The sequence below is a fragment of the Labrus mixtus genome, chromosome 7 (assembly GCF_963584025.1).
Source record: "Labrus mixtus chromosome 7, fLabMix1.1, whole genome shotgun sequence".
In the NCBI taxonomy this organism is placed as follows: domain Eukaryota; kingdom Metazoa; phylum Chordata; class Actinopteri; order Labriformes; family Labridae; genus Labrus; species Labrus mixtus.
The window spans coordinates 6,571,309-6,681,088 of NC_083618.1; the positions used below are offsets into that span (position 1 = coordinate 6,571,309).

At 40.8% G+C, this 109,780-nt stretch overlaps 8 protein-coding genes and 3 non-coding genes across 16 annotated transcripts in view; 8 read left to right on the top strand and 3 right to left on the bottom strand.

Annotated features, from left to right (window-relative positions):
* Nucleotides 1-7,338, bottom strand: part of gata2a (GATA binding protein 2a) — a 13,224-nt gene extending 5,886 nt beyond the window's left edge. For 2 of the 4 annotated variants that reach the window (XM_061042363.1, XM_061042361.1), the window contains exons 1-3: nt 3,074-3,220; nt 2,425-2,846; nt 1,098-1,658 (exon numbers count right to left, since the gene is read on the bottom strand). In XM_061042363.1, coding sequence (XP_060898346.1) covers nt 1,098-1,658; nt 2,425-2,653 — 790 coding nt within the window. In that variant the 5' untranslated portion in view covers nt 2,654-2,846; nt 3,074-3,220. Of the gene's footprint in view, nt 1-1,097; nt 1,659-1,781; nt 2,035-2,424; nt 2,847-3,073; nt 3,221-7,095 lie in introns of those variants that run through there. The other 2 variants (XM_061042362.1, XM_061042364.1) reach the window with 2 other exon arrangements.
* An 8,187-nt stretch (nt 7,339-15,525) lies between these two features.
* rpn1 (ribophorin I) lies at nt 15,526-21,178 on the bottom strand. The gene is made up of 10 exons (XM_061042365.1): nt 20,813-21,178; nt 20,078-20,142; nt 19,414-19,720; nt 19,108-19,317; nt 18,825-19,017; nt 18,587-18,686; nt 18,361-18,499; nt 17,011-17,130; nt 16,623-16,868; nt 15,526-16,535 (listed from the first exon to the last, which is right to left on the bottom strand). The coding sequence occupies exons 1-10, from the start codon at nt 21,062-21,064 to the stop codon at nt 16,353-16,355; spliced, it is 1,815 nt and encodes a 604-aa protein (XP_060898348.1). The 5' UTR covers nt 21,065-21,178; the 3' UTR covers nt 15,526-16,352.
* A 4,792-nt stretch (nt 21,179-25,970) lies between these two features.
* Nucleotides 25,971-26,043, top strand: trnaf-gaa (transfer RNA phenylalanine (anticodon GAA)). The gene has a single exon. It is a non-coding gene; the product is annotated as a tRNA-Phe (tRNA).
* Nucleotides 26,044-26,584: 541 nt separating this feature from the next.
* Nucleotides 26,585-30,600, top strand: LOC132977633 (ras-related protein rab7). The gene is made up of 6 exons (XM_061042367.1): nt 26,585-26,933; nt 28,398-28,460; nt 28,610-28,736; nt 29,433-29,651; nt 29,829-29,957; nt 30,050-30,600. Exons 2-6 carry the CDS (start codon nt 28,408-28,410, stop codon nt 30,143-30,145), a joined length of 624 nt encoding a protein of 207 aa, XP_060898350.1. The 5' UTR covers nt 26,585-26,933; nt 28,398-28,407; the 3' UTR covers nt 30,146-30,600.
* Nucleotides 30,601-31,663: 1,063 nt separating this feature from the next.
* hmces (5-hydroxymethylcytosine binding, ES cell specific) lies at nt 31,664-34,925 on the bottom strand. The gene is made up of 7 exons (XM_061042366.1): nt 34,794-34,925; nt 34,432-34,640; nt 33,664-33,807; nt 33,336-33,548; nt 32,408-32,562; nt 32,127-32,319; nt 31,664-32,019 (listed from the first exon to the last, which is right to left on the bottom strand). Exons 2-7 carry the CDS (start codon nt 34,618-34,620, stop codon nt 31,846-31,848), a joined length of 1,068 nt encoding a protein of 355 aa, XP_060898349.1. The 5' UTR covers nt 34,621-34,640; nt 34,794-34,925; the 3' UTR covers nt 31,664-31,845.
* A 1,301-nt stretch (nt 34,926-36,226) lies between these two features.
* Nucleotides 36,227-41,240, top strand: ttll3 (tubulin tyrosine ligase-like family, member 3). Its single transcript, XM_061042368.1, has 13 exons — nt 36,227-36,435; nt 37,181-37,270; nt 37,420-37,523; nt 37,627-37,797; nt 37,883-37,933; nt 38,056-38,184; nt 38,272-38,386; nt 38,509-38,797; nt 38,888-39,036; nt 39,113-39,356; nt 40,083-40,342; nt 40,482-40,657; nt 40,761-41,240. The coding sequence occupies exons 1-13, from the start codon at nt 36,345-36,347 to the stop codon at nt 41,238-41,240; spliced, it is 2,349 nt and encodes a 782-aa protein (XP_060898351.1). The 5' UTR covers nt 36,227-36,344.
* Nucleotides 41,241-42,650: 1,410 nt separating this feature from the next.
* Nucleotides 42,651-48,553, top strand: LOC132977636 (cytochrome b-c1 complex subunit 1, mitochondrial). Its single transcript, XM_061042369.1, has 13 exons — nt 42,651-42,793; nt 44,652-44,792; nt 44,930-45,016; nt 45,371-45,500; nt 45,674-45,872; nt 46,100-46,179; nt 46,274-46,389; nt 46,680-46,823; nt 47,238-47,398; nt 47,510-47,595; nt 47,680-47,768; nt 47,887-47,962; nt 48,047-48,553. Exons 1-13 carry the CDS (start codon nt 42,731-42,733, stop codon nt 48,109-48,111), a joined length of 1,437 nt encoding a protein of 478 aa, XP_060898352.1. The 5' UTR covers nt 42,651-42,730; the 3' UTR covers nt 48,112-48,553.
* Nucleotides 48,554-57,881: 9,328 nt separating this feature from the next.
* cidec (cell death inducing DFFA like effector c) lies at nt 57,882-61,497 on the top strand. 3 transcript variants are annotated; one of them, XM_061042371.1, is made up of 6 exons: nt 57,882-58,061; nt 58,182-58,311; nt 58,422-58,563; nt 58,875-59,024; nt 59,348-59,538; nt 61,052-61,497. In XM_061042371.1, exons 2-6 carry the CDS (start codon nt 58,247-58,249, stop codon nt 61,233-61,235), a joined length of 732 nt encoding a protein of 243 aa, XP_060898354.1. In that variant the 5' UTR covers nt 57,882-58,061; nt 58,182-58,246; the 3' UTR covers nt 61,236-61,497. The 3 variants fall into 3 exon arrangements, with proteins under 3 accessions (XP_060898354.1, XP_060898356.1, XP_060898353.1); XM_061042370.1 differs by having other exon boundaries at nt 57,884-58,061; nt 58,243-58,311; XM_061042373.1 differs by lacking the exon at nt 58,182-58,311.
* Nucleotides 61,498-63,146: 1,649 nt separating this feature from the next.
* On the top strand, nt 63,147-79,131 carry LOC132977638 (G-protein coupled receptor 22-like). Its single transcript, XM_061042374.1, has 2 exons — nt 63,147-63,603; nt 77,408-79,131. The coding sequence occupies exon 2, from the start codon at nt 77,519-77,521 to the stop codon at nt 79,043-79,045; it is 1,527 nt and encodes a 508-aa protein (XP_060898357.1). The 5' UTR covers nt 63,147-63,603; nt 77,408-77,518; the 3' UTR covers nt 79,046-79,131.
* Nucleotides 79,132-81,938: 2,807 nt separating this feature from the next.
* trnaf-gaa (transfer RNA phenylalanine (anticodon GAA)) lies at nt 81,939-82,011 on the top strand. Its single transcript has one exon. It is a non-coding gene; the product is annotated as a tRNA-Phe (tRNA).
* A 2,432-nt stretch (nt 82,012-84,443) lies between these two features.
* trnaf-gaa (transfer RNA phenylalanine (anticodon GAA)) lies at nt 84,444-84,516 on the top strand. Its single transcript has one exon. It is a non-coding gene; the product is annotated as a tRNA-Phe (tRNA).
* The last annotated feature ends 25,264 nt before the right edge of the window (nt 84,517-109,780 follow it).

Genomic DNA, 109,780 nt, shown 5'->3' on the forward strand with positions numbered 1-109,780 from the left:
TGTCAGACATAAAGCCCAAATAAATATCCCACTTAATGTAGGCTAGTGTAATGAACCTGGTGTTTATCCAGACAGACAGAATTGATTGTCTCAGATCTGGCTTTACGAATTTTAAAGAAATGAAAAAACAAACAAACTTAGAATTACTGAATGGACTGTTTTCCAAACTGTGCCATGATGCACTCAGCCCTGTTTTTATAAAATAGACTCACATACGCATGCTCATTGTGGACCTGGTTGCCTGCACTTCGTGTTAGAGCACTGGGCCAAGGCCATGCTTAAAAACACAAACAGCAGGGCTCTGTCGCCTGGGCTTTGTTAGTACTGGGGAGAACTGTGGGAGGGGTGGAGGTCGTGATTTGTTCACTTGGAGGTATACAGGATATGGCAGGAGCCAGGGCGTCGTGACTCTTTCATTTTTAAGTGCAATAAAGGCCATAGAAAAAACAACAATCCTCACGAAGAAGAAGAAGAAGCCACAGTTTGAACTATAGTACTAGAGGAACTTGTTCAAAAAGTCGATGTAAAAGTTTTGTTTTAGTAACGAGAAAATGTCAATTTTTATTCGCTGGTTGAACTTTAAACATGTTTATTTTTTCGAAAAATAAAAAAAGATGTTTATGAATGATTATCTTAATTAGTAGGTTTAATCCCACTTTCTTTCTCTTTGAGATAACAACAGGCACGTTTGATATAGAGCACTATGGCTTTAGCTGGACATTTAGATAATACTTGACCCCGATTAGTCTGATGAGTTTCATCTCGGGGTTGAATAGTCATTTGAAATGGAGGCAAGGAGAGCGATGGGGCAAAGATAAAAACATGTCAGGACAGGTTTGAGAGGAGAAGTGAGCGATATTAAAATGGAAGGCTCCTTCTCGTCACTGAGCCATCAGAGCAAAGTCGTGCTAAACAAACATTCACTAGCCTACACAAATTTAAAATGGGGCTAAAAATTTGAAATTAAATCCTAAAAACGAAATGTGCGACAAAGTCTGTCCAACGAAAAATTAAGCTGCTAATTATAATTGATTACTAAACAGTGACAATTGTATCAAAGTTTTTCAGTTTGATCTGGAAACCCATGTGAGACTCACCTGAGCTCGACCGGGCTTTGCTTTTGCACTTTGGCGTGAAGCTGGAGGACGACCCTCCGAGCAGGCTGCCGGGGTGGAAGAGGCTGCCGCTGTACTCGTGATGAGGCAGCGAGTAGGTCGGGTAGGTCGGGATGGGGTGATGCGTGGCCTGGCTGTTCATCGAGGCCAGGCCGCTGCGGAGCGGACTACAGCTCTCCATTTTCATGCTGTCCGTGAGCGGCACCTGGTACTTGATCGACTCCTTCTCGTCCATCCTGGTGGAGGTCGGAGAGGTAGGGCCGGGGTCCGGGGACACGTCCTTCGGAGGTGTAGGAGGGAAACTGTAGAGGTGCGGGCTGGAATGGGACGCCGGAGTGAGCGAGGCCACCGGAGCCGTACCGGTGCTGCTGCTGCAGGGGTAGCCGGAGCCGCTCGTGTGCAGGCCGGGTTTGCTGAAGTGGCTCACCGCCCATGCGTTATGGTGGTGGGCAGCAGACAGGGCTGCTTTCCCGGGGTCCAGCCAGGAAATACTGGGGCTGTGGATGAGGTGTGGTCGGCAAACCTGGTTCCCAGTGAGGCGAGCTGAAATCCAAAAGAATACATTTAAAAATATAGCCTACTTTATAGGATATTTCGGAGCTTCTTGACACACGCACTTTTCACGCATTATTGCTTCCAGTTTGCAGAACAAAAACATTTCCTTACCTTTTAAATGACTTGAGTTCGACATTTAAGTTCGTATTGGGAAAAAATGCTGTAAATTATCTTATAGGCTATAAGTCCCAATTTTTTTTTTCTCACTTTTGGTAAATTATCCAAAAGTAATTTCCTTAAAGAATTCTCGAACAACTTAAACTCTTTTAGACAGAGAATATTGGTCAAAGTGGACTGAAGAAAACACACTGAAAAGTGTCCGCTCGTCAGGACAGTATCTTTTTATCGACTGCAGCTCTCGGACTAAAGATTGTTATTAGGGAATTTGCGGTTTTTATTTTATATCCGGGAAGTGCCTCTCTCTCTCTCCCTCTAGAAACCCCTGCCCCAACACAGAGGGGTTAAATGACATACTTCCCTTTCCCTTCGCTGTCATTTGCTAGAAATTCCTTTTATGTTGCTGAAGTGGCCCAGAAAAGTCAAGACGTACTTTTCTTCAAACACACTGCGTGGATTGTTTTAGTATGTTATCCTTAATATGCCTATAACCACGACACAAAATAATTAAGGTACGCTCTGTTTTTTCAACATGTGATTTATATAGAAACGTTAGTATTATAATTTTAATTTTAAACGTATATTCCTCATCACATTCCCAGATTAAAGTGTTATTGTGAATGTGAGCGCATCTCACCGTGTGCTTGGCTGTATGTGACCCTGGCCCGGGAGTTGGTGTAGTAAGGGTTCCCTTGAGAGTCCAAGTGGTTCAGAAACATGTCAACTTCGTCCTGGGGCAGTAAAGGCGCCATGGGCTCCATGTAGTTGTGGCTCAGACTGTGATGGTGTGAGTCCGGGTGCTGGCCGTTCAGCACTGCGTGATGGTGCGCCATCCACCGAGACTGATCGGCTGCTGCGACCTCCATGTCTGAACTCTTCTCCTCTTCAGTTGTCTGTGTATGCAGGGCAACTTTTAGGCTATGTTTACCTCCAAATGGAAGGTTTAAGTCCCCTTGTAGGCCTAGTCCTTTGGCTGTGGAAGTCTCGACTGAGTTTATTTACTTCAGAAATAGAATCCGTAAACAGCCCGGTCTGCTTCTTTCTCCTTAGTTATTAAACCTGCAATGAAACGAGAACAAATTGTTACTTCACAAACTCACCTTCAACGCATCATCCTTTGTATGTTTATCCAATCATAATGTTGGACACATGTCAAAACTTTGCACACACTAGAGTCCTGATGATTAAAAATAGAAAATGCATGCGTGCGGTTTCACAATGAAAGCACAGCATTCCGTCTCCGCACAAATAAAAAATAATAGCCTACAAATGTTTCCCCTGGTTACCTGGTGCAAGTGCGATCAGCTGACGGCAAACACAGCTCTGATGTGTATACCTCCTGATCCATGCGGTGCTCAGGCTCATTAATGAGATGTGGCGCAGACTGATGCGGCTGGCGCCAGTAAATTCCCATATCAAGCAACGTGGGGCGGAGCGTCGCTCTCGGCCAATCACAACCAACCCGGCTACAATTGGCTCTCTGCATCCTTGCTCGCCGTCTTTCAATTTCCATTTCTCTGCACCGAAAAACTAAAAGACTTATCAATCAGCAGAGTAATTTCTGAGGGGTCTTTCTCTCGTGTGATGCTCACACTGAACGAGCAATCGGCCCGTGATAATCTGCTTTTTAGCGGCAGTTTAAAGCCTAAAGACAGGCATATAACATGAGGGGAAATTCAGACTGCACAATACGTGGCTTAATAGTACAATTATACGGCTTTTTTGTATAGTGTAATCTATTTTAAGTCGCCCTCACCTGTTAAAAAATATCTGCAGAAAATGTTACAATAAAAAAAAAAAGTCAGAGTTATTTCAAATGTCACAACTACATGGTAATTGTTTTATCTTTTATCTGTTAAAGCTGCTGATTTAGCGTTGCATCATAGTTGTCAGTGTTGTTGGTTTTTTTTTGCAGACTGCTGTTATGTAAATAAACAGCGTCTTCAGCACCTCTAAAACTAACAGAGGAGGAGTCGATTTATGACCCCGAAATTGGCCCCATTGTTGGGAGCGCCTAATTGTCTTTAATTAGTATAGCAGGACATTCCTCTCGTGAAAACAGAGGTTTTTGTCTCGCGGACAGAGCCATCAAACACAGTTTGCATACTAATGGCGCCTCTCTCTCACTTGGTGGCACCAGGGATGGACCCAAGGCCTCACCTATGAAAACCAGTCAATCATCAAAGTGTCTGTAAACGCCCTCATTCAAAACTAACAATACAAATCAAGGCACAAATGAAAAACTTGAATAGAAGCTTAATTTATGTTCATCATAATGGTTATATAATTAATTCAGCTAATTGATAAACGCCCGATTCTGCCATTGTGGATAAACTGTTGGGGCTGTTGTGATAACACCGTTTTCGAATGTTTTAACTCGTTTATTTATTTCTTTACCACTTTTTATTTATCATTATTCTTTTATTTTAATCTGGTATTTCCCATGCTATTTTATTTTTATATAATCTATTCTCTAGCTGCAGTGCGTGCGTAAGATTAGTAGTCCTTGCGTTATTCGCTCCATGCCTGATGTGCCCCTAAAGATACAGGCCTACGTGCGTCGTTACTGTGTGAGTAAATCTGTGTGTTTTGTGTGTGTATTTGTGAGTAGCTTGTGACTGACAGGGAATAATTGGAGGGTCTCGGAGCCTAGACTGGCCGCCTTGCTGACGCCTGGACCTGACGTCACAGATCTTACGGTGGGGGCTGAAAGTTGGTGGGGTGTGTCACGTGAAGCTACTAATACCTGGACAACTCCTCATGACTGTGATGACATGGTTTGCAAGAAGCAGGTCATTAGGATGTTATAATGTTGTACCAACCTGCTGTGTGTGTGTGTGTGTGTGTGTGTGTGCGTGTGCGTGTGTGTCAGTCATCAGTCATTAAATCACTGGCAGGTTGCCAGGGGCAGTGAGTTGATGAGCTCAGCCCTTTGAGCTTGTCAGCTCCTAAAATCAACAAATTAGTGCATGTGGGGCAGCGGAGGGCTGGCTACCTGAATTACTGACATTCCAGTGAAAAAAAGCAGCACGGTTAGCAGGTAGAGTGAGAATATTAATATGACCACTCCCTTTCATAAATATTGCATTATAGCACACACTAGATCAATTATCAGTCTTGTACTACTTATATGTCTAGGCTATTTCATGCTACAGAATAATTGCCATCACATACACTTGAACCCGGGGTAACAAGGACTCCCTCTGTTCCAGCATGAATGGATAGACAGTGATGCTCCCGTTATTGATGCTAGTACTGAAAGGAGTGTTTTTTTTCTCTCCACAGTTACATGTCACTACAGCCTGCGGTGGTCAGCCTTTGCGTTTGTACTGCATGTGCTCTGGCTGTGCTCAGCACCAGGGCCTGTGAGAGCGGGTCAGGCTCAGGCTGTAGCTGCTGCACCAAGCCCATTGTTGTTTGCATGTTTGCCAAATGGATTACTCAGCAGGATTTACCCCCTCTGTAATTTATACCTTCATTAATCCCATTTGTATCTGTGTTGGAACAAAAGATGGGAGAGGGTGATGGAGGGTTAGTGGAGAGTGTGGGAGGAGGGGGGGGGGTTCTTTTGCTTTCCCTCTGTCTTTCTCAAGGACACAGCAGTATTGTTTCAGCCAGGGGTGCTATCCTTGACTGGGAAACAGCATCCCTCTCACAACACCACCTGTGCTGGGCGAGAACTGTGTACAACAACTGTACGACTGCAGGTACAGCTGCTAATGAACAACAAGATTATCATTCCGATCCATGCTGTTATTAAATGGGATTGGCTTTATCTACCTGTTTGTTCCCATTGGGCACGGTCATCCATCATTATCCTGAGTGGAGGTGTGTGACTGTGTGAATGTGTGTGTGTGCTTGGTTGGGGGGGGGGGGGGGGGGGGTGAGGAGCCACAGTGGGGCTTGTGAAGATAAGCAGAGCCAGAGAGAAGAGAATGACACAAACCAGCTGAAGCATTATTGTCCCCTTTACTCACGGCTAATTAGATCGAGCCAGGGCACCGGGGGGCTTTATAGTCACAAGCACCCAGACACAAGACCCTCTAACTGCTGGGATAGGAGCCTGGATGCTGCCATGAAAGCCGCACTCCCTCCCATTTATGCAGTTTGAGTACAGAATAACAACATTTCAGAATAATGCAGGCCATAATGTGCACAGTTAACATGAGGAGAAATGGAGCAGATGATTCATAGATTTATAGCCTCAGCCTCTTTTGAATTATTCTGAAAAAGTTCTCCATGGCAAAAAGGCATAGTATAAAAACAGACTGATAAGAGTGGCAGAGACCTTTCAAACATTGTTTTTTTAATCTGCACATTCATTCATCTTTCCCTTCATTCGTTAATTTAAAATCTTTTTTTAATTTTTTTTTTTTTACTTTCACTGCGTTTGCCTTCAATTCAAAATGATGCTAACACACACTCTATTCTCATTCACACATCACTCCTGTACTCCTCATTGTTTGAATCACAGAACACAAAGCATCATGCACAGGTAATAGAGAGAGGTTGCTGTATAGACTCCGGCTGCTGCATGCCTGTGCACACTCTGCTCTTCCATTGTACTGATGTGATTGCTCTTCCTGCTGAAGAAAGATTTCTGCTCAGGTCCTTTATGCGTTTGAAAGCGTGACAATTGAATGGGCTACTTTTGGACACTAATATCATGCTGATGATATAATCCATTTCATGATCGAGGGATTTTTTTTTTCAGGGAAAATAACTCCTTGCCAATGGCAACAGAGAGTGGCATGCAATAAAATTGATAATCTTACTGATGGTAATTCTTAGAACAAATTCGCCATTTAATTTGGCTGTGCATGCATTCTTGATTTAGACATATTACTTCTGTTATTGTGCAAGCTCATTCGAAGAAAGAAATTGAATACAAACTGGTACAATAACAAGCCGACAGTGCCACTTAATACATTATCTTTTGAATAAATAGAACATCTTTACAATGCATACTGCACTGCTTTAATCGTGCTGCAGATGTTAGGGTATACAAAGCTAAAAAAAAAAACTAAAAAATGTAAAGGGTAAATGTAAATAGGCTATGAACTACAATTATTTAAAAAAAAATGAATTAGCACAAAAATCATTCAATCAATAAAAGCTCGATAACATTTAAAAAGGAGTGTTTGTCACAATATTTGTGAGGAATGATAACCCTCGATTAGACCTTTTTAACAGTTGCAATTAGCCTACTTATAGCTATAAGAGTATAGTCTATTATTATTTTAAATTACAAACAACAAAGGCATTTTCATGGAACATTTAAAACCTGCTTTGATGATATCTCACTGACCTGCACCAGTCTCGATATGTGAGCGGAGCGGCTGCGCTGTCCGAGTCAAACCAGTGAAAGCATCGGTTTCATCGCCTCACTTCTCTTCTCTCCAAAAGACATTGAGGGAAAAAGAGCAAAGGGAAAAGCTTGTTAAAGATGCTGTCCTGCCAAAAAAAAGGGTTGCTGTCTGTATCACCAGCCTGCAGAGAGCGTAACGTATGTCTGCGCTTAGTGTCTCCCTCTACCCCTCTCTCTCTCTCTCTCTCTCTCTCTCTCCAAACCTTTGAGAATATGAGCAAAAAGTTGAGCGGCTGTAGGAGAGGCTGCAGCAGTACAGCAACGTAACTGCGCGTCAGCTTGCAGCCTGTTTCCGGGTCCCGTTAAATGGACAGAACATGGCAGAAGCAGTAGTAGGCTACCTGATAAAAAAAAAAGGTGATCAATAATTCGCCCCTTACACGGAGTGTCAGCATATTATCTTTCATAAGGAGCCCAGTCACCCACACTCAACTGCAAAACCAGTGACTGATTTTTGAAACTGACTATGCTATTCATTCATGTAGAATTTTGTTTTGAGTACATGCTTAGACACATGGGTATTTTTTATTTTATTTCTCAGTTCTTTAGGGCGTAGCCTATTATTGAGAAAGAACTTCAATTAGTACATGACCCCTCTGGTCTGCCGGGGGTCAACGAAAGTCCCTGCATGGTCCCCACATGTCCCATGAAGATGATACAGGCAAACTTAGCCTAAGATAGTAATTACCAACATTCACAGCTTGTGGCCACAGAAAGCATAATAATGGTGAATGTGCATGTTCTGTGATGTTCAGCCTGTCGTGTGTAAATACAATAAGTGGTATGCTTGTTATTGACACTTGTTATTTATTTTTTTTAGCTTAAATGTTGTGTAACTTTGACAGCTCCGCTTCAAATTGACCTCCAGAGATTTTACTTCATGACTCGAACCCCTGCTCCTCCTCCGCCTCCTGTGTTAACTGTGTTGAACAGAATAAAAAAGCCCCCCTCCCTATCTTTTTTAGGCCTTTATATCCCCCACACTAACAACAACTTTGTAAAACATGCAAAGCCCCTGAAATCTCCTGCACGCGACCTGGGCCCGTGCGCGGCGCTCGAGCCAGGCAGGTGCAAGGGGCGCGAGGACCTCTGCAACTCGGAGCTCGTGCTCCCCAGAGTGAACACTCACACAAAAAGAAGAGAAAGGAAAGAAAAGATAAAAAAAATAAATGTGAAGTCTGACTAAATTAATAGCATTTCTTTCAATGTTTAAAACCACTGAAGCAAAGATGTAAAAGCTCTAAATGTCGATATTTGGCATCTTTTGACGTCCAAGGAACAATAACTTTGATCAGAATAAAGAACAGTCTTAACTTCTATAAGTGCGTTTCGGTTTTTCGATACATCATAGCTCATACTAACCTTCGAGGCTTTTTAAGATTTTTTTTTTTTTTTAAGTAAAGGGTGTTAAATTGTCCACTCTGGAAAGAAAAGTATTCTATAAAAGCAGTGCAAGCTTGATTTTTGTTTATGTAGTCTCTTAATAGGAGGTGAATTTTACAACGTGTAGACAACGGGGTACTTATTCATTCTGAAATATTTATTTGTAAACACAGTAGCCTACATTTAAATCTATTTAAAATCAGTAATCTAAGAGGAATGAATAAGTTGGGAATCAACGACTAAAATATCTTTCAGATATCAATTCAATCAGGGCAGACGTGCATGGTCCAATATTAAGATAAAAGTTAATACTTATGTAACATCAAATAATTTATTTTAAGTCATGTCAGGATATTATCTCGGCAGACCCTGTAATAACAACCTCCAAATGAGTCTATTATAGCAAATGTTGTTTTGTTGTATGTTAAAAAAAAATGACCGATTTTATCAATCAGCACACCTAAATCAGAATATACAATATATTGTGTATGTTAGGTTTGTGTTTGTGAACTTGCTTTGTTAATCAATTTTATGCATGTTCTGCACGAGACTCCGTATGTGTGTGTGTGATTGTGTGTGGACGTGTGTGGACTCTTTTCTCTGCACACCGCAGTAGATGCCGGGGCCCTTCTCCCTCTGATTATTACCGGGGGTAATATTTCATCGGCACCACGCAATCTTTGTTCTCTGTGAAGATAATAAATGGCCTAATCGTTATCAGCAAACTGCTGGGGGTGTCAGCACCGACCGGGGCTGCGAGCGGGGTCCAAAGTGCTGCTGAATAAATTGGTGTTCCTTATCTCTCACTCCCAGATTATCGCCGCCTTTTCAAACTTGCACAACAAATACATTCAATGCATCTAATGCATCATTTGTGGAGGAGGGGGGGGATCCCGCAAGTTGATAGAGACAGATAGGCACAGGGAATGAGAAATATTTACACGTTTTATACGCTGCTGCGCTACTGCCAATATATAAGCCCTATTTACCATTAGGGAGTTTATTGGCCAGACTTTAGGTACACACACTTTGCATATCAATACAAGCTTATAAGACATACATCACTGTCATATGATGCTTATCTGTCTGATTAGTCCCATTACTACTGCAAGGTTTAGATCCTTTTAAATTTAGGCTGGACCACCTTTAGGAAATCCACGAGTTTTATAGTTTTGTGCCGTTTTTCAGTTCCATTCTTTTTCTTTTTCTTTTTGCATGTAAAGTATTCTAAATTGCCCTTTTTATTCAATAAAAACTAAAGAATATGAAAGAAAAAGTAGTGATAAAGTTAACTTAAAATGAGGGAAATATCTTAACTCATTTGCAAACTTTGATCACTTATTATAGTAAGATTTAAATATGTTGGGGGTAAATTTAGATATCACAGTGAAACGCAGTTCACGTGATAAGCTTTGTTTCCATTATTGTACTTGTGCAAATGAAACGCATCGAAACGGTTGCTATTATCTCCAGTTTCACAAATAGGCTCAGCATGCACCGTTAGTTTTTCTCTGATTCAGTTTTGTCCTGTCAGTAAAGGCTAAACGCGGGCCTCACTAAGGCCTGTCTTATCTTTTAAATCAACTGCTGGTGCATTTGGTTTACATTATATCATTACCAATGTGAGACATAGAAGACCTACTATATTATTAATTGATGTCCTGCGCGTGAAGTTTAATTCAACCAGCACGCTCCAGACATTCACTGACGTCCCGTGTCTTTCAATGGTAACTGATTTTCAACAATCAAAAAATAATGCTTAAGGCAAAACGTGGTAAAGTGATGTTATGTTCATAATGCAGTATTTATGAGTGACACTTTAAAAAAAATACATTTCCCCCATACACACACACACGCGCGCGCGCACAAACACACACACTCCCTCTTTTAATACCGTGGCATCTCCACCGGCCCCGGTGCTCTGATGGTCTCCTAGACAACCGAGATAACGATGCAGCAGTTTTCCATATCGGTCCCGGAGTCTATTATAGCTCAGGATTAGCTCTCTTTCTGAAAAGGTCAAACACAAAGTCACCAAACCTACGTCTTTTCCACCCCGTATGGCCGTTGCGCGTATGCACACTTATGAACATGCATGTGCCATTTCATCTGCTGCCATTAAACTAATGGTACTACGCATTTTCTGCGCTTAAAAAAAAACAGTAATATATATGAGAGTCTACCGAGGAGGTAGAAGAGCCCTGTATCCATAGCACTGAGGCGGAGAGTTTCACACTGCAGGGGAGAAGCAGTGAGCTCACAGAGGAAATAATGTGCTGTTATGTAGCGACCCCTGGCGACCAGAGGTATAAGCAGTAGCCCTACACTGACAGTGCTCTATGTCACTTTATGTTTGGGAATGCTATGTCTGCATGAAAGATTTAAATGATAGAGCAAGTAGAAGAAAAAAAAGTCATAATCATTAGCACAGAGAGGGAGGGGGACTGCTCCACAGCTGGAATGTTCCAGCTGGGATTCCCGGTGGCAGGACAGGAAGTTAGGGGACCTCTGACAGGAAGTGTGTTACCAGGGAGGGCCAGCATCGGGTGGAGAGAGAGAGTGTGATGTTTCCTGTTGGCTCTCTCCACATGTTTGAACCCTTACTTACTCTGTACACTCTTGTCTTTCCCAGTTCACTTCACACCCAACACAAATGCAAATCAGCCTGTGATAGCTTCTAGCAGCATCTGCCTGTACTGACAGTGTTAATATTTAGGAATGCTTTCAGAGGACAGTGGTAAGCCAAGACAGTAGATCATGCATACAGGACAGGATTGTGTCACAGGATGCAGATGTCACCACATGAAGTGAAACTTCCTGCCCATCAAAGCAGCCAATGCCAGTTTAATGGACTCACTTTTAGCAGCCCACAACAGAAAGCAAGTACATTTTCATGGAAATAAGGCGAGAAAATGCAAGAAGGAGAGATGCTGGAGAAGATGAGTAGAGCAAGTGAAGAGTGAGATTGTAGGTGGAGATGTGATGGAGCGATATGTGGATTGCAAGAGGAAAAGTCTCTTTGTCTCTCCTGAGCTCAGTGGACAATCAAAGTTTCCTATCAGCTCTGGAGTAGGGGAAATTGGCTGCCCTGGGAAGGAGAGGGCCACTCTCAAAGCCAATGGGAAGTGCCCCTGTCACTCTCATCAGGTCCAATAGAGAAAGTAGGAAATGTGTGTGTGTGTGTGTGTGTGTGTGTGTGTGTGTGTGTGTGTGTGTGTGTCAGAGTGCACATACTCAGCTGAGTGCTTTTTAAGGAGAGAGCAGCTTTGTTTCATTTCCCTTCATGTGATCAAAGATGATACAAAGTCTAAAGTAGCGTCAGACCTTCATCTGCTGCTTATCCTCTGCACTGACGCACACGGGTGCTTTTTTTTGTGCGCAAAACTTGCCCTGAGAAGCATGACCATCAGTGCTTTGATGGAGCGCCATGTGGCAGAGATCAGCAGGTCTTAGTGGGAGCTGTGGACAGTTGCACACAAGGGCAGCAAGGAAAGAGGATTAATGTCTCAATGATACAAATCCATACGGCAAGGGAGGTTGACATCAGTATGCACAAAGATATATGCCCAGCACAGAGGCTTTGAGTAAAAAAGTACATGATGTAAACATCTGCATGATAGAAGTCAACCGTGGACTTTGAGGCTAACATTTTTTTGTGCCATCCATCTGTCTTGCTCTCTCTCCTGTATGCCAGACAAGAATGCATCTCTCTACACCCAGGATCCAATCCTCTGTTTGAAGTCCCATCTCCATCTCTGCACACTCTGCACTGTCCTCCCTTTCCTCTGTCTTTCCGTCTGTCTGACCATCTTATCTGTCAACCTCGTCCTCCCTGCCTCCCGCAGCTGCAACGAGGGCCACAGACACCCTCATTGTGCTCCGCTTCCTCGCCCTCACGCGTCCGCACCCGGCCCGATCACACCTGCCACCTGCACAGGACGCACGGCCCCCGGACCTTAGACGGGGTGCTTTCATCCACCTCCTCACCTCCCCCTTTCGGAGGCTCTCATCCCGGCACCCTGTCACTGAGGAATTGCCAGTGCAGAGGGCACAGTGGGACACAGAGCGACTGTTGTGAGTTTTAAACAGAGCCAGAAGGAATCAACGCAGGTGAGCTGAGTTTGAGTTTAGATTTGAGTCGTATTTCTTCTTGCTGATGACACACTTTTATTTCTGGGATGGAGGATTGACAGAATTGAATGAATATATGTCAGGGACATTGACCTGAGTGTGTGTGTGTGTTAGTGTACGTGTGTGCATAATAACAAGCTGACAGTGAGGGTGGTGGCTCTGTCTCAGTGATTTATGAGAGTGTGCTGTGAAGGGTCTTCTGAGCAGGATATTGTTCCCTGACTGGTGACTTCTGTCTCTCTTTGTGTATGTGTGGGTGGGTGAGTATGTGTGTGTGTGTGTGTGTGTGTGTGTGTTTGGGGGGGGGGGGGGGGGGGTTAGAGTGAGAAAGATTAAGAGAGGGAGTACTGCAGGTGAGCCCTCAATGTAATCAATCACAACAACGTCTCAGGACCCTGGGCTTGTGGATTACCCTTTAAACTGATACCTAGTTTGACTTCTGTTTAGTTTAGTTCTTTTTGCATATTCTTTACTTTCTTGGAAGATAAAGAAGGAGCACTCTCTGCACCTCAGGAAAGGAAGATAATAATCAACTTTGTGCCTGAGGGTGCACCATGACAGCTCAACCACATGGCCAAACCAGTCCAACATGCTTCACAAAACCTCTCATCCACCTCAAACACACACTCACACACACAGGGTTGGCCACATCAGGATACAGTGCTGCACATGAATTCCGGTTTAAACAGTATTCTGCTCGTGTTACGCCAACAGATAAACCGCAGCTCTTCTGCAACGGGTAAGAACATCCTGGACCAGGGCACAGTGCTGGAACTGAGAAGACTGAATGGCCCATAAACCAATACCACACAAGAAAAGGTCCCATCAATGGTTTAACAGTCAAACTTGAGAGTTAGTCTATCAACAGAACATTTCAGGTTGACAAAAAGCTGTATGATTGTGTGCTGAAAAATGTAACTTATTTTGTGTTCAGGCCTCCTTTCTTCTTAAAGCTTAGAACCAGTATTCATCTAACCTTTAGACCAAAGAATACCCCATAGATGACCAGCCGTTTAAAGTTTCTTCTCCGAAAGAGAAGAACAGACAGTTATCAAGTGACTGACTCCCTCTTACAGATGATGATCACATGTTTATACATGTGTATACTCTGATCTGTGAGAATGAAGAGCCAACGGTCTGCTGTTCTGCTCTATAAGGCAAGAAGGCTGTAGTGATAAGAGGGTCAAATAAGGCCAGAAACAGACTTTGAGATGTAGGTTTACTTCATCAAAAGTACTCTCAACAGATGTTTGTAACAAAAAATAAAAGATTTGGACATTGTAAGAGTAAGAAAACAATTTAAGACAAACTGCAGTGACTGTACTCAAACTTGAGAGGACTGGCTGGTGGGATAGCTTTTAGCTAAAGCTAATTTATGGGTAACTGTAATTGAAAAATTGGTTTCTGATTTTGCGCTTTAGACTGTCCAAACATACTGTGCACAATTTTTAATTGCTTTTCCAGGCTTTATGTAAATACTCAAGTTGTAATAAAGGTATAAAATTAAGATTTCACAACCCACACACGTTACACAGTTTGTTAAAGAAAAGTTAGAACCTTTTTTATTTCACTTCACTTCTTCTGTTCTGGATAAACCATGATTAAAAAAAATGAATGCATTCATTTCAGACTTTATATAATTGTGATTTACTAGTTAATGCTGACAGCCCATAATATATATAGATATATATCAACAGTCTGTTGTTTAATATCCACAGAAATGCTTAAAACAAGATATAAACCATCTTTGTATGGATGATAAGTCAAAATAAAATGAAGTGGATGAATCTCTGAAATATATCTCTATTATAATATTACTGTAGAAAAATCCAGTGTTAGTTTTACACTGACACTAGTTAGCATCCTGACATGAAGCCAGCCTTTCTCCAATATTTGCTTTCCTTTTAATATTTCTGCATTATTTGTGAAGCACTTTGTAACTTTGCAAAAATAAAAATGTTAATTATTAGAGACAGCAGAACTGAAAGGCTGCAAATCAACAACTTTATTATTTTACTTATAATATACTTATATATTTTACTCCCTGAAGGAATCCATCGATCACGTCAGTCTCAGATTGTGTCCTAGCATCATCACTGGGTGGAAACAGACGTGAGCGTGGAGGTGGATGTGTGTGAGCAGCAGTCAGTCAGTTCTACTGTGAGAATGAGACTCAGAGGCTCTCCGATCTCCCTCTGCTCTAAATCTCCACTAAAGTACAAACACACTAACAAAACTACCATTGTGTGGCCTTTTCCACGAGCACCGAGCATCAGTGCTAGCAGACATTGTCTCTGCTTTCCCACTGCTGAAGGGTTTTTTCAGAATGATTATTGTATGGCACATACAATATGTTAACATGATCATTGTGAGGGGAACAGGGCCTGTTGTTATGGAGCAGGAAATGAACCTGCCAGGACCCCTGGTGACCTCAGACTGACCCTGATGTTTGTCCTGGGCTCTGACTGTGATGGAGGCACGGCGGCTGCTCTGCTTACTTGGGAGGAGAGGGTGAAGGGTGTGGTTCCTTTTGAATAAGGAATGAAACAATGTGTTGGAAATTCCCTCCAAAGTACCAGTTTTAAAAGTGGCACCAGTCAAAGTGTGAATGTGTGCGAGGATGACACACTTCTTATCTTTAAGTTCAGCGGAATTTTTATTGGCATTGAGTCTAAATGCAGTACAGATCATGATTGGTGGGTTTTTGACACAATGGCGCCCTCTTCTGATAAACCGAGGGTACTGCTCCCCCTAAATAAACTAGTACACCTGTCCAAATAAGTAAAAAAATTACATCAATACCCCATCATCTGTCTTTATACACCTGCTGTGTTTATCTTAAAACATGCAAAGCAATCGATTTCTCAAACCTTTATTTCAAATGTGACAGCTTTCCATATCATTGCCCATTTCACAAAATTCTGTGTCCCATCTCCCGTGTCTTTTCTCACATACAACCTAATCTCATCACGTATTTACTAATCTCATCGACAAAAAAATGCCACTTACAAAACAAAACAAAAAAATCATACAAAATGTAGAAAATATGAATTGTGAGCATCAACAGAGCTTTTGGGATGACACAGAATCAGAGCTTCACATTTTCCAAATAACATCCTGTCGGGCCGAGTAGAAAAAAAGTTGTAAGTGCAAAAGAGACAAGATTGGAACAGACTTTTATACTTTAAATCCGGAGATGATTCAATCTTACATTACAGCATATGTGAGTAAAGACAAGAGACTGAAAACACTTGGGCGCCTCAGCTATTAGTTAAAAAAAAAAATCATAACCGTACAAACGTAGGAGAAAAAAAAAAATTACAATGTCCAGATTTAAACATGAAAATGCAGGGTAGTCTGAGCAAAGTGTGACAAAGATTTAAGTGTAGCTCAACAAACCCAAAAACTAAAAGCCAGAAGCTTTGATGAAGCTGCTGTAGAGCCGAGCACACAGTGACCTCGAGGTTATCACAAGGCACAAAGGCACAAGTGTTTGGATAAACCCATTACTGACATTAAGATGAGGTGTTAAAAGTCCATGTCTGGGTTCAAGGATGGTAAAAAAAAAAAAAGTGTAAGAATGAGTCACATTTAATTTATTCTCACACGTACAAGTAGCTGGCTGTATGTTGTAGCAGTGCGTGTGTGTGTCTGTTTATGTGTGCTAGTCTAGCAGGGGTATTTTAGAGGGCGTCCAGCAGACTGTCGATGCGGCTCACAAGCTCCTGTCTCTTGCTGGTCAGATTTTTCTCGCTCTCTATGTAAGCCTCCTTCTTCACCTTCCCTGCCACCAGACGCTCCGCCTCCTGGCAGGAGCGACACACCAGCTCCTTCACCTGGCCGTCCAGCTTCTGCACCTCCCCGACCTGAGACCAAAGGTGTTAACATCACTGTACTTTCCACATACCGAACTCATGCCGATCCTGCTATGCTCTCAAACCTGTGTAACTCACCTTATCAGCCAGGTCTGAGCCCTCCGCTTTGAGGCGGGCCTGCAGCGAGCTGATCTCGTTGGTGAGGGTTCGGTGGTCCGCTTCCAGAGTCTTCCTCCCGCTGTTTAGAGCCCCAGTGTCACGGGACTGCTTATAGCGGTTGACCACTTCGTCCATGTGTCGGTACAGACCAAGACGCTTGTTGACCAGAGTCAGAACCTGCTCTGTGATGGATGCCACCTTCATACGCACCTCAGCTGCGGGGTCCTGAACGGGGTAAAAAGATGCCGAAAATTATTTAAACTTGGTTTGAATCTAAGTACAAGAACTGAATAAAGATGTAAACTGCACCAATGTCTGCCAATAGGGGAGGCATCAGACTTTTTTTTAAAGGATTAAGTTGTCATACCTTGGTGATGGCAAAGTCCAAGCGGACATAGATAATGACAGTGAAGAAAAGAATGTAGAAGGCTCCTACAACCAAGAGAGGCTCCTGCAGCATCAGGATTTTGTTGAAGTTATAATGAACCTGGGAAGCACAAAAGAGAATTACTGTTTTAGATCTGCAGCTTCATAACTCGTTTCAAATTCATACAAGTCTTCACTAAGCAAGTGTCTTCCCCATCACAGTACACATTTCACTACTTATCGAATGGCTCTTGCAATTAACCAATCAGAATATGTATTCCACACATTGTACAGTGCAGTAGCAGTATTTCTCTGTAATTGAGAAACTTTTTAGGGACGCTGCTGGTTACAGAAACTGGAGGACAAACTCTTATCAAATCAATCCTCAGACAGAAGTCTGGTGAATTTGATGCTAATCCGTTGATTGTTCCTTTGACCTTGTCTCAACAAGGATAAATCTGAGTTAAACAGCTTAGAAGTCTAATTTAGGGAGTTTCCAGATTATGCTTTTGCCAACAGTTTCAACTGTAGAGGGCAATCTTTATTTTTTTGAAATTTTTGTTGAATCCTTTTTTAATCACTGAAATCATTTTCATCCATTAAAAAGAAAGCCAACATTTCTTGCACAAGCTCAACGAGCAGCACCTCAAGACTTACTTACTTAGATCCTCAAAACAAAATCAAATTACTGATTTGGCGGTTTATATTTTCTGTCCTGACCTTTACTCAACAGAGCTGGTTTACCAATTCATCACCTCCAGTCAGAACCTCCTTAGCTCTAGAACAAGGACTCATGTTAACAGAACCTATTCAGTTGATTTGCTTTGACTGTGGCTCAACCAAAGCTCATTCTTCTAATATGGAAAGGAACTCTGCTCATTTTCAGAAACATTGTATTTTATTTTTCTGTGTGCATGTCTGTGTTACACGGAATATTAAGGACTACACTTTTGTCAATAGCTGATCTATTTTATATTTTTTTTTGTACATTCTTAATTCTTCTTTTTTTTTTTAATTGTACTGTGTTCACTTTTTGTTTGCAATCTTTGCTCTTTGCTGCTGTAACAATGTAAATTTCCCCATTGTGGGATAAATAAAGGATTATCTTATCTTATCATAGTACAACACAATTTTAAAATCTACTTGGAAAACATTCAGTGCAGTAGATTTTTACATTTGTTGAAGTTAAAAAAAAGAATATTCTGCTCTTTCACAACTGTGCATGTGTTTAAAAACACTGTAGTAGCATCATATTGGTATAAGCCTCCTGTGCTAATCGGCTCATAAATAATGAACACCAGTATATTATGGAGAATTCCAAACTGTCCACCCTTTATACTGTTTATCTTACCACAACATCCTGAATGTGATGCTCCACCAGGTTGGTCTTGGTCGCCACCAGCACTGGTCGTCCAAAGGTATCCAGATATGTGTAGTGCAGCTGGTTTGGCATGCGATCAATTTTGTAAGGTGTATCAACGTGGATGTTTCTGTTCAAACATGATGGGAACATGATCAATGAGCATTCAAAAGTATCAATTCAGGTTGAATGTATGTTGATTTTTGCAAACACTGACCTGGCGCCCTCTGGCAGGATAATTCTCACAGTGAGTGAGTCGATGACCTGGTCGTCATACACATGGTCTACTAGTCTCATCTTCAGCGCATACTGGTCACCTGGAGGGTAAAATCATGTGACACTTTGAAAACACATCTAGAGATGTACTGGTTGTGTTAAAGTGATTCCGCAGACCATAATAACAATCCGTTTTCTACTATATTGCTGGTACTTAAGGAAACTAGAGATCAACTCACCCAGGGTGTAAAGGTACTCGTAGCTGGGCAGATTATAGCCAATGATGTAGTGGGTCTTCCAGCCTCCAAACAAGGGAAAGCGAGGCCTGACCTCGACCTCCACAGAGTCGTCCAGAACCTGCAGATGGGAGGTGGAGATGTTGCCAATCTCATCTCTGTAGTAAACATCCTGGGCTGAGGCAGGAAGGATAGTCTGTCATAGGAGAAGAATACAAAGTCAGCATCATCACCATCATAAAAGGGAGAACAAACAGACAACAGCCATCTGTATTAAAAACAAGACCTTGAAGGATTTGACGGAAGAGATGCCGCTGTCTGACTGACGTTGATAATCATAGCGTGAAAAAGCCCCCTTCAGGATGGCTCCTGTGTGCCTCAGGTCAATTGTCTCCTCCACTGCAATGTTTCCCCAGTGAGAGACCTCAATGGTCCGAGTGATGCTGCTGATGGTGAGGAAGGGTGTGTTGTTTTCATAGTGGATCCTCATTGCTTCCTGGAGAGGAAAAAAAAAACAAGCACAAGACAGAATGTTATGCAAATTTCTTGAAGCTTCACTTAAAGCATTAAAGTTGTGCGTTCAGAGCTATACCTCGCTGAACGGAGGCACATCCCGGAAGGGCCCGTACTCGATGACCTCGTCGTTCCTGCTGGGGTTACCCAGCTTGGTGTAGCTCTCCACGGTCTTGGAGGCCAGGCGAACTCGTGTGGTCTGGCTGCGGGTGGGGTACGGGGAATACAGGTAGTGGTTCCCCTGAAACACCACCAGCTGGCGCTCAGCCTGCGTGACATGTGTGGGGAAGGGCTTCAGGACATGGCTGTATGTCAGCTCCACCTTCGCTTTCAGCTGAGCACCTGCAGCCAGGCTGGAGGGCAGCTGGACTTTGTAAAACTGCCCACTAAATCAGGAGAAATGAGAATTGTCACAGAGAAACATGGGTAAGATACATTTGCACGAATGAATGTTGCAGCAAATCATCAGGTACTACAAAATGCAATCTTGAATTCAAAAAAAAAAAAAAAAAGACATCATTCCTTTAAATTGTACATGGAGATTGCAGCTAAAATGACGTTAACATTTAGTAACGAGTGTATTTGTCAATGTGAGTTCATGAATGCCACTGAGTCAACACTTTCAGTCAGTCACAGACATAATAAAACTGTTGTTTCAAGCGCCCAAATTGGCTTCTGGAGTGTTTACATCAAGACTTGACTCGTGTTTCTAGATGACAAAATGTAAGAGTCTGATGTCTTACCCCTGGCTCTGAATTGTTGTCTGCTGGAGCTCAAGGGTGCCATCCTCCTCTTCATCACCCTTCACCTTTGGCAAAAAAAAACAAAAAAAAAACATACAGAATAAGTGAAGTATCTACTTAATAATAGCTTCTCAAAAAAAAAAAAAAGCACGGAAGGTCTAATTTTATGTACAAACTCAGTGCATTGTTACGGTTTCATGCATAGAAGGGGCAGGCCTGCGCAGTCACACACGGAAGTGAGCTGTCCAGCGCATACGTGTCATTCAGCCACTGACAGAGCGTGCAGCGCTGCGGAAGTTAACACTAGTAACCCACATACTAAGCCATTCAAAATTAATTCATCAAATTTATGTTGAGCTTGTTGGTGCAATTCTACTCAAAGCACGAGACCTCCAGTCTGTACCTCGTACTTTTCACCATATCTCTTAAAATAGTAGCTAACTGTGGCTGTTTGACTTCATAGCTTGCAGAGCTGACTGCCCGCAGCACCACAATGAATCACATCAGCCAAGCTAGTGTCTGCGATTTTATATATTCAATAAACATAGTGCAGTAACCCCAAGAGACATAACACTATTAGCTCTCGCACTAATGTAACACGGAAAAAGGCAACATTTGAGAGAAACACGATTTGGTGCAGCAAATACATCTATGACAAGCTAACAAGCTAAAGCTAGCTAATCGGTTACAGGCATTGGGAGTGCGTTTTGTTTCAGCTACTTGAGGTTTGCTTACCGAAGCTCCGATGTATGCCAGGTGCGGGGCCAGGTCAGGCTCCAGAGCTAATATGAAGCTGTTGACGGCAGACGGTCCCTGGTTAGACAGCACGATCTCCGCGGTGATCTTGGCCAGATGAGTGCTTAAGTCCACGGTCCTCTTCACCTCCTCATTCACCAAACCATCCGCTGAAACTCTTAAGCTCACAGCGGCCACAAGTAACATGCATGCGGAGACAAGTTGTGAGTTCCGAGCCATGTTTACATTCATTTAGTGCTCCTACAGCCGGACACGAAAGGAGGAATCTGTGTGAAATGTAGAGCAGCGAAGAAAGGCCGACGTGCCGCTCTACAGCAGCAAGGATGACGCTTCCTTCAGTCCGACGTAATGACGTCACTGCGCGCTCTTTACAACACGCACTATGTTAGAAGAAGAGACTTTGAAATCCGATACAAAGACAATTTTAAATTGTTTTTGGTGATCTGAAATATCAAATTAATGAACAGTGTTATTACAACAGATGCACCTGGACTTCCTAATTATATATCATAAAATAATTAGATTTTTAAAATACTTTCACAAAACCAAATTTCTTAATTATAAGTAAAATGCAGTTATTCAAATAGTTATTCAAACCTTTTTAGTGGAATCAAATTTCTAAATGGATCAAAATGTACATGTTATACGAGCCTTGATATCCTCAAGCCTGTTGAGGATATCATGGCCGCATCATTGCCATTTGTAGCTGGGGACCGCTGCAAGCTGCGGGGGTTCCTGGAAGCATGGCGGAAGCAGGCCATGGTTGGCCATGAGGGCCACACACTCAGAGGTGTACCTGTAAGAGGTACAGTTGCATGACTTATTAATAAAACTTTTAATTTAAATGCACAACTGTATTTTCACTGATTAATATAACTGTGGCGTGACATATGTGGTGGTAACATAATGAATGCACATTTTAATTAGTTTCCATTATTCTTCTGGCCTAAATGGGTATTCAATTGCTCATGCCTGGGGAGAATGTTTTACAGTAAAAGCAATGCAAAGGACTCCTGTGTCATCGGAACACTTTGAAATTAGCAAGACATTGTCTCTGTTTTTTTCTCCCATTTCAGGGGGCAGTAGCCTACATAATATACGCTGAAGCCACTCCTCACTGTGGTTCTCCTTCAGCTGACCATTGCCAAGGGTTCTATCACGCAACAGACGGATGACCTGCAAGTCACAGGCATACCTTAGAAAGAGTATTCAAATAAATTATTTAAGGAAATATTTAACATATTGGCAAACAAAATGACTAATTCAGTGTATAACTCACTTGCGCGTGAGGATGACCCTGAACTCAGAGTGGTGGGCCAGGTCCAGCTGTTGGAGGATGTTCTGACCGGTGGACACGTAGCTGGCTCTACACTTGCTGCAGATTAGGGTCTCCGTCACTCCTGTGCAGACCACCCCCAGCAAGTGGATGCCTTGTACATGTAGTTTTGGTACAAACCAGCCACACTATCCACAGCCTGTATGGCAGCCACAGCAAGAGAGGATGGGAAAAAACCTGCAGTGGGGGCCTGTTGGTACAACAGGGCTGGTGTTGGAGGATAGTACCAGAGCTGCAGCTCTAGCTTTCCACTTGCCCCAACCCTAAAGAGAGGTGCAGACACCCACTTGTGGTAGGGTCTCTGGCCACAAGAGCGGGAGCTCTACAGGACCCTCTGGCTGAAAGGGGATCTGCTAATAAAAAATATGAGCATAAGTATGAATAGAAGCAGTTTTTCCTCTGAATTAATTTAGCCATTTTGCGCCACCACAGCAAGGAATTCAACACCACTGCAAGAAAAAATGTGAAATGGATATAAACACTTTCTTTTTATTTAAAACAAAACTAAAAAATATTCCAGTGTTTTATGAGTAATTATTATATTATTAGCACTAGAACCTCAACTTAAATCCTAATTTGGGCCCAAACATAGACAATTTGATAAAGTAAGTATATTTCTTCTAACCAGTAGAGGGCAATATGTGATTGCTAATGAAAATATGGACAAATGTCACTCAGAAGCACCACAGCTGCACCACAACATTACAGAGGGAACAAAGACAAGCATATAGTGTAAGTATGTTCAGGATTGAAAACTCAGTTTACCGGGTCCATCACAGCAGCAGGCACTGGCTCAGGTGGAGGTAGTGCTGGTCTTTGTACAGACAGTTGCGGTGGAGCAAGGAAGAAGGATGATGGGGATTGACAAACAGGGGTTTGAGGGCGTGGAGATGGAGAATGGCGTGGAGATGGTGATGGAGGTGTGGCAGCAGCAAAACCAGGGTCATTTTGTGTCTGTGTAGAAAGCTATGATTAGCAATACAAAGTAGCAGAACAGGTTTTTGTTAACCATAAGTCATTGTTTTTTTATACTAACCTGAGAAGCTTTTCTCTGGACATTCAGGTTTGGTTTGGGGTTTTGCGAGCCATTAAACCTTGATTTTTCAAACTGACAAAAAGCAACAAAGTAATATAACCACAATATAACTATATCACTATGTGAAAGGCTACATATTTCTAAAGGCTTATATGATAATCTGAGAATAACAATAATGAGGTTCTTAGTTTTATAGTGAAGGTTATCACAATGTCAATTTGGTCCTCTTTGCAGGACTTGCACCTGTGGATGGACTGGCTGTAGGTTGTTCCCTTGCCTGAAAAATACAACATCAATAATATGTCTCTTAGTGTTAGATACTCACACAAGCAGTGTTTATAGGAATCACATTCATCTATTTTTGTTGAATTTAATTGAGGTGACATCACGGGAACAGCTCTGATGTCCTCTCACAAGGGTCGCCTGCCCTCTCAGTTGAAGAGGACAATTCTATATCTGTAAACATAAAGTACAGCAAGCCTATATCACTCTTATATTTCAGAATATAATTGCAAATGCTAAAACAACATTATTGTACATCTTTATTGAACTATACCACCATAAACTGTGTTACTGTGCTAGTTTACGTAGGCTATTTAACGTATTTGTTTTAATTACTTAGAATGTAGACTATTTGTTACGACGGAGGATTAGGGCCATGTTAAAAAAAAAAAAATTATTTCGAGATTAAACTCGTAAATTTACGAGAATAAAGTCGTAAATTAACGAGTTCGAGACCAGCCTGCGCAAAATGATGAAAGTAGAACTCTTAAAGTATTTTCCTCTGCAGACAAACTTCCTCCAAGTCAGTGTGGTTCTTTCTTCGGAAAAGCCACAGTTTCTTGCAGTATCTTTTCAGGGTGCTGATATTTTATGACAATGTGAAGATGATGATGTGCCAAAAGCATGTGTAGTTTCATATCTGCATAAGTAAAGCCCCAACACAACTATTTGTGTCTGTTATCGGTCTGCCTTGTTAAAGTGTCTCATGTGCAGAGACAGTTTGTGTCCTGTTCATCATTTTACAGATAAACAAGGTCTTGCAAGTTGAAGTGAAACTTTCTCTTGAACTAACTGTTTTTACCGACTACACAAGGAAGTAGCATATTTCCTTATTAGTGAAACCTTTAGGACAAGATGCTCCATGTTTGTCGTTTGAGAACAGGATGCTGCTGCTCTTCTGATATAGACTAAAATAACTACTTTATTCGTTTATTCCCCAAAGTCGTAAATTTACGAGTTTAATCTAGTAAATATACGACTTTATTCTCGTAAATTTACGACTTTAATCTCGAAATTTAAAAAAATATTTGTTTTTTAACGTGGCCCTAATCCTCCGTTGTAATTTGTCATTATAATTTTACCATCTGATAATAGCTGTGTCACTTCTTCTGCCGAGGAGCAGGCCTGTTGCCCTCATTTGAAGGTCAAACCCCTGTGTCCGCAAACCTCTGCAGACACTGAGCCAGTCTGCATCGCCCATGACTTTGTGTGACGTTTTGGACTTCTGAAATAATACATTATTGAACAGTGCACAGGTCGAAAATGATATACCACAGTATTTCCAAACATACTGGATGACACCACATCTAAAGCTCTTTAACAGTTAAAAGTGTTAAAGGTTTTACAGTTTTATCATAGGATAAACCATAAATGATAAAGAACACACAGCGACAACCACTCAACCAGTCAGTAGTTGGAGGCCCTGATCCTGGGGACTTTGAGGTCGAGCACATAGCACAGTGGTTGTCCATGTCAAACACTGGCAGAAAATAAAATTATATTCAGTCACATAATGTGTACATTTTTAAGTTGATTGGCAGCTTTGTTTCTGTAAAATTATATGTAGCTTGTTAACTGGATCAGGATTAAGATCATTTGCTACTTTGACAATAATACTAATGCTAATACTGGTGAAGCTGGTTTATTCACCAGATTGACACTTTTTTAACATGTAAACACATGAACTTTAAATGGCTCCTTACAATTTGTCTGGCATAGTGAAAGATTTAATTTAAAACTGAAATTTTCACGATATTAGCTCAAATAAAAGTCAATATGAAGCAAACAATGAGCTCAACTGCAGATGGAGTGTAGTTAAGCAAAATCAGGCAAAGTTTTTATTGAAACAATCAACACTAAATCCATGGATTAAAAGGAGAGAGGACATTGATTGAAACAGCATTAAGGCTTCGGTCTTGAAAGCATGTTTGTTATTTTACATGTTATATTTCATTTAGAGAAGTACTTAGTCCAACCATATCAGAATCATGGTGTACTTATGGAAGAACTGTTTTTTACTAGACCAAGTCAGAAAAAAGACTTAATAATATGACATAAAATGTAGGCTACTTTGACAGTGGATTTCTCAAAAAGTGCACAGTAAAAGTACTTCTAAGTACCGGTGCATGTAGTCTTAGAAGTACTAAGTCCAACCATATCAGAACCATGGTGTACTTATGGAAGAAAATGTTTTTTCAAGACATCAAAGTCAGAAAAAAGACTCATTATGGTGATTTCTAAGGGACTTTGACAGTGGATTTCTCAAAAAGTGCACAGTAAAAGTACTTCATAGTACCTGTACATGTAGTCTTAGAGGTATTAAGTCCAACCATAAGAATCATGGTGTACTTATGGAAGAAAATGTTTTAACCAGACATCAAAATCAGAAAAACATACTCTATAATATGACATACGTATAAGCTATATAACTCGAGGGGGACCTCTATCGATATCTTGTGAAATTACACTCCATTACCATGTGAGCCGAAATAGCTCAGTTGGGAGAGCGTTAGACTGAAGATCTAAAGGTCCCTGGTTCGATCCCGGGTTTCGGCAGACAATGGACACTTTTGATTATTGATTACTATAGAAGTGCATTGTTTCCATGATTAACAAAAAGCGAACTTTGCCCTGATATAATCACAAAGTCATCAAGGATATAGATAAAGGCGGAATAGGCTTCATTGTCTTCTAAAAACGTATGCATGGGGAAAATCCAACTGTAAGTAGGCTATGGTAAGGCACCGTTCCGCTACTTATTCGCGGGATTTGACTGCAACTTTCGAGAGCCTAAGAAATAAGAAAATTGGGTACAAAACGGTGTATTCCGTTGGTAGATTTTCTATACATAGTAATAGAATATATCAGAGCTATGAACTTCCTCTCCAATAATTTATATATTTCGTTTTATACGGCTCTTTAAAGTAATTGGTGTTGTGTGAAATGCATGGTATATATACTGGAAGCTGTAAGTATGAAAATGAAAATATTCTGAGACATAATCTTACCTAATATGTTGATTTTGACATTTGAGTTGTTGACACTTCTCAGGTACAACAAGGCGTGTCCAGCGTATGACGTCAGCCGTCACAGACAGAGCTTGTTTTGGAGGAAGTGAACACGGCTCGGCTAGCAGCTAGCACGTTAGCTTGACGGGAAAAGCGAGCGTCAACGGGAACAGAGCGAAACAGACCATTGTACTAAATCGCTTATATTCCACGAAGGGAGGATTATATCTGCAGTGGCAGTGTTTATTTTGATTAGCAGAGTTAGCTGCCGGCTAGCTATTGGAGATTATTTAGCTGTCGACGTGTTGTTTTCTTACGGCAGACATTTGTAGGAGCAGTTAGCCTCTAAGCTAGCCTACGCGTTAGCTAACGCTTCCAACCGAGGCAGAGGAAAAGTCCACTTTTCATATTTTATTTCACCACAGGATCATCGCCCAGGTTGGTTTACGCTGCCTCTAGTTAAATATTTGACCTGCAATATGAGTTAAGGATATAGCTGTCGTCAACAACTTTTACAGTTTTTGATAAAGCTTGCTCAGCTGACTGAAGGTTAGCTTGAATTATGAAGTGTCAGATGGTAATCGATGATGGATACTGCATCTCAATCATGTTAGAACATGATTATATATCTAATGGATACACTGTGCCCCATTTGTTGACCTAGCTATATACAAATTGTACTTTAAATGTGTTGCTTGTTTAACCTAGCTAACCCTTTGCAGATGTTTTTGACGTGTTTTTGGCTTTGCTCGTTTGGTAAATTAGAGAGAGAGAGACAACTCATAGTTCATAAAGTGGAAATATTTTCAACCAAATTGGTAGACAGGTTGATCTTAAGTAAGGATTACAAAGGTTTTATTACTGAATTCAGATAGCATTTGCTGTGCTAGTCGTGCTTGCCAAGTCATGGTTCCGTTAGTCGTGTGTTTTAAACCATGTGATCAGTCCCTGACACAGTGTCATGGGGTGCAGATTATGAGAGCTGCACCGATTGCTCGATGCTAGTTTTGCTTCATAAAAAGTAGTGATACGGATTCAGGCAGTGGGTTTGAGGCACTTCAGTGGCTGTAGGCGTTCAGCGATGTGTGGATAATACCTGTGACTAATCTTTTTTCAATAATGCTTTATCCAAGGTCTAACCTGAACAGAATTATGATTTAAACCCCAAAGGTTACGCTGTGTGGACTTTGGTCAGTGCAACTGTATGTGTTGGTTTATTATTACAAAGCACAGTCAGCCAAGTTCAGAAATGCTTGGTGTTGATTGAGCAGGCTCAAAGATAAAGTTGTTGAATATGATGATTTAGTACAAAATTCTCAGGATCCTGATATGAGTGAAGTTTCAGCTAGTTCTATCAATTAATATGAGAGTATTACACACTTCAGTTTAATAATGTGTACACATTACTGAACAAAAATCGTCTGTTATTTTTGTATCTAATCTTCATTTTAAGAAATAATAGGTTGAGGCTGTTTATTTGGAGTTCCAAGAAACACAGAAGTCTGAGTGTATAAACAAACTGTGTGAAATGAAACAATGCTCTTTTCCATTTAATGTTAAACCAGCAGCATTAATATCACAAAACAGTATTTTCTATAAAAAACAGACATAGTGAGTTGTTAATTGCATTAATTGTTATTCAGGCCTCATGGTAGTATATCCCTTGGACTGTATTTCCTTTGTTTGTGAAGTGAAGAAATCTCTAGTCCAAGAGACAGCTTTGCAATTATTCCTATAAGGTTCCCATTTCCTGGAGTGTATTTCAAGAAGCACTAAGGCCTTTTAACACCTTCAAGTGAAACTGCTTGGCTTATATCACAAGGGTCACCACTGAATGGCTGCGTCCATCGCCCAATTCAATGCTTCATTTAAAATTGATTCTGTAAATGTGTGTCTCTACAGCTGTGGCACAATGACATCAAGGAAGAAAGTACTACTCAAAGTCATCATTCTGGGAGACTCTGGGTGAGTGATGTAGATCTGTGTCAAAACTGAAGGATGCCAAACGGTTTAATGTGAAGAAAGCACTCCATTAGGCGCTTTACCCTTCAGATCATGAAGGTGACACTTTCTGCTTATATGTTCAAAATATTGTCCTATGATTTTGTTTTTAGAGTTGGCAAGACCTCATTGATGAACCAGTATGTGAATAAGAAGTTCAGTAACCAGTACAAAGCCACAATAGGTGCTGATTTCCTGACGAAAGAAGTGATGGTGGATGACAGACTTGTCACAATGCAGGTAATGATGAGATACAACTCACACCACACTGTCACTTTCTCTAAGAGAAGCGTGATTGTCAAATCTTTAAAATCACTGAATGCAATAAAAAACAAAAAAGTTTGAAAACATAAACGCTTATTCTGATTTCCACAATAACAACGGACTGCCAGTGGCTTTTAAGGAGTATCACTACAACATTGTTGTTTTAAATACTGTTTCTTAACAGCAGTTTATTAAAACATTATACCATGTTCATGTTCACTGTGTAGGCCTATTAACAATACCATCATCCCAAAAGGTCTTTTCATTACCAGTCCTTCTGTACTTTCATGTCAAATTTAACCCTCATTTTTAAATCTTTTTTTTAAGGATCAGTGATTTCAAATTGTCTTGATTATAGTAGACTCTTAACCAACACAGGACACCTATTTTTCAATGCAGAATAACCTCTACATGTATTTAAAAAAAATCAATCAATGAAAAACTAATTGTCTTTGGAGTTTTGTGTATGGTACTGCTCATATCTCAAGACATGACGTCTATTCTTAAATAAACCATGTTAGTGCAGATAATCAGGGAGATCTGGTTAATGTTATGAAGACTGCACTCAGGGAATTACCTTAATCTCTTTATTTACAGCAATCCCATTATTTAGTGATTGTAAACACTGTGTGTCGTCGTTGATGCACGCTCTCTCTCTGTTCTGTTTGTCAGATTTGGGACACAGCAGGTCAGGAGAGGTTTCAGTCCTTAGGCGTCGCGTTCTACCGTGGAGCAGACTGCTGTGTCCTGGTGTTTGATGTGACTGCACCCAACACTTTCAAGACTCTAGACAGCTGGAGAGACGAGTTCTTGATCCAGGCCAGCCCCCGAGACCCAGAGAACTTCCCCTTTGTGGTACTGGGCAATAAGATTGACTTGGAGAACAGACAGGTGGGTGTAGATAATTGCAAAAGTGCACTGTAACGTGTACCATTTGTTATATTCAAAGAGATGTACCAGCCTTTAGACTTCAGAGTAATTCAAGTTTTTAAAAATAGATTGGATTAAGCTATCCCTCTCATGAGTGTGGTGTTTCTAAGTATAGCATCGGTTCTTCCTGTGTTTCAGGTAACAACCAAGCGAGCACAGGCTTGGTGTCAGAGCAAGAACAACATCCCTTATTTCGAAACCAGCGCCAAGGAGGCTATCAATGTGGAGCAGGCCTTCCAGACTATTGCACGCAATGCCCTTAAACAGGTAACTGAGGCCAACAAGAAATCCTAGCTGGAAGTTTGACCCACTGTAGCACATAAATAACATAATAACTCGCCTCATTTGTCTGTTTGCAGGAGACCGAGGTGGAGTTGTACAATGAGTTCCCTGAGCCGATAAAGCTGGACAGGAACGAGCGAGCCAAGCCGTCAGCTGAGACATGCAGCTGCTGAGGACTATGAAGATCTTCTGGGGTCGTCACTGCCCTCACTACCCTGTCTTGCCTTGTCTATATATCCCCTTTTCCCATGGCCCACTGTGTTAATCTCCAACGCCCAACATACAAGGAGCATCCCACTCATAGAGTATACAACTACACACACAAACATGCTGCACTCACCTCCTTATGTACACAAAACACATTTTCTATAAAAGAAGAGTCTCTTAGCCCAAAGAACACCTTAAGGAAACGTGAAATTTACTTGTATGTTGCTCTTTACTTTCCAGTGTTCCACTACATAATTTTTCATGGTGATGGTGGTTTGGGCTCATCTCATTTGCAGTTCCATGTGTATCGCTGCTTCCACACCCAGTTTTGGTCCATACTGCTTTTACTTGGAAACTTTAAGTGGTAAATTGAAGCATTATCTCTACATGTACGTGTTGATGAGTAAAGTTTAAAAAAATGTTTTTTTTGTTTTTGTTTGTTTGAATCAAAGTTTCTTTAGCAGTGGTGGTTGTTTTTCTTACTCTCACAGCCCGCCACTGCTGCATGAAAAGAGGAAACACTGCTCTGCCCATTTTACCCAGTTGCGTTGTGGCTTAAATTTGTTTCAATCACAAACACACTTTGTTTCACTTTAACTCATACAAGCCCTGATACCTGAAAAGGGAGTCAGAACTGAAGTAGTGAAGGATCAGAACAAGTGAAGGTGCATGTGTGGATCACATTAATTTGCTGCCTGCTGATTCTTGAAGATTGGCACAGATTAGAAAATCCTGATCCGCTCTGACAAGTCCTTCAGACCAATGTGTAATGGTCTTTTGTTGAGGGCACTTTGCTGTCATTCATAATAACTATAGACTTGTTCAGACATCTCATTTTAGAGCCACAATAAATGCAGATGTAGCTCAGGTTGGGGGCATTGCTAGGACCCAGACTCGGCTCTCTCGTGTTATCGCTGTTCCTATATTCGGGACACCAAGGTTCGTCTTGTAATCAGTTATTCTTGGTGCCACATCTGACATGGGAAGGAACCAAATCAAGACAGCATGTCATTCTACCTGATAGTCTTGGAGAAGAGAGATTTGTCTAGAGTATAAATATCATTCATAACTGCGTACTATTAGCTAGTACATTTCTTTTTACTGTCAACTATTGCAAGACTTTGTATATTTGCAAAACCTCTCAATCATGGTGTGAGGAAGGCAAAATGTTCTGTTGTAAATCTCCATATCTGACTATGCCAGTTGTTGGTGTTGGCAAACAATTTTAAGTGCTTGACATTTCTTTTAACCGATCAGACCGTTAACTGTCTGTTCATATTCTGTTAAAACTTTGAAATGCATCATAGACTACGAGATAGAAAAACATACTGTAAAAATAGAAAAAAAAATGTGGGGGGGGGAGTATTTGCATTCATCATTATTATAATATTAATATGATAAATGCATAGCATCTACATTGTTTCAAAATGTCTTTGCGTTTCAAGTAATAAGGGTAATAAAAATCTTGAATAAAGCAGTCCGTGTTGATTTCTTAAATTTATTGAAAACATTTTGAAATGAAATATAATCTGTGTTGCATATTTTAATTATAAAAAAGGTTGCAACAAACAAACTGAACAGACTTGATTTAATAGCAGTAAACTGTGAAAGGTGGATAAATAGGGCCTTGTTTTTTAGATACTGCTGAGTTTTCGGTTCAAGTTCTTCATGTGGTTCTTGGTTTTTTACTGACTCCCTGAAGCCACGGCTGAAGCCCTCCAGTTGGCTTGCGTTTTTTATCCTCCTTACTCTCACGTGTGTCTGGCTCCTTCCTCTTCGACGGTGCACTGCTCTTCAGCCAGCTCGCCATCTTCCTACTGCTGGCTGTGGGCTTGGGCTCCTTGGGGTCAAGGAACAGATTTGTCAGCTGAAAACTCTAGACTGAAACTTTACTGCTGAATTATCCGGTCAAAGTGAGTAAAATATTTACAACATTAACTCTAATACCTTTTTGCTATTGGGATCCACAGGCTGGAGGCACTCTGGAGAGTTGTGGCGTGAATTGTTGACAAGTGAAGAGACAGGATGAAAAGTCAAAATGTTTTTAGACTCCAGTAGTTTCAAGGCATCCAGAGATTTCACCTTGCCAAAATCAAGCCAGCGTCTCACTTCTTCCTCTCCATCCAGGATCGCTGGCATTCTAAAACAAAACCACACAGTAAATTAGCTTTTCATATGAACTCAAATGTAGAGAAAAGGCAAGTTACCCTCCTGTTTACTATCCATACCTGTTATGGATACTTTGCAGGTTTGGGGAAGCTTTCACAGTGATAACGCTGTATGTGTAAAGGGCTTCTCCACCACCTGGAGGTGTCCAGCAGTCAAACACTCCAGCCATAGTCAGCAACTTCCATCCAGTCCACTCACCTTGTGCATCTTCTTCCTGGACACGTTGCAACGAGCAGAAATAAAGGAAAATGAAAAACATGACATATTTAATTGTGGTGGTCATTTTTAACCTCTTAGCCTGGCACGTCCATAAAACCACAAGGTTTGTATGCAGCATAAAATGTAAATGCACAGACATGACTTGGTGAACACATGCACAGTTCTGCTTTGGCTTCTGTCCCATGAGAGATTTTCTCAACCACGGTCATTTCCGCCACAGCTGCATTCTTTCTACTTCTGTTCTGAATGAAAGCACATGCTCATGGTCCTTGTATTGCAGATATAGATGACTTATATGCAGCTGGTTAAGGTAACTGACTTTATCTGAGGAGGTGTCGGTCAGGTCATGGTTGGCAGGATTATTCAAACTCTTCATTGCAGGAACTTGCAAAGGACAGGGGAAGGCATCATCTGTTATGGGTGTGTGTGCTTTTCTTGTCAGGGACACGCACACAAACAGAACCATAGGATGCAAATAATTCCACTTTTATTCTTATTTGTAAACTTCTATTCAGTCTATGCTTTTAACTTGGTCCAGGAGACAGGCGAGAAAGAAGTCGTCTACCTATAAGCAATAATAAAAGAGGGCGGATCTAGTGCTGAGCAAAACATTACAGGACTATGCTATGATGGATTACTCCTGGACCAATCAAATCTAGCAAGAACAGAATTAACGGAATGGTAGTTTTACTTTTTGAGATTTCAGGGGCTCCAAAGAAATGTGACACCCAAGCATTGTTGTAAAGCTTTTGAAAAACCAAGACGAACCTCTGTCAACTCAGGTGAGGCCTGAACTTTGGAGCACATAGTCTCTGAATTGTCTTTGTTGCCAGATGAGGTTGTGGGGTCATCCTGAGCCTTGGTTTTCTCCTGACTCTGAGGGAAATAAATAAAGAAAGGCTGCTTGTCTTTTTCCTGCTTCTTCCACTCGTAAAATCCATCAGCCAGGATGACACAGCGCTGTCCCTTTATCAGGGGGTCCTTAAGGGAGACAACAGAGGTTAGAGCCACCTGTGCTTACACTTCCAGCGAACAGAGTCAGATGTACAGCACTGGAAATACAACTAAGCTTAGCAGTGCCTCGAACTGTATGCACCTTGTAAGATTTCTTCTCCAATATGCTCTCACTGCGGCAGTTGTTGGTGCTGAATTGCATCATGCTGGGGTCTTTCTCCTTGAACCAAGCAGGTACCAGACCCCAACGCATTGATGTTAACACACACTCATCCACAGCAGCATCCTAAAAAATACAACAATACAACATAGTAAGAGCATCTACTGATAAAATACTACCCATTGAGAGGCTAACAACAGCCCATATACTGCACCTTAATCTGTATACCCGCACCTTAATCTGTATACCTGCACCTTAATCTGTATATTATAATCCTAAAAATATACTTATATTTATAGCATTTATTTATATTTATATCATCCCATTAATCCAGCCATCCATATATACTCAATAATTCACCTTTTTTAGTCTACATCTGTAAATTTTGTAATTACTGTACATAGCACAGATTCTTGCACTTTCTGCTTATTTCACTTCTGGTGAGATGCCAAACCTCATTTCGTTACTCTATACTTGTATATGTGCAATGACAATAAAGTGGAATCTCATCTCATATTATCCTGACTGGGACTGAGAACTGTTAATGGATTGTATATGGATTGGTTAATTATTTTAGATTCAGGTAAAATGTGGTGTTCTTGCATTGAATTGTCGGTATGTTTTTGTTAGAGATTACAGAAAGTAATTTAACCATCTAAACAGAAAACAATCAACAATTTTTTTTGTAGTCCTTCGCCTGAAACATTTGATTAACCTCACCCAGGTAAGTAAAGGTGCACTTTTGATTACCTCGTCAAAATGCCTCCGGGACAGCAGAACTGGACTCATGGACTGAGGGCTCTTGTTGTAAGAGGGTCGATATTTGTCTGCATCTCCATCCCTCCAGCGGGGCTGTCTCCGCCGCCCTCCTCGGTTTCTGTAGACGGAGGCTCGACTTACCTCGTCGGGTGCAAGCGTGCACGCAGTTCTTCCACACATTTTACCGCCGAAACGGACGTCTACATACAACCGAGGAAGAAGTTCAACACAAGTTGGAAATGTAAAAATCAACTCCTCCACAGTGTTGACAAGATAGCGCATGGTTGGTCAGTAAACATTTCGTTTTATGTGGCAATTAATGGCCCCGATAACATAAATAACGTTGTACTTACCTGTGGAGAGTGTTTCAATATTGCGGAGTTGTGCTAGTTAACTCTGTGGCTTCGTGGCTGTGTAGCATATTTCAGAGTCAGCGAAAGTACAGAGGATATGCCTGGGCACAGACTGACGGAGGGAGTAGCTAGCACTTACGTAAAACGTAAGACGCTGACGTACAGGCGCCCCAAATCACAGCGCAGCACAGGCGGGGCCATCTAAACCAAGATGGCGACAGATCCGAGACACATTTAAAGAATACAAACATTTAACAAATTTTCAAAATGTATGTAAAAAAGTTATTGCATTTGTTTAGATCCGTATCAAATAAATGAATAAACAATATCACAATGTTTTAGCAATTTATTAAATTATTTTACCAGAGTAGGTAAAAACAATTACAGGTAACAATTATATGGGCGTCAACTTTAAAAGGGGCACCTTTGCTAAACCGCGTAGACCTAATAAATAATAAAAAATAATATAACTTTGGGATAAACTTGTGCTTTCGCGGTCACGTAAAGGTGAAACAAAGACGAATATTTACTTTAATTGTATTCATGCATAACATTTTTAACTACGTTTTTGTAACAAATATGTTTACGTGTAGTCACCATACGTGCATAGAGATATAAAACACTGTCAGACGATATAAGCGTCAGGAACGATTCAGGGGTTGCCATAGTAACAATATACAGGTTGCAAGTCACCGTGCATTCCCTCTGTGAACACAACCGGCACCGGAGTTGACGCACCTTTGGACCTCAGTTGGTAAGAAGAACAAACACTGACTTATCAATGACTTGGAAGTCTTAAATTAAGAACTGTTTAGCCTACTGCAACGATATCATGATAGTGCACACAGTGTTTGGTGGTGTAAACTGAGCAACTTTTCCTGTGTTGACGAAATCCTATAATGTGCTTGTGCGTGTGTTTTTCTTTTTCTTTTTTTTAAGGCTGAGTGACCTCTATATTGAATAGCCTATGTGAATTTCTGTTATATAATGATATACTTATATAGGCTATATTTAAAGGGTAACTAAACCCCATATTTTCAGCTGTAGTGCTCTACCCTGGAATTTCAAAAAATGCATTTACAATGTCAATGTATCAACTTCGAGAGGGAGGCCCACTCACTCATAAAAGTGGTTTTAGGGTTTTGTTACTCTTTAATATGTTAAACGTCAACATATTTGTTAACATTTTGCTTTTTGTTTTACAGGTCATTGAAGAAAATTGAAGAGTACCATACCCCGCCGGGGATGTTAGGTACATACCTCAGGTGTGTAGTCAAGCTGTCTCCCACACAGCAACTTGACCTACTTTATAGTCCACTGCACTTGGGGAGGCTAATCCTTCAGACCAGTAGCCAGTAGTCAAAGTTGCAAGACCACTGCAGTTGTTTATAGATTTATATCATTGTTTATGATATTTTTTATGTGTGTAAGCTATGCACTGTATGCTTGTTGCCTCAAAGCTGATACTGTGTGTCCTCTGCAGCCGTTTGTGCCAAACCACAAGACAGAGCAGAGGAAAAGCTCCCCAGGAAAACGAGGGCTGATATCAGTATGGAGGCCACCAGATCAAGTCAGTCAGTGAAGCTTGGCCAAGAGAGACACCAGTATACTGATAGACTCTGCAAATCATTCCCATACAGAGGTGAGACACAGAAATCAATACAGTCTTAATATTGCAAGGACCAGGTAAGAATTAAGGTCACTGGGTTGTATTTTCTTTAATGCAACAAATAATCAAAAAATATGTGACCCCATCATTTTATATCACAAAAGAAGAGTCACCCAAGAGGCTGCTCCAAAGTAGGTATAAGTCCTTGAATTAAAAAAAAAGATTTTCCACATGTCATCTCTGTTGTTTTATGATGTAATATTTTAATGGGTCCGTTATCAGATAAAAGGCTGGATTTTCTTGATGTAACCTTCTGCTGTTGGACCAATTTCTAAACTGAAACAAGAAGGCTATGACTTCACACCTCTAAAGGACAGTATTCATCGGGGTAACTTATAGATCACAAAGCATGAATTAATCATCAGTTCACGTTCAGGACAGGTGGCGAAATGTTTGAACTGAGGCCACGTATTAAAGTTTTATGACTTAGCTCTTTTATGCTCCAGCTGGAGATGTCCAGCTTTAAGCTTTAGATGCATTGTCTTTGGGGTCGTTGCCATGGTGTATCTGATATTTTGCATGTTGGGAATTTCTTTTTATCCGGCATTCGTTCAAATTATTCTTCAGCCCCTTACTGGACTGGTTAGTGTTGTCATGTTATCCCCTTGAAGAAGGCTAAATACATCATGCATGGAAACGTACAAGATTGGCTTCTGGCTCAACTGACAAACTAATTTAAACTAGCCATCGTACTGAAATACTCTTTGTATGATAAAAGCAAGGGAAACCAGAGGCGCATCGCTGGACCTGAAGGTCACAGCTATGGTCCAGCCATGTAACCAAGATAAATCCGAAAAGCAACAAACAAGTAGGTATACCTGAAAGTTGACAACGAACGAGCTGAGTTATTTCACTTTATGTACAGCAAAACAATTTTATGTCTTATGAGTTTTACAGCCAACTAACAAGTTACTTTTCTGCATTATTTCTTTTGTCTGTGTTTGTCTTTTGTACCAGTCAAATCTCCTGAGAGCAAAGTTCCTTGCAGTTTTGGCAGCCTACCTGTTCTAAACCCAGAGAGACTGCATACAGCCAAAGCCTGTGCAGAGAAGGCAATTAAAGTGGGTTAACTTTACTGGATGAAGGCAAATTTCTAAAATGTTCAACTAAGATGACCATTATTCCCTTTGTTTTTTTTCCATTCCCCTCTTTTATTTCTTTTAGATGAATAAGATATTCTCTGTTCAGGGCCCTTACCCAGTCATTAGAGCAGCGCTGAGAGCCAGAGGCTGGGTTGAGCAGCGCACAAATCCAAACCACTGTGCTCAGCGGCGACACAGGGATGAGGGAAAAGCCAGCTCTAAAGACACCGGTGATGATGATGAGGAAGATGCAATATGATTGTTTCAGCAATCACTTTTATTCTAATTTGTTTTTAAATATCTCGCTACTGTTTCATCTCATCTTCATTTCAGACAACTCAGATGATGTGGAAGAAGAGCAAGATGAAGATAGGCTTCATAATCGCATGGTAAAAAAAAACAAAAAAAACAAAACATTTTTATGGTCACTTTTAAGCTAACACAAAGAAAAGAAGATATGGTGCTGACCTTAATAAGATTGAGCTGTCATCGTTTTACGTGTCTCACCCAGTCTCACTTGGTGAGGAATGAAGTGGTCTATTTCTATTGGACACTACATCGAAACACCATTAATGCCAGCAGTTTGCAGAAAAAGCAGATATTCAATCATTTTGTGCAGGCGGGCAGTTTCAGCACCAAGGTACATGAATGTCCCATTATCAGTGCTTCATAATTCCATGGTGCTCCAGTGTTCAGCCCACTATCATGTGTGTCTTCTGTTTGTCAGGTGGGGTTGTGTATGAACCTGAGGAACCTGCACTGGTTTGATTCAGCAGACCCAGATACCTTCTTCCCCCGCTGTTACAGACTAGGAGCGAAGGATGAAAAGCATGATTTTATTGGTCAGGTCTAACTTTATGGCTCATCAAACTAGATGTTTCTCCATCTTATATTTACCAGCATCTTTATGCATTTAATTCAGCTTATAATTCTTGCCTTTCTGTTTCTGTCTCCATTTGTGTAGAGGACTTCAAGCGGACAGCCTGCACCAGTCTGTTAAAGTACATAGTGGAGAGGGTCCAGGGTGTACATGCACAGACAACTGCAACAGATAGAGGTTTTGCTTTATCTGCTGCAACAACCTGCAACAGGCCAGTGGTCCTTTCCCAAATGATTGACATTGCGGTCAAAGTATGCCAGGAGTTCCTGGAGAGCCTGGAGCATAATGACATTGACAAAGGCTTGGACACGCAGCAAGTGATTTCAAAGCAGGAGTGGACGGAGTTCATTGACAGTTACTACCTGGTTGTTCAGTGAGTAGGACTAACAGGAAACTGTCCTGATTAGAGTGCACTAAGGTATCTTACAATGTGTTCTCTCTCTGTGTCTGTTCCTTCACTCAGTGGTGGAGCAGAGGTCGAGGTCAGCGATGATTTGGTGCCCACCTGTAAAGCCATGCTACAGAGGCTGGGGAAAGTCAGTCCACAGCTAGACATAGAGGGCACACACAACATCTGGATCGTTAAACCTGGGACACAGTCCAGAGGCAGAGGTGAGATAACAGGCCCTATCAGACATACAACAATTTATCTGATTGCTCTGGCTGACCTGCTGCATCTGCCCTCTAGGCATTAAATGCTTCAAACGTTTGGATAAGATCCTCAGAATCGTGGATGGGTATTCAACTCCGTTTATGGAAGGAAAGTGGGTGGTGCAGAAGTACCTGGAGCGGCCCTTTCTAGTCCACGGCACCAAATTTGATGTGCGGCAGTGGTTCCTGGTCACAGACTGGAACCCATTGACTGTGTGGTTTTATATGAAGTGCTACTTGCGCTTTTCTACACAGCCTTACTCACTAGATAAACTTGACCGGTAAGACTGTGATACTAGTAATGGAACTTAATTGTCTTGAGAAGGAGGTAGATCTTATAGCTCTGTTCTTGTAATTATCCTCTTTCTTTGAGAGATGAAGGTGGGGGGGGGGGGGTAAACATTGTGTAGCCTAAGCATAAGTCTATTCTTGCTAAGACTTGTTACCAGAGAGTCACTCATATATTTTGATTGTTCATAAACAAATTTTACTCATTGATATTGAAAAAAATTTGGGGGGGAATAAAAGAAAGAATCAGATGTGTAACCAGATTAAAATGACTTTAAAAAAGAGGAAGTGAGAGAAAGATGGAGGGAACTGAAGCTGCATCACCGGGTATGTTAATTCTTGGTGTTTTTAGCGGTAGATATACATTTATATAGATGCATGAATACATGGATTTTACCTAAGCATAACTCAAACCTTCAAAGCGGCAAAGTCTAGTTTCTTACAGTTTATTTTCCATAACCTGGTAGAATATTTAAAGTGACCCTTGCCTGTTTACTTTCATGGCTAAATTGGAATTGAATAATAATAACTTTTATGTTTTTATACCTGTCACTAAATATGTCTTTGTATTGTCTTATAGTAAAAACTAACTCAGCCAATAAGAAGTTGATTTAGGAAAGGTTTGAAGCCAATCTGTGAGGTTAATGCAGAAACAGGCTTGTTTCATTTCCCCCGTCACTCTAATTTGTCATTCAGGCTTGCCTTCTATCCCCTTTCAGCTCTGTCCACCTGTGCAACAATTCAATCCAGAAGCACCTGAGGCCCTCCCAGCAACGACATCAAGGTATCCCAGCAGACAACATGTGGTCAGATGACCAGTTCAGGACCTTTCTATCCAGCCAGGGCCAGGAAGCCCAGTGGCAGGCTGTGGTAGTCCCAGGGATGAAGAAGGCTGTGATCCACACTTTACAAACAACACAGACTCTGATGAATTCGCGCAAAAACACCTTTGAGCTCTACGGTGCAGACTTCATGTTAGGTATGTGATCAATGAAAAATTATGAATGATGTGCTAAATTAGAATAACTTTTCTTTAACAAGCATTTTATTGTATTTATTTTAAAACCATTTTAACTGAATGTGTAAATTGGTTACAAACTCTGTTATTTGTTTCTAAGGCTGTGACTTCCATCCATGGCTGATAGAAATCAATGTCAGTCCCACTATGGCCCGCTCCACCCCTGTAACAGACCGACTCTGTGATGCTGTGCAGGAAGATACGCTGCGAGTCGTCCTGGACCGAAGAGCAGACTGCACTGCAAACACTGGTGACTTTGAGCTCATATATAAACAGGTAAGAAAGAGTTTAACCCTCCTCTTCATGTTACAGTGTCATTTTAAGTTTCCCAACATGTGATGGTAATATATGCTACTCTTGATGTAACTTTGGTCCCTAGACAGTCATAAAAGTGCCTCAGTATGTAGGACAAAACCTACTTGTTGAGGGCTTCAAGATGAAATGCCCATGCACATTTCCTCCAGTGAGATCGTCCAACCGTTCAGCACTAAAACATCCAGTGCCTGCCAAGGAAAAGGAACCTGCAGCAGATGAAGCAAAACCTCTATCGAAGAAGTTGTTTGAAGATGCAGAGTTAAAAACTAAAAGCAAGTGCGTTCTCCTGCCACCGCCTACCTTTAAACTTGAGCCAACCATGCGTGAACCTGTTGGGACGCTTCACCTGCCCATGACTGTGAACAAGTCCATCCACCTGTCCATAGCTGCCCATGCTCACTCTGTTATTCTGAACAATAGGAATTCAGAGTCAAAATTCTACTCAAAGAACGAACAACTCTGTTCCATAGAAAAGCAAAGTGCTTCTTTGCCTCTGGAGATAAAACAATCCGCACAAGCAGCAAGCAGCAACTTTAGTTGCTAAAGTACTAAAAAGTAGTACTAGTAGTAGTAAAAAAGAAGGATTGTCAGCAGAATCATTCACATGCTTCTTCATTAGCCTTCTTTTTGCAGGGGTATCTAAACCTCATACTACCTCATAATAAAATCCAAAATTGAATTGATTCCCATCTCTTGTTTTTTTTACTTACTTCCTTCTTTCGTTATTTTAAAGATGGGATCATCACAACATTTTGGATAATCCACAAAATGTGATATCATTAAGAATAAGAACATATACTTTATTAATCCTTGAAAAAAAATGTCATTGTGTTGTCGAGACTACACACACCTACGCCGAGATACACATACATGCATAAACACTATCTTATGAAAGTGCACTAATAGAGAGATGTCAGAATGAGAGGCTGCACACATAAAAGAGCCCCAAGCAGTTGTGAGTTCTTGTCTTGCTCTAGGGCACTTCAGCAGAGCTCAGTAAGTGTACTGGCATCTCTCCAGCAACCAGCCTAACTTCCAGACGTGGTCTGCAATGAAACTTAAACTGACACCCTCTGGTTCCCAAACTCTGTCCCTACAGACAGAGTTTTTAAGATTAAGATTAACTTTATTGATCCCGCAAGGGGAAATTTCTGTTTTTACACTCTGTAAGTCATGCAACTCATAGGCTGAAATATACACACACATGCACAAACATGATCCTATGGACATGCACTAATGGAGAGATGTCAGAGTGAGGGAGCTGCCCACAGTGGGCGCTCCTGAGCTGGTGGTGGGTAGGGGGTTTGGTGCCTTGCTCAAGGGCACCTCGGCAGTGCTCAGGCACCTCTCCAGCTACCAGACCAACTTCCATATTTGGTCCGCACCGGGACTTGGACCCAACCCAAGTCCCTACAGACTGAGCTACTGCCGCCCTTGACGATTGATTACAGATGTGTCACTTATGGATAACAAAAGATAGGAAATGGCAGTGAAAATGCAGTTTTACATGACAGAAGTAATCAAATCCAATATGTATGTCAGTAGGAGAGTTGTTTAAAGGGACTGGAGCAGGGGGAAATACTGAGTGATTGCAAGTATTGGCATAAAAAAATTAACAGTAAACTTTTCTTAATTAAAAAAAAAAAAATAAACTTTATTCAGAATATATTGCATTTACAATTTATATGTGTATCCAAAGACAATATAGAAAAGGGTACAATAATAAAAGTACACAGGTGACATTGTATAACAAATACATTTGTTTTAAGAAGAAAAAAAGAAAAGTTAATTAACAGTAAACTTAAGCATCACAAAAAATGGGATGTGTCGTTTCTCTCAGAGTTATTATTACTTCAATGTTCCTTCATCTAAAAACCTGAATTAAGTAGGAATGCACACTCTTGTCCACGCCCTTACCCTCTACTGAACACTTGGTGGCGGTAATGAGCTCTTGAATACACATTTTGACGTGATGGCGAAGAAGAGGCTTCACAAGAGAACAGCCGGGCCCTGCTCACATAACAGTACTTAGAAATGGCGGCGTCCGTGTGCCGAGTCGGGAGCACCGTGGGTCGAACCCTCGCTAAAACCCGCAGTGTGAGTATATTTGACAAGCTCCCTGCATTTCACTTTGTCTGCACATTAACACATACAGTAGTAATAGTTTGTGGTCACGTTTATTGATACATTAATGGAAATCGAAGAAGACTGCTTGCTGAACTAGCAGCTCCGCATTACAGAAACGGAAAGGACGTAGCTAACCGGTTAGCATTGGTTAGCTAGCAGTGATTGCAAGGTCACCTTTCAAATGTGGCGTTATGTCTTCTAACACAGATCTGATGTGTAATGTTAATCTTTTGTGCGTGCTATTGATGTCAGCTAGCCTTGGTTTTAGTTGTCTTTGGTCAGTCACAAGGTCAGCGTGTGTTACTTGTCCTCACTTGCCCCACACCGCGGCCAAGCTTCCGTGTTAGCAGATTTATTTTGGTGACTTTGGAGACACGTACGCTGACAGTACGGTCTCTTCAGCACTTACACACTCAAAATGTGTTATTTTTAATATCTTAATTTAAATGTAATAAGTGATAAGGCGTATACTACGTCGGCAGTGACGCTGACTTTAGTCTACGTGACACTGGGCTGTGTCATGTTAATAAAGCTCTGATTGTGTTCCCATATTTACAAATAGATCATACTACTAATAGCACACTTTGTATTCTTACTGATTGCAAATCATCATAGCGAAATACTTTTTGGATATCAAATTGAAATAGCTTCAGAAAACTATCCCATTACACGACAATACTATGTGATAAACACAATAAATAAGTAAACTATTATTTGACGTTTGAAAATAATTCATGTCAGCTGATATATAGACTTTTGGTTTTGTCTATTTTTAGCCATTCCATTGGTGCATAGCAGGAGGTTGCTTTGGTTTTAATAGCTGTCAGCCTTAATTTGAGGTGTTGTCCTACACAGAACAGTTCTACACTTGTTTATTGATCAATAAAGCATTAAGTACAGTTTGCCTGGCACATACAGGCAGGTGACCCCTGTGAAAGGTGACCTGATACACACATAATGTCAACATCCTGTCTCAGCTTCTTCTAATCTCCATGCATCAAAAACATGAACTGAAGTCCTCTTATTCAGGATCTGCAGTGCTTTACTTTAATAAACAGTTCATTTAATCTTGAATATTTTACACATTGTTGTGAAAGTATACATTAACATTTATTTAATTGAAATGAAAAGAATGTTTAAAAATATGAAAAACTTAAGTTTGCACATGACTGCAAAAATGTGTCTCTGTATTTTACAGAATGAGAAGCACACACCTGTGTTTCTGTTAAGTTTTGTATGTCCACTCAGTGCTAAAGAATAGACATGGAAATGACTTGTCTTTTGCTTCCAGTCTTTTTTACATTAAAATAGTATACAAAATAATTTTATGGTTTTTGGATTATTGTGTCCTTCTATGTTGTTCTTTTGTGTTACCAGTGTGTGGATAGGCCTTTTGTGTGAGCAGGGCTGTCTTATATGTAACAATGTTACATTTCACTTAGCAGACGCTTTTATCCAAAGCGACGTACATCAGAGAGTAAGAACAACACCAATCCATTCACACATCGCCACCGAAGCAGCGGGAGCAATGCTTAAGTGTCTTGCCTGCGTCTTGACATGTAGCTCAGCTGGAGATCGAACCCTCGACTCCTCAAGCCAACTGAGCTACAGCCACCCCTAATGTTATATGCCTTAACCACCTGTAGGGACAGTGGGGGCCCTCAGTCTCTGGCGACCTTATTCTCTGGCACCCTCATTTTAGGGGTGGCAATCATTTAGACAGTGGTTTTCTAATGGGTTTAATGTGACCAGAGGTGTCAGTTACTGTAGCAGTGCTAGGTTATGTAAGACATTTGAAAATTAATCTTCTTGCCTTTCGTGTCTCTAGCCCATCCTGCTGTCTCTGAGGCGGGGACAGGCCTCAGTCAGCTATGCCCAGAGCCTGCTGGGAGCCCCAGAAACTCGCCTCACTGCCCTGGACAATGGCTTGAGCGTCGCATCAGAGGAGACTGGACATGCCACCTGCACTGTAAGAAAGTAAAAGAGTGTCTTTTTACAGCCATGTAGGAGATTGTGATAAGACATTATAGACCCTCCATTTCACATGAATTAAATAGTGTGTTGTGCAAGATTAATCTTCCCTCTAATGTGTGGTCACTGTCATAGGTTGGACTGTGGATCAGTGCTGGCAGTCGCTATGAGAGTGAAAGGAACAACGGAGCAGGTTTCTTCCTGGAGCACATGGCCTTTAAGGTAGGATTTCAAAGAGCGCATCACCTTATCGGCACCCTGTTGAGTTTTCCTGTAAATAAAAATAATAGTTATGTTGAGATTGTGCACAAGATGTTCCACCGTCTGGTCCAAAAGTGGTTTGGCCAAGTGTACTGAGAGAACTCACCAAATGTGTAAGAGCAGTGAATAGAATGGACCAGCACTTTCATGCCTGCTACCTTACATTTAAATTGCCCTCTTCTGATTTCACAACCATTAGTTTTGTAGTTTGTGGATGTTTTTAGGGCTCAAAATGCAAAGTTTACACCGTAAAGTCAAACAAGTATATCATTGTCCATAGCAATGTTTAACTGTGGAAAACATGATGTCCTTCAGGGAACAAAGAAGCACCCTCAGACAGCCCTGGAGCAGGAGGTGGAATCTATGGGTGCTCACCTGAGTGCTTACACCTCCAGGGAGCACACTGCATACTACATGAAGACCCTTGCTAAAGACCTGCCCAAAGGTGAGATGACTTGCTTACAAGCATTGAAATAAGTTGATTATGCCCTATTTAAGAAAAGTTGTTTGTCATGATGATCACAATTAATTGGCTCAGTCATTTAATGAACAGTTGCTGAGATCGTAACTATATCTTAGCACGAGTACATATCTTAGTTTTCTCTTCTGTTTTCTCAGCTGTGGAGCTGCTGTCTGAGGTGGTACAAAGCTGCTCCCTGAGCGAGGCAGAGATCGAGCAGCAGAGAGGCGTGGTGCTGCGTGAGCTAGAGGAAGTTGAGAGTAACCTTCAGGAAGTTTGCCTGGACCTCCTGCACGCCACGGCCTTCCAGGGCACTCCCCTGGGACAAAGTGTGCTGGGACCTTCCAACAATGCTAGGCAAGGGGAACTGCTTGATCAAACACATTTATAAATTATAAGTTCACTTTCATCACAGGGCAACTTTTGTCAAAAGAGGGCAGTGTTGTTGAAATGACAATTATTGCTGCAGAACACTAATCACACAACACTGTTAATTTATCAGTATTTAACTCAAATAATCAAACTTTTATAAATGTTGTATCGCTGTGCAAGTTATCAGCAATCATCATTTTAAATTTTTCCAGGACCCTGACCCGCCAGGACCTTGTGGAATATGTCAACATTCACTACAAAGCTCCTCGCATGGTGCTGGCTGCTGCTGGAGGTAAGTCCTCTTCTATTTCACTCTTTGTCTGAGGAAGATTTCCACTTTTCCTGGAATAAGTGAACAGTATTTATCTCATGCATTTCCTCCACAGGTGTAACCCACGAAGAGCTAGTTGGGTTGGCCAAAACTCACTTCAGTGGGGTGTCATTTGAGTACGAGGGAGATGCTGTCCCTTTGCTGTCACCCTGCAGATTTACAGGCAGTGAGGTGAGATGTTTTGTTTCTGAACTTTTTTTTGTAGCTTTATTATTATCACTTATTCCACTGCTTTTTCATGTAACCATTGTTTTTCAATCCATCGTAACTACAATTCAGAGCGTTCACTTCACTGAATGTAACCTTGAATCTATAACGGAGTTATGCAGCACACTCAGACAAATGTAAAGGTTTTATGGATTGCAGGTGATTCTGGGCTGTGATCGAGTACAAGTAGAGATGATTTTAACTGTCAGCATAAAATATTTGTATTAATCCGTTTCTCTCTTCCCTGTCGTCAGATCCGTATGCGTGATGATGATTTGCCTCTTGCACACGTTGCCATCGCTGTTGAGGGAGCCAGTGCTGCCAGCCCGGACATCGTGCCACTCATGGTGGCCAACTCCATCATCGGCAGCTTTGACCTCACCTATGGTGGTGGAAAGGTTAGAGATATTTTATTGTACATGCGTGGTTTAGTGAAGGCAGTAAAGAAAAGACAGTAGTGATGAAACTGACATCAGAAAATAATACATCCTAAAATAAATTCATCTTGTTGATTTTTAACATTCGCCCTGTTAGCTTTGCCCACTTGAGGTTTTAAGTATCTTGAGTGGCCATTATTAGGGGCTAGAATATAATCCTCTCTTAAACCTGGGTCAGGGGTCTCACCCCTTCCTCTGGACCTTTTGGGAGGAACAAGAGCTCGATTATAGCAACAATGATATTTTCCTTTTATTTCAGTAACCGGTGAAATATATTGTCAATTTGATTGAACACCACATATCACAAGTAATATAATATAAACTTATTTGAAACATCAATATATAAACATGGATTTTTTTCCCCCGTCTCTGTAGCATCTGAGCAGCCGGCTCGCTCGCCTGGCGGTGGAGGAGAAACTGTGTCACAGCTTCCAGGCCTTCCACTCGTCCTACAGCGACACCGGCCTGCTGGGTATTCACTTTGTGGCTGATAAGCACTACATCGAGGATATGATGCACTGGTCCCAGAACGCCTGGTCAGTACAGACTCCAGCACAGAGAGTAGACCACAACTTTATTATATTGTCACTTTTGATTGAAAGAAAATGCCTGTATTTCTTCTTATATTCCCCCACTTTCCCCTGCAGGATGAATCTGTGTACCACTGTGACAGAGAGTGATGTAGCTAGAGGCAAGATTGCTCTCAAGGCCAGCCTGGTTGGACAGCTCAATGGTGTGTAACTTGTCTGTCACTGTTACACAAACCCACATATAAACTCCTCAGAATCCTGAGTCAACAATTGTGTTTGTCTTTTAGGAACAACCCCAATCTGTGATGACATCGGTAGACACATCCTGAACTACGGGCGGCGTATTCCTCTGGCAGAGTGGGATGCTCGCATAGATGTGAGTTGATTCTCAATAGAGATCTGCCCGGGCTGTTTCTAAAATCATTAAAATTGCAAAGTATTTTACTCTGAGTCAGGAATAATATTTGTTCTTGTCTTTCAATCTCCTCTTTCAGGCTGTGACCCCCAGGATGGTACGTGACATCTGCTCCAAATACATCTATGATAAGTGTCCCGCCGTGGCAGCTGTCGGTGAGTTCAATGTGGTTTTGGTGATTTTGGGACCTGTGCTGGAATACGTTTCTCTAACCTTTCCATCCTGCCTCTCTCCACCAGGCCCCGTTGAGCAGCTCCCCGACTACAACAGAATGCGCAGTGCCATGTACTGGTTGAGGTTTTAAGATGATAGTTGTGTTGCTCCAAATATCTCAAGTTTGCTCCTCTCAATCTCCCCCTGCCTTCCTCCCGTCATCAATGTGAGAGTTAAGTCCCTGAGGATCGTCCACATGTTGTCTTGACAGCACAGACAACCCTCCATCCTCTCTCTTCTCCCCACCTGCCAGTGGGGGGTGGGGGGGGCAGCCAGTCTGCTCATTGTTAGCTTTGAAATAACATGTCAGTTATCATTTGATTGTAGTGCACAGGTCCTCATTACCTGGAACTGACTTAGAGAGAGGAGGCTGGACTTAAACATATAAAACCATCTACAGGACATAACACCTGATTACAGATCATTTGGAGCAAGAGTATATTTATAAATTCTGTAACATGTGTTTCTGTCCTCTATTGTACATAACAGAAGCTCTCATTCCGACAAAATAAAAAAAACTGTAAAACACGGGAGCAGGTTGGTTTGTCTCCTTTTCATGTAAAAGTTTCAAGAACACATCATAGATTAAAATACACATTTCTACAAATGTTTTCTTCTATCCATTTGAGTCATGGTAAAAAAAAAAAACATTTTTGTTCTTCAAACTTTACAAATGCTGCAATAATATGCTGGTTCAGCTACCATGATTAGGGTTGTTACCTGTCACATAACTTATTCTACTTTGTTTTTTGATTTATCTACATTTACAATAATTTTAGAAAAGCCATTAAATAGGATGACAAAAATTAACCATCTTTTTAGGCTCCTGAAAAGAGGCCCACATTCTAAATACATAATTGCTTCATATTTCATTGTATTTACCTGGACTAAAAAGTCATGCTCATTTATATTCCATCATTGAGAAGCAGACTGTCTTGTGATGACAGGATTTATTGGTCATCTAAAGTTTGTATTGTGAACACTTTGTAGATTGCCTACTCCCAGAGTAAGTAATGTCTTCTCTTTAAACTCTGCTCACTACCAATTGCTATAATAATTATTTTGTTTATACTTTGAGAATTGATTCCTTTTTCTAAATTAAATGGCGAGAGCATTCAGACACATGTAATTGTTATGAGATACTCATTTATTGAATATTATTCAGAACCTACGTCAGTGGGCTGCTGGAATAATAACCACAACCTGCTATGACATGTACACAATGTTGTATCTCAAGTCATAGAGATGACATCATCTTACATGCATGTGCAGTCCTGCGTCATGCGGCAGTCCTGCGTCATGCGGTAGTCCTGCGTTATGCGGTATCAGTGACAATAACGCTCAGGCTTGTTTATGACCCGAGAATGGACAGCTGTATGCTGCTGGATGACCTTTGTGTGACCGAGGTATGTTTATTTTAGGGTTACTGGAATGACTCGTAATACTGAGGCCCCCGAGGGCCCAACTATCATAATGAGGCTGTACTTGTAATATTCATATATCATTAGTTAGATGAGGGCAAGCCCCTTGATGAGCTGGACTGGGGGTGAGTCAGCAGACAGGGTAGGATTTGTCTTGTTCAGCCCTTCCTCTCGGCCTGACAGCCTCTTCCTCCTTGTTCTCGTGGACTTTAATTCCTCATCCATCTGTCCTCCCAGCACCTCCTCCTCTATGTTCTTTACCAAGAAAGATTTGTGTACTGATACATTATGTTCCTGTAAGTAAAATAATGCTGTGCATAGTATTTAACAGACTTGCACACATTTAAAGACAACACAGAAGGGCACATATCTGAGGCCCACTTTGTCAAACATTTTAATGAGCAAAAAAGCAGATCCTTTTATATTATATAATTATAAGGGAACACATGGTACCCATATTAAACATTTAACACTAACTCTAATTTATGACACCTCGCTTAAAGTCCTTTACTCCCACTTAATGCCCCTGTAGAATTAAATCATTGTCACAGTAATGTGGAAGAATTTGGGCCTGCTCTTTCATGTAGAACTGTTTTTTTTTAAGTTCATGATATGGCTGTGGATGGTTGTTATGCAGGGCATTTTGGAAGTAGAGTACTCCAGTAGAGTTCAGAGACCTGGAGAGTCTGTGTTGAAGATCACTGAAGCTAATGGTGAAACAATGAGCAGGATTCAGAGATGCCTCATGGTAACAGAAACAGGGTGTTAAGATTGTTCTCAGGTTTTATTCTGTCTTGTTAATACATGGTAACTGACATGAACTCTTTTTCTTGCATGGCAATCTCACCGTGTATGAACATAATTTCAAATCATCTGTAAGCATAGTCATATGACCCCCCCCCCCCCCCCCCCCATTAAAATTAAGTCCAAGGTGAAATAGTTAAAGGTACTTTACTTTTGAATGGAGCCGCCGGGTTTCAGATGTGCTTTAACTGCAGACTGGAGCAATCATCTGATTCATTAAAGACAAACTATTGTGATTACCATCATGTTATTTTTAGAAGGAGAAAGATTGCAATGAGTGTGAGGGAAATGAGATGAAATGAGGGGAGGGTGATGGGGTGTTGAGATGTCAAAGATACAACAGAGAGGGGAAGGGGCAGTGTCACGCCAAAGACAGACGTGGATAAAAACAAAGTCGAAGACGAGCTTGCAGGACTCCAGTTGAACATCTGACTGCGTGCCACAAAGGTCGATCCCCCACTAGAATAAGGAGAAGAAGCTGGGAGACAGAAAACATAGAAACATAGGACATCTGAGGATCGAAGACAAGTCACCATAACCAGAGCCCTGCAGTAAACCAAAGGAAGAAGAAGTGCCTTTTGTCAAGTTACCAACTATCCACAGCGGGGAAATCGAGTAAGTAATGATTGAAATTATGACATTTAATGAAGTTTACCCAGGTGTCACATGATTTAAAAGAAAGCTGGACTTTTTCAGGAAAAGTGGATATGTATTATTCTCTGCAGAAAACTATTTTTCCTGGCATTGCATGTTTAATAATGGCCTTCCCTCCTGATTGAGATCTCTCAAAAGTATCTTAATTTGCACGTAAATTTGTGGCCAAACATGGCTGATATGTTTAATTAAGTGTTTGGTTGTTCTCAATTCCTCCAGATTTTTTCATTCCATTTGTGCATTTTGATGTTGTTGTTATTTTCTTGATTTTTTTTTGGCCAATAAAGAAGAAGAAAAATCTTAGATCTACTGCTCAGTGGAGAGTTATTGAATCTCCATTTGTGCATTGTTGGGAAATGTAATGTTCTTCTGTTCTTCCTGCAGACAGAGTCTTGACCATGAGAAGTGTGCGTGTGTGTTTCTGCCTCGCTCTGCTGCTGCCTTGGTGTGTGAGGAGCAGCCCTGCTCTTACAAAACTTGTTGAAGACACACAGGGGGATATGCTGGCTGTCGACATCCTGAACCGCAGCGGTTTGTTGAACTCATTGCTCCGCTCTGAACACCATGCTATGCTCCGACGAGTACGGGCACCACGACCAGCCTCCCAGGTGCCAAAGAGAGCCCAGCAGGGATCCCGCTTTGCCCTGTCTCTCGATGTTCCCACGAGCATCCTCAGTGTCCTCATAGACCTGGCCAAGAACCAAGACATGAGGACCAAGGCAGCCGCCAACGCAGAACTGATGGCACGAATAGGCAAGAGGAAATAAGAGGATCAGATGGAGCTTTCAGGGGCTTGACGGACAAAATGTCACCTCACAGAGGACTTTACTTCCTACATTGTGCGACTGGCTCCTGTTTAGAAAAACAGTGTTAGTTCCTATCAATTCAGACATTGCGATCAGTAACTGTCATTTAGATCTTTTATATGATATACATGGACTGACTCTTGAAACATAAATAAATATAAAGCATATGTAAATGTGAACAACAATGCAAACAATATCAATCAATGTAAGATGAAGCTGGTCTTTTGTCTCAAAACAAAATCACACATGGTCAGAAACTGATCAAGTTCTGAAATCTCTTTGTTTCAGCATGTGTTCACAGAAAAGGTTCTGCAATTAAATCCAATATTATAACCCTTTTTTTCTCAAGGCATTTCATTGCATTGATAACAGGCATGCTAAGTATAATTACAAGCATCAGCAAACCCATACATAACGCACAAATGAATGATCTGAGCCTCACGAGCCTGCGTCACCCACAGCGCAGTCTGATATGTGATAACAGGACAAAGACGTGGGCAGGATATTGACCTCTGAGAGAACAAAAGGCCATTTCTATAGACCTTTGTTCACTAATACTTGATATATTTGGCAAACAAGTTGCAGCTATTTTGAGTCTGATGCATTATCAGCTCTTCATTAGTCTCATATCTGTGGGATGATTCATCTGTGCTACTGCACTGAGCATGAAATGTGAAGCAACAGAGTGAAATAAACTGCTCATCTGAATTACATTTGAGTTTGTTCTTTTTTTAAATTGGACGTGACCCAGAATTATTTCTCATATCATTTCAAGCTGTGGTAGCTTAGATTCTATACAGGTTAGTACACTGACAATACAGTGCAGCAAATGTACAAGTAATAAACCAGAAACAAGTCACTGAATAATAATTAGTAACAAAAATAAATAAACCCTTGCCAATATAAAGGACCTAAAAGTTGTTCGGAGACATAAGTAGGGTTATTTGTGGTGAGATGAGAGTATTTGTAAAACTGGTTGTATGCTTCTGTTACAACACTTATCGTAGGCAACAAATCAAAGGAAAATACCATTCCTGCTTCTTCTGAAAAACATGCTTTACATTCAAGAGAGAATAGTCCCACACTGGGCTACAGCATCTGAGTTTGGGAAACTCGTCATAAGGCATTTGCTGCACACAATTGTGTCCCTCTATTTTATGTAATGAGCGCAGTCCTCTAAAAAATTGTAATCTTTATTTAGGTTAATCAACTCAATTTGAGTTTCATTTTGCTTCTTTATAAACCTCGACAAGTGCGTTTCTACTACAATTGCTAATATTACGGGGGGCTTTGGGGAGAATCTCAATATGTTGCATAAACACAACTTTGGCTGCTAATCACTTCGTAGGCCTTGTTGGGGCCTATACGGCTGTATGCTTTTTAGTATTTATTTTATTGCACAGTAAGGGGAAAAAAAACATATTAAACAAATAACAAAATAGACAACGTTCAGTGCAGCAAGAGGCAGAAAACTAAATGAGCTTATTTGAAGCCTCCACCTAAATAATGCAAAAAAATCACCAAATTATAAAAACAACTAAACAAAACATAATTAAGATGCAGAAAAGCATATGTACACAGATATGTATAAAAATGTATTAACTGCATACAGTAACAATAAAAAACAAAAGCAGAAAATGTGTGTATATATGTGTGTGTGTGTGTGCAACATCTGTTTAAAACACACCTGTAGTGACAGCAAAACAAAAATACTGCTTATAAAGACTTACAGGTAATTCTGATAAACCATAAATGCATGCATAAAGAGTAGTTAAGGGATAGCAGTTAAATGTTGTTTCAGACATTTTTTGCAACATTTCACTGAGCAGCAGATTTTTGACAGGCGGGAATACATGTTCCATAATTTTATGCCTCTAAATCCAAATCGAAAATTTACTTCTGCAAGTCAAACATTTCGGAGGATGAAGATCTAAAGCTTGACGGGTTGAGTAAGAATGGACCTGGGAATTAAGAATAAAGTAACTCTTGAAGTGCTCAGGGATATTTCATTCACTCGATGTTTTATAAATAAAAGCACATATTTGAGAAATATGTATATTATAAATGTTAAGAATCAGGCGCTTCTGAAACAAAGGAGCAGAAGAAGCACAGGACTCTGATCGGGTTGCCACCCTGACAAAGCATTTCTGGAGAGCAGAATTCTATGGAGATACGTAGGAAAAGTACTCGCCCAAACTATATTAAAATATGAAAGATAAGGTTAAATTAAACTATAATAAAGAGTAAGGAGACAACTGGTGGTGACGAGATGACTGAGCCTTCGAATAATACCAAGAGATTTGTTTATTTTTCTGCTAACCCAGTCAATCTGGTCTCTCCAACTCAAATTCTCATCAACCAAAACTCCCAGGAATCTAGTAGTTGCTACATGGGGCATCTTAACGGAATCTATAATAATTTTGGACAAATTTTTTAAAATTTTTTGCCACTGAAAATTATAAAGTTAGATTTTTTTTTTTTTATATTCAAAGATAATTTATTTAATTTAAAACATTTAATCAGTTAAACCAATATTAGCATCCATCATCAAAGAATCTAAATTTGAATTAGAAAGAACAAGGTTGTGTCATCTGCAAACATTATTGGAGAAAGAACATGTGAAACATTATACAAATCATTGATATAGATAAGGAATAATAACGGCCCCAAAATGGACCCGTGGAACCCCACAATGCAGTCTGGCTTTGTCCGAATAGCAATCCTTGACAGAAACAAACTGGCTTCTGTTGAAAAGATAATGTTTTACCCATTTGTGTGTAACATCATGAAAACAATATTTAAACATTTTCCAGTAACACATGATGATTAACTGTATCAAAAGCTTTTGAAAATTCTAAAAATATACTACAAGTAGATTTATGATCATCCAGTGCAGGAGTCATTTTGTCAGTTAGATCAAGCAAAGCCATATAGCTAGAATGATTTTTCCTATAACCATATTGATGTTTAGAAAGAATATAATTTATATCAAGGTGAAAGAGAATCCTTTTGTATACAAGTTTTTCTAGTATTTTTGAAAAACAGGGCAAGATAGGTTTATAATTATTAAAAGCTTGGATCATCTGCTTTAAATTGGAATAACTTTAGAATAGAATAAACATGTTTATTTCTATAAGATTTATATGTCCAATGGGTAAGGGGTGTAGGATTAGACACATATTTTACTATAGCCTATAGTTTATTCTTCAAGATTATCATTGCCATTTATGCAGTAGCCTACAACAGCACTTTCTCTTATTAGGCTACTTTTGTAAAAAGTTATACGGGAAGCTAGTTGTTTAAAGTTACAAGCAAATACAGATGGTTATTTTGTTGACTTTATCCTGAATTTGACTCCTCAATGCAACAAGTCATACAACCCAGACATTTCCCTAATTACACCTTTAAGTCTGCACATTCATCAGACCAGGTCCTGTAAACATAATCTTTAAATTAACAATGAAATAATACGTTTGAATGTAACCCTTTTAGTCCTATAGTAGGTCATTTTATAATGTTGTATTGATAGGCTACTTCTGTTTATAATAGGCCAAATTTGTCCGCTGGGTTCCTTACCTGTGTCTAAACTGCAGCAATTCAGTCGTTTGTCCACATGATGTCCTCATTGTTTCTCCACCACGTCGACTACTGCAATTTGTATTACCTTACAGTTTGGCGAAAGACGTCAAATATTCACAACATTCAATCCAATAAATGTTAGTATAGCCTATGGTTTACATTCTCGAGCGCTAGAATAAGGTAAAGTGAACATACATGAGCCAAAATGGCGCATCGGCCTCCTGTAGTCGTTAATCAGGTGTTGTTAATTAGCGCGCCCGTTTGGAGGGAAAAGTAAGGTCGTTTCATTTACTGTATATCTGTTTTACTTTGTGTCTCTTACCTGCTTTTTGCTTTTGGTTTTATGTTGTTTTAGCCTATAAAATAGCAGCTAAATGAGGTTGCATATTTCATATAATCCGGGAACATTTTATAATGTGGTGTTATTTTCCTTGTCCGTGAAAAAGGTTACAGTTCTTTCTGTTTTACCTGAAAATGGCCTCTCTTTAGTACTTGCGAAGTTGAACGCCCCCCCCCCCCCCCCCCCCCCCACCCAGCTCATTCTGCACTCTGCAGCCATTATAGGCCTAATATTGGAAAATAGCCTTCTCTAGGATACTCTGCTATGTTTTTATAGTTTATTTTTAATTTATGTTTTATAGCTATGTGGTGTTTTAACTTTGACCTGCAGAGGGACTGCAGATGTAAACTAGCTCAAAGCTATCTGGTACAATGCATCAAATTACTGTGGTGGAATTTCTGTAGTTATTTAGATTATAATGTACAGATGTCATTAGGTTTATTCACTGTTTTCTAATGTCAGTCAGACCTGACAGAGTTCAGTTGTTATTAGAACACCAAGTACAGCTTAGAGAGTGTCAACTGTTCTTCCTGATATCTGCAAGCATGTTTGGACTTATTGACTGCTCCAGTGTTATTGACCTCACAGATTAGTCTAGGTGGGTCAATGTGACATGACCCTGATAATGATAATGTCTTTTAGGATATATGCGATGCCTTTTGAGAGGTTCGGCAGATGTGATTGAGCAAGACACGAGTACAGAAGTGTGATGTTGAATCATGTCTCCTCGACGAGTATTCTTCTCATGTATAAACTTTCATCAACGTAAGCCATCTGAGTCAACTGAGTCTTATTGTATGGAGTCAAGTCAATTACAACATTTATGTTTAATATTGAACATCATGGTCACTTTACAAATAAAATAAATAAATAAAATCAAAGCTTTAGGTTTGTTGACTTGGTTGTATGATGTGTGTCTCATATAGGTGTCTCATAAAACCCCCAATCCTTAACTGAAAAACCAACATTTTAATAAAATCACACTTTCCTTATGGTTTGATGCTCTCTTTTTAGGGGACTTAACAGAAAGTATTTTTCTGCCACTTAATAATTGTGCCATTTAACATGAAAGGAGGATGTATGTCTGTCCTGTAGGCGGCATACAATACTATTTTTAGCCATGATGTCAGGAGTCAGGACTTGATGTCCTGACTGGGTGTCCTAACTGATGGCATCACTGGACCGATATCCTCTATTTCCATTCACAATGTCACAGTTGTTCAGGAGGATGCAGATTGCAAATTATGCTGCTCAGCTGTGTGTAGATTTTTGGACTCTATGCAAGCGTGAAATATAGCCTCTGGTAATGGCAGTCTGGTTTGAGACTTTTATCTCTGGTCTTTCATCTGAACCAAAGTTTACTTAAGTGTAGCTGGCAATATGTCTGACTGTCACAGCAGACAATATCAAACAATGTAAGGTAAACAGGGGATCTCGTTCAACCACCTGTAGCTTAATGTACAACATGATGTAATAACATAGGTAGGAGTGGTCACTCCTTTTCTACATACTGAATGCTGACAGAACAGATAACATGTTGAACATTGAACGATGACCTCATTTGGGGAATTCTCAAGATGTTTGCTTTCCAGCTGTTATACCACTGAGATATTGTCCTAAATAAAGACCACAAATAATTATCAAAAAGGACTCAGAAGTTAATGTAAGATTTAATAATAATGAGAGTTTAGAGATGTGTACTAAAGTAGAACACATTACGTTACATGGTCAGGACTATGTAATGTGACATCAGAATCTAGAAACTCTACTGCGACAAATCGGCTTATGTTCAGGGCCTATTTAATATTTTCTTATCACAGAATTCCTGTTACAGATAAAAAATCTGCCCCCACAACATTACAGCAGAGGCAATATGAATAAGGCTTGTGCAGCCCAAAGCCTTAAAAATGTTTGTTTTTAACCTCATTCTGATCACAATGTCCAAGTTAATCTGGATAATCTACTTGACACACATGATTTTCTTTGTCCTACTTGTTAAGTAGAAATAAGATTCAATGGAGACTGTTCAGATAGGCTGATGCCTTAAAAGATTTATAAATGAAACTAAAACTGTCTCGCTGGATACACATGCTGCATATGCTACGACCAGAGAAGAGTTGTTTGTGGTGAGCTGCCTCTTTAGGATGCTAACTTAAAGTAACTGTTTGTAAATACAACAAGCTGTAATCCACGGCTTTCACACAGCAGTGTCAATGGGAGTGTTCATAGAGAATTACACAATAAAGCTGGCGGCTTACAAATAGTTCAGCAGTCATCAGCACAAAGTTCAGTGACCAAGTGGTGCAAGAAACACCAACCAGAGAGTGTGAGTTACAGGAGAGGTTTATTTATCAAAACAGAGTCCAGAGAAGTTGGGAGACCCCTGTAAGGATTCTTTTCAGGACAACAGGTGGTGAAGGGCCACATTTTTGAAGATGTAAGTTGATTTAATTTTGATTGTGCAATTTTGTAAAATTTCAAACTGCTGAATTCACTATGAGCTGTTTTTGGTGCTATTTTTGTAAAACATGTCAATGTTCTTGTTGTCCTCTCCTAGGGATAATCTATTGCCCTGCAGTTCATGTCTAATGCTTAACTGATGCTTCTTTAATTCTAAGGTTGATGAAACCGCAGATGGAGTATGCAATGAAGTCCCTCAGCCTTCTGACTCCATCTTCCCTCTCTAAGTAAAAGCACTGCTCTATCAGTTGGATAGAAGACTAACCTATTGTTACCCTTTATTGCTGTGAAGGTTTAACATTGAGAAGTTCTACTGATTTGTTTGATCTCTCCTCAGGTGTGTGACAGCCAGCGCCTCCATGACCCATCAGCTCCTGTCTGGTCGGGGTCCTCGACCAAAGCCCTTTAGGGTCACTAATGCTGATCGCAGTGTGAAGAAGGGACTCATGGCGGACACGCTCGAGGACTTGATGAACAAGGTGAGTGTGAAGGGTTGAAAGGGCAGAGGATGTTGTGATTTACGTGTGGATGAATGATCACCCGGTTACTCAAAGAGAACTTGAAGCTGGGTGTGTATAAGGATTAAACGACCTCATACAGAGTCACCTCTGACTCACTTACTGCAGCACCATCTGTTTCATCATGGACATTTCAAACTCATGCTGATTCAAGTTCACACGAGTAAGTTGTTCACTCTATTATTGGTCGTTACCTTTCATATATCTGATGGTACAGCTGGCTGACGTGATGTGTGGCATATTTAATGAGCGTATCCTTCCTGACCTCTCAGACCAGCGACTCGTTCAGTGTGCCATGTGTCAGCGCTCTGCTGCTGGATGAAGACGGCACAGGGGTGGACAGTGAGGATTTTTTCCAGACCCTGCCTGAAAACGCTGTCCTCATGGTGCTGGAGAAGGAGCAGAAGTGGACCCCGAATACAGTACGACAGTGTTTGAAACTTTTCACATCAACCACTAGGGGACACTGTTGATTAACTGCCTCAGCTTTAAATTGCACAGTGGAGCTCTTAACATTTTAATCATCCGTCTTCGCTCAGCTGATAGATGTAGTAGATGAACAGTTAGGAAAATATCTGCTTCTTTAATACAACATCATGAATATGAATGATACAAGGCTCTAAAGACTGAAGAATAACACATGCTGCATGCTCCCAATTGGCCGGTTTCCTGTTAGAGTCAGAACATCCAAAGGTGCCTGCACCTTGTTTATCTGAATTATGCCTCCCTTTCTATCACCCTACAGCTCAACCCCTCCAAAGATCAGCTCAGTGAGTGCAGGCCGCAGAATAGGACAGATGTGGCGAAGCTGACTTTTGACCTCTACAAGAACAACCCCAATGATTTCATCGGCTGCCTCAACGTGAAAGCAACCCTGTATGGAGCTTATTCCTTGTCCTACAACCTGCGCTGCTATGCTGCAAAGACGATGCTTAAGTGAGTGAAAAATACTCGTTTGAATTATTATGTAATTGATGTTTGTTTGTTTCTTCATTAAAAGTGTTCCTCTGTTTAATGCACCGAGGCATAACTTTGGATACCCCTTAACAGTTTACTGCAAGATGAAAATCAAATACTGGAGCTGAAAATTGATCAATGTTAATGAGTTCCTAATTCATTTATAATCCACTCATGGTAGTCTGTGTCCAAAACCTAGCACAGCTAGTCTAAATTTATCTGAATGGGTTCAATTAAATTCATTGTATTGGTAGAGGAGCTGAAATAGTCGAATTGGTGAAAAACATAGGCTAGATTTTAATAGTTTCATTTTTTTGAGGAGTTATGTCATCCCTAATGAGATCTGCTGAATTCCTCTTTTGCATGAAGCTTCAATTGAAGAGAATTAAACTTTGCAAACTTGTTGAAAATGTGGCTTTTGTTGCTTCATGCAGCAATAGGTTTGTTTCTTAGAAATGACACTACCTGTCAAACATGTAACATAAGTCCTGGTGCAGGCTCTTGCTATATCACACATTGGCTACTGCAACTCTTTACTGGCAGGTCTCCATGCATGCACACTCAAACCTTTGCAGATGATCCAGACCTCAGCAGCCCCACTGGTCTTCAACCCCCCCCCCTAATCAACAGAAAGAGCTGACGCTTGAATCAAATACAAAACCCTGTTACTGGCTTACAAAATGACGAGAAAAACAACTCCTCCATACCTGAACCCCATTATCCAAGTCTACACTACACAATGAAAGGCCCCAGGTCCGACCATCACAACAGGGCCAACAGTTGCTAACTAGACTCTTCTCCTCTCTAATCCCTTGGTGGTGGAATGAGTTACCAAAGTCCAATCAATCTGCAGAGCCCTTTTCCATCTTTGAGAATAAGCTAAACACCCAGCTCTTTCATGAACACTTGTGCACTTAATGACATTGATAATGATGATATTGAAGATGGTGTTGATAAAGATATTCATGCTAATGATGATATCAATGTGGAAGCCATTGATGTTTTTTATGGGGATAATAAAAAAAAAAACTATACTCCCTGAGCACTGCCTTGCAGCCCCTTTAATCCGATCGGACTAGAAGCTGTTTGTTGGCACTTACCAAGTTGTTTTCCTCCCGTCTAGATCATTGCTTGTATTATGCTTACTCTCAGATATACGTGGCTTATGACGAAAGCTTCTGCTGAAGGAAAATGTAACATTGCAACATTTTTAGAAGTCAGTTGTATGATGTGAAGTTAATTCCAAACTGATATTCTGAGGTAGTGAATATATCCTGTCAGTCATTTTCTCAGCCTGTCATGCATTGTCTATTTAATTTTCTGTAACAATTACTCAAGTAGTTACAAGTTATTTTTTTCTCTGTTAATATATTCATGCATGCTCCTTCTTACTCACGATTCTTCCCTGTGTGTGTTAACTGTATCTGCTGAAAAAAGTTTTCTTCTTATGACTAATCATTCCATCTTTTCGTCCGTGCGCTGTTCCCTCCAGGGAGGCTCTGCGATGGACCATCTTCTCCATGCAGGCTACAGGCCACATCCTGCTGGGCTCCTCCTGCTACATCGAGCACCTGCTGGAGGAGGACGAGCGAGTGGAGAACGGCCTTACGCTGCCACAGGAGAGCAGGATCAGCCAGCTGCAGGGGATGCTGCTGGGGAAGATAGCCCACTGGTGATGCACAGGAGCTGACAACGGTGCAGGAAACACATTATCCCCTCTTAGACAAAATGTAGATGAAACAGCTGATCTCTGCCTGTGTATGTAATCTACGTAGTCTGCAGACTTTTCAGATTCCTTCCTTGGTCACTTTTGCTCTGTTACATTTCATTGCCACATATGTAGATACAAGTTTTACTTGAGAAAGCACTTTTACTCACTGCTGTGTAACTTTACCTTTTAAAGATTAATTAAACTGACACTTTTTATTTTCCAAATTATATCAGTCAGTTTGTGTCTACATAGGGTCCACAATCGGTCTACAAAGATGTACAGGGTCAGCCCATTAAGTTGGCTTTGTAAGTGTGGTTCCTGGTCATAGTCAGCGTAATTGGCAACAGGTCCAGCTGGTTCTCCCACGCTTCCCTAATTGTCCCCTGGTCTACACCGTCCTGTCAGCTGCAGCCTGCTTGTGCCTCAGAAAACCAGAGAAAGAGAATGAAGGAAAGGCAAGCAGCTGCAAGGGGCGAGGGATTGGAAACAATCTATTATCCTAACAGCAGAGAGAGAAAGAGATGATGGCCTTAGCTGGAGGAAGAAGTGCCACTTTTGCCATCTTGTCTTGGAAGGTTGCAGCAAAAAGCTGAGGACAGATTTGAACTGTCTGGGGCAGAGATATTCAATGGGTCAAGTGTCTTCTCTGTTTCATCATCTACTTTAGATGATTTAGACATGTCTTTCTATTTACCAAGAAACATTAAGACCATAAATAAAAGAACTGCAAGCAGTCTTCTCTGATTGCTCCATATTTACATGAAACACATTATGAGAGTTTATGGAATGAGTCATGGACCATATGAGATTGACACAGTTTTCTTATAACTACATATTTATACATGCCCTCTAGCTACACACCCTCATACACACCATGTCAAAGTCAACACTGGTCATATGCTTTTCTTTGTGTGCACTGAAAACAGTCATGAGATACTGTACATGCTGGCTGCCTCCTGCTTTAATGTACATTCATTGTAGTTAACACTGAATAGGGCTTTTGTGATGTTTAAATGTGTTTTATAGTTTTTATTGCAGCTCTGTACAATTTCTGCATTTAGACGGGTTGTACACATTCCACCTGTTGAACAGTTCTGTTTGACAGGTTAGATTTTCTTCCACTTCACTGAAAGTGTGCAGATGACGTTTAAGTTGTTTACTGAATCTGTGGTCATTTGAGTTTGCGACCTTTAAAACAAACACATGATCAGAACTTGTTACACTTGCCACATTCTTTGAGCGCTCCTTTAAAACAAACACATGATCTTGTTTAAAACAAGAACAAATAAGAATCTGGTATTCACTGAAAGATAAGTCCACAAATTAATCAATGTACTTGTTTCTGGATGTGAACTCAAATGGACTTTATTTCAGAAAGGGGTCCAAACTGATCCATCATAACCCAATATATTTCATTTTAATTCAATGTATCTTTCATCCTTGTCAACACCTGGTGGCAGATAGTTCAGACTGTCATATACGCAAAGCAAAGCATCATGGTCGCCTGTCTTTCTAGAGGAGGGAAATAGGACTCCAACAGATGTAAATGTTACATGACCTGTGTTGGGATGACAATGTAAGCCTATTTCTCAATTTTACAGTATATCATAATAATGTTTTGTCTTCAGGAAGTTGATTGAACAGCCATCATGCCCCTTCAGTCTTCAGTGATGACCCAACACAGTGGCATTCAGATGTTGCTAAATGCAGACATCAATAGGCATTTAATCAGTCCACAAGTTCCTAAAGTTTGCTACAGCGTGACTCTATCACACAAACCACAACAACTGTTAAAAGGTACTCTTCTAGCAGCAGCTAATGAAGCATTAAGTCAACTATCTAATTAAATGGTTAACCTTGGGGTTGTAAGCCTAACCCAAGTGACATCACTTGGGTTAATTGATAAATTTCTGCCATTTCAAACTGCTTTCTTTATACCCTTGTTTTAATAATTGCATTAACAGCTGCCCCCTATCATTATATAATGTGACCGACAATTAAGCACACAAAAATGGCCTGGGACTTTAAATTCATATTCCAGTGACTACTCTAAGTTATGAGTATTTTTCTCTGTGTGACATAGGTAATATATAAGGCACCTCCCACCATCTGTCAGTCTTGATGCCATCCAGCAGGAGCCTGAGCTCTGTCCGTGGATAGTGCATGGCTTCATCCATCCCATTGAGCAGGTTAACTCTCTCATGCTTTTGGTGGTGGAGCTGCTGCAGCTGCTGAGAATGTGCTCTGCTGCTCCACAGGACAGAAGGGAAGCTTCATCAACAGCACACAGGTTTCCGACATGGCACGCTAAGCGCACGATTTCCACACAAGAGGTAAGAGTGCAGTTTTCCTTAAACGTTCACGCGCTTTGAAGCTGTAAAGAAATCAAATTTTATGCCGCCATTTTTGTTGTAAAATAAATTTAGATGTAAATTGAGCAGCCGCTTGGCAAAGCATTTTGCGCACAGGTCTCCATCAAGAGTCCATTATCTGACCAGGTTTATTATCTGACCAGTCGATTTGACCAGTCAGTTCTTCATTAGCCTATGTGTAATAAAGATGTGCTTATCAATGTCACAAACTAAAAAGCCTGTCAACTTTTCAAAATGCATCAGTAAAACTTTTACGCAGTATATTTTTTAAACCAATAACATTATATAGTTGTAGCCTAGTGTTTGTAATCTGTATAATCTTCAAACATTGTGTTGGTAATGTACATTATTTTTACCTTTATCTTTATTATTTTTTTTTTTTTACAAGAGTGGGTACTTGCATTTCTTCCGTGCAACCTGTTTGGCACTCAGAGGTCCAAGAAATATTGATTTAGCCGTTGAATCAGGGTTTTATTAGAAACAACGGGCTGCATGTGGGAGTAGGTGCTTGACACGGTAACGGGCTCTGAGGCTGTGTTTCTCCCACGCTCCTCAGGGAGTCCTCGCTGCAGTCCGCTGGAAACATCCCACCATGCTTACTGTACATCAAAGCCTGGTTGTCTGTTTGGATAATCTTTCTGTTTTCCATGTTTTGCATTTGAGTTATGATATTTGTGCTAACATCCAAGGGGAAAAACAACCCTTTAAGTATTCTTATATGTATTAAACCTCTCCCATTTTCCTCACTGCCCATTAGAGTCCATTTCTTGATTAATTGTGGCTCCAACAAAAAAACTGCAACTTCAATTTATTACATCAAAATCTTTATCATTAATTTAAGGATTAAATGAAGAGGAGATTCAAATCTAATAACAGTACCTAACAACTACTCCATTGTTTTACCCAAAATAGTAAACAGTACCTCCACCCCACCCCGCCAAATTCAAATTAATTAGTTAATCAATTAATTATAATCATCATTTGGTTTCATTCAGGTCTTCTTTGAATTATATCATCCAAAATGGGGTCAAACCAAACCAGTCAATCAACATCTTTTTGAGAGAGGGCAAGCTCAATGATGTTATGGTATGTTAGCTCACCATGGCACATCCGATATCTACCGGCAGCTATCAGCAGCTGCAAGTGAACAGTTGGTAGCTGCTGCCTACCACCAGATGGTATTTCTGGTACCTTAACAGGGCACTTATGGTAGCTAGCAGGAGCTTCAATGGTAACTTCGCTACAGTAGATACCAAGACCTGCTAGAGCTGCCACGGAAATTCTGGCAGCCTTTGGACAATTATTTTAATTAAATGTATTTTTCATTTTATGAGGATTTTAATGACCATGGGTATTATGGTAGCCTGCCAAAACACACCCCAAGAAGCTACCGCTGTGGTTCTGGTAGCCGCACGCAGCTATTAACACCAGCTCCCAAATCATCTCCCAACTATAATAATTGTATTCTTCTAAAAATTAATTTGCATTAATTTGGAAAGTGGTGACAAAATCAGAATGTTTTGGGGACTAAAACGACTAAAATTATTACAAAAGTGATTTAATAAAAACAAATAAATGTAGAAAAAAAGTATGTAGCTTGACATGGCAGATATTGTAGCTACCGGGAGCTGTAATGGTAAATAACTAATAATAAATAACTAGTACTAATAGTAAATAACTAGCTTTGCTACTGAAGCTACAGAGACCTGCTACAGCTGATGCAGAAATTCTGGCACCTTCTGGATTGGTATGACCAGGGTATTATTTTTGTGGAATCAGTTTGCTACCTGCTACAAAAGCTGCCACTGTGGTTCTGGTAGCTACCACAGCTAATCTTTAGAGAAATAAAGTTTTTGTTGAGGACTAATAGAAATGAGAATATTAGACGGGCATATCAGACAAACATTAACCATCAGAGGTTTGTCAGACGGGGTAATGCTGCTCAGAAATGTAGAACTGCCAACCCTCCTTACCGGTAGTCTATTTCATACTCACACAAACCACATGCTATATTCACCAATTTCAAGATTATTTATCGTAAATATAGAAACAAATCAAAGACACATTAAAAGAGACAAATTAAGACTGTAATAATGAAACTAAATGCAGACGTAGCAGGTGAGATGAGGAGTAATGGATAAGGGAGGGGTTGGATGAGAGAATGTGGAGGTGGAGGAAGGCAAAGAGAAAAAGAGAGAAGTCTTGATGAAAGCGTTTGGGTCTGAGCTGTTGCTCCTCTGTGGCGTTCCTGCGTTTTGTTGTGGACTGCTTTGATTGTGAACATAAAGGAGGGAAGACAAATACAAATCCTGCTGGACACATGCAGGTGTGTGTGTGTGTGTGTGTGTGTGTGTGTGTGTGTGTGTGTGTGTGTGTGTGTGTGTGTGTGTGTGTGTGTGAGACAATACATATCATCATGCCATTTCCATCTTACTGGCTCCAGTTCTTAGATTTTCCTCTGCTTGTCTAATTCTGCATTTAAAAAACTCGTGAATTATCCCCGAGTGGCTTTCTGTACAGGATCTGTCAGCTGCACTACACCTTTTTACTTGTCTCTATTTCCTTTTTCCCACCTTTTCCCTTTTCTCATCCTCTTCCCCACGCTCAGGTTTTCAATTGATGGCTTTTTCAGCTCTATATTTTTTCTGGGCAATAAATAATTCAGGTAACAGGACATGACAAAGGCCCACAGCGTGCCTGGGTGCTTCGCTCAAACCTGAATTGCCTGGAGTTTGGAGAGTCCGTCTGAATAATGGATTTGTTTCCCAATACCGAGTGTATTCTGGTCAATGACTGAGATAGCAAAAGGTGCACTTGCGGTTAAATCTCTGATTTGTCCTAGCTGTCATTTGAAGATATTCATACATAAAAGATAAGTCTTCTGAAAAAGACAAGTTTTTGCTTTACTTTACTCTCCCTCATAGCTCCTCGTTGTGTATTTCTCGACATTGCCTGCTGTCCTCCTCTTCACCTCTGTTATAAAACAAAACAAAATATTTATGACTTGGAAGGACATGATAATTGGATTTCTGCAAAGAAGGAATAGAAGTTGTTTTTTTACAAAGGCCACAATTAAGGGCTATATAATCCCTGGACAGAGGCTCAATGAACCAATCAGAGAGAGGCGGACCCCTAACCCTTCATGTACCGTCATTGTTGTAACGCAGCTGTATGAGTATTTTTGGTATATTGTAGATGTTGAATTGTCTAGAGCTGAAAGCATGTTCAACTTTAACAGTGAATAAAATCAGCACAGACCGTGACTGATCACACTACATTCACCCTCATAGATGTGCATGAACGTTCATAACTGACGTTGAAAATAAATATTTTAAAAAGCAGCATGTAAATTGACCATGACTACGTTTTTAAAATGACTTTTAAAATGTGAAAGTAAATATGATTAATGATGATTAAAGGTTCTATAATCTTCACAGAGGCACAGATGCTGTGTGTGGTGTGCCTGTTGTTGTCTATGCTTATAAGAAATGAGCCCTCATTCATACAAAGTAATCTTTTCTTAATAAGCTGAAATGCAGTTATAGTCTATTCACCACAAGTGCACAATAATTAAGTGTGCAAATGTTTATTTTGCTACACTCTGTGTGTCTTAAACATGTACACAGTTGGTATGTGGGCAGTATTGGACTTCTATTTATACTATCCACAGTGCTCTCCACAGTTATGCTAATCTTTAAAACTGTAAAGATATAGTCATTGTAGTAGTGGAGGGTATTCAAAGGTCAAAGTCATGCATAAAGAGTTATCGTGTTCGAGGCAGACATGCGAAAGGGTGATAGATTCAGTAGGGAATTCTGTATTCAGTTTGTACCTTACATTTCATCTGCTGGCAGAAGAAAATAATCCCTAACATTTACAACCCTGTAATATGTTCCATTGTTGCTTTGGATGAGACTCCTCTCTGTATTCATCTTCAGCCACAAGACCACTCAGACTCAGCAGGCGTCCTGTTGTACAACTGTGTGTGTGTGTGTGTGTGTGTGTGTGTGTGTGTGTGTGTGTTTGTGTGAGGCATGTGTAGTACTTTATAGGAGTATGTGCCTCTCCCAGGCTGACTGTGCTGTGGCCCAGCAGTGGCCTGCAAGTGTTTTGCTCCAACATGACAGTCTCCATCATGGAGCAGCGCCTGGAGTAAATGCTCACAAAAAGCTTGATGTCTCAATAGGGAGTCTATGTACACACAGAAAGACACACATAAATATGTGATTATGGTATAGAGGGAGTGAACATGCTCTGTGTCCTCATGTTGACTCCAGCCTAGTTTGTTGTTACTCACCAGCTCTCTCCCATAACTGCAGAAGTGTTTCTGTCATTGTGCACTGCTTTTGTCTGCTAAAAACCAAACACTTTTTTACACTGTTGTAATGACTGCAAAATCCACCCTCAACTACTGGATTCAAATGTAATTATAAACACTTCATTATTTGATTGTGAACGCCCATACTTTGCTGAATGACTTGGTTCCTTCCTGCTTCCACATTGACTTCTTAATTTTCAACAGCACAACATGACAGAAACTTCATACTTTCCCCACAGCATCACTCGGTTCAGTTGACGCTCTGATTAGATTTTTTGTTTGGCACCTTGCTGCATAACTTTGCATCTCAATTAAGTAAAACTGATTTACTTCAAACTTTGTTTAGCCTGTAATGCTGTATGGAGTTCAATAAAGTATCAGAGGCTGATATAATGTTAGTTTAATGACATAGCTTAAATACTTCTAGAAGTTAGTGACTCCTTCTTCCTTCCGATAAGTACAGATGTAGATACAAATACTGGAAAATGCACACAGAAGTATTCCCATAATAAAACTGACATCAAAAGTGTCCCCTTTATTTTCAATGTACCTTAATGTACATTCCTGTCTTCACACGCTATATGTCATTTTGACAACCTGTTACATCAGCTGGTCTCACAGGAATAGCAAGATTATCTTCTCTGCCATTCATCTTTCAATCGTTGTGCTGCTGCTTCTGGGAAATACTGATGTGACTATAGCTGTTCAATTATACATGCTATACGGTCTCTTGTCACGTATTTTCTGGCTCCCTAGCCCTGAGTTGGGAAAGGTTGTGAAGCATCTCTTAAAACTGTGTGGAAAATGGAAGCTCTGGATGCTGCATCATTTGGAAAATTAACCCTCAGTTTCTGAGGTTTTCATGTACTGTTAAAGGGAGGGGGGTGGGGTCCTTAATATTATCCAACACATCTCCAGGATTTGGGAGTTGCTTCGTGATGAGGTGTTGTAATTAAAGTCTTTATTGTGCTTGTCCTCAACTTGCATTGATTTCTTGTGTTTTTCAGAATTACTTTCTAAAGCCCTCAGGGACCGAACTACATTGTTGCATTCAAGTCTGTTTCACTAATGGGGCCAATAGTGATTCATACAAATCCAAAGCGTTCTTTCTTTGTGAGTTCTCTGTGTTTTTGTTGAACATTGATGTAAAGTCAACGACACATTTCTATCAATCAATCAATCAATCTTTATTTGTTCAGCGCCAATTTTCAACAAATGTTATGGCTTTTAAGGTAGGATTTGAAAGAAGTCATCACCTTATCGGCACCCTGTTGAGTTTTTCTGTAAATTAAAACAAATGGGGCGCTGGTGGCGCGGTGAAGGAGGCCTTGCTCCTCCAAGCAGGCGGCCCAGGTTCAAATCCCACCTGTGGGTCCTTTCCCGCATGTCATTCTCTCTCGCTGAATCTATACCCTGTCCTATATCTCAATTAAAGGCACAAAAAGCCCCCCCCCCCCAAAAAAAAAAAACCTTACTGGTTGTTATATTATCTACAAAGACCCAACGTTAATCCATCATGAGCACAACATTTAGCAAAGTCACAGTGGCAAGGAAAAAGTTCCAGACTCATGATGAACAGCCATCTGCTGAACTGTGCTGGACTTGAAAAATGGGACAGAGTGAGTTGCAGGAATAAGGAAAGTGACAGAGCAGCAACAACAACAACAATGGATAAGATAGATTTTTAGCTATGTCAGTGATAATGGTAAAAGTATGTGTAGTATTTGCAGTAACAAGTATGTTGATAGAGATTCACTTTAATATTTGTATTCATTATATTAAATGAAATGCTGATATTATTTATTGTACCTCTTAGATTAAAATGAATATTTCTGATGATAGATTTAAGGCTGATATAATGTCTATCATTTCCACTATTAATCTACTTTATGGCGTAAAGTATGAATCTATAAAACAGTCAAATAAAAACAACAGTATAAGTATGAACATAAACAGAACAACAATGAGATGCACATTAAAGAAACACAGGTGTAATGTCAAGTGCCATGCAGCAACAAAGGAATATCTAGATGTATTTGGAAATATCAGGCATCAGCTGCAGCCAGAAATGACCAAGAAAACACCAGTTTCAGCAATTTGATAGGTTTTTAATGTAGCGGCTTTGAGTGAGTCCCTGGCCAGTCGAAAGGGTTCCCAATGAAATGTTTGTCTTTTAGAAACAACTAATTTGAGCGTCAAACACTTTTTTTCTTAGATTCTGGTGTTTGATTTTGTGAGACTGAGATTGTAAGACTTTTTTTCCAGCTACATATATTGAGATGTGAATTAATTGAAGACATTTCACAAGACGAATGCAGGGTGCTCTTCATGTAGAGCTACAATTTAACATTAATAATAGTAACTGTTGGTGCTGTACAGTCTATATTTTTCCAGCACTTGCCCAGCCCTGTTCTGGCAGCTCCAGCACCAGCATGGACATGTTGACGGAGAACAGGTAGAGAGGTGGTGTTTGCTAAGTGTTTGGCACGGCTCAGGAGGCAATATTCTCCAACTCAAACAGAGTTATCTATAAACCATCCTGATACAAAGGGATTATAACATTAAGGCCCTAACCAACCCTACACAGTGTGTGCCCCATGTAACATTACGCTTATGAGCTCTTTATGATAAGCAACTAAACTGCAAATCAACTCGTCCACTGTTGTAGCCAAAGCACCTGAACAATGTGCTGCTGATCATTTAAAAACGCATATTTAATATTTAAATATCCACATACTTAATGCCTGCCTCGATCATCCAGATGACATATCTGTGGCGGTTGCCATGTCACATGCATGTTCACAGGCAGGTGATGCACACACTCTGTAGCAGAGCGGCCAATTAACTATGAGCTTTGGTGCAAGGAGGTTAGATATGGAGAAAAGTGTTCCTTTAGTATCAACAAGCAAAAGGTTACAGCATAATAAGTTTCAGTTGATTCGCTTGACATGGCATGTAATGAGACTATAGTACACACACACATATTGAAATGTTGGAGAAAAGGTTGTGTTTTAGCTATGGATTATTAAGAAAGGTAGTGAAATATACTGTACATTCAAAGGTTAGATGAGAGGATAGATACCAATGTCATGTGAAGTAGATTTATAAAGCTGGAGCCAGAAGCCTGTGGACTTGGCCTCGGCATAATGAATGGCTTCCTAACTAAATCCACTACCTCCAAAGCCCACTTATTATTTAAACACAAGAGCTCTTTTTGACACACAGAGTTTCTTTTTTGGTTGATAATGTGAATCACCTGACCAGCGAAGACAACAACAAAACCATAACCAAGTCTTTTCAAAGTTGTTTTTCCTCGTCAGATACGTGTTTATTGATACGCTTTAGAGGTGCAGGTTGGTTTCCTTTATTACCGGTGGAGATAACCCAGCTATCTGATTGCCTGTTTCCAGTTCCTACACTAAACTGAGCTAATCTAAGATAAGACAAACTAACAACCTCCTGGCTGCCAAATTCATAATGAACAAGTAAGGGCATGGGTTTCCACTCTCTCTTTCACTCTCTCTCTCTCTCTCTCTCTCTCTCTCTCTCTCTCTCTCTCATCCTACTCTCTTGAACAAAAATAACAAGTGAATATCCCAAAACAACAAATGTATTTCTTCAACCAGTTTTTCAGATTCATGATTCAAAGTGACAAATCCGAAGTGTGTATATCACGCAACTTCCATCCTCCAGGTTCAACTTAAACTGGAGCTCAAGTCGTCTTGACTTGAACTCCAGTGTCTGCTGTCATTGCTCTCACAATCGATCTCCTAATGTGTCAGAAGTAAAGGCAGAAGGTGTTGCTAAAATGGCTCTACCATTGATTAAAGTCATCACCTTGGTGTGACATTTTACCGGCTCTCTGTATGTCTGGGTCTACGTGGCATTATTGCCTTGCACAAGGTTAGAGAAGGTCACTCTCACACATCACCTGGAGCATTCCCTGGTGAGCTTCTTCCACTCGCAGCGACTTAATTAGGAAACCTTTAGAGATGTTCTTGGTTTCACATTCACCACCTGACTCAAAGCTACTAATCAGGAGTAGTTGTGCAGCTTTCTGACAAGGTTTCATCGTGATTTCGAGTTGAACTGAGCCTTAGACAGTCTAACCTGGTGGCCCTGAGGTCAGTCAGACTCAGTTTTCCAAAGTGAGAGAAATTCCTAATAACCTGCTGAAACAGCGTGAACATGGCAGAGGCAGATGGGGCATTTTGGGCCACAGCTGGGTCAGAAGAAGGATTGATTTTCCACATGGATATCTCTTTAGACTCCATATAATAAGGTTACAGAAAACTAATTTAACTGCACTTTTTGTCGAGAATTACCTCTAAAAAATAAGGTTACAGAAAAATCAAACCAAAGCCATCACTCTCTATGTAAAAAATATACAATGGCTCAATTGATGACTGGCTGCTGAGCCATTGATCCTGATTACTTTTCTCTTTTGATTTTTGAAAAAAATAGAAATTTGTTCCACCTCCCTTTCCTTGTGCGTTAAGAGTCTAACCTGTGCAGTCATCATGCAGCTTTTCACTCAGACAATCATGAGCAGAGTCTGTTGGGACTAAAGCGGTCCGTTGGGTACCGAAGGCAACTAGGAAACCGGCAGCAGCCTGGAGAGGTTGATGTCATATTTTAGAGTGGGAAAAAAAAAATCTGCCACCTCTGCTCCATGGGACTTATTGTTTACCTGAGCTGCTGGCTATGTCTCTTTTCAACTTCCTTCCTATCATGCTGTGTAATCTGTGTCCGCCTTTTAGGGAGCATTCAGATTTGTAACTTCCAGGTGATGCCTGCACTCTTTTGACAAGAATCCATTTCAGTTTTTCTCCGGTCTCCATCCAGACAACCCCGCTTTGCTCCTTATCTGCCCTCTCCCCCAATTCCAGCCTCTGATGAAAATCGGAATGTCTGCTCACGAACGGACCAGCTGGAAACCTGCAAACTGAGAGAGGGGCTGCAGGTCTGTGCTTGTGCACACCTTCAGTTGTTCACTGTATGCTTTTTTTCCGAGCCCCTGTTTTTTCTACACATTACAGTTCCCACTGTCCCCTCTTTATGTCGCCTTATTTTCCCGTGAGATATTAACTATTAACTTATAAATTGTTCCTCATTCATTTAGCTCATGCTGTAGTGCTTGTTTCCATAAAGTCTAATATTTGTTTATATTACTGAAAATAGACAAAGAAGAGTGCTGTTGATCTGAGGGGCTTTCCATTCCCAGTCTGCCATCTAAATGCCCAGGAAGAACAGCAACATTTGAAAGTCAAACAGACTATGTTACACAGACTACAATAGGCAATATTTAACACATCACCTTTTTGCAACACTCGTAGAAAACGCTTATTCAGTTCATACTAAACATCATATGCCAGTAAGCCTAAGTGTCTTCAATTGCATGCGTCTCTAATATGAGTGTTGACAAAAATCTTAAATATCAGAATGTTTTTGTCTACATTCTTTGCTTCAATCCCAGTGATTTTAAAACATTGTTTTCTACAATTCTACAATTCACTTAGCAGACACTTTTATCCAAAGCGACGTACATCAGAGAGTAAGTACAACACAAGCAAGGATCTAGAAAAAAGCAAACAAAGTCAGTAAGAGCAAACGATCAGCTTTCAGTCTGATTGGACACACAGGTGCTGACAGGAAGTGACCAGAGGCAAAGCACAACATTGAGGGCAGTTCTTGAGAGCTCTAATCAGTATAGAAACCATCTTATAAGTCGTCGTTATCAAACAAAAACAATCGTCATTACCATCATCATCATCAATAATATGAGACCATCATCATTAAGTTAGTAGGTATTCATGAAAGAGCTGGGTCTTTAGCTTTTTCTTAAAGGTGCAGAGGGACTCTGCAGATCGAATGGAGTTTGGAAGTTCATTCCACCACCGGGGGGCAACAGAGGAGAAGAGTCTAGTCAGAGACTTAGGACCCTGTTGTGAAGGTTGGATCAGACGCCTTTCATTGGCAGAGTGTAGTGGGCAGGAGGGAGTGTAGACCTGGACCTGTTTTCATGTAAATTAAGACATCCCATAACATTTATTTATAACTTTATTATCAGGGTATTTAAGTTTTCTGTGGTTGGCGTGTTAAATCTCACTGACTATATTCTTTTCATCATTACTCCTACACATTGTCAAACTTGCAAACAAACAGTTATCAGTAATGTGTCCTTACTAGACCTTCATCAGGAAAATACTGACAGTTAAACTAATTAAAACGAAACTGAAAAAAGTAACAGTCCACTCTACTACTCTACATATCCTGCTGCTATTTAGACAGAAAAGTTCATATATGCGTTTATCTCCAGCAGACTGGACTACTGCATTTGTCTTCCAGCAGCACATGCTCTGGAGTAAAGCAGAGGCAACATTACTCCAATCTTAAAACCTTTACATAAGTTACCTGTCGGTCAGAGACTTAAATTAGTCTTATCTGTCTGTGTGGTTAAAACGCATGTTCCTGCCAAGTCCCTCAAATCCCCTGATGCAAACCTCTCGATAGTTGCTGAGGTCAGGAAAAGAGGAATTGAAATTAAGGATTTTTAAGTAACCCTGCATAAAATACTGCAACAGCCTGAAAGACACAAAGACAAACAATTTAAACTAAAAATCTGACCTCTTCCTTTTTTCCAAATATTCATTTTTGGGCTTTTAATGGAGAGATAGGACAGTGGATAGAGTTGGAAATCAGGGAGTGAGTGTTGGGGAATGACATGCAGGAAAGGAGCCACAGGTGGGACTCGAGCCTGGGCCGCCCGCCCGGGGTACTGCAGCCTCCATACTCATGGCGCACGCACTAATCACTGCGCCACCAGCGCCCCTACCCCTCTATCTTTTTACTTGATGTTTTTTTTTTGTGTGTCTTTTCTTGCGTTTTTCAGTGGTAATGGAACATGTTTTACAAGCTCTTTGTTTTGTAGTTGAGAGACTTAAACATATCTACTGTTACACTGCCACCAGCATGACATTACCAACGAGCCAGGTGTCATACACTTCAAAACTATAGCACCTGTGGCCTCATTAATCTAGGCCCTTGTGGTGGCGTTGCCGCGGCAACAGAAACTGGGGAGAACTGCAGAAAGAGTCCATCGCTTGACTGGATGTGCTATTGCCAGAGAGGAGTTGTGAAGATGACGGTTGAGAGTTGATTTGCTGTGCTGTTTGTTTTCTGTGCTTTTTACTTTTGATGCAGAAATGTTCACCTCATGATCTATTCAGGGGAAAGGAAGCTGTGATTGTAATCACTCAATTGATTTCCCACAGGTGCAATCACCTTCCAATCAATGACTGAGGGACTGTTTGACACAAAACCTTTAATCTTCTGGCTGTCAATACAGAGAGATGCTTTCTGTGTGCAAACCAACACCAACAGGCTCTGTCAAACTGCTGCAGCAAATAACAGGTGTGAGCTGCAGCACTAAATAAAAGCAGACAACACTTTAGACTTTACCAAATGTTACGATACTGACAGCAAAGTGCAGTCTTGTGCTTGTAAACTTGACAATGTTTGTATTTTGTTCTTTCCAAAATGTCATTAGTAGTTACTAAAACTGATAAAAAAAAGGCACCAAACTTAATCCCCAAATACTTTCAAATAAATAATTGGATCACTGTCGTCCTTGAAATAGAAAGAGACAGAAAAGTCAGCACACTAAATGTCCTTCAAGTTTCCTTTATCTGGGTAAGAGCAGATGTGTTTCAGCTCTAGGCCTTCATTAAAGCGCTGATCGCTGATGAAGGCCTAGAGCTGAAAAGCGTCTGTCTGCAAGCCAGTTTCCCAAAATGCAGCGCAGTCCTTGTAATGTGTGAAATGTGCATCATGAAAACTTAAAGAAGTTGTTTTAACAGATAAACTTAAAGCTCATGTGAAGAGTTTTAGCTGGTCATGACAGAGGCTGAAATGAATACTGATCCCTTTTTATGACTTACAAAAGCAAACAAGATCATGATGGACAGGGCTGACATCCCTATATTTGTTTTTAATGTTTGTAAATTCTGCTGCAGTTATGGTGTTAGATGAGACGATTAACAATGCCCCTCCAAAATAGCCTTTGTTTATATTTTCCAAAGGGAAGACTTGCATTGAGCAATACATTTTACTGTTAAAAAAAATGCAGGATGAGATTTCTTCATCAGAAAACATGACTTAAACATGGATAGCACAAGATCAGCCAAGAGATAAGAGGTACAACTTTGTCTACATGGCTTACTAAAATTGACACAAACCAAACATAAATTCTCACAGGAGCTCTGAGTTGGACTGGCTGACTGTTATCTTCTCAATGATTCTTTTCAGTTTTGGATATGACACTTAAAAAAAAAAGTGATTCGAACCTCACATCAATTCTTAGTCTTATTTTGCTGTAGATATTTGAATAAATCACAAGATTTGATTCATCTGGCAGGGCAGTGAACAAGCCTCTGTTGTCTTTTGAATATGTGTTTCTAGTGATCCACAGAGAGGACTGTTGATTAGCTGCTGGTCCGATTGCTGATTCATTCAATTTACACGTTCCCCTAAGCTCCCGTTCACATTAGTGATGGCCCATTGTGGCATGCTGCGGGTCTGACAGTTTGTGAGCGGGTCTCAGGTGGCGACTGAGCCAAAATCTTAATTACACATACTGAAAGGAGACAGATTGTAGGCTGCAGGTGATAGACAGATAGATAGATCATTGTGCATGTGTGCATGTTGGCATATTTGTGTGAGTAGCATGTCTGTCCATAACAAAGTGTAAATCCACATTTTACAACTTTAGCAGCTGGCCGTGGTCATCTCGCGTATGGCTTTATGGTACTAGTTCACACACCAGCCTTCAGTTTTAAAAAGAAGCCAGTTAGGCGGTATCTGTGCGGGTTTGATGCAATGACTGAAGCTAGAGGAAGAGGACGGAGATGGATGAAGCTCAGAAGATAAAAAGAGAGAGGGACCGGGAAAAAAAATCAGTGTACATCCATGTCATCATCTCATGTTTAGTAGCTTTACCGGGTGTAGAAAGTCATCTCATCCAAGTTATGTCTCAGCTTTGCAGACAAATAAATCAATACATCCATCTTATGCCAAGAGTTCATCTTTCCTTGTCAATCTTCAAATTTGCTTAATAACTTTGGAACCATACAAACTTATCACAACTAGTATAATAAACAACTGTCAGTTGAATATACATACACCTACTCCACATTCAAACAGTTTGCAAACAAAAGGCTGAAGACGCTTGCAGAGTCATTTTTGCGCAAAATCTGGTAATGTTACTGTAACTTGTCAGTCGACATAGTTGTTTACCTCTCGCAATGTCTTTGTCGGCTTTGCACCATCTGCTTGTGAACAAATGCATATTGTCTAAGAAGGGGTAAGGGGTAAGAGCAGTATGAGACTATAGGAGAAAATGTGTTTGATTCTCTCTCATCTGTCTGCATTGTGTTCCTGTCTCCCCAGTGCTGTCACCAAGCTGTTTGTCATCCCTGCATCATGGACGCTCAGTCTGGTGCATCATGGGAGCTCATCAACAGACTGACAGATACAATATATAAGGGCTGACAGGTCGTCATGGAGACGGACACCACCACAGGTCCAGCCACCACAGGGTGGGTAGGGTCATCGGCCGGCCTGGAGGGAATGGGAGGAGAGGGCTTGTCCATCAGTCCTGCGTCCTGGTACATGCCGTACTCGCTTGGCTTCCAGGTGTCACTCACCGCCTTCCTCATGCTGGAGCTGGTATTGGGTTTCAGCAGCAACCTGACTGTGCTGGTGCTCTACTGCTCTCAATCTAACTTAGTGGACTCTGTGAGCAACATGGTGACTGTGAATCTGCACGTGCTGGATGTGGTAGTGTGTGTGCTGTGTCTGCCCCTCACTCTGGTGGTTGTGCTGCTGCCTCCAGGACCAAACCTGGCCCTGCTCTGCTGCTTCCACGAGGCCTGCGTCACCTTCGCCAGCATAGCCACAGCCATCAACATCCTGGTAATCAGCTTGGACCGATATGACATCTCAGTACGACCCGCGAACAGGTTGCTGACCACACGTAGAGCAACGCTGCTCCTGGCTGCTGTTTGGGTCACCTCTGTGGCTGTGTTTTTTATCCCATTCTTGGAGATGCAATGGTCCACCGGAGACAGAGCAGAGGAGAGAGGGCAGGAGACACCTATGTCGTTTTCCTCTTATGGTGTCAATGGCATGGTGGTGCCAGCGTGGCGTAACCAGACTCTGCTGTGTGTTGGCGGGCAGGGCTATCACACAGACCTGGGCATGTATTACCATCTCCTTCTGCAGGTACCCATCTTCTTTACCACAGTGGCGGTCATGTTGTTTACCTACTCCAAAATACTGAGGGCTTTAAACATCCGCATTGGCTCCCAGATGAAGAAGAACCAGCGGCCCAAGGGCCCCTCCTGCAGAGAGCACCGAAAGAAACAAAAGAAAAAGAAGGAAGGGCTCAGAATGAATGACGGCGAGGATAAAGGAGGGGAGCAGTGCACCATGGATGCTACCAAACAGCTCAGCCATCCCCCACTCATACATTCACCTTCCCCAACCCCCACAGCCACCTCCCCTCCTGCCCTGTCCTCCACTGCCCCGCTGGTGACCTCAGACTCAGGTGCTGCGACTCCTATGCCTGCCACCATGGGTGTCCAGGCCTCTGTGTCAGCCATCATTGCCCTGAGGCGGGCAGTGAGGCGACACAGGGATCGCAGAGAGCGGCAGAGGCGGGTGTTCAGGATGTCCCTCATCATCATCACCACCTTCCTGGGTTGTTGGGCTCCCCTCTCTGTGACAAATGTACTAATCCTGGGCTTGGGCCCCAGTGACACCCTGGTCAGCGTACGCCTCTGGTTCCTTGCCTTGGCCTACGGCACCACCGTGTCCCACCCTTTGCTCTATGCCTTCACCCGACAGAAGCTGCGGCGTGTCCTTCGTTCAAAGGTTAAAAAGAGGGTGGTGTCCCTGCTTCAGGTGGATCCGTCTCCAGGGGGCACGGTCATACACAACTCCTGGGTGGAGAACAGAAAAACCAGCCGGCAGGTGCGGCTAGAAGCAAGCGAAGGAACTGACCGCTGCCTGGCAGAGGTCCTGTGAGACGGACACACATGGGCATAGACTGTATAATTAAAACCAGAAATGAGTCACTGGTGTGTTCTTTTATGAAACTCACTAGTGCATGACTCCAGTTTAAGAAATGTGAAAAACACATTTCTACCTCTGGGAGGTGTTTCAATAAAACCAGCAGTAAAGGCTTAACACAGCTACCATTCACCTCAGGCAGCAGTGGCAGCATGATGCTGTCGTCACTGTGGTGTGCACAGCCTCTACATATGAAGAAGAATATACAAAAAACAAACAAGTGTATATAGGGTGTAGATAGTTCACACACTCTGTCATATAAGGAACTGTTTACATATGAATGATAGCACATTCTCATAGCGGTGCTTACATCTCTAATGCGATCTGAAAACAACTCACCGGATCTGATGCAGCTGTAAAGAAATGTTGATACAATTATACACTCTGATAATTACTCTGATCCACTCCTTGAATGTGTTCAATATTGTATCTATCTTACTTCTGTTCTGAAAGCTTTATCCGATGTTATAGTGTATTCAGAACTAAAAGAGGAACATGTTGGATACAAACAAAGTGAGTACATGAAAGAAGACAGAATATAAATCAGTCATGGCTAAAGAGACTCTTTCTATAGAGAGAAGGTGAAGAACAAGTCAATGAACAATTACAGGCTACTTTGGGATTTAGATGCAGTTTTACTTTACAGTAGTAATTCAGAGGGTCAATTTTACAATGTGTCTTTATAAAACCTGCAAAGTTCTTTCACATACATGTAACTTTTTTGTTCCCTAATGTATAAATTTGTTTAAAATCTTACAGATGTTTCGGGAATACTACGTGAAAAAGGTTGAGACTGCTGTTCAACCTGTTCATTTCTGTACTGCAAACATGAAGCCACAGCCAGATTAATTAGCTTAGCACAAAGACTGGAAACCAGAGGACACATCTTCCGTGGCTCTGTACAAAAAAACACCTTTAACTCTTGTTACTACACTTTATCAAAATGAATTAAAAACAGATAACATATTGTCCTATGACAGAGTTAGTCTAGTTGTTTCCCCATGTGGTGAACTTGTGCTAGGCGAAGCGCTAAACCTTATTCTGACTAAAGTGAAGTTAATACATAATCGAATGTCAAAAGAATTATAACAAAATCACCTGAAGTAGCTAGTGGGGATGACACGTGGCAGACAAAATAAGTAGAAAAAAGTTTGACGTCATGCAGTCCAGGTCATCACAAAGAAATCAAACCTCAAATTGGCTAACTTTACTTGACACCTCTCTGAGTACATTCTCATCAACTATTGACTACTGACAACCTAGTGATGAATAGTATTTTTTATTGCACTTGTCTGTTGTTTTGAAAATATTTTTTATTTTAGGTGTCTTTGTGGTTCAGTTTTGGGCTTACAATGTTGAAAGGATTATTTTTGAAACTTTTCAATAACACTTATGTACATATATGTGAATATTGAGCACATGTGAGTTTATTATAGAAGAACTCTACTGTCACTCAGCCTCTGTTTAAATATGGACTGACTTTTCTACATTTGAGGATTGATTCAGATTATGTGTCCCATAGTTTAACTCAACCTCAGCAAACCAGCAACCACAAGAGAGTAACTTTCATTTTAGCCCAGACTAGTGTTTGTTGTTGACTGTGATCTACCTGCCTGTGTGTTCACTGCTTTTAGTCTGTACTCTGAGTGGTGCTCAATATAGAAGGAATGTGATTTCTCTTTCTATTTGGCACACACTCACACACACACAACGGATGCGTTTCTGAATGTAAACACAACAGAAACGTGCGATATACTGTATTAAATGTACACCAACTATATGTCATTGTTCTTGGCTTTCATGGTGTTTTATGTGAACGTGTTACCATGCAATGTTGGAGTATAGAAATAAATATAAAATACTATGTGCATTTGTTCCATATTTGTATGAATCAACAAGGGATGTCTTCTTCACTGCAACATAAGATACTTTTGACCAAAAAGCCTAAGGCCAGAGATTCCCATGGCTTTACGGCTTAAAAGCCCCAGCCTTGGGTGTCTCTGTGCTAACTGCATTTTCTCACGATGAGAAACTTAGTTGCAAAAAACCTGCTGTGATGGGAACAACATGAAGATAATGTACTGCTCTGTCTCTGAAGCTCACATGATTTTTCACTTGAAACATAAATGGGCATGCACTGCAGATGTAAAGAACATTGAGTCCTTCTGGACACAGTTGTACATTTCTTCCAATAAATCAACATACTTGGGTTTGACATTTATAATGATTGTCATCTCATGCTAATGCCTGTGCTCATAGAATAATCAGAAAGCAGCCAGTAATAAAGGCTACTGAGTAGGTGGTGCAATGTGTTAATGTATTAATTTTAGCATAGTCTTATTACTGTTGGCATTGTAAAATCAAACTCAAAGGCTGAACTATGTTTATGTTCTGTGTTGAGAATAAAGCCATACTTTGCCGTTTTAGTGGGTGAATCAAAACATAGCTTCAAACCAGCAGTGTTCAAGCCCTGCCCCATCCAGCGACTTATAGGTCTACTGCACGCACTAGAAAAGCTGCCAGCATGATTTTTGAAAACTTGCGTGGGCTTTGTGTTGCGTGGGAGTGATGCGCTCCAGACCTCTGCAGAAAGGGTCATATGTGGGATGAAGCCTACAGGGCAAACCAAGAACAATCAGACCAATACTTCTTCCTTGTATGATAGGCTATTGTTTATTTACTTTTGCATTTCGTGAGATACTTTCAACACCAAATACTTAACTCCAGATCATAATTTATGATTTATTTTTTCCACAAAATGAAGGACATCTTCAAATTAAACGCTATATATAACTCGCGGGGGGGCCTCTATCGATATAATGTGATATTACACTATACTGTAACGCGGGCCGAAATAGCTCAGTTGGGAGAGCGTTAGACTGAAGATCTAAAGGTCCCTGGTTCGATCCCGGGTTTCGGCATCCGAATGAACATACTTTTTAGTGAACTTGTTGTTAATCATAAACCCTGGATACCAAAGTTTTTGAAATTCGTGTGAAGCATAGACTGTAAATAAGAAGTATCAATGCTTGTGAAGCCCCGTTTTTTTGTGTCTTTTCCCTCAGTAGCTGTCACGACGATGTCCCGCCCCTCCAATCATCGAACAGCTTGTTACGAATCGTTGCACATTTAGAAGACACACAACCAATCAATGGCCTCCATTATACTTCGAGACTCTACATTCGTGGCGTCCAAGTAAGGAACCGAATTTGTTACAATACCCTATTAGGGAATTAAATCAGCCTCTTAAAGTATGCTACAATAAATTGTTAAAAGAATGACGCGGTAAAGATCTAAGGATAAATACATTTTTAGGCTAAATAAGAATCCGCTTTGCTGGCCAGGTACGCTACAGATAGGCCATACACGGAATTTTACTCGGGTGTTTTTTGGAATTTAGTTTAAGTGTCATTTTTGCTGTCTGGAACATCATAGAGTTGACATTACCCCGCAGCTTTGACATTTAAAAAAATAAAAATAAAACTCTATGTTCCCACATTGTGAAATTTAGGCTATAATTCCCATTATTCGTGAAAGTGTTTTGCTGTTTAAACCGGCAATAGGCTTCTGACATTTTTAGTTGAAAGGTCTGTGTGATATAGGCATATTTGTTCTCTGTTTCCTCTATGACCTCCTAAAGGCAGACTAAGGCTTAAATGTGTCTCTTTAGCTGCACAGGGAGTGACAGGATGGAAGTTTAGGACCCAACTTCAGGCATACCCCCACAGCAGATACAGCCTTACCTTCACATGATATGCCAACACGCATAATAGGTCTACTATGAATATTAATTTTCTTTGGTTGGTATGTAAAAAAAAATCAGAAATAATATAATTTTCCTCCTTTTCTTCTCTCTGTTTTCTCTCAGCTCTCAGGAGGAAACCCAGCACTCCCTGAGCTCGCCCATGTGTATTTTAATGCTTTAATGATGCTTTGCTGTGAAAAAAAAAAAAAAGTCTTAATGTTGGAGCATCAAGTTCTTATCTGATCTGAAGATGCATGAGGTCAGAAGCACCCATGGAAAGGACAATTGCAGGCCTGAAAAGTATAGTCTCCTTAAAACACATTAATTCAAATACTATTTCAAATGAGTTATGCTGCAGTTGAACCAACACTGCATGTCAGTCTTTCAGCTCTCTTTTTTGACTGATCGCCTGTTGTGCAGGCCCTTTGCAGATAGCTTTTGCCTGATCAAATATGACTATGTGGCCATCAGCAAGAACGTTTGTGATGGTGACTGAAATTCAGCTCTTTGTGCGTAACCACAGGATCATGTCCATGGAAAACAAGGTTCAACATGAAGCTTCATCAATGTGTTGTCTACTGTAGAATTACATCTCAAATAAAAGCTGAAGAACCTCATAACAGCTTTTCTTTCCTCGTCCTTATCTTACAGCTTATCTCTTTGTAAGATAAAGGGGGATAGGGCTAAGCTGTTGCAGGCCCCCCAGCAAATGGCTGCCCTCTTGGTGAGACAAGCTTGTCATTCTTAAGCATCACTCCCCAGTGCCTCCTGCTCGGCCATCCATCCTGTTAGACCCATTGACCCTGTAAACACAATACACATTCACTTTTATGGATAGGATAGGATAATATAGAGTACTTAGAAGCACAGGAGATGTATTTGCTGCTGCTGATCTGAACACTCCTCCAAGCAGCCAGACATGAACTGAACTGGGGCATAGGCCTCCCAGAAACAAAGCTGTTCTGATAAACCAAGTCGCTGCTCAAGCAACATTTGCTCAGACTGCTAAACCCATTAATGGTTCTTGAGAAACTTGCCTTTTGTCATAATGAGCGTATCCTTGCCCTGATTGTACATCTTCCCTAAATGCTCATATCAACTCCATCATCATGACTGATTTGAACTTTAGGATTTGGACATCTTAACTTGAACAAGTAGAGTTAAAGGTCATTGTTGACGTAGCTCTGGTCTTGGGCTCTGTGTTGGCAAGGGCATGTAGGCTATTTCAAACACAGTGCTCCTAAATAAAAAAAACAAAAGTAGAATATGCATATAGCCTAAATGTAAGGAGTTTAGTGCTCAACTCTAGCTTTGAGGCTTCGGTTCAACCTGGGTATAAAACAGTGATATGTCTTTTATCCGCATTTTGGAAAACACTGTAAGTATGAGGGGAGTGTAGGTCTATTTTCAGATATTAAGCCTACCTAATATTTGATCCTAATACTTTAATATAGCCTACCGTTTACATTTACATTTCACAAATATATTTTTCCCCCAATGATAAAACAGTAATAGACAAATGTCAGTGGGACATGAAGTACATTATCCGAGGCAAGACCGTCCTCTGGTGGTCACGTGGTCAAATTGCATATGAACGTCATACAGCAAGCCGAAATAGCTCAGTTGGGAGAGCGTTAGACTGAAGATCTAAAGGTCCCTGGTTCGATCCCGGGTTTCGGCAGTGTGTCTCGCTTTTCATGCCAGATAGTGGCCTAACTATTTCAGACGCGCATGACATTATACAGGAAAGTAGAGACGCATTGGATAACATGAGAAGGAGACACGAGTCAGCCAGAACTGTCATGTAACACATAGGCTGTACATTGCGTCTTGTAATTTTTTCAACCAGCATGCTGTCTTATACCTTTTTAACAGGCTAATAATAATAACACAAATTGCATTGGGCGGGTTTGGTTACTGACATCACGATGTCCAGGTCAACGTTTGTAGCTGCTAGGACATCACCTGATTTCAAATCTGGGAGACAGTCTCTATACTAAAGACTAAAACACTTCAGTGAAAAGACGTGGGCCTGCTTGTGGCTTGTTTGTGGTCACATCTCACTAATGATTATAGCATACAGCCATTGTTGTAATGAAATGTAGCCTATAATAACCCCTCAATAATCAGTTATTTATTAACAAATACTTTGCCTTTTTTTTACATGACAATTTGATAAAATAGCGACTCTTTTGAAGATAAATTATTAATTTAGCCTGAAGATAAGTTAACTTAGCCTACAGATTAATAGCCTATAGTAAACAGAAGATTATACACACTGCTGTGCTGAATCTACTTATTCGCTTATGCCATAAAATTGGGTTAACATCAATTAAGCATTTTTTCTAATTTGATGATTTTAATTGTGCCTGATTTCTGGAGGTTCTGCATCACCATCAGCACCATGGGAGAGGGCCCAAACTGCTTACAATGTAGGCCTATTTAACTTGCTTTGAAGTTGATAGTCTGCTTATTTCATGACTCAAGATAAGCATCCCGAATGTGCTAAAGTAATGAAGCTTTTCGATAAACTCTAGTGACAGTGCTTCTGGGACACAACATCCTGTGCGAGAACGACCTCTGGTGGACACTCGCTCATAATCAGGCCCACTAACGACTATGAACGTAGTCCAGATAGCTCACACACTCGACAATTTTAAAATGTGAACAGATTTTAAAAATGTGGTTGACCAGAGACATTAGCCTGAAGATCTGAAGGTCCCGGGTGTCGGAAGTAAATAATCGTTTTAAAGCAACAGTGCTTAGGCCTATATTCGTCAAAAAAAAAAAAAAAAAAAAAAATTATCATCAAGAGCAGTTGTCATAGGCTACTATAACTTAAACTAATTTCTAGATAATTATGTAAGCTACTATAATACGCAGATAAAGACCAGTGACAGGCTAGATAATGGAGTTATTTGCAACACTTGTTTTAGATTGAGAAAGGACATGTAACAATAAAAGAAGAAGAAGACGAAATACAGGGCGAGATTTGTAGAAGTAGAATCACTGCTTGTGATTTGCCTAAGCAGCAATGATAACAATAATTTATGGAGAAACGTTCTGTTATTAAATAGGCCTGTAAAGGGGTTACAGAATATTTGATTACAACAACTCCATAAGGGGATAGAGGAGGGAGTGGGGACATTATGTTGTTATTGTGGGAGAGAGGTCATGTGGTTGTATTACATGTTTGTATGACTCAGCAGAAAGATGTCATAATTGAAAATGACCAGTGCATCTGTGAGTCTTATGCAGCAGATTAAAAAGGAGCCTGAAGGTATAAAAAATACATATAAAGAGACATCGCTTAATCTGTATGTAACTCTAAGTGATGGATTTATGATAGCCTAATACTTTAAAAGCATCACTGAAGTGATTACAGTGCACTGAAGACTGCTTTATTTTTTCTTGAACATGTATTTTTCAGGTGTGGCTGCAAAATGAACCATTATGCAACAAAACACATCTTGTGTTGCGTATTTAAAGTCAGACATCAGATCTTGCCAGGAGCACCTCAGCAGGACAGCAGCAGGTCTACTGGACCCCTCTGGTACTTTCAATGTTTTGGCCCTCTCAGCTGTTCGGACCTGTCTGAGTGCCAGCTGGGACGTGTAGAGGCAAGAGAGCCACAATCCAAGAGAGCAGGTCCAGGCCACGGGGCATCCAAAAGGTCAGGGATTTGCGTCATATCCATTGAACGCTGAATGAATGGACAACCGGCTCTCCGTGGTGATGTGCTAATCAGCAGTGCATTGATAATGAACAGACAGAAAACGATTCAGAGAACGAACAACGCGGGAGATTGGCAGGAGGGGACAGAAAAGGTGCAAAATGTTCTGGGGTGCTGCAGGGATTTTGAAGAAACAAAATGTCTGCAGGTTAACAATCACTTCAATACCAGCCTGCAATCAAAGGCAGAAACAGTAACAATACGCTGAGAACTGAGACATTTTGTTCAAACTTAAAAGGCTGCATAGTTGTGATAGTGATGCAGTGAAACATATAGTTCACCTTATTCCTGTGACTCCTGGGATTCCTTTGACATTTTAGTTAAGGTTTGAAAAATAGCTACAAGCTAAAATACGATTTGTTAAAATAGTCAGGAAGGAAATTAAGCATTAAAGAGGAAAAGTGAGAAAAATAGGACTAGGGACACACATACACATACAGAACCCTATACACCTTAATAGCACAAGTACTTTTTAAAAGATGTATTTTTGGGATTGTTAAGCCTTTATTGTAGAGACAGGACAGAGGATAGGATTGGAGATTGTCAGGGACAGAGAGATAAAGTGGGGAATGAAATGAGGGAAAGTATCCAAAGGACGGGTTTGAACCCAGACCACCCGCTTGGTAGACTACAGCCTCTGCACATAGGACACGCAAACTAACCGCTCATCCACCATTCCCCCCCCATATAGCACTTACTTTTAATGGCACAAACAATACCTGATAAAAATGAACATGCATACTTAAAAACACATTTAATTGTCAATGTATCAAGTCAAAAATGATAAATGTCAGTCAGGTTACCCACTTCACAGGATTTCACTTGTGACTAAAGTGAACTGTTTGCTGGTTCGACTGCTTTAGTTAGTTAGTTTCAAAATTCAGTCTATATATAGGCCTATGAATGGTCACTTTTAATTTACACCTGCGTTTACTTGGTGGATATTTTTCAAAGGAAATCTAGTTAATAAGCATTTTTGTAGAGATATTTGAAAGTGCGGTAGGAGCTAGGGATGTAAACAGGGATTTTAATTTAAGATATCTTATCTTATATTAGGTTGAATTGTATCTTCCAACACCTTATTCCCCTTGGGGACAATAAAGTCTAAAGTCTAAAGTCTTACACATTTTATCCTGACATCTGTTTTTTTTTCTGTTGCAATAATGCAATGCTGCAAGTGCTGCAGATTCTCCTTGCTTTAATCACATACAAAACACAGATTACAAGCTAAGCATGTGTCTATTTCTAACAGACATTCTGCTTTCTCATTTGTTGCTATGTAATTAGTTGCCATGTAATATCCTGTGCTGTTGGTTATGCAAGCGCCCTCTCTCTCTCTTCCTCCCGATTTTCACTGCTGCAGTTTGGTTTCCTGGCGGCTTTGTTCCACTGCTCTTGGAAAGCCACAAAGAATTCCTGAGGATGCCAGTCAAGCTCCAAACCCATTCACTTAAGTGACTGAATAAAACCTGCAGGTGGAGAACAGTCCATGCAGCCGGACGGATAGACTGTTGGGAGGGAGAGGATGTTTTGGCTCTAATTAATCAAAACTCTATTCAGTCTAGTTCCACTTTCAAGCAGCTCCCACAGACGCACAGGTCAGCTTGGCACCGCATGAAGGCTTGCATAACTGGAGCAGAAGTGACTTCTATTCAGCAAACTTTCCCCAGATTCTGTCCCAGTTGCATAACAGGTGGAGCTGCAAGCAGTGAAGGGGTTGAAGTCTTAACACCAGACCATAGGGAAATCTGACTCAAAATAAAGTTTTTTATAAAGTAAGAGGTACATGATTTTAAACGGTTACAAGTGCAACCGAGGGATGGAGGACATTCTTTTTATAGTCAGTTATGTACATTTGTTTCTATAATATTTCTACTACAGCCAAAACCACAAACACAGGAGCATGTTTATGGTGATTGCGTTTGATTTGAGAGCAGGTGTTTCAAATCTCTGCCACTCTCATGTGGTGATATGAGTAAAAAAAAAACACTTTCAAAACACAGTTCAGTTTAATACAAGGTGAGAACTCTTGTTTCCCAATGATAGAACCTGCTGAAATAAAGGTTAAATAAAAGGCTTAATAACACTGATAACTACAACATCAATAAAATAATATGTAGTTAGATAAAACATGTATGACATTGTCCATAAAAACTTTAACATAAGTATGTATTTGTAAGGAGCCATGACAGAGCTGTTGTATTGATTCAGATATATAAGTGTAACAAACGAATGTGCAGTGAATACTTATCTGGTTTAGAATCCTAAAGTTAATGCTTTCCTTCACCTTGCTGAATTAATCATTCATTCGTTTTTTTGATGCGTTACCGAATAATGGCTGTTGCAGAATAAAGGTCAGAAAATGGCTTGGAATATTTTAATTCTTATCAAAACATTTTTTGAAATCAGGTTTTCTTTTTTTCAAATAGAACACAGTTCTGTAAGAAGGAGGCTGCATGTTATGTGTGGGTGAATCTATGCACAATTTCAGCTGTTTGTTATGTTACCCGGAAGGCAGGCTGGACAATGGGTGCAGGATCTTGTGCACTCCATCTTACCCTTGATAGCATCAATTCATTCAGTGTATGTAGGTAGTTGAAAGGAAGTTGTAAACATACAATTGACATATTCTAACTTCATCAATTTGTGGTAGAAGAGCTCAAGAACTCAAATGAATGGGACTCAGCATTTTCCTGTTGTCACAGACAGCAACAACTATTCATCAGTTGTTGGATAGCTCAGAGTAGTGCGTGCCCAAACTGGAGAAATCTAGCCTACAGAGGAGAAGTATGCCAGAGTGTTTCTGAAATGCTCTTGTTGTGGAGCTCTTGTGACATAACCCACCATGTTGCATGCAGTCCAAGTGTGACAAGGGAAGGTTGTCTGAGGGAACAGAGTATGACCTCAGTTTTGTCCTTGTTGAAAAAAGGAGACATTGTCTTCGCAGCCTGTCTTAGAAGAAAGTGAGGAACCCACACAATGTTCCTTGAACAAGCTCTAAGGACAGTGGGGAGCCTCTGTGTGAAGATGTTGTCGTACAGATTGGTGTTGGTCTTTCTCTGAATTGTGCTGACCTTTTCAAATGCCTGGGTGCTGTTTTACGTCATCAAATCAAAGATTCAATTCAGAAAAGTTTGCTGTTATTCTGTTCACAGAACAAAGAGGGGGACTGAACTTTGAGGCATCGTGTAACAAAATAAGTCCAAATATCATGAAAAGTCTGAATTCCTGCTGTTAATCCCCACAATACTAAATTAGTTTCAAAAATGCGTTCATTATGATTATGCCATCTATCTATATACTGTAGGTTTGTTGATGTCATGATAACCCCAATTCACCCATTCCTATAATCGTGGATGAGTTTTTTTTGTCTGTCTTGAATACAATTGGTTGGCATGTGTTTATTTTTTACATTATTCTTTTTAATTGTTATACTTTCATTTTCCAATTAACTTCTTATATATGACTTTTTCCTACATGATTTGGTCTATTAAAAAAAGTCTAATGCATAAGATGGCGTCACTGAGAATAAAATTACATAAATAGAGAAATGTTTTTTTTAGGAAACTAAAAAAATAATACAACTAATTTAGCAAATAGAACAACTAATACCCATTTTTTCCTCATGCTAAATTAAGTGCTCGATTTAACAAATTTTGTCATGACTTTTTTAGATTCAATACATTTTTTCTTCTTTCATTTTGTAAAATAAATAATTGGGCTACTGTAGAGCTACTGTACAAGATCATATACGGATTATGAGTAATTCACTGACCCCCTTCAACGCTTGTTCCCAGGCTGCAGTGAGGATCCACTGACATCCCTGACTGAGGACTGACATTAACAGGTGCTGTAGACCAGTGTAGGATTAAAGAACTCGGACCGCATATACTATCACATCACATTCTTATGAATCCACATTTCAAATCTTTCCCCCCTGACTCATAGAGGGCACAGGGGTTAATGACTGACTGTGACATTATGCCAGTTTTCTAAGCGACACTCCATCAACATTTATCAGTAAAGTCATCACACTTCCCAATGGCAGCATTGTTGGTTTTGCCATGCTGGTTCTGTCCCTCTTTGGAATATGTGCATCATTATTTCAGGATATTTTCACGCTTGTGTGTGTTTTTTACTCACATGGCTGGTGCATCTGTGGTGTTTACCCTATCGTTCAAGGGCCTAGGGGGGAAACTTTACATGCAGGCTGAGTATTGCTGGAGAGAACCTACTGAGTTATCACTGGTGTTTGGAAGAAAACACTTTCAGACAGGGAAAGTGTCTCTTCCTCTTCTCACCCTGACAAACACACACACACACACACACACACACACACACACACACACACACACACACGCACACACACACACATGCACACACACACACGCACACACACACACACACACACACACACACACACACACACACACACACACACACACACACAGGCACACACACTGAAAAACCTAGTAGGATTGAGTGTCCCTCTAAAGCATTTGTCTAGGCTATCAGTCTGGAGCCTTGTGGCTGGTCTCCCTCTCCCCTCTCTTTGCAGACTTAGTTCATGACCTGTTATGTAAGTCTGACCATTAACCATTGTACTGGATAGAAATACATCATTTTAAATAAATAAAAAAAGACCAATTTCACTTTTTCTTATAAAAAATGTAATCACAACTATGAACACCTCTGACAACAATAATTTTTCACAGTGAAAATTAAAAGGTCACACATTTCCTTAAGTAAACAAACAATGTAAAGAGCTGGTATAAAAAACAAAGGCCTTCTTCACAGCAATAATTTAAAAAAGTAAGAGAATTGTTATAGCCTACTACAAATTCCCCAGGTGGAGCAGAGTCTGATAACTGCATCATAACTTTGACAAGTTTAAAAGCCAAGAAACGCATTACCTTTCAGGATTTTGTAACACTGTTTAATATGCAGTTACAGGCATACAGCCACCACAAAGGCTGAATAGAGGCCTAGTGGATCTAAGGCCATAGTTAGACCCTAGAGTGCAGAATATTTACCATATAGGATAGCTTATCTAATAAATTGGTACTACTCCATAAATTGCAGTAAATAAAATTAATCTAAGATGCAGTAAGTAAGCTACTTGTGGTGTATACTCAAAACAATGAATTTTCACTTAGTTGTTCTGCGAAATGTAATTGTTGTCGGAACTCAAGGTATCCTGTTCAACATCCCTGTTGTCATGACAGCTTGACCAGCAACATCTGGAGTAGTGGGCCACAATCACAGCATTCTGTCTAAACCGGAAAATGCACACCAGACTACGTTACTGTAGTTAAGTTATTCAAGAAAGACTGTCGACGTTGTTGAAGTCATGTTCAATTAAATTGTTGTTTGTACTAAAAAGTAACACTTATTTTCTGTTGCATGTTTTTCCCACAGTGCATGTGTACACTGGCTTGTTATACAAAGCAAATTCATTTTATTATGTTTGTTGTGACAAACGATTTATACATATAAAAGGTTACATATAGGACCTTTAAAAAGAGACAAAAAGACAATTCAACCTGAACTTTCGGGGTTCTTAATTTGTTTAGTTAGTTGGGGACTTTTAGTTTATTTTGGAGTTATAAAGGGATTGATTAAAGGGATATTTTTGTTATAATTAAATTGTTTGGTGACGCAACACTCCGTGTGGGGTATACATCACTTTGGGGATTTCACAAACAAATATAAAATAAGTACTGGGATAAACTGTGTTGGGTTAAATGTATTCATTTTTGGGGTTCATTTAACTCACGATAATTTAAACTAATTAGGTTAATTTTCCGGACGAATCCCTGGTGAAATTTAATACTGATTGTAAAAGGTCAAGTGTTACATGCTTCCATCTGTTCTATCACACAGTTATTGCAGGGTAATCACCGATGGTTTCATCTGCATTTTGTTTCTACTGGGACTTGGTCTAAAATGTCGTTTTACGTACAGTAACTTAATGTGTTTATTTGGCATGTGGTCTGTTGAATAGAGAATTCTGTTAAATAAAGAAAAAAACAATTATTTGAGTAACAGAAACATAATCTGCAACTATTTTGATAATAATTAATCGCTTAAGGCAGCTTTTTTTTAATGCACTTTTGCATTGGCTTAATTTTTAAACACCAGAGGTTTTTCCTAGTCTAAATTCCAGAGTCACAGTAGAGACAAATCATTCAAAGTTATTTGATAACCAACCTGCTGTAGATCTTTCCAACTGGCAGAGGGCCTGCTGAGGTCATGTGGCAGGTTGAACTTAAATCCTTGTTGTTATGGGGTCCCTCTGGACACAGGGATCTCCCCTGTTTATCTGGCAGCAACTCTGCAAAAGAAAGGTGAGCTGCTGACACCTTGGCTGAGGGCCGTTAAATAAATCAAAAGATCATGGATACCTCATCAACTCTGCAGTGGCAGTGCAGAGGCCAGAATAGTCTGCAGTAATAGAGTCTAATAGCTTGGCACTATTTAAATCCCCCGTAGGTTAATAACAGCAGGTTCTCAGGGTTACCTTTTTGTAAAGAATCATTTATTGTCTTGAACAGACTTGTTTGGCAGAATACACCTTGACTCGCATGCATTTTGAAATATTTAAGATCATGGCAAATGTGTTCATTTTGCATTACAAACATTAAAGGGTCACTTTATTTACAATGCAAGAGGCCTTGCAGCACTCTTTGGCCTTACTGTTTTATAGTTACTCCCAGCCTTAAGCCTCGGCATGACCTCCATCTTACTCTCTGTACGCATGCTTTAGACATGCAGCTTCTTGCAGTCAATCATTCAGCCCCTGTTAATCTCCCAAACCACTGATCTGAGAGCTCTTATTACATACTCATACGCACTGCTATGTTTGCTGGCATTGTGCTAACTGGGATTTAGACGCTTCAGCTGGAAAAACAGCTACGGTGGTTTCATAAGGATGGGAATGTTTTTATGTATATGTTTGTATGTAAGGGTTTGCTTTACCTTTTTAGTAAATTTCTTAGTGCTGGTATGTTTACTCTATACGCTAAGTTGTCACAAAGATGTGGTCATCATATTGGCAGTAGCTTTGAGGTGTATGAGGTCACATTCAGATGAGTAGCTGGCCAGCACTGGCTTATTGGAAAACATTCTCTGGTGATGAGGAACATAGAGTCACGCAAATGTTTCGTGACATGTTTTTTTTTTTTTAGAAAAGATCCCCCAGTTCCTTTCCTGGCCCGTGTGTATTACATTAAAGAGAGCCTCCCTCTGAGGTCAGAATGTACTATACAGAGAAGCAGATACCTGATACCGCACACGTATGTGCTTAAACAACACCAGGGTTGTTTTAGGGAGAGAACGTAGCCCTGTGTCATTTAAGGCTCAAGTATCAAAGTGTGGCCTCGGCCTTAAGCCAGCAGTGCTTCTTTGACCTTTATGAATATTTTAGGTTCTCATCCCAATCCCACAGGGTTACTGTTGGGATACTTTCCCCACTCATGGCGTTGTTTTACCAGTTAGTCATCTTCTCTCGGTCATGGAAAGTGTGATGAGTTTTAATCCCAATCATGATTCCTTAATCCTCTCACTAGCCTACATGTTCTGATTCGTTAGTGTCAGACCAGTTTGAAATGAGAAGTATGATTCTGTGTGTCTTTTTTGGCTTATGCCTGACAAACCAGCTGGAAAAAGGAGAGTGTGGTATTTGTCATTGAGAGGACACTGAGCGTGGAGCCCTTCCATTTGATGAGAGGCTGACCTGCTCTGAGTAGCTTTGGCACAAACGCTGGCCTATGCCAGCTACATTCCTCCCTCCGCCTCATTCCCTCCAGCTCATATCCCACCATCCAGGCAGGCTCTCATTAAGAGCCCTTTTGTTGAGGGATTACTGAGTTTATATTTAACCTATGTTTGCAATATCCTTGGACTGCTGAAGCATTTGTTGGTACTGCCAGCTTATTTTCTAATCCATATCTGTGTCTGGCTGGCGTCCAACTCTCCTCCCTCCACATCGTCAGCCTTTCTGTCTGGCATCTCTTTGTTTCGAGGACTTCTCTCCCTCCTTGATCTATATTTTATCCAGAGCAGGACCTAGTTTCTCCCTGTGGTGGTCCCAGCCGTGGGTCACCTGCAGGACCTGAGTATTCTTCTGTTAACAACATTATCATGCACCTGATTAAATTTACATCAAATTTTCTCAATTCAACTTACTGTGATTCTGTCTATCTGCAGAATTGCACACACATGCATCTTCCATGCCCTGTCTGAGACTATTCATGTATTTATGTTTGTGTGATTATTACTCTTCTTTTGAGGACCATACTGTTCCCTTCCCTCAGGGCATAAGGAGTCAGGCAAAGTGAATTCTAATTTGTTCCATTTGACTACATGTAAGTTTGGTCTTGGCCACTAGAGAAATTCAACTAACACCATCCATGGTGAAAACATTGTGAGGGTAGAAGGGGTCAATGGCACGGAAACACTAGTTTCTATTTTTGGGACCCGCTTTTGTTTGTGTCCGTGTGTTTAACCCTGCTGATCCCTTGGTATGCAACACATGACCACTTTCAATTCTGATGTTGGACGATTCATGTGTTTCTGTGTTTTTTTGCAGGTAAACTGGGTTTTCCATTGAGAACACCAAGCTAGGCCAAAGTTATTAAAGCTTCAGGTAGGAAAGACCCTCTCTGGACACCTGTCTGCAACTCGCCTCATTTCAGCCATCACTGTTCGCTGTATCCTGGTTTCATTCTCTACCTCCTCATCTGACCCTAACCCCTCTCAGGCGTGGTGTTACTAGGTTCTTAAGTTATGTTATGTAGGAAACATGTGGACTGTGAAGGCAGCCCAAATGAGATGTATTGCCTTCCAACAGATCCACTTATATGATATTTTGTAACTAAACAGCAGCGACGGGGGAAAGTCCGTCAGCATGCCCTGGCTCTCAGTGGAGATAAATGAAGGTTATTCACTGTAGTTGGATTTGGAAAGAAAGTTGCTATGTCCTGTTTTAAGGCTGATATACAGTACATGTCTCACAAGGAAGTCCCAGGGGAATGGACTGTGGGTCTGATTTAGAAATTACAGCTATGCGACCTTCTGTTAGAGTCATCAGCATGTTCGTGTCTCATAACACATATGTTACATCACAGCTGAGATGATCCCCACCTGTTAGCTACACCTTTCACTTTTCAGTAAATCTTTTTTGTCAATGTATGTTGAGGCACTGGAAGTTTGGATTATTCCCAGTACATTTATTTTGTGTCTACAAATTGAAATGCTTAAAGCTACAGAGAAAGTATTTTTTAATTTTTTAATTGCAAGGTTGTATCATACCGTGTTTTTATATTCAGAGTTAGAATTTAATTTTCCACAGATGCACCCACAGAAATACAATTCATGTATTTAGGTTGTCGTGCTACTAGTGCATTATTTTCTTACACATTGTTCCTGTTGTGGGACAATTCAAGTCTATCCATAACAGAAAAAGTGACCAAGTTAGAATGGGCAGATGTTTGCTGTTTATTTTCACTCAGTCAGTCCAAGGCAAAAGTAATACTTGCACATGTGTTCTGTTTTCACTCATAAGCAAACATTATTTGTCTTTTGCTTTTTGCAAATATCACCTGGAATGTAATGTCAAACAGGGGGATGGAGTCTGTGTTCTGCATGCAGGTGTACACTTTTTGTCTTACATCAGTGTTTTGTCGAGGAGGCTGCAGTACAGTACTTTTCCACTGTGCATCATTTAACCCCCCCCCCCCCCCCCCCCCCCCACCACCCGTCTCTCTCTGTCTCTCTCTCTCTCTCTCTCTTTCTCTCCCTCTCCCTTTCTGGCTTTTTGTGGACCTCAGGTGTTGTACGGTCAGCCTTTTGGAACAAGACCAATTTTTTACCATCAGCACCCACAAAGATACCATCATCAGGCCCGGCACCCCAAACCCCAGGGGTCTCAGAGCCCTCTCCGTCACCCTGCTTATGAATCACCTCCACGGCTTACTATCAGGTACAGAGTTTTAGCTCTGGTGAAAAGGGGAAAGAGTGACGGGAGGAGAGTCAGAACAGTGTATACATTTTAAGATAACTGATGGACAAGTGGTTATATGAGGGTGCTGCTGTGGACTGACAATGATGGGGTGTGCTTTGAGAACAAAGTTGCACATTTAGACCTCATTTATTTTATAAGTAGATTGAATGCTTTCTACATGATGTTTGATTGCTAGGCAGGCCGCAGGTAAAAGGTGTTGAAATGCTTATTCACTTCATAAAAGCTGCTATTTGGGGAAAACTAAGGACTGAATGTTCACTGGACAAAGGAAACGAAATGATGGCTACATTATTGCAGCAAGAAGTGCAGATTTTGTCAGAAGAGGGAGGGGGGTCTATGGAGGGGGATATGGATGGGCTTTTCTCTAATCCTCTGACATGTGCACTCTTCCTCACGTGCACACTCGAGCACTGCAGTGCAGATCTGACGATGGCACAGATACACGCCGCACTGCTGCCAGTGCAGTCCACACTGCTTTGTATCAACAGCCAACGTCCCTACACACACAGACTGTAAACACACCACGCTTCATCACAGATCGGTGAACAGATCTCCCTTCTGTGTCTCACCTGTGCTACTGTAAGCCTTTAAATGCTCTGCTCACTCACCCTCCTTTACCCTGAATTGCCAGAATATAATATTCTTCGTGAAGCCACACTTATTGTTTCTTTCATCTTTATTCTTTAGCAGCGGCTGTCACAGTACTAATGTGGGTCATGGTTTGCTTCTTGACCTACTTAGATTTTCAGTACTAGTTGTTGCCATATTTGGTTTCCAACTAAAATATATGAAATAATATGAGAATAGCTCTATTTGTATTTATTTGGATAAACAGATATATTTTACACTTCTCACCTATGTGTTGTTGTGCATATATTATGTAGGAAAAAAATATGTAGAACGCTTACTAGGACAAGTGATGGCTTGCTGCTTATATTACATTTTATCTGAAATCCACATAAGTCAGGTTCCATGAAGACTAACCAGAACTAACTAACTAACACGTCTGTATCTTAAACATTTGAGGGTAGGAGATTATTTGCTGTCCTTGCCACAGGACTTTTTAATGAACGGCAGAGTATTAAAGTAGTTCATAATCTAGCCACTAGCCCCAAGCATCTTTTGTTCTGTCACAAAGAAAAGAACTACTCACTTTCAGGTATGTTTCCTCCTGTGTGAAATGGTATGTGCTGATGCTGCTTGCTTGGATATGCCTGTGCATATAAAGAGTGCGTGCACAGACGTACTTGAGGTGTCCAAGTTGCTGAGCTGTAACTGTACTCTGTCTAGGAGCCTTATATTACAGTACTGTGTTTTTGCACGTGTGCTGGCTTTTTCCAAGGTGTAGCTCTCTTTACAACAACACGACACAGGGTGGTTCTTTGAAACGGGCGTTTATTGCTGGAGCAGTCTTGTGAAGCATCTTCGTCTTTGTATCACATACTAGTCATGACAACCACGCCGACCACACCGTGAGAACTCGTTGCACCGCTTGTCATGAAAAGAGGTTCTTGACTCATTTAAAATCCTTGTAAAGTGTCTGTCACAGTCTGCTTAAACTTCAGACATTAGTGGTAACAGTCTTCATGCATGTTTACACAAATTTGCGGGAGGTAACGTGTGCTCACCGTACATGTCCGTCCCTTAATTCCGTCGTAGCGGAACCAAAACAAGGAACTTTAGTTCCACATAGAAACATAAAGATTTTAACAGTGTTTTTAACCTTTTAGCTTAACATACATGAATTATTATTTATCGAATACATGAAATTATGACAATATGAAATCATTTATGACTCATGAACTTAAAGTTTTATGTAACAGCACTTACACTCCCACCAAAATCACTCATTTACCTTGAATGTGGGATTTTCTTCAAACTAAATAACAAGGGGAAATAAGCATGTTTCATATCAATGAAATGTGACCACATGTATGTAGCTTAGCTAGTTTCAAGTAAGGTGACTACCTTGTGCATGGGTCTTTCAAGGTGAACTGATCTAGTGTGTGTTTTTCCTTTGTCATGTGTGGAGTCACTGACATGTAACTTCAGCTTTCTCACCAAGCCGTCTAAGCTTGGGTAAACTTCTACAACCTTGGCGAGTTTCCGTTCATTCCTGGGTGAGTTATCATCTTGTAGAATCACGATGTCTCCTACTTGTGAGTTCCGTGATGTTCTTTGCCATTTCTGTCGCTGTTGTAGGTTAAGCAGGTATTCTCGCTTCCATCTTTGCCAGAATTCATTGGCTAAAAACTGCACTCTTTTCCATCTTTTGCAGAGGTACAGGTCTTCCTTGCAGAACTGTCCAGGAGGAGGCAGAATAACTGATGATTTCATGGTTAAGATGTGATTGGGAGTGAGAGGTTCTGGACCAGTTGGATCATGAAGATGTTCAACACTTAAAGGCCTACTGTTGATGATGGCCATTGTTTCATAAAGAAATGTCCTCAACGTTGTGGTGTCCAGCCAGCTTGCAGACTTGTCGAGCATGACTGTCAGAATGCTTCTGATCGTTAGAATTTGCCATTCCCAAACTCCTCCCATGTGGCTCGCTGATGGGACATTCATGAGGAATTCACATCCAATTGCTCTTTGACGTTCTTGATCCAATCCTTTAAGTAACTCAGAAAACACTCTCCTTGCACCCATGAAATTTTTTCCCTGATCGCATCTCAGTTGGCGGACAGGTCCTCTGATAGCTACAAATGTTCTTAGTGCATTTATGAAGGCGTCTGTAGTCAGGTCATCCAGTGTTTCGATGTGTACTGCTCTTGAGCACAAACATGTAAACAAAAGTCCATAACGTTTTAATTCTCTTCTTCCTTCCTTCACAATGAATGGTCCAAAACAGTCAATACCACAGTAGGTAAAGGGGGCGATGTTTCAGTTCTTTCTTCTGGCAAGTCTGCCATTTGCTGAACCTCTGTGGTTCTTCTGTATCTCCTACATTTTACACACTTGTAAATGTGTGAGGAGACCACACTTCCACATCCAATAATCCATATCCCGTTTGCACGTAGCTCGTTCATGGTCATGCCTCTTCCTTGATGCTTTATTCGTTCATGATGATGTTTGACTAACAGAGCTGACACATGAGATTTCTTTGGTAGAATTGCTGGATGTTTCACATCATGGTGTAAGGCTGAATGAGAGAGTCGTCCTCCCACCCTTAGTACATTGTTCTCGTCCAGGAAAGCATTCAACTGGTGTAACTTGTTGTGCCTTTTCAGTGCATCTCTTTTCTGTTGCTTGATTTTCTTGATGTCTTCAGCAAAGCTGTCTTCTTGTACTAACTTGATGATGAAGATTTCTGCTTCTCTTCTTTCTTCAAGGTTAGTTAGCTTTGTTGAAGTCCTTTGAATTCTCTGACATATCTCTTGAGCCTAGCAACTGCTCTTACGACTCTGGACCAGCCAGAACATTTTGTGAAGCGGTTTGCTATTGAATTCACTTCCTTTGTCTTGACTGTGTGAATGTACACCTTGCGAAGCTCTGGATCAGTTACTTCTAATTCTCCCACCGTTTTCTCTTCGGCTGGAAGATTTCATTGCCAAAGAAAGTCAGGTCCTTTGAGCCAGTTAGATTCTTTCAACTGAACAGCAGTTGTTCCTCTCGAGGCGTAATCTGCTGGGTTGTTCTCAGAGTTTACATGTCGCCATTGTTCAGGACTTGTACTTGATCTTATGCGTTGTATCAGGTTGGCTACAAATGTGTGAAACCTCTTGGCCTCGTTGCTCACTTAGCCAAGTACAATCTTTGAGTCAGTCCAGTAATATTCTTGTATGTCTTTGATCTCAAGCTCTCTTTTGATGACATCGCCATTGCGGACTGCAGTCACCGCTGATGACAGTTCAAGTCTTGGGATGGTCATTTGTTTAGAAGGGGCTACTCTTGCCTTTCCCAGGACAAGTGAGCAGCTAATCTTCCCCTTTTTGGTTGTTGCTCGGAGGTATGAACATGCACCATACCCATTGAAACTTGCATCGGAAAAGTTATGAAGCTCATATTGCTTAACTTCACCAATATCTGATGGTAGGTAGCTTCTTGGTATCTTTAGGGCTGCCAAGTGAGGAAAGTCCTTCAGCCATGACTCCCATTTTGGCAGGATGTGCTCTGGAAGATCTTCATTCCAGCTTACTTTGTCTTTGCACAGAGCTTGAAGTATCTGTTTGCCAACTAGTATAAAGGGGGCCACAAACCCAAGAGGATCGTAGACGGAGGCGACTGTCGAGAGAACCCCTCTTCTTGTTAGTGGATTCTCTTTAACTATGACCCTGAATTGGAATTCATCTGCTTCGATGCACCACTGAACTCCAAGTGCACGCTAAATGTGAAGCTCTCCGAGAGCTAAGTCTTGATCTTTGACTTTGGCACTTTCTTCAGGTGGTATTGTGGAAATCACTTGTTTGTCGTTAGACAAGAACTTGTGTAACCGAAGGTTTCCAGTTCTGCACAACGCTCTTGACTCTTCAACCAACTGTATGGCTTCAACTGATGTCTTTACACTTGTTAAACCATCGTCCACATAGAAGCTCCTCTGGATGAACCTTATAGACTCCTCGCTGAACTTCCCATGACCCTGTAATGCCAGATGCTTGAGTCCAAAGTTGGCGCACCCAGGAGAGGAAGCGGCCCCGAATAAATGGACTTTCATTCTGTACACCGAGGGTTTGGAGTCTAGGTGTCCGTTGTCCCACCAGAGGAATCTTAGGTAGTCTTGATGTTTCTTTGCAACGTGAAATTGATGAAACATCCTTTCCACGTCACACATTATGGCTACTGGAGCTTTTCTGAATCGGCAGAGTACTCCGATTAAGGTGTTGGTTAGGTCTGGCCCGGTTAGGAGATGATCGTTTAGAGCAGTGTCTTGAAAGTGTGCTGAACAGTTGAAAACCACACGGATCTTTCCAGGTTTGTGGGGGTGATAGACCCCATGGTGAGGGATATACCACGCTGGTGTGTTATCGAGTTCAGACTCTGGAACCCTTTCTGCATCTCCTCGGGTTATAATGTCATTCATGAAGTGGACATAGTCTTTGTAGTAATTCTCATTTCTCCTCAGTCTTCGCTCTAGTGAGTTCAGTCTTTTAACAGCACATTCTTTGTTGTTTGGGAGAAGAGGTTTTTCTGTCTTAAAGGGAAGCAGGAGTTCGTAATGGCCGTCTTCCTTCTGTTTGATACCTTCTTTCACTTTAGATAAGAAGAGGATGTCTTCCTGTGAAACTGGATGATCATCTGCAGTGTGATCTGTAAAGTCAGATTCAAGAGCCTTTATTATGTCTATAGAATTGATCTCTTTCACTTGGTTTTTGCACACAAAGTGTACTTCTTTCTTTATCTCGACTGATGGATCCATGACAGGTGTCACTTGTCGCACTATAATTCTGTGACTGGTACCTATTGCATCGCCGTAGTCGCTTGATGGATTAGAGCAGCCAACAATACTCCAGCCGAGATCAGTTAGCTGTGCATACGGTTGATTTTCTTCACCTGACAGGATATCTCTTGGAAGAAGGGCTTGCTGACAGTTATAACCGATGAGAAGACCTACTTCGATATCCAGTGGTGGTGGAATCTTGTTTGCCAGTTGTTCAAGATGAGGCCACTTTAGAGCAGTTTCAGAAGTTGGAATGTGCGATCTGTCTGCTGGAATGTACTCTCGCGTGAAGAGTGGTGGTAACTGGATCCTTTTTTCTAAATTGTATCCTCTTACTTGCAGGTTCTTCAGTTTTTGGCAGTGTATGACTGTTGACTTTGTAGACATTGTAGATAGCTGTAAACTGACATTTTCTTTGTTTGTGTCAAGGTCTAGGGCTACTTCATTCAAGATGAAGGTTGTGTCGCTTTGTGTCTAAGAGCGCATAAACAAGAACTTCTTCGTCTGGCTGTTTTATGGATGAGACCCAGACTGGTACGATTGAAGATGTGTGTGTGCTGAGGCCTTCTTGCATGACTCTGTTACTCGTTGCTGTTGCAACTATGTCTTTGGTGTCTAGTTTGTCCTTTGAGTTGCCATCTCCTTTATAAGTGGGTAACCTTTGACTTCCTTTGAACTTGTCGTCATGCAAACATGTTGGATGTTTCTTCTGACATTTTTCACATGTGCTTCTGTTATCACATTGTCTTTTTTTTGTCTGACCAGTTTTTAAACATCCGAAGCAAAGCTTCTCTGCCTGCACAAACTTGACACGGTCTTGAACTGTCTTTTCAGTAAACTGTCAGCACTTGGCTAAGGTGTGCCCTGTTCTTTTGCAGAAAATGCATGATGGGATGCTACTTTGTGTTGTGTTTGTCGACAGTGTCTTTGCTTGAATGGTCTGGTTACGCTTTGTTTTCTCGCCTTCTGCGCTCTTTAGGGCTTGTATTGAGGATACAGGGTCGCAGGCAAGATCTGCTTCCTTTGATATGAAGTCTACAAACTCGCTAAATGGTGGATACCCAGCCTTTGTTTGTCTTGCTTCCATGGCTTTTCTATTCCAACTAGATACCAACCAATCTGGTAGTTTCATCAGAATTTTTTGACGCTCATTACAGTCGTTGAGAACTTCTAGTGTCTTTATGTGAGGCATTGCCGCTTCGCAACTTCTGAGGAAGTCTGCAAATTCTCTTAGTTCACAATCGTCTTTAGTGTTTAGCTTTGGCCATCCATGGAGCTTGTCTCTGAAGGACTTTCTGATAACAAATGGATCTCCGAAGCGTTTTTCTAGTAGCTTCCAGGCTGAGTCATAAGCTTCTTCAGTGCCCAGCAGGAAGAAACCTTCAACAGCTTTCTTTGCAGCGCCTCCTAGGTACTTTCTTAAGTAGTACAGTTTTTCATTCTTCATCATTCTGTATCAAAGGATAATTTCCAATCTTTCAATTTCAGAGGATCTCCAGTAAATACTGCAGGCTCTGGTGTTGGGAGACGACTAGCACCAATAGCTTCTGCTAGCATATTGACAAACTCAGAGCCATTTTGAACTTGAGGCATAGACACTGAGGTTGGTGGAGCTTGAGGTAGCAGTTGCACACTTTGGGGAAGAGTAGCTTGACTTGTAATTGGTGCATGCAGTGGAATGAATTGAGAACTTGAGGGGTTTAAAGCTTGTGTTGTGGGATAGTGAACTGAAGGTTCTCTTACCGGTTTAACATCATACTGTGAGCCATCTTCTTCAAAGTTGTCTTCAGCTTGATCGTAAATCTTAACTCGAGCTCTTGCAGCATTGAATTTCTTAACTTCTTCAAGACGTTCAAGCTTTCGACGTTTTTCTTGTATTGCCTGCTGTTTTGCTAAGTTCTCAGCCTCTAACCTTTGTAGCTCCATAGCTTCCCTTTCTTGTTCCTCTAGCACAGCTAAGACTTCTTGGGAAGCAGCAGCTTCAGCTGCAGCCTCATTTCTTTTAGCTGAGTGAATGCTAGAGTGGGTGGAGCCAAACCTTGTACGTTGAGAGGGTGGTCTTGATAGAGAACCAGTTGAGTCGAGGATAGATCCAACATCTGGCCATAGTTCCTCCTCTTGCTCGACTGTGTGTCCGCTTAGTTGTCTTTTTTCTCTCTGAACAATGAAACTGGAAAGAGATATGCACGTGTCGACTCTGCGTCGCAGGTCTTGTTCAGGAGTTTTCATTTGACGTAACTCTTCATAAATGGTCTTTACATCAGAACAAGTGCTCTCAATGTTCTCTATCAACTCCTTTAAATCTTCCTCGGAAGGATCATATTTCAATATTTCCTTGCCCATTCTGGCCTGACACTTCCATTTCTCATAGATGATTTTGTACTTTTGTTGTACACTCTGAAGCTTTTCCTCTTGAAGTTCCCTTCCCTTTTCTGTAAGTGTTCGGGTTCTTTCACTTCTTGGTCCTTTAACGTCTTCTGTCTTTTGATTGGAAATTGCTTCCGGAGGTTCACTTGTGTGAGACATTTTGGGATAGCTTGAAAAGCTGTGGTATGTGTGTATTCACTGAGCTTGACTGAGATCTTATATAAAGTGCTATGTGTAAATATAAGAGTTTCTGGCTCTAAACTTCAATAGTGCATCAGAAAAATAAGAAGACTGAAAATAGTAACCTAAATATGCAATTATAAACCTTAATTGCTGAGACGGTAAACTTAAAAGTGCATTAAATTGCTATTTTTTTGTGTAGGAAAATAATTTTCACATTAATTTAGTGACCCTTTAAACTTTCCTTGAGTTGCCTTTTAAACTCAAACAGTCTTTATATAGTCTTTGTTAAACACAAACTGCCCTTCAAGTTATTTATCTTGTATAAACTTAACTAACAATCTTCTTCTTTAAACCTTGTAATATGTAACAACGTGAAATGACGACACATCGTTACATATAAACTAAGCACTAAACACAGCACTAAGCACAAGGTTAATAGAACTGAGTCCTTATATGCAATTTCCAAGTAAAACCACTTCTCACACCACATTAACTTGAAGACGGAGGTGGAGCACTTCTTAGCTTTAGCCTGAATAGTTGCACCTTTAACACAGTTCAATAATCTTAGCTTGCAGTAGCCTAGCCAACATGGACGTGGGCTTAGCTTATCTGATATGCTGGATCTTCGTCGTTTCCCGCCGTAGTCTTGTAGTCTCTCCTACCCGTGTTGAGCAGGCGAGTTCTCACTGTAGCTCTCTTCACAACAACAGACACAGGGTGGTTCTTTGATTGCTGGAGCAATCTTGTGAAGCAACTTCGTATTTGTATCACATACCAATCATGCCAACCACGCCGACCATGCCGTGAGAACTTGTTGCACCGCTTGTCATGAAAAGAGGTTCTTGACTCATTTAAAATCCTTGTAAAGTGTCTTTCACAGTCTGCTTAAACTTCAGACATTAGTGGTAACAGTCTTCATGCATGTTTACACAAATTCGCAGGAGGTAACATGTGCTCACCGTACATGTCCGCCCCTTAATTCCGTCGTAGCGGAACCAAAACAAGGAACTTTAGTTCCACATAGAAACATAAAGATTTTAACAGTGTTTTTAACCTTTTAGCTTAACGTACATGAATTATTATTTATTTATTTATCGAATACATGAAATTATGACAATATGAAATCATTTATGACTCATGAACTTAAAGTTTTATGTAACAGCACTTACACAAGGATTAATATTCATTTGGTAGCAGTTGGCAAAGGCTGAGACTGTGTGCCTTCTGCACACTGTGTTGATTTCAGTATTAGGTGCCCTGGATAGAGCAGTTTCTTGTCTTGTGTCTGTTAATATGACTATATCAAGTTTTAAGCCTTTGCTTCACACCTCTGCTTGGTCCTTGTTCCTTCATCATTTTCCTCAATCCACTTTTTTTGTCATGATTATTTTGATTGGAAATGGCTCTTGAGTGATTAATGCTGTGTCCTTACTTTTTGAAGACATATCATGATATAGATACATACCGGTAGTTTAAAAGAGTGCCGGCCTTCTTTGGTAAGAAATAACTAATCTATTAAAATGATGATGGCTAAGGCTGCAATTCAACGTGCCAACCTGCTCATCAGGATGAACACTTTTCTATTAAATCATATACATTTTTGTGCTTTTGACCAAAATATAACAAGGATGCATGAAAAGTTAAGGATACAGACCATGATATAGCTGACATTTTCAGTACAAATTAGTGTACCTACATCCATTACATAATATTATGCAGAGTAAAAACATGAATGTAAGATCAACACTTATGTTATACTTATGAACACACACCCCTGCACCCCCGCCCCCAAATGGCACTGTGCTCAAGAGTATTTTGGCGTTGAGTTCCTTTCCAAGCTCACTTGGACATCAAACTGCTGATCTCCCCCCCCCCCCCCCCGACACCCGTGGTGAGTGTCTGGAGAGAGCTGGCCTTGGAGAGTGAGAGCATGCCATGGTGTCAGCGACCAGCGTTCAATAGAGTGTGATAAGGTGTGTGAGTGCTGGTATTTATGGTAAGAGAGGTGTGTGTGTGTGTGTTTATATTTGGGGTGACCTTCAATCTCATCCCCTCACGTGTGGCACAAACTGTACGGACATAAACATACAGACACACCCACACATACATACACATTCTAAATAAATAAAATAACAGATTAACTTATGATGTCAGGCAGGTTGTGTGAAGTTGACTAGAAACAGACACTTCCTTTGTCTGTTCTGTACACGAGCATGTACCCTTACTCTCTCTCGCATTTTTTGCTTCATCTCGATGAAATACATTTTTGTTTGCATTCTTGTGGATAGAATCTTATTAGCTGTGGCTCCTTTGCCAGGTGACATGAAACTTGTCTTACATATAAGCCCTACATCTCTACATGCTTGTTACAGGCTACAACATGAAAACATGGACCTTGTCAATAAAGCACACTTCCGCTGCTTTTGGAATGATGGTGCCCTTGTCTCAATGCAACACAGGCAAGATATTCAGTAGACATGGGTCCTGACTCCTCAGCGGCTAATGTAATGTATTTATTCCTTACTTGTGCCTTTACAACTGCAGCATATGTTTTGATGGACTTGGCAGGCTTTCAAGTGTCTATATAGGCACAGAGCAACATGTGAAATCACTGATTGGGTGTTGAGTGTTGTTGACTTACAAATATGTCAAGAGGCCCTATGTTTAGGATTAACCTAACTCTGGCTTCATCCCCAATACAGTAGAATAGGAGTCCGTCTGCCTGGATGCTCGAGACACTGATGTGTCGACAGGTATCACTTGCTCACATGATGTAACCCAACTCTAAGGTCCCTGCACATGGGGAATATAGTGAGTATCTAGGGTTGACCTAACGTTTACCTGCCCACAGCCTGGCTCAGTCAACATTAGTCTGACATTAAGACAACTACAGGCTATGTTACTGTCTCACTTAACAGACTAGGGTCATTTGTGGGCTAAGACAATGGTAATATAAGACAGATACTTTTGCATTCTTTCTACCTTAACACATATGTTGTTTTCCTCATTTCTTGGAAAGGACCACTGAGGGCGCGGCCACACTGGCAATCTGTACCGTGCTGTACTGAAGCACGATTGCACGCTTACGGTCCCCTCTTGTACATAACTTCGTAACAGCACATGCATGGCTTTATGCTATTATGAAGCGTGTTTATAAACAGACGGGCTCGAGAATTTTTTTTAAAAGGGATGCGCAGTCGAGGTCTGCACATCGGAGAACAACACAGAGAATGTGAGGATGTGTCTTCTTTTGAGTCATTTTAATCAGATACAGCCATAAATAGAGACGCACTGCCCAGAAGCACACCTCTCTGAAGCGTGCCATGGCCAAGGAAGTGTACCGTGTTGAGTATGGCACGGAGCGGTCGCACTGGTCGAACGAACTGGACTTTAGGGGTGAAGCATGCTTAGGCATAGTACTGAATACCAGTTTGACCGCGCCCTCAGTGTAATTCTCGTGGCTGTGCAACGGTGGAATTGCTGTAGTGACAATAACTTATTGTTTTTCTCTCAGTACAGTTACAGGTGTTTGTCTTTGTGTGGTCGCTATAAAAGGCAATCAGTCAAGGTTTTGTTTTTATTCAGACTACACGGCTGTTGGACAGAGAAGAAACTAAACTATTGTCATATCTATGAAGCTTCCTAGAAACTGAACTGGAAAGTGGGGTCAGCCAATGCCCTTTGGCCTTCCTCATCTGTAGAAGAGGAACAGAGCTAAAAGGCCATAGAAATAGTCAAGCCTGTACAGTATATGGAGGATAATAGTTTGAATTGTCATCTCTGACATTCATAGCTTGTTGACTTATTAATTAATTTTGTTGAGATTTCTGTCCCTGTCAGTGTATTGGAAATCTTGTTCCAACGACAAAACCCCAATGTGCAAAAGGCTATAGCATTAATTAGAACCTGTCAGCAGTTCTCTGCCAGACTAGAGCTGGTCCACTGCATTGTGTCAATGGACTGCAGCCAGCTGGCTCCCTGTCTAACGATTCTGAGAAGTGTGGCCAGATTACGCCTAAATCCAAGAAGTACATGATGTCACATCCCTATTTCCCATTTCTAGTTCTCTAGCTTATCGGTACTCCTTAATTAATTGAATCACTATGTCCCCAATTTGGCAGTACAACTAGATTATAAATGACTAGAAACAACTTCTTATCAATCTGTGGGAGATGCATTTCCAGTCTTATATTATTTTTAATCACATGGAAGAGCTAGTTCAGGGGTGGTGAAGGTTAAGCAGTTAGGTTGTGCTTCATGTACGGAGTCTAAAGTCCTTCAAGCGGGCAGCCTGTGTTCAAGTCCAACCATTTCTTGCATATCATTGTCCACTCTTTCCCCTTGATTTCCTACTCTATCCACCGTCCTGTCTGAATAAAGGCAAAAGCCCAAAAATAGATCTTGGATGAGACACGGCGAGCTGGGGTTCTGTCGCTTGCAGCCCGGGATGCCTGGAGCCGGTGCTAGCTTTGGTGCTAATGAGCTCTTTCTCTAACACTTTCATCTGCCCCCCACTGTCACAGCCTTACCCACTGTTCTTTCACCATCCCCACAGTCAGAGTCCAGGTTGAACTCGCTGTTAATCTCTTGGCTACGGTTTAACATTACTCCCTGTCATCAAACAATGACACTTTCCACCCCGAGTTACCCCCTGCCCCGGGCCTGACAAGTTCATTCTTCCAGTAGACCTATGTCCTGTGCCCATGTCGGGCATCAAAACCAGCGCATTTCGGCCGAGACCTTTGGTTAGGACATTTACATTGTTTTGAATTTGCTGCACGTTTTTCTAAATGTAAGTCATTTCAGCCTTTTCCGAGTGCTTGCATCTTTCAGCCACCGTACATACGTTTCTGAAAAAGAAGACAAAGTGAAAGTTTTATTGAGGACATAAGGATATTTTTAGTGTTTCTAATTACAAGGGAATTAGGCCAATCACAAAGCAGGAACCCGGTGGAGTCGTCCTGATCATTATCTGACTCTTTCTCCCTTTACCACAGCACGAATATCTCTTCTCATTTTCTGTTGCCTCTCCATTTGTCCTCTACTATTTTTTGCCCCCCTCCCAGGAAGAGATTAGAGACGTTAGAAAGGAAACAGGTCAAAGATGGTGCATGTTAGGATAAAATGGTCTCATTACATGTAGCATATACATATATTCTTTGCATTTGATCATAATGAAATAATATTGAAAATAAGATTTATCATGCAGTCTGTACAATTGAGTGGTTACATGTGTAGTCAGGGAGTGCCACCAGTCTCTC

What these genes read in the sequence shown, in the direction of transcription:
- hmces (XM_061042366.1), bottom strand. Translation starts at nt 34,620, where the DNA reads ATGTGTGGAAGAACTGCGTGCACGCTTGCACCCGACGAGGTAAGTCGA. An exon ending in CCTCACCTGAGTTGACAGAG is followed by an intron (nt 32,563 to 33,335) that starts GTTCGTCTTGGT and finishes CAACGTGTCCAG; the next exon opens with GAAGAAGATGCACAAGGTGA. An exon ending in CTGCAAAGTATCCATAACAG is followed by an intron (nt 32,320 to 32,407) that starts GTATGGATAGTA and finishes GTTTTGTTTTAG; the next exon opens with AATGCCAGCGATCCTGGATG.
- cidec (XM_061042370.1), top strand. An exon ending in ACTCCATCTTCCCTCTCTAA is followed by an intron (nt 58,312 to 58,421) that starts GTAAAAGCACTG and finishes ATCTCTCCTCAG; the next exon opens with GTGTGTGACAGCCAGCGCCT. An exon ending in TCGAGGACTTGATGAACAAG is followed by an intron (nt 58,564 to 58,874) that starts GTGAGTGTGAAG and finishes CTGACCTCTCAG; the next exon opens with ACCAGCGACTCGTTCAGTGT.
- LOC132977636 (XM_061042369.1), top strand. Translation starts at nt 42,731, where the DNA reads ATGGCGGCGTCCGTGTGCCGAGTCGGGAGCACCGTGGGTCGAACCCTC. An exon ending in GGACCTTCCAACAATGCTAG is followed by an intron (nt 45,873 to 46,099) that starts GCAAGGGGAACT and finishes AAATTTTTCCAG; the next exon opens with GACCCTGACCCGCCAGGACC. An exon ending in CACTGGTCCCAGAACGCCTG is followed by an intron (nt 47,399 to 47,509) that starts GTCAGTACAGAC and finishes TTTCCCCTGCAG; the next exon opens with GATGAATCTGTGTACCACTG.
- LOC132977638 (XM_061042374.1), top strand. Translation starts at nt 77,519, where the DNA reads ATGGAGACGGACACCACCACAGGTCCAGCCACCACAGGGTGGGTAGGG.
- rpn1 (XM_061042365.1), bottom strand. Translation starts at nt 21,064, where the DNA reads ATGAATGTAAACATGGCTCGGAACTCACAACTTGTCTCCGCATGCATG. An exon ending in ATCACATTCAGGATGTTGTG is followed by an intron (nt 17,131 to 18,360) that starts GTAAGATAAACA and finishes TGTGCTTCCCAG; the next exon opens with GTTCATTATAACTTCAACAA. An exon ending in TGGACTTTGCCATCACCAAG is followed by an intron (nt 16,869 to 17,010) that starts GTATGACAACTT and finishes TACCCCGTTCAG; the next exon opens with GACCCCGCAGCTGAGGTGCG.
- LOC132977633 (XM_061042367.1), top strand. Translation starts at nt 28,408, where the DNA reads ATGACATCAAGGAAGAAAGTACTACTCAAAGTCATCATTCTGGGAGAC. An exon ending in TTGACTTGGAGAACAGACAG is followed by an intron (nt 29,652 to 29,828) that starts GTGGGTGTAGAT and finishes CCTGTGTTTCAG; the next exon opens with GTAACAACCAAGCGAGCACA. An exon ending in CACGCAATGCCCTTAAACAG is followed by an intron (nt 29,958 to 30,049) that starts GTAACTGAGGCC and finishes GTCTGTTTGCAG; the next exon opens with GAGACCGAGGTGGAGTTGTA.
- ttll3 (XM_061042368.1), top strand. Translation starts at nt 36,345, where the DNA reads ATGGAGGCCACCAGATCAAGTCAGTCAGTGAAGCTTGGCCAAGAGAGA. An exon ending in AGTTACTACCTGGTTGTTCA is followed by an intron (nt 38,798 to 38,887) that starts GTGAGTAGGACT and finishes TCCTTCACTCAG; the next exon opens with TGGTGGAGCAGAGGTCGAGG. An exon ending in TTGAGCTCATATATAAACAG is followed by an intron (nt 40,658 to 40,760) that starts GTAAGAAAGAGT and finishes TTTGGTCCCTAG; the next exon opens with ACAGTCATAAAAGTGCCTCA.